At 45.2% G+C, this 144,179-nt stretch overlaps 2 protein-coding genes across 8 annotated transcripts in view; both read left to right on the forward strand.

Annotated features, from left to right (window-relative positions):
• Nucleotides 1-4,853, forward strand: part of ZNF658 (zinc finger protein 658) — a 19,698-nt gene extending 14,845 nt beyond the window's left edge. For both annotated transcript variants that reach the window (XM_044391089.3, XM_026518670.4), the window contains one exon: nucleotides 1,089-4,853. In XM_044391089.3, the coding sequence (XP_044247024.3) occupies nucleotides 1,089-4,000 (2,912 nt within the window). In that variant the 3' untranslated portion in view covers nucleotides 4,001-4,853. The remainder of the gene's footprint in view (nucleotides 1-1,088) is intronic.
• Nucleotides 4,854-22,586: 17,733 nt separating this feature from the next.
• Nucleotides 22,587-111,866, forward strand: LOC113249954 (uncharacterized). 6 transcript variants are annotated; one of them, XM_057305558.1, is made up of 27 exons: nucleotides 22,587-22,980; nucleotides 25,247-34,920; nucleotides 58,353-59,147; nucleotides 65,707-65,768; nucleotides 65,850-65,956; nucleotides 69,487-69,584; nucleotides 91,078-91,140; nucleotides 96,538-96,590; nucleotides 96,999-97,023; nucleotides 97,658-97,722; nucleotides 98,204-98,231; nucleotides 99,101-99,177; nucleotides 99,770-99,794; nucleotides 100,433-100,497; nucleotides 101,091-101,115; nucleotides 101,752-101,816; nucleotides 102,298-102,328; nucleotides 103,198-103,274; nucleotides 103,867-103,891; nucleotides 104,526-104,590; nucleotides 105,184-105,208; nucleotides 105,839-105,903; nucleotides 106,497-106,521; nucleotides 107,148-107,212; nucleotides 107,692-107,716; nucleotides 109,493-109,581; nucleotides 111,402-111,866. In XM_057305558.1, exons 6-26 carry the CDS (start codon nucleotides 69,542-69,544, stop codon nucleotides 109,564-109,566), a joined length of 1,011 nt encoding a protein of 336 aa, XP_057161541.1. In that variant the 5' UTR covers nucleotides 22,587-22,980; nucleotides 25,247-34,920; nucleotides 58,353-59,147; nucleotides 65,707-65,768; nucleotides 65,850-65,956; nucleotides 69,487-69,541; the 3' UTR covers nucleotides 109,567-109,581; nucleotides 111,402-111,866. The 6 variants fall into 6 exon arrangements, with proteins under 6 accessions (XP_057161541.1, XP_057161540.1, XP_057161537.1 ...); XM_057305557.1 differs by lacking the exons at nucleotides 22,587-22,980; nucleotides 25,247-34,920; nucleotides 58,353-59,147 and having other exon boundaries at nucleotides 61,855-65,768; nucleotides 65,841-65,956; XM_057305555.1 differs by lacking the exons at nucleotides 22,587-22,980; nucleotides 25,247-34,920; nucleotides 58,353-59,147; nucleotides 65,707-65,768; nucleotides 65,850-65,956 and adding exons at nucleotides 79,458-79,604; nucleotides 86,414-86,646 and having other exon boundaries at nucleotides 69,496-69,584.
• Nucleotides 111,867-144,179: the final 32,313 nt, after the last annotated feature.

The raw sequence follows: 144,179 nt of genomic DNA on the forward strand, positions 1-144,179 counted from the left end.
ATGTTACTGATTTCTAATATAATTTCTTGATGGCCTGAGAGTATACTTTGATTTCTGTTCTTTTATATTTGTGAAGTTTTTTCTTGCAGTATATAGAATGTGGTGTGCTGTGATGAATGTTTCATGTGCATTTGAAAGTAATGTAAATTAAACTGTTTTTAAATGTACTACATTCTTGGGTTTTGAGAGCATGGTTATTCCAAATGCTGTTTCCATCCCTTCTAGCTGTAATATTGCAGTATTCCTGCCTCTTTTCCCTTCTTTCCTTCCCCTACCTGCTGTATTGCCATAAGTGCCCTAAAACAACAGATTTATTGCTTTTGTTATTGCAGATTCCATAGAATAGATAGGAATGTGGTTCCAAGGAAGAATTTTGGTTTGGCTCTTACGATCCCTAAATGTCCCGTGGATAGAACTTTCTTAGGATTCTTCATGATCTTTCTAGTGAGGTCTTCGTTTTGGCTCATGGAAAGAAATTTTCTAAGAGTGTGTAGTCCTTCATACCTGTGGCAGTGGAACTTTCATTCCCTGTTGAACCTATTTTCATTTGGCTTGAGCAGGGTGGGTATTGTCAAAAAGATTTTATGTTCTGTTAAACCACCTTCTTTTAGACCTTTGGTTAGAAGGAACAGGCTTGTAGCTCTTTTTGTTATGTATATTGTTGACTTTGGATTGCCCAGTGCCCCATATAAGATATATGGGAAGTAGAAAGAACAGCCTTGGAATCCTCTGCTATGTCACTTCTTGAGTTCCAAAGTCCACATTCCATTTTGTAGCATCTTATTTACTTACTATTGATTTAGTTATTGATTTATTGATTGTACAGGGATTTGTTAATTGTAAGAGGGAGGACTTGGGAAGAAAGGAGCTAGCTACTCAGTCTTGTCCAGCACTGGAAATAATACCTGTTTTCTTTAAACAACATGGATGAGGAAAAAGTATATCTGTCTTTTCTGTATGTACATGAATTATTGATCTTTGGAAATGTGACCTGTAACAGAATATAATACATAACAAACATATGGCTGTAAGTTCCTCTCCATAAGAAATATAAGATATAAAGATGTTTTCAATTTTTCTCATTTTAGGATATTTCAGTGTTGGTATTCACATTGAGAGGAACCAGGAAAAACAAGAGAAACCTCTGTGGCAAGTAATATTCACTGATAACAAAACATTGAGTAAAGAAGGGCAGAAAGTTTTAGAAAAACCATTTACTGTGGATATAACTCCAAATTCTTCTGGAAAAATGCCCTGTAAATGTGACTCATGTAGAATGAATTTGCCAGTTGTTTCTGAATTAATTATTTGTGATGGAAACTATTCAAGAAAGAAGGCTGGTTACATGAATGTATGTAAAAAGTTGCAGCTTGATATTAAACATGAGAAAATTCATACTGGAGAGAAATCTTACAGTTATAATAAAAACATGAAACCTCTCAGTAATAAGAAAGATCATCAGAAACTTCAAAGCCTGGAGCAATCTTTTGAATGTAATGAATTTGGGAAAGTTTTACATGATACAACTCTCTGTGTTATAGGAGAGGAATCTTATAAGGATGATGAATTTAGGAAAAATTGTGATAAAGCAGCTTTATTTAACTACATGAGAACTGGCACAAGAGAGAAATGCTTTGATCTTAATGAATGTGGGAAATCCTATGACAAAACCACCGCTGTGAAATACAATAAAGTTCACATGGCTATGACAAACTCTGAATATAATGAAAGTGGGAATAACTTCAGCAGAATCTTACCTCTCACTCAATCTCAGAGAACTGTTAAAGAACAGGGTGCTTTTGCAAGCAATAAATGTGATGAAAACTTGAGCCAGAGCTCAACGCATATAGTACAAAAAAAGACACAAATTAGAGATGAATTTTGTGCATATAATGGATGTATAAATGCCTTCTACCAGAAATTAGACCTTATAGTATGTCAGAGAACTCACAAAGAGGAACTCTACCAATGTGATAAATTTGGGCAGTCCTTCCATCAAAACTCAGCCCTCAGTGTACATCAGCAAAGTGAAACTGGAGAGAAGTCATTTGAATGTAATGAATGCAGGAAATCCTTTCATCAGAAAGCAAAACTAATTCATCATCAAAGGACCCATTCAGGGGAGAAACCTGAGGAATGTGAGGACTGCAGGGAATCTTTTTGTTCAAGTTCACACCCTATTCATTATCCTGGAACTGATATGAGGGTCAGTCTCTATGAATGTAATAAATGTGGGAAAACTCTCTGTCAAAAGTCAAACATCCATGAAAATCTGACAGTTCACATAAAGGATTATCATAACAGTGGATGTGGGAAATCTTACAAGAAGTCTGCTCTCCTAGTACACCAAAGAACACACACAGGGATGAAACTCTATCAAAGTAATATACGTGGGAAAACATTCTCCAAGATGGTACATCTCAAAGAACATCAGAGAATTCACACAGGGGAGAAATCCTACAAATGTATTCAATGTGGGAAAACTTTCTCCAAGACATCACATCTCAGAGTACATCAGAGAATTCACACAGGAGAAAAACCCTACAAGTGTATTGAATGTGGGAAAACTTTCTCCCACAAGACACACCTTAGTGCACATCAGAGAATCCATACTGGGGAGAAACCCTATGAATGTAACAGATGTGGGAAAACTTTTGCTGATAATTCAACCCTCAGAGCACATCAGAGAATTCACACAGGGGAGAAACCCTATGAGTGTAATGAATGTGGGAGGTCCTTTGCCCACATATCTGTTCTCAGAGCACATCAGAGAATTCATACAGGTGAGAAACCCTATGAATGTAATGACTGTGGGAGATCTTTTGCCCATAATTCAGCCCTTAGAGCACATCAGCGAATTCACACAGGGGAGAAACCTTATGAGTGTAGTGACTGTGACAAAACTTTTGCCCATAATTCAGCTCTCAGAGTACATCAGAGAATTCACACAGGGGAGAAACCATATGAATGTAATGAGTGTATGAAAACATTTGCCCATAATTCAGCTCTCAGAGCACATAAAAAAATTCATACAGGGGAGAAACTCTATGAATGTAATGAATGTAGGAAAACTTTTTCACAGAAGACACATCTCAGCACACATCAGAGAATTCACACAGGGGAGAAACCTTATGAATGTAGTGAGTGTGGGAAAACCTTCTCTCAGAAATCGTACCTCAGTGGACATGAAAGAATTCACAAAGGTGAAAAACCTTATAAATGTAATGAATGTGGGAAAACTTTTGTCTATAAGGCAGCCCTCATAGTCCATCAAAGAATTCACACAGGAGAGAAACCCTATGAATGTAATGAATGTGGGAAAACTTTCTCCCAAAGAACACACCTCTGTGCACATCAGAGAATCCACACAGGGGAGAAACCTTATGAATGCAAGGAATGTGGGAAAACTTTTGCTGATAATTCAGCCCTGAGGGCACATCAGAGAATTCACACAGGGGAGAAGCCCTATGAGTGTAATGAATGTGGGAAAACTTTCTCCAAGACCTCACACCTCCGGGCACATCTGAGGACTCAAACGGGCGAGAAACCCTACGCATGTGATGAATGTGGGAAAACTTTCTCCCAGAAGTCATATGTTATTGCACATCAGAGAATTCATACAGGGGAGAAACCCTATGAATGTAATATATGCGGGAAACCTTTTGCCCATAATTCAACCCTCAGAGTACATCAGAGAACTCACACAGGTGTAAAATCCTATGAATGTAATGAATGTGGGAAGACTTTCTCCCAGAAGTCACACCTTAGTGCACACCAGAGAATTCACACAGGGGAGAAACCCTATGAGTGTAATGAATGTGGGAAAGCTTTTGCACAAAATTCAACTCTCAGAGTACACCAGAGAATTCACACAGGAGAGAAACCCTATGAATGTAATGAATGCAGGAAAACTTTTATTCGTAAGGCAGCTCTTAGAGTACATCACACCAGAATGCACACCAGAGAGGAAACCCTTACATGTGAATTTGGGAAGTCCTGAAGGGACTCATACCTTAGTTGATAACACACGGTAAAAAAGCTCGTGTCACAGACTGGCAGATTGTTTCCCTTAAACATTTCCTTTTCCACTAGGCACATAGTTTGCCTAATTTCCCAGTCTGTCTTTCATTTGAGTGATACTGGTCATGGACTATGACACTATTACATTTAAGCTAAGTCTACCCTTCAAAAGTCACCTTACATTCTTGCTGTCCTATGTTATGTTGGAATAGAGATATTTCCAGGGCAGACTAGGCATGTGTGTTAAACATGGTAGAACACAAGGTGAAAGAAGCCAAAATCTGAATAACTGGGTGGAACAGTTCTCCACTAAAGAGCTTCACAAGTTGGCTTAGGAAAAAAAACAACAACAAACAAAAAAACAAAAAAAAAAACTGTACACTGTTGAGCTCTTCAAGATTTTGTTCTGTTGGTTAAATGCACATAGCTTAGCTAACTCTCTTACAATGGGACAAAACCCTATGAATATTATTTCAGAAGACCTATGAAATTCAGCCTGTCATCGTACATCAGAGATTTGACCTGAGGAAGAAAACTGTCAATATCCTGACTGGAAGCTTTTGTTAAAAATTAGAGAAATCTCAGGGAAAAACATAAAAGCCTTTACTACATATTAAACATCAGATAATTAAGATTCGACCCAAATCTTATATTTTGATAAACGTTATTTTTTAACAAATGTTGCAAATTTGCTTCAGATAATTTTTTTCCTGACGAAATGTATGTTTCAGAATTGAAGATAAAATCTTCACCTAGAACTGATGTACCTAAATTTGTGATTTATATGTAACATCAAGTTTTATAGAAAATATATAATAAAATATTCTATACACGAACTCAACATGGAATGTGAAGTTTTAAAGATGGAGGAATAATTTGAATTCTGTGGACAAGACGAATAAATGTTTGTGGCTAGTCTCTGAGCTGTGTCGTACACCTATTTCAGTTTATGTAACAGTATTCATTACTGCTGATGAGTTCTAGTAGAAGGCAGCAGCCACACCTGCTATGGAACCTGTCCACTTTCCTTTTTTGAGTTACGGTTTACGTTCTGTTGGCTTCCCTCAGCTTGATGCTGTTGATGCTATGAAATTTTGGCCTGCCTGCTGTGTCTGCCTGGTAGTGTAGCCCTGTTTTTCTAGGATATTGGAGATCCATAAGATTTCCTATTTCCTTGTGTGTATGAATTTTTGTGTGGGTAGGTGGGCTGGATGATTCTTACATGTTTTTTGGCCTTCGTTATATCCCACTAGTGGTTTATTTTGTACTGTGTAATTATAAAGGACATCATATCCTCACTCCTCCTGTGTGCATATAGCCTACACATCTTGTGTAGGATCTTTTTCCAACCTCATAATGCGTGCTCACATTATGCACCTTATGCAGCATTGCAAACCATTGTTATTTTTCTTCTGCTTGGACAGCAGGTTTTGGAATTGAAAAAGGCTACTTTCATGTCATAAGTACCACATTAGTTTTAAAAAGCAGACTAACTTTTGAGGGAATAATTTAGTGTTGCATAGTTTTAGTCAAAATATTGCTTAGTCTGTTGTCATTTGAGGCTACATGATTTGGTCAGCACAAAGAAGAATAAATGCAGCCCTCATTTTTCAAAACCTGAAATATAAAATTTCTCTCAACTTCGGACATGTTGCTGTCTGCAAGTGTGATCTGGTAGATTGAGCATGAGGACAATAAGTCAGTTGATTCCCTGAATAAGTTTTCTATTCCCAATCCCCTGCTGATACTGTCAGGGGAAATAATGGCATACCTTTAGCATTAATTGGAGAATAGGTACTTCTTTGACACTGGGTTGTTACCACTCAGCAGCATCACTGCCAAGGAAAAGAGCCTGTACTAAGAGCTCACCCTGTTGAATGAAGGCTGTATCATACACCAGGCACTGAATCAGCACTCCTTGTGGCAAGGAGGTTCCAGCAGATAAAGTATTTGCATCTCCTCAGTCTCTGACACCTTGATGCAACTTCAGCTTAGTGCACAATGTTCAAAGGTAAATGGTAGGGGGAAAAAAATCTCTTACTGCATGCCTGATTTTTTGGAAAACTATATATGAAAAGGAAATTATCAAACCTGGAGTACTGTTAAAAAATTAATTCCAGGGGCGCCTGGGTAGCGCAGTCGTTAAGCGTCTGCCTTCGGCTAAGGGCGTGATCCCGGCATTCCGGGATCGAGTCCCACATTGGGCTCCAACGCTGGGAGCCTGCTTCTTCCTCTCCTACTCCCCCTGCTGTGTTCCCTCTCTCGCTGCCTGTCTCTCTGTCACATAAATAAATAATCTTTTAAAAAAATTAACTTCAGTTTAGAATAGTTTAAAATTTAAATAAAAATTACCGATACTATATGCTCCTCACTCAGTTTCTCTTACTAACATCTTACTCTGCTATATTTGCCTTAACTAAGTAATGACACTGATACATTATTAAATAAACATCATTTTTCAGATTGCACTGGTTTTTCTTTCTTTTTTTTTAAAAAAAGATCTTATTTATTTAAGAGAGAGTGAGTGGTAGGGAGAGGGAGAGAGAATTTGAGGCAGGCTCCACACACAGTGCAGATCCTGACATGGGGCTCAGTCCCACAGCTGCGAGATCATGACCTGAGCCAAAATCAAGAGTTGGATGCTCAACCAACTGAGCCACCCAGTCACCCCTTTCCCTAATATTTTTATTTTTTTATTATTTTTTAATGATTTTTTATTATATTATGTTAGTCACCATACACTACATCCCCGGTTTCCGATGTAAAGTTCGATGATTCATTAGTTGCGTATAACACCCAGTGTACCATGCAATACGTGCCCTCCTTACTACCCATCACCAGTCTATCCCATTCCCCCACCCCCCTCCCCTCTGAGGCCCTCAGTTTGTTTCTCATAGTCCATAGTCTCTCATGCTTCATTCCCCCTTCTCATTACCCCCCCTTTCTTTATCCCTTTCTTCCCCTACCGATCTTCCTAGTTCTTATGTTCCATAGATGAGAGAAACCATATGATAATTGTCTTTCTCTGCTTGACTTATTTCACTTAGCATTATCTCCTCCAGTGCCATCCATGTTGCAGCAAATGTTGAGAACTCCTTCTTTCTGATAGCTGAGTAATATTCCATTGTATATAAGGACCACAACTTCTTAATCCAGTCATCTGTTGAAGGGCATCTAGGTTCCTTCCATGATTTAGCTATTGTGGACAATGCTGTTATGAACATTGGGGTGCATATGGCCCTTCTCTTCACTACGTCTGTATCTTTGGGGTAAACACTCAGTAGTGCAATGGCTGGGTCATAGGGTAGCTCACTTTTTAACTTTTGAAGGGACCTCCACACTGTTTTCCAGAGTGGCTGTACCAGTTTGCACTCCCACCAACAATGTAGGAGGGATCCCCTTTCTCCACATCCTCTCCAATTGTTGTTTCTTGCCTTGTCTATTTTTGCCATTCTAACTGGTGTAAGGTGATATCTCAGTGTGGTTTTGATTTGAATTTCCCTGATGGCTAATGATATTGATCATTTTTTCATGTGTCTGTTAGCCATTTGTATGTCTTCATTGGAAAAGTGTCTGTTCATATCTTCTGCCGATTTTTTGATTTGTTTATTTGTTTCTTGTGTATTGAGTTTGAGAAGTTCTTTGTAGATCTTGGATACCAGTCTTTTATCTGTAGTGTCATTTGCAAATATATTCTCCCATTCCATGGGCTGCCTCTTAGTTTTTTTGACTGTTTCCTCAGCTGTGCAGAAGCTTTTTATCTTGATGAAGCCCCACAAGTTCATTTTTGCTTTTGTTTCTCTTGCCTTTGGAGATGTGTCATGAAAAAAGTTGCTGTGGCTGATGTCAAAGCGGTTACAGCTTATGTTCTCCTCTATGATTTTGATGGATTCCTGACTCACATCAAGGTCTGTCATCCATTTGGAGTTTATCTTTGTGTATGGTGTAAGATAGTGGTCAAGTTTCATTCTTTTACATGTAGCTGTCCAATTTTCCCAGCACCATTTATTGAAGAGACTGTCTTTTCCCCACCGGATGTTTTTTCCTGCTTTATCAAAGATTAGTTGCCCAAAGAGCCAAGGGTCCATTTCTGGGTTCTCTATTCTGTTTCATTGGTCTATGTGTCTGTTTTTGTGCCAGTACCATGCTGTCTTTGTGATCACAGCTTTGTAGTACAACTTGAAATCCAGCATTGTGATGCCCCCAGCTTTGTTTTTCCTTTTCAACAGTTCCTTGGCGATTCGGGGCCTTTTCTGTTTCCACGCAAATTTAAGGGCTGTTTGTTCCAGTTCTTTAAAAATGTCATTGGTATTTTGATTGGGATAGCACTGAAAGTGTAGATTGCTCTGGGTAGCATGGACATTTTAACTATGATCATTCTTCCGATCCATGAGCATGGAATGTTTTTCCATCTTTTTGTGTCTTCTTCAATGTCTTTCAAGAGTGATTTGTAGTTTCTAGAATATAGATCTTTTACGTCTCTGGTTAAGTTAATTCCATGGTAATGTATGGTTTTTGGTGCTATTGTAAATGGGATGGATTCCCTAATTTCTCTTTCTTCAGTCTCATTATTCGTGTATAGAAATGCAACTGATTTCTGAGCATTGATTTTGTATCCCACCACATTACTGAATTGCTCTATAACTTCTAGTAGTTTGGGGGTGGAGTCTTTTGGGTTTTCCATATAGAGTATCATGTCATCTCCGAGGAGAGACAGTTTGACTTCTTTGCCGATTTGGATACATATTATACCTTTTTGTTGTCTGATTGCTGTTGCAAGGACTTCTAGAACTATGTTGAATAATAGTGGTGAGAGTGGGCATCCTTGTCGTGTTCCTGATCTTAAGGGAAAGGCTTCCAGCTTTTCCCCATTGAGAATGATATTTGCTGTAGGCTTTTCATAGATGGTTTTTATGAGATTGAGGAATGTACCCTCTATCCCTACACTCTGAAGTGTTTTAATCAGAAAAGGATGCTGTATTTTGTCAAATGCTTTTTCTGCATCTATTGAGAGGATCATATGATTTTTGGCTTTTTTCTTGCTGATAAAATCTATGACACTGATCGATTTGCGAATGTTGAACCACCCTTGCATCCCAGGGATGAATCCCACTTGGTCATGATGGATAATCCTTTTAATGTACTGTTGGATCCTATTAGCTAGGATCTTGTTGAGAATTTTGGCATCCATATTCATCAGTGAAATTGGTCTGTAATTCTCCTTTTTTTTTTTTTTAAGATTTTATTTATTTGACAGAGATAGAGACAGCCAGCGAGAGAGGGAACACAAGCAGGGGGAGTGGGAGAGGAAGAAGCAGGCTCATAGTGGAGGAGCCTGATGTGGGGCTCAATCCCAGAACGCTGGGATCACGCCCTGAGCCGAAGGCAGAAGCTCAACTGCTGTGCCACCCAGGCGACCCTGTAATTCTCCTTTTTAATGGGGTCTTTGCCTGGTTTGGAGATCAAGATAATATTGGCCTCATAGAATGAGTGTGGTAGTTTTCCTTCCGTTTCTGTTTTTTGAAATAGCTTTTGGAGAATAGGTCTTATTTCTTCCTTGAATGTCTGGTAGAATTCCACGGGGAATCCATCAGGCCCTGGCATTTTGTTTTTTGGAAAGTTTTTAATCACTGCTTCAATCTCTTCATAATTAATTGGCCTATTTCAAAAATCAATTTCTTTCTGTTTCGGTCTTGGTAGTTTATAGGTTTCCAGGAAGGCCTCCATCTCTCCCAAGGTAATATTGGCCTCATAGAATGAGTTTGGTAGCTTTCCTTCTGTTTCTATTTTTTGAAATAGCTTTAGGAGAATAGGTATTATTTCTTCTTTGAATGTTTGGTAGAATTCCCCAGGAAAACCGTCCGGGCCTGGAGTTTTGTTATTTGGAAGGTTGTTTATCACTGGCTCAATCTATTCATAATTAATTGGCCTGTTTAAAAAGTCAATTTCTTCCTGTTTCAGTCTTGGTAGTATATAGGTTTCTAGGAAGGCCTCCATCTCTTCCAGGTTGCTTAATTTATTGGCATAAAGCTGTTGATAAAAGTTTCTAAAATCCTTCCAATTTCATTGGTGTTGGTTGTGACCTCTCCCTTTTCATTCATAATTTTATTAATTTGGGTCCTTTCTCTATTCTTTTGGATAAGTCTTTCCAGTGGCTTTTCTATTTTACTTATTCTTTCAAAGAACCAGCTTCTAGTTCTGTTGATCTGTTCTACTGTGCTCCTGGTTTCTAATTCATTGATCTCTGCTCTAATCTTGATCAACTGCTTTCTCATGCATGGATTAGGCCTGTTCTTCTGTGCTGTTCCAGCTTCTTGAGGTGAGAATATAAAACTGCATTTTAGATTTTTCTATTCTTTTGAGTGAAGCTTTGATGGCTATGTATTTCCCCCTTAGGACTGCCTTTGCAGTATCCCATAGGTTTTGGACCATTGTGTTTTCATTCTCGTCGGTCTCCATAAATTGTTTAATTTGATTTTTGATTTACTGGTTTATTGAATCATTCTTTAGCAGGATGGTTCTTAATCTCCAAGTGTTTGAGTTTTTTCCATGTTTTTCCTTGTGATTGAGTTCCAATTTTAAAGCATTATGGTTTGAGAATATGCAGGGAATAATTTCACTCTTTTGTTATAGGTTGAGACCTGTTTTGTGACCAGAGCATGGTCTATTCTTGAGAACGTTCCATGGGCATTAGAATAGAATGAGTATTCTTTGGTTCTGGGGTGTAGTGTTCTATATATATCTATGAGGTCCAACTCGTCTAGTATGGCATTCAAAGCTCTTGTTTCCTTGGTGATTTTTTGCTGAGGTATCTATCTATTGGTGAAAGTGGAGTGTTGAGGTCCCCTACTATTAACGTATTTTTATCTATATGTCTCTTTATTCTGGTTAAGAGTGGGCTTGTGTATCTTCTGCTCCCCTGTTGGGGGCATAGATATTTCTAATTGTCATATACACTTGTTGGATACATTCTTTAAGAATGATATAGTGCCCTTCTGTATCTCTAAGTATAGTCTTTAGTTTAAAATCTAATCTGTCTGATATGAGAATTGCTACCCCAGCTTTCTTTTGAGGTCCATTGGCATGAAAGATGGCATTCCATCCCTTTACTTTCAGTCTGGATGTATCTTTAGGTTCAAAATGAGTCTTTCGTAGACAGCAAATGGATGGGTCATGTCTTTTTATCCAATCTGCAACCCCGTGGTGTTTTATGCGAGCATTTATGCCATTTACATTGAGACTGATTATTGAGAGATATGATTTTAATGATGTCATGTTTCCTGTAAAGTCTTTATTTCTATAGATTGTAGCTTTCTGTTTTGTATCACTCTTGGGACATTTTTACTTTTATAGAACCCCCTTTAATATCTCCTGTAGGGCTGGTTTCGTGGTTACAAAATTGGTCAGTGACTGGTGAATCTGGAAGGTCTTTATCTCTCCATCAATTCTGAATGACAGCCTTGCTGGATAAAGGATCCTTGGCTGCATGTCTTTCTCTGAAAGAGCTTTAAAAATGCCCCTCCCAACCCTTTCTCTCATTCTAGGTCTGTGTAGACAGGTCTGACATAATTCTGATACCTTTGCCTTGGTACGTGAGAAATTTCTTTGCCCTGGCTGCTTTCAGTTCTGTATCCTTGGATCCAATATTTGCGAATTACAGTATGACGTGACTTGGCATAGGTTTGTCATGGTTGAGCTTGGGAGGGGGTCCTCTCTGCGTCTTGGACATGAAAGCTTGTTTCCTTTGCTAGATTAGGGAAGTTTTCAGCTACAATTTGTTCAAATATCTCTTCTAGACCTCTGTTTTTCTCCACCCCCTCGGGGATGCTGATGATTCTGACCTTGGATCGTTTCATTGAGTCAGTAATCTCCCGTAACCTACATTCGTGGGCATGGATTTTTTTTAAGTCCAGCTTCTATTTTCACTTTTTCTTCTACCACCCATCCTCCAATTCACCAATATGTTCTTCTGCCTCATTCACCCTAGCCGTCTGAGCCTCTAGTTTTGACTGCATTTGATTCATTGAATTTTTAATTTCTCTCTGATTCACTGTCGTTTCCGCCCTTAGAGATTCTATATTCTCGTTAATATTTTCGTTTATATTTTTTTCAAGTCTATACATCATCTTGACCATTGTTACTCTGAACTCCATTTCTGGTAATTTGGTTATATCCATATCCGTTAGTTCTGTGGCAGAGGCCACAGACTCATTGTCTTTTCTTTGCTGGGGGGGATTTCTCCTTCTCATCAGTCTGATGAGGAGAGGTTATGGGGTTGTCCAGAGCCCAAATTATTGACCAGGACCCAGGCAGTGTGCACTTGTTTTATAGGGATCTTAGGGATGTGGGCTTCTTGATTTTTTAGCCTGCCATCTGGGGGAGGGGCCTGCCGCGCTGATACTCAGGCAACCCTGTTTGGGTAGAGTCTCCCTGTCCCCTGCAAGGGGGGATGGGGATGGGCCCACTGTGAGTTGGTATTTCCAGGCTTTTGTTCTCTGGCGGCTTGCTGTGCCTCTTCTGAGAGTCAGAGCAGCAGTGGCCAAATCTCAGCCTCTGTCTCAGAACAGAGGGATCACAGTCCGCTCTCCACTGAGCTTTTCTGGCCACTTTAACTCTGTTTCTGTTGGTGATGCCAAACCCTACAGCGTCCCGGGATGTGCGCCCCACACCCAGCGTCCTAGCCCTCACTTCCAGGGCTGGCATGTCTCTGTCCCTTGTGTTTCTAACACCGCCAGCCACCTGCCGCCCCTGCGTGCTCCAGGACTCCGTTTCAGTGTGATTCGTGTGCACTCCGGAGCTCTGGTTTTCAGACGGGTCACACGTGTTCCCCGGCTCATGGTTTCAGTCTGCTCTCTCACAGATGCCAGTCCGCAAGTCAGCCTTCTCCCTAGTGCAGGTGGTTAGTGCTTCCCAGTGGCTGAATGCAGCGGCTCACTCCCCCTCCATTTATCTTCCAATATCTGTGTGCGGATTCATGGCTCCCTGCTTTGTATCTCAATACTCAGTGCTGGAAATGTTCATTTGTAGAGATCCAGATGTATCTTCCTGCATGTCAGGCTGATTCTGTGGGTGTTCAGGATGGTCCGGTACCTATCCAGCTCGACTCAGGGGACCAGCTGAAAAAGGGGACCCCTACTCCTCTGCCATCTTAACTCCCATCTTCCCAGGTTTTTCTATTTTTTTGAGTGAGGCTTGGATAACGATTTATTTCCCCCTTACGACCGCCTCTGCAGTATCCCATAGTTTTTGGTCTGACGTGTTTTCATTTTCTTTTGTTTCCATAAATTGCTTAAGCTCTTCTTTGATTTTCTGGTTTACCCAAACATTCTTAAGTCAGATGGTCTTTAGCTTCCAAGTGTTTGAGTTTCTTCCAATTTTTTTCTTGTGATTGAGTTCCAGTTTCAAAGCATAATGGTCTGAGAATATGCAAGGAATAATCTCAATCTTTTGGTTTTGGTTGAGACCTGATTTATGACCCAGTATGTTATCTATTCTGGAGAAAGTTCTGTGTGACTTCCAATAGAATAAATTTCTGTTGTTTTAGGGTGAAATGTTCTGTATAATGTATGTATGAGGTCCATCTAGTCCAGTGTGTCATTCAAAGCTCTAGTTTCTTTGTTGATTTTCTGATTAGATTATCTGTCTATTGCTGAGAGTGGAGTGTTGAGGTTCCCTACTATTAAAGTATTATTAGTAGTAAGTTTATTTATTTTGGTTAACAGTTGGCTTATATAGTTGGCTGCTCCCGTTGGAGGTGTAGATATTTATAATTGTTAGATCCTGTTGTTGGATACACCCTTTAAGAGTGATAAAGTATCCTTCTGTATCTCTAACTACTGTCTTTTTTTTTTTTACTCTCTACTTCTTGGTTTTATTTTACTCTAAATAATAGCACTGTTCTCAAAAGCCGATCCTCAGCAAGTAGAACAAAGGCAGCCTCAGTCATTAACCCCTAACTTTTTTTTTCTTTAAAGATTTTATTTATTTATTTTTTTGGGGGGAGCATGCACAAGCAGGGGGAAGGGCAGGGGGAGAAGGAGAGGGAGAGAATCCCAAGTAGGCTCCCCACTGAGCATGGAGCCTGATGTGAGGCTTGATCTCACAACCCTGAGATCATGACCTGAGCCAAAACCAAGAGTCAGATGCTTAACTGACCGAGCACCTGGGTGCCCCAACCCCAAACTTCTGAAGGCACAGAGGCCTGGGCTGAAAGCCACCAGGCTCACACAGGTCAAAGACTAGCCTTTCGTGCCTCCAGTGACACTTTGGCCCTTCTGAGACTCACCTTACAGATGAGGAAACGCTCAGAGAGGTGAAGCAACCTGCGTGGGGTCACACAGGAATCCCATGCGTGGGGCACCCCAGAACCTCTACCTGCCCCACCCAGCTTCCTTCAGAAACCCCCCCCTGACACCCAGCAGAAGCCCCTATCAACGGGGACCCATTAACAGACAGCCCTCCAACTGCAGCAAAGGGGGCAGAGGTCCCAGAAACATCCCTTTCCTCAACCCTTGCCCCAAGGCCCTGTGGGTACCCAGGACCAGAAGCAACCCCTCGGGCCTTTTCGGACTAATAATTAGTTGAGATAATAATGAAGATAATGCTGACGCATGTACATTCACTAGCACGCACCGTGTATTATCCCAGTGAATGAGGCAGACGCTAGTATTATTCCCATTTTACAGATGAGGAAACTAATGGAACAAAAGGTTTAACTGCCAGGCCCAAAGTCACACAGCTGGAGAGTGGTGGTGCTGGGGTTTGAACCCAGGCAGTCTGAATGCAGATTCCCCACAATATTCCCAAGGGGTACTCAGAATATCCCATTCTGCAGAATTCCACGTTCCACCCCAGTCCGGACTCCATTAGCTCCATGCTCACAGGCACCAGCAGCAGAGCGGCCACGTCGTGCCAAGTGTCGCACAGCCCTTCCTGCTAACAGTCAAAAGCATGGATCCTACACTCACTTTACAGATGGGAAAACTGAGGCTCAGAGAGGTCAGGAGACTGGTGGAAGGTCACATGACCCACAAGGCCAGAGCTGGGATCTGACTGGAAATCTGACCCCTCAATAGCCTCCCCCTGGCCTCATGGGCTCCCGCCCCACTGGCTGCATGTACCACAGCCTGAGAAACTGTAAACCGAATCCAAACCAAAAATCAATCAAGGGGCGCCTGGGTGGGACAGCTGGTTAAGTGTCTGACTCTTGATTTCAGTTCCGGGTCGTGGGATTGAGCCCTACGTCTGAGCCTGCTTGAGACCCTCTCTCCCTCTCCCTCTGCCCTTCCCCCTGTCCTCTCTCTTTCTCAAATAAATAAATAAATCTTTTAAAAAAATTAATCAACACAATGGTGCCTCACCTTCACACCTCACATCACAGACACGAAATACCTGTTTACACAACATCTAGCTTGTGCTTCACAGCAGCTCTGCCAGAGGGGGCACATTATGCCCATTTTCCAGATGGGTAAACTAAGGCTCACCCACATGAACTGCCTGTTCAGGGTCATCAACTCTAACCAGGTCTCCTCCTGCAGAGAGAGCCCTGCTCTGATGTGTCCCACACAAATCAGGCCCCACAAGGCTCAACGCCCTCTCTGGGTGGACCCTCCACCTGGACTCCATCCTGCCCCCTCCAAAACCTGATTGTGATAGGCTGTGTCGCTGCTCGGGAAACATGTACTCCCTCCCTCTCAGCCGCCATCGGGGCAGTACATGTCTTTGTACCTGACGTTGGGCTTGGCCGTGTGACTTGCTTGGACCAACAGAAAGCAGAAGGAACACCACCCGAGTTCATAAAAGAGACTTTCTGACGCACCACGGGTTCCCATTGAACTCCCTAGCATCTGCCGTCCACCAGAGAAACGCCACTGCCCATCGGCCTGGTTATCATGATGAAGATATGTAGGGCAGATATGCACCCAACTCAAAGCCTGATGTCCAGCCTGTGCCCCAAAACCCAGCCAAGTTCAGCGGAGTCATCTGCTGACCCGGTAGCATGAAACAAATGGTTCACTATTGAAGTTGAGAACTTGGAAGGAAGTTGGGAGATACTCGTTACACAGTATTGTCACATGAAAATGGGACTAATGGGGCACCTGGGTGGCACAGCGGTTAAGCATGTGCCTTCAGCTCAGGGTGTGATCCCGGCGTTCCGGGATTGAGCCCCACATCAGGCTACTCCACTATGAGCCTGCTTCTTCCTCTCCCACTCCCCCTGCTTGTGTTCCCTCTCTCGTTGGCTGTCTCTCTCTCTGTCGAATAAATAAATAAAATCTTAAAAAAAAAAGAAAATGGGACTAATACACAGCCACCTATCTGTAGAGAGAAGCAGGCGGACGTGTGTGTACAATAGGCAAACATCTTCCAAGACAGGCCCCAGCAGGTTGTATTCAAACCCAAGGGCTGCGAAATGTGGTGCCTGCAGGAACGATCACCCTCCCTACAGTCACCCCAAATGCTACCCCGTGACCACCAGTAAGACGGAGCCATCCACCGTTCCCTCCCCCTGAAATGCACCAATCGGCTCTCTCTCTCCGTCAGCCTCAGGAGGAATGTGAAACATTCAACAGCTCAGGAGAGAAACAGGGCAGGCGAGATCCAAATCCCAAACCCCCTTTACTCCAACAGCAACACACCCTGGAATCTGCTGTCTGATTGGAAGGCAGGAAGTGCGCAAACACACAGGAAAGCGATGTCTATTACACCCCTGGGCGTCACAGCAAAAGCAAGCCACTCAACGCCCATCCACAGAGGATCCCTCGGATAACCAACAGCGCCCTCAGGCATTGGGGTATTATTCAGCTTTTTAAAGAGTATTATTCAGTCAACACATTCTGAAATGGCAAAGGACCCAAATCTATTTTTAATTTATGTGTGAAATTCTTTGTTTTATCATCGCTGTGGTTAAAAGAGTATGTCTACACGTACGGATTCATTGTTTCTTCCACCACCGTCTGCAGAGCAAACAAGTGAAGACAGATAGGGTCTCTGCCTTCCTGGAGCGTGAAGTCTAGAGGCGGAGGAAGGCAAGGGTAACAACTCCACTACAACACGTTAACAAGTACAGTAACAATCAAGGCATACTGAGCACTGACCACGAGCCAGGTCCTTCTCCATTACTCTGCACAAAAACCCTCCGAAGGAAGACCTGCGATTTACCCCTGGTCACTAACAAGGAAACTGGGGCTCAGAGAGGTTACATCAGCTGCCCAGGGTCACAGAGCAAATAAGTGGTAAAACCAAGATTCGATTCCTTCCATGTGGCTCCAGGTTGAACATAGAAATAACTTAATTAGCAGAATGTGATAAGGACTGATTGACTTAAGCCATTACAAGGAAAGACATTTTGGCAAATCCTGAAGTTCTTAGACAAGAGGAGCCATGGACACTATCAGACCATTTAACAAGAGGCATCTGGCCAATCCCTTTAGGAAAATGGGCTGTTTTATCAGAAGGTTTGCAAAAGCTTTCATACTTCCCAAACACAGTGCCTGAGAACAGTTCCACCTCGACACAGAACCAAACCCTTACAACCCACTACGAACGCCACAGAAGCTGGCAACCAATGCACTGAATTTCAGTTTTCTGGGTTCACATGCTGAGGCCTTGTCACCAACCTCCAAACCTCTTCTCGCTTTGCCTTTTCGTGGTGCTGGGGGGCTCGGTGCCCGAGGTCAGAACCTGGGTGAATAGAGCCTGGGCAGAATCACCTCAGATGCTCAGGAGGTGGAGGCCAAGGGGTCAAGGGTCAGCTCAGGCCCTCTGGCTTCTCTCTCCTACAGGCAGAAGTCCCGTGAGGTGCACTGGTGGGGCTGACAGGGGACGCCCCGGCCTGCTGGTCGGGGTCAGAGGCTGTGGCTGTGAGGAGGAGGGGCCACAAGTCAGCAAGTGAGTGGGCAGGAAGGCTCTGAGTGCTCATGGGCATGAGTCAACACCAAATACTCTGGTTGGGTGCACGTAGCAATGCTGACCTCCAGAGCTGGGCCCCCAACAGGCTGTGGCCATTTAGAATCGATTTATGATTTTCATTGAGTTTTTCTCTTCCCCCCCCTTTTTTTTTGGTTCCCAAAATACCTCAATTTACAAAAAACACACATTGGGCTTCCATCCATAGCTGACAGCAAATAAGGCCCTGCCTTGGTTGGAGAATCTTTTCTGGAACGACCCATCATTTGTCTTATCCATAAGCTCTGTGCCACCATCTTTCTACTGAGTCCAGGCAGCAGTGTGGGTGCTACTCCCCAGCCTGAGGGCCCTACCCCAGGCTGGGCTCCTGGAGCCGCTGCAGCCCCACAAGCTGAAACCTTTTGGGATGGCACACTGCCGTCCCTCAGAGCTCAGTCTCTAAGGTGAGGAGGGTCAGCCCCCTGCCCCCCAGGTGCAAGAAGCAGGGTTCTCCCGCCGCATGGAGATAAACAGTCTCAGGCTAACCAACGCAAATGGAACTCATGCATGGAACCACCGGAGCTTGCCCCGTTCGCAGGAACAGTTTGGAAACTGGCACAAAACAAGGCGATCTCTCAGAAGGCAATCAGAGATGCTTCCAGCTTGCCCATCTGCAGCTGGAGACTCAAGCTGCAGGGGAAGGGGGGCAGCCACACCAACTCCGGCCTAGGCTGGGCACTTGTGGACTGGGAGGCTGCCCTGTAGAGTGTGGCCTGGAGGAGAGATGATGCCCCGGAGGTGGTGGGGGCACAGGTGTGCAGGGAAAGGCAGCCAATGCATGAATGACCCCTCTGCATTATCTTGGATAGGGGACCCAGTCTGCTCAAAGGCACTTTTGCAAGGGTCGCGCCAGAGGCTCAAGCCCCCAAGAGAGGCTCAGGTCCCCATTATCCTGTGGATGGGGTATCAGTGAAGGAGAAGAGGACCCAGAGCCCCAGGTTCCTTCAGTGGAATCCTAACTGATAGAGATGCAGGTCCCCGCTGCCCCTGTGACCCCCGCCGCTTCTGTGCCCACTGATGTTCACTCTGGGCCTTCTGGGGCTGGACTCTGTAGGACTCAGGGTGCAGGAATCCCCCAGTGTGTTGTTCTCCTCTCCTGCCCCTTCCCTGAGCCCAGGGCTGTCTTCAAGGAGTAAGGAAATGCATTCAGGGCTCCAAGGCTGGGACTCTCACCCATGCTGCTTTTCCGGCCTGGGGCAGTTCACCTGGCTGGTGAGCCGAGTCTCATTGCTGGACAGCGGGCATGAACATGGCGCTCTGCACGGTGACCACATTGTGCAGGTGTGGCCCTGCCTCCCTATGTGCCACTGCCTTGTACCTGTACCGGGCTTGCCTGCCCAGGGCCTGCTGCTTCCACAAGTTGTAGTAGGTGGGGTCCAGAGTAGTGGTTCCCGGGGCTTAACGGCCTTGACGACAAGCACCTCCACGGGCACACTAGCCGGGCTCTCACCAGTGATGTCATGCACCATCAGGATGAGCTCATAGTGCCGCTATTTCTTCACACCTACAGGTGGAAGGAAACAGGGGTCAGCTGGCCCAGGACCACCTCCCTCTCTTGGAACCACACCGAGGGGCTGCGGGGCAGGCCGTGGGTGTCACCAGAGGGTCGCTGGAACGTTCTCCTCCTCCTTCCCTGGCCCCAGGGTAACAGCCACCATGCGCCACAGCAGACCCGTCCCACTCTGAGCTCACGGTAAAGGTGGCAGCAGGTCACTTATAAGGCCACCTTAACTAACGAAAACTTAAATAAAAATCTGAAAAGAAATAACAAAAAAAACCTTACGGACAATACATTTAGAGCAACATCTGTATTTACTGAAAAAACCCACGTAATAAGCAGACTGCCCAGTTCAGACCCACGTTGGCCAAGCGTCAACTGCAATACTGGAAATCCTAGCCAGAACAATTACACAAGAAAGATAAATCAATAAAAGGCATCCAAACTGGAAAACAAGAAGTGAAGGTCACTCTTTTCAGATGACATTATATTATATGTAGAAAACCCTAAACACAACGACAAAAAAAAACCTATTGAACAAAATTCAGTAAAGTGGCACAGTACAAAATGCATAAAAATGTGTTGCATTTTTACACACTAACAATGAAGTATCAGAGAAATAAACATAAAAAAACAATCATATTTACTACTGCCTCAAAAACCCGAAAGACTTAGGGACAAATTTAACTGAGGAGATGAAAGCCTCTCTACTGACAACTCTAAGACATTAAGGAGAGACACCAAAGACAACAGAAGTTAATGGACACTCCACGCCCATGGATTAGAAGAATTAATAGTGTTAAAATGTCTATACCACCCAAAGCCATTTACAGATTCAATGCAATTCCCATCAAAATTCCAATAATATTTTTCACAGACATAATTATAGCACAGAATCTTTAAAATGTGTATGGAACCACAAAAGACTCTGAAGAGTCAAAGCTATCTTAAGAAAGAACAAAGCTGGAGGCATCATGCTCCTTGGTTTCAGATTCTATTACAGAGCTCTACTGATTGCTGGCATACTGGCATCAAAGCAGATACACAGATCACCAGAACAGAAGACAGAGCCCAGAAGTAAACCCACACATCTATGGTCCAGTACCTTATGACCAAGGAGCCAAGAATATACAAGGGGGAAAGGAAAGTCCCTTTACTAAATGGTTCTGGGAAAACTGAACAGACCCATGCAAAACAATGAATCCGTACCACTATCTTACACTTGACACAAACATTAACTCAAAATGAATCAAAATTTGAATATAAGACCTGAAACCTACAACTCTTCGCAGGAAACATAGGGACAAAGCTGCCCAACGTAGCTCCCAGGAGTGATTTTTTTTTTTTTTTTTTTTGGATCATGTTCCAAAAGCCAAGGCAATAAAAGCAAAAGTAAATAAGTGAAGCTACAAGAAACTAAAAAGCTCCTGCCCAACCATGAAAATCACCAACTAAATAAAGAGGCAACCTACCGCCTGGGAGAAAAGACTTGCTACTCATAAATCTGATAAAAGGTGACTTTCCAATATATAGAATGAATTCCTACAACTCAATCACAACAACAAAAAACAAACAAAGTGGAAGGATTTTCCAAACGGACATTATGCAGAGAAGACACAGAGACATCAACAGTTCCGTGAAAAGATGCTCCACATCAATAATCATCAGGGAAATGCAAATCGAAACAACACTGAGGTATCGCCTCATGCTGCTTAGAAGGCTCAGTATCAAAAAGACAGAAATAACAAACGTTAGCTAAGATGTGAAGGAAAGGGATCCCTGGTGCACTGTTGGTGGGTACAGAAGTAGGTGCACACGCTGTGGAAAACAGTATGCAGCCTCCGCAAACAAAAGAAAAATTAAAAAGAGAACTATCCTACAATCCAGTAACTTCTCTTCTTAGCTTTTAACGGAACAAAATGAAAATACCTATTTGAAAACATATTTAGACCTTCATTTTCATTGCAGCAGTATATTCAGTAATTAATATAACATATGAAACATAATATTTAAATATATAATATGTACATCATCTATAATACAAATTATAATACAAAACTATATATACATAACATAACTTAGAGGAGCCAAGAGAGAACAATAACCTACAATTACACGTCCGTGGAGAAATGTATCCATAAAGAAGATTTGGTGTGCCCTTGCCACATGGGCACCCTTGCTGCCACCGCCGTCACCTTGCTGGTGTTGACGCCCCAGAACTCACCGACCCAAAACCCCATGGTCGCTGATGCACCTGATGTCCTGGCGAATGGAGGGGGATCACGCTGCCGCTGACACAGCCCTTGAGGTCATTGATGCGGCAACCATCAGAAATGCCGCGGACCTCACCACCCTTCCCACCGCTGCTCGCCGCCCTCAACTCCACTGTCCCCTCTGCCGAAATCACCATTCTCAGCCAGGACACCGCTGCCATGGCCCCCACATCCATCCATGGCACTGCCCTAACAGAACTAATAGCTCTAGCCTCTGATGTCATCCACGCTGCCTACACTGCCCACAAACGGCTGCCCCTGATATTAGTGACGCGCCACTGCCAGCAACGTCACGGACCTCACCACTGTCGCCGCGGCCACTCTTGCCACCTCAGAACTCACCGTTTGTACTCGCCACTGAAGAAATCATGGCTCCCGCTGCCGTTGCCATCGCCGTCACCTCGTGGACACAGCCATCAAATCCGCTGCCGCCCTGGATGCCTAAGCTGCACCTGATGGTGGCGGTGTTGATGGCGGTGCTGCAGGCAGCGCCAGACACGGTGGAGGTGGCAGGGGTGTCCAATGAAGTGGCACCACTCCTGGAGGTGCCTGTGGCTGCGCCCTTCCTGAAGGTGTCGCCCTTCCTGAAGGAGGCACTGGAGGTGGCAGTGCAATCCAAGGTAGTAGCTCCCCTGCTAGAGGTGCGGGGGGGGGGGGGGGGGGGGGGGGGGGGGGCACTTGCTGGAGGGGGTGCCCCGCACTTGCTGGAGGGGGTGCCCCGCACTTGCTGGGGGCGGAGCCCCGCACGCTGGGGGCGGAGCCCCGCACGCTGGGGGCGGAGCCCCGCACGCTGGGGGCGGAGCCCCGCACGCTGGGGGCGGAGCCCCGCACGCTGGGGGCGGAGCCCCGCACGCTGGGGGCGGAGCCCCGCACGCTGGACGCTTCTCCTCACTTCAGTGCTGCGCAGACTCCGGCTTGGACGTGTTGGCACAGCTGGACTCTTCAGCGGCATTGATGGAGTCAGCGGCAGTGGCGCGCTGGAGGTATCCTCGGATTTGATGGAGTCAGCTGCGTCCCTGGAGGCAGCACAGGCGGCGGTACTGTAGGGGCGTGGACGGAAGAGGTCTCGGTGTTGGAGGCAGCCCCAGCTTCCGTGGCACTGGAGGCGGCGCCTCCCTCTGACGTCAGTGGTGCGCTGCCTCAGGCATTGAGGTGGCATCGCGGGAGGCGGCATCAACAGATTCGGCCTCGGCGCTGGAGGTGGATGCGGCGGCTGTGTGGGCAGCGGCAACGAGGGCTACGGTGAGTTCCCAAGTGGCATGGGCTGCGACGCAAGGGGCTGTGAGGGTGGTGATGCAAGGGGCGGTGAGGGTGGTGACGGCAGCGGCGGGGAGTTCCGTGGTCGTGCTGTGGCGCGAGTGTTGATTTCCGTGGTGTTGACGGTGGTGGCGCGTCAGTGAGGTCAGGGGCCCTGGTGGCAGCGGCACCTGCATTGTAGGTGTGCAGTGACGTTAAGGGCAGTGGAGTCGTGGGTTCCCTGGCGGGGAAGAGGATGGCATGGTTGGTTAGGGCTCTGAGTTCCAGGCGGCCGTGAGGGTGAGGATTGTGAGTTGTCACCGTGTGGCGAGGGCAGCAGCAGTCTGGTCCTAGGCAGAGATGGAAGAGGGCGTGGGCGGTATGTTCAGTGGTGGCCACAGCAGGAAAGGCTGTTGCTTGGGTGGTGGGGAGATGGGTTGGGTTGGAAGGGGCTCTTTATGGATTTATTTCTCCACGGACATGGTCTTGTAGGTTATTCTTCGCTCTTGGCTCCTCTAAGTTATGTTAGGTATATACAGTCTTGTATTATAATTTGTTTTATAGATGTTTTATATATTGTATGTTTCAATATGATGCTTTATATGTTAAATTAATTACATATGATTAATGTTGCAGTGAAGATGCAGGTCTAAATATGTTTTCAAATAGGTATTTTCATTTTGTTCCGTTAAAAGCTAAGAAGAGAAGTTACTGGATTGTAGGATAGTTCTCTTTTTAATTTTTCTTTTGTTTGCGGAGGCTGCATACTGTTTTCCATAGCGTGTGCACCTACTTATGTACCCACCAACAGTGCACCAGGGATCCCTTTCCTTCACATCTTAGCTAACGTTTGTTATTTCTGTCTTTTTGATACTGAGCCTTCTAAGCAGCGTGAGGCGATACCTCAGTGTTGTTTCGATTTGCATTTCCCTGATGATTATTGATGTGGAGCATCTTTTCACGGAACTGTTGATGTCTCTGTGTCTTCTCTGCATAATGTCTGTTTGGAAAATCCTTCCACTTTGTTTGTTTTTTGTTGTTGTGATTGAGTTGTAGGAATTCATTCTATATATTGGAAAGTCACCTTTTATCAGATTTATGAGTAGCAAGTCTTTTCTCCCAGGCAGTAGGTTGCCTCTTTATTTAGTTGGTGATTTTCATGGTTGGGCAGGAGCTTTTTAGTTTCTTGTAGCTTCACTTATTTACTTTTGCTTTTATTGCCTTGGCTTTTGGAACATGATCCAAAAAAAAAAAAAAAAAAATCACTCCTGGGAGCTACGTTGGGCAGCTTTGTCCCTATGTTTCCTGCGAAGAGTTGTAGGTTTCAGGTCTTATATTCAAATTTTGAATTCATTTTGAGTTAATGTTTGTGTCAAGTGTAAGATAGTGGTACAGATTCATTGTTTTGCATGGGTCTGTTCAGTTTTTCCAGCACTGCTTAGTAAAGGGACTGTCCTTTCCCCCAAGATAGTGGTACGGATTCATTGTTTTGCATGGGTCTGTTCAGTTTTTCCAGCACTGCTTAGTAAAGGGACTGTCCTTTCCCCCTTTTATATTCTTGGCTCCTTGGTACTGGACCGTAGATGTGTGGGTTTACTTCCGGGCTCTGTCTTCTGTTCTGGTGATCTGTGTGTCTGCTTTGATGCCAATATGCCAGCAATCAGTAGAGCTTTGTAATAGAGTTTGAAACGAGGGAGCACAGATTTTTATGCATTTTGTACCGTGCCACTTTACTGAATTTGTTCAATAGGTTTTTTTTGTGGTTGTGTTTAGGGTTTTCTATATATAATATCATGTCATCTGAAAAGAGTGACCTTCACTTCTTGTTTTCCAGTTTGGATGCCTTTTATTGATTTATTTTTTCTTGTGTAATTGCTCTGGCTAGGATTTCCAGTATTGCAGTTGATGCTTGGCCAACGTGGGTCTGAACTGGGCAGTCTGCTTATTACGTGGGTTTTTTCAGTAAATAGACATTGCTCTTAATGTATTGTCCGTAAAGTTTTTCTTTGTTATTTCTTTTCAGATTTTTATTTAAGTGTTACTTAAGGTGGCCTTATAGGTGGCCTGCTGCCACCTTTACCGTGAGTGGAGAGTGGGACGGGTGCACTGCAGCTCAGGGTGGCTGTTACGCTGGGGTCAGGGAAGGAGGAGGAGAACATTCCAGCAACCCTCTGGTGACACCCACGGCCTGCCCCGCAGCCCCTCGGTGTGGTTCCAAGAGAGGGAGGTGGTCCTGGGCCAGCTGACCCCTGTTTCCTTCCGAAACCTGTAGGTGTGAAGAAATAGCAGCACTGTGAGCTCATCCGGATGACGTACGACATCACTGGTGAGAGCCCAGCTAGTGTGCCCGTGGAGGTGCTTGTCGTCGAGGCTGCTAAGCTCCAGGCGCCACTACTCCTCACCCTACCTACTACAACTTGTGGAAGCAGCAGGCCCTGGGCGGGCAAGCCCGGTACAGGTACAAGGCAGTGGCACATAGGGAGGCAGGGCCACACCTGCACAATGTGGTCACCGCGCAGAACGCCATGTTCATGCCCGCTGCCTGGCAATGAGACTCGGCTCACCAGCCAGGTGAACTGCCCCAGGCTGGAAAAGCAGCATGGGTGAGAGTCCCAGCCTCGGAGTCCTGAATGCAGTTCCTTACTCCTTGAGGACAGCCCTGGGCTCAGGGAAGGGGCAGGAGAGGAACACAACACACTGGGGGATTCCTGCACCCTGAGTCCTACAGAGCCCGTCTCAGAAGGCCCAGAGTGAACATCAGTGGGCACAGAAATGGTGGGGACCTACATCTCTACAGGTTAGGATTTCACTGAAGGAACCTGGGACTCTGGGTCCTCTTCTCCTTCACTGATACCCCATCCACAGGATAATGGGGACCTGAGCCCCTCTTGGGGGCTTGAGCCTCTGGCGCGACCCTAGCAAAAGCGCCTCTGAGCAGAGCTGGGGCCCCTGGCCAAGATTATGCAGAGGGGTCGTTCACACATTGGCTGCCTTTCCCTGCACACCTGCGCCCTCACCGCCTCTGGGGCATCATCTCTCCTCAAGGCCACACTCTACAGGGCAGCCTCCTAGGCGACAGTGCCCAGCCTAGGCCCCGGGGGTGGTGTGGCTGCTGCCTCCTGGCAGCATGAGTCTCCAGCTGCAGACAGGCAAGCTGGAAGCATCTCTGATTGCCTTCTGAGAGATCGCCTATTTTTTTGCCAGTTTCCCAAACTGTTCCTGCGAACGGGGCAAGCTCTGGTGGTTCTGTGCATGAGTTCCATTTGCGTTGGTTAGCCTGGGACCGTATACCTCCATGCGGCAGAGAACCCTGCTTCTTGCACCTGGGGGCAGGGGGGTGACCCTCCTCGCTCTAGGGACTGAGCTCTGAGGGACGGCAGTGTGACATCCCAAAAGGGTCCAGCTTGTGGGGCTGCAGAGCCTTCAGGAGCCCAGCCCGGGTTAGGGCCCTCAGGCCGGGGAGTAGCACCCACACTGCTGCCTGGGCTCAGGAGAAAGATAGTGGCACAGGGCTTACGGATAAGACAAACGGTGGGTCGTTCCAGAAAAGATTCTCCAACCAAGGCAGGGCCTTATTTGCTGTCAGCTATGGATGGAAGCCCAATGTGTACTTTTTGTAAATTGAGGTATTTTGGGAACCAAAAAAAAAAAAAAAGAAGAAGAAGAAGAAAAAGAAAGAAAAAACTCATTGAAAATCATAAACTGATTCTAAATGGCCACAGCCTGTTGGGGGCCCAGCTCTGGAGGTCAGCATTGCTACGTGCACCCTGCCAGAGTATTTGGTGTTGACTCATGCCCATGAGCACTCAGAGCCAGAGCCTTCCTGCCCACTCACCTTCCAGCTTGCAGGCCCTCCTGCTCACAGCCGCAGCTCTGACCCCGACCAGCAGGCTGGGGCGTCCCCTGTCAGCCCTGCCAGTGCACCTCACGGGACGTCTGCCTGTAGGAGAGAGAAGCCAGAGGGCCTGAGCTGACCCTTGACCCCTTGGCCTCCACCTCCTGAGCATCTGAGGTGATTCTGCCCAGGCTCTGTTCACCCTGGTTCTTACCTCAGGCACCAAGCCCCACAGCACCACGAAAAGGCAAAGCGAGAAGAGGTTTGGAGGTTGGTGACAAGGCCTCAGCATTTTAACCCAGAAAACTGAAATTTGATGCAGTGGTTGCCAGCTTCTGTGACGTTCATAGTGGGTTGTAAGGGTTTGGTTCTGTGTCGAGGTGGAACTGTTCTCAGTCACTGTGTTTGGGTTGTGTGGAAGGGTTTGCAATCCTACTAATGATAGAGACCATTTCCTAAAATGTTCGGGTGGCCAGATGCCTCTTGTTAAATGGTCTGATCATGTCTGTGGCTTCTCTTGTACAAGTAGTTCAGGATTTGCCAAAATGTCTTTCCGTGTAATGGCTTAAGTCAGTCAACAGAGAGCATGGGCAAAAATTCCAGGCTGTTAATTTTGGGCTCTGCGGTCTTAAAATGTCCTGCTTCTCCTCAGATGAGACCATAATCTACAGTCATTGAACAAACCACTACATTATGGAGTTGAATGTGAGCCAGGTAAAAAATGCATATTTTTGAGACATCCAGCGGACGTCATAATCACCCTGATGACTTGGGGGGCCCAGTGGGGTCCCTAAAGAGAGCCCAAGAACAAAATCACATTCAGCTGGGCGAAGCCCAGAGCCTACAGCTGGGAGTCCTGTGCTCCCTCTGTCTTAGGGAACATTTTTTCCAAGAACATTCAGGGCCAAAAGATTGGGGACTGGCTGCTCCAGAGATGAGGTGTGACAGAAGCCGGACAGAGACCCAAACGAGCCCCTCAGAAGGCCTCCATGGACATGTCTGCTAGAGAGGTTCATCATCCACCTCAGTAGGGGCACGCGCCCCCCGCGTGGGCCTGGACACAAGGCCCTTCTGGCCCAGAGCCACCTGTAGCACGGATGTCCCCAGTCCCCCCGAGACAGGAAATGAAATCTGCCGTGTCCACACACTGGAACCTACACAGCTGTTTGAACGTGTGAGCTGAAGTAACATCAGTAGGCACAGAGCAAGCCTCAAGTTATGCCCTTAGGAGGAAAAAGAAGGGTGCTCTGTCTAGTGTGTGTACACATGTGTGTAAATGCACACACACACACACACACACACTCAGGATGTGTAAAGACCACCTCTGGAACGATGGACAAGAACTCGGTAACATTGGTTACCTCCAGCCTTGGCACGGTCTGAATTTGTCACCACACACACAGTATATCTTCTCAAACAGAAGAGGAAAAAAATGATGCCAGGGCATCAAGGCTGACTGCCCCCCTCCCCAGTGCCTATCCTATCCGGGCATCCTGGGCGCTGGTCACAGATGTGAATTGAAGCGGGTGGGCTGTGACCTAGCCGTGTCGTCTTGGGAGGATTGCTGCTGCTCTCCAATTTGTTAATTTTTTATAATATCACACTAAGCTGTTTTGAGATGTAAGTGAGAAGTGGATGGGGAAGCCATCTGCAGACTCCTGTTGTCCCCAGCACGATCAGCTCAGGGCACCTCGAGCCAGAACTGGTCCCTCCAGTGGGGGCCTGTCCACCCAGACGTCCACAGAAAAACCAGAGGTGGAGGGCCCCGGCACCTGCTTAGACAAAGAAGTCCAGACTGCCGCACACCAACCATGCCAAGACTTCACTGCCAGCTGCTTCCTGCTCGTAGGCTTTTAGGTAAATGTACCACCGTCCAAATCAAAATCCACTATGCTGGTTCAGAGCCCTCACTCTGAAAGAGAACTGTGGTCAACATTTTGTTCTGGAACAACTTAGGCCCTTTTAGCTAAGAAATTGTACCTTGGGTCAGTCCCATCATCTGTGTAGAGTTCCGTAGTACTGGAAAGTGTCCTACATTTTTTGTCTTTGTTTTTGTTTTAAATTAGTAATGAGGTTTTGGAAATATTTGCGTATCTAACCTGTGACATGAAAACACGGGGACTGAAGCCGGTTCTCCCCCTGCCCTGTTCCCTCTTCTCCCTCCTAACCCCCCATCACGTGTACTTGTCCTGGCCTCATGAGTAGTCTCTGCTGATGACTATCTCTCATGATGCCAAGAACAAGCACCACTAAATGTGGTTTCTTGAATTTGTTGTTGCCTTTGAGTGACTCTGAATCTAAGTGGATAAGATCTTACAAAATATGGGGTTGATGAGGACACAGAATGATAAAAATGGCTCTTCTGAGAAAACATTTTGAAATCTGGAGCACAGCACATTGTCCGATTTGGTTTACGCTACGATCACAATCTGAGAATTTAAGGGGCAGAGGTTTCCAGGAACATCCTAGGCAGGTCACTGGGTCTTGCAGTGAGAGAGCGGGCCTGGGAACACCTGCAAGGTGAGGTCTCTGATGGAGATCGGGGCTTGGCAAACCACAGCCCAGTCCACAGGAGGAGCCGGGTGTCAGTCATAGGAGTTGAAGTCCATTCCGGTGAAAGTGGCTTTTTTAAAAAAAAGTGAGAAACATGGACCCATTGGTTTATTCCCTCTAATTTGGTGGCACAGGAAGTGGTGAACAGTAGCTGATGAGGTCCCTTCTGTCGTGGTTAGTCTAGAGAGTCTTTAATTTGGAGTCTCTTGCGAAATACACAATCACCTGGCGTTAGTCCATGCTCTCCTTATTCTTGTTCATTTGGGCTTTCGTCGAGGACGGCGTTGGGAATTTTTAGTCAGCGCAGTGTTCGTGATTTGGACAGACAGAAATCCCCCTCAGTAGTGCTGACACGTTTGGAAGTACTGATCTGTTGAAGTGAGCTTGCCTCCTTTCTTTGTTACCTGTTCCCCAGTGTTGCAGTCAGCATTTCTCAGAACACTTCACCATTGGGTATGTTCGTAATGAACAATTGCCAGTGTCCCAGCTCCTGTGTCCATTGCACAACCAAGAGAACAATTCCTTGTGAAGTATTTTCCCAGTTAGAGTTCTGTGGTGTGAATGTCAAGGGAGGGATTTTCCACCTTGCTTTGGGATCGGTGTCCATCTGGTCCAGTGTGTCATTCAGAGTCCTTGTTTCCTTGTTGATTCTCTGCCAAATGATCTCTCCATTGCAGTGAGTGGAGTGTTAAAGTCCCCTAGTATTATTGTATTATTTTTGATGTGTTTCTTTAATTTTATTAATTAGCTCAGATTCATTGGTGCTCCTGTGTTAGGGGCATAAATATTTACGGTTGTTAGATAGTGTTGGATAGACCCTTTAAGTAGGATATAGTGTCCTTCCTCACCTCTTATTTTAGAGTCTTTGGTTGAAAATTTAATTTGTCTGGTATGTGGATTGCCACCCCAGCTTTCTTTTGACGTCAATTAGCATGATAAATGATTTTCCATCCCCTCACTTCAAATTTGCAGGTGTCTCTGTATCTAAAAGGAGTCTCTTGCAGAAAGCATGTTGATGGTAATTGTCTTTCTCTGCTTGACTTATTTCACTTAGCATTATCACTCATTTATGGAACATAAGAAGTAGGAAGATCGGTAGCGGAAGAAAGGGAAGGAGAAGGGAGGGTAAACAGAAGGGGGAATGAACCATGAGAGACTATGGACTCTGGGAAACAAACTGAGGGTTTCGGGGAGGGGGGGAATGGGATAGGCTGGCGATGGGTATTAAGGAGGGCATGTATTGCGTGGTGCACTGGGTGTTATAGGCAAGTAATGAATCATGGAACATTACATCAAAAACTAGGGATGTACTGTATGGTGACTGACAGAATATAATAAAAAAATACCATTATTTAAAAAAAAAAAAAGGAAAGCATGTTGACGGGTCTTGCTTTTTATCTAATCTGATAGGCTCCTGTTTTTGGATTGGGCCATTGAGCCTATTTACATTCAGAGTAACTACTGAGAGCTGTGAATTTACTGCCATTGTATTGCTTGTAAAGTCCCTGTTTCTGTATATTGGCTCTGTTCCTTTCTGATCTGTGTTCCTTCTGGGCTCTCTCTTTGCTTCATTGTTCCCTTTTAATATGTTATTTTAATAATACAATGCCAATCTAAAGAATTCTGGTATAACAGTTCAGGATTGGTTACTCCTTAGTTTTCACTGGAGGCAAAGGTTTGTAAAAGTTAAAATTCTGCTAAGTGTACATTGAGATTGCTGGAAATGATAGGGGAAGCAACTGTGTATGCAAGAAATTTTAAGCTGTATTTTTGATAAGGACACTATAAGGAATGAGAATACATTTTTGTTCAGGAAAGAAAAAAAAGTAATTTTGTTATTTTGTACTAAATAAAGACTGCTTATTCAGAGAGAAAAGTCTTAGGACAAAATCTAAATGAAAAAGAAAGGTGTAGGAAATTTGTGAAGAGAAACTTCGGAAAAAACTTTTATTTATGGTCGGGACTAAGATTGAAATGAATGGATTTTATAGGTACAATGGTATAAGTCTGAAATTCTGCTTTTTTTCTCTCTGTTAAAAGGACAAAGTTTTCCTGGATTGTTGGTCTGCTCTTGATGAAAGAGTTGTATCCCGGAGTCCATAGTCTCTCATGGTTCATCTCCCCCTCTGTTCCCCCTCCCCCCCCCCCCGTTCATTTTCCCCTTCCTTCTCCTAAGGATCTCCCTGCTATTCCTTATGTTCCATAAATAAGTGAAAGACTATGGACTCAGGGAAGCAAAGGAGGGTTGTAGAGGGGAGGGCAGTGGGGAAATGGGTTAGACCGGTGAAGGGTATTAAGAAGGGCACGTATTGCATGGAGCACTGGTTGTTATATGCAAACAATGAATCATGGGACACTACATCAAAACTGAATGATGTACGGTATGGTGACTAACATATCGTAAAAAAAAAAAAGATGAAAGATTAAAAAGAGGGAGTTGTAAACAAAGATGTTATTACTATTATTATTATGTGTTTTCTTTACCTTTGTAGAAAAGCAAAGTTTCTATGTTTTGTCTTTATCAGGTTTTTGATGACTTAAGAGGACTGAAATGTCTCAATTTGAAAGAAGCTAAGTTTTGCTAAAGATTCCATAATCTTCCCTAAAATCTCTTTTGGCCTCCTTGGTTAAGTTTAAATAGTGAGTTTTGTCATGATCCATATATCTATTTAGGCCTATGCTTTAAAACATTCTGAATTTTTAAACAAATTGCCTGGGATTTAAATTGTAAGTGGAGACTTTGCTTTTCTGTTCTTTTCATTTTACTAATTAGGCTTTCTTGGTATGTTAAGTCACTTGGGAAGCTTTGTCAAATAAATGATGGGAAACCACGGGTTCTGTTGTATGGGTAAATGTTATAATTGTTGTAGAAATTATGTGAATCCCTCAAGCTTTAATATGTCTCAGTATAAGGTCCTCACGCGATATGCTAATTATTGAAATGTTCTGTGTCACAGAAGTAACGGGATTTCCTTGTCAAGTGCATTGTAATGAGCTCTCATCAGATCTTGAACCATGTACATTTGTGATTCTTTTGTCATTTATGCCCTTGTCAAATGTGTTTCATCCTCAAGGAGATTCATGAAAGGAAGTTTTGACACATATAAGTTCTGCTCTTTAAAATCCTGAAACTAAACTGGGTAAGAATTTCCAGAACTAACGGAGCCGGTTTTGTTGCATTCAAACAGAACAAGAATTAATACTATGGGACAGAAAGAATTGAGGACGATGATGATAGTTTTGTGACTCTTGTTTGAAACATTGCTGGTTCTTTAATATGTGTTCTTCCAGATTTAAGGAAACTTTATCTTAAAATATCCATGATATAGGGAGATATGATAAAATATGTTTTTGTGAACAAGTGGAAACATTTCCCTTTTCTCCCTACCTGACTCCTCCAGAATTCAGCAGCTCTCAGTGAGTATTCTTTCTTTCAAGGTAAGTTTGATTATTTGCCTAAGTTCAACACAAGTCTGTTTTCCTTGCAACAGGTCACTCCTGGAAGCTTTAGTTATTTTACCAAGGCGTTGAATGAAGTGTCCTGTTGGGGAGAGAGAGACATGCATATAGACCCTGATATGACCAGACAAGTTGAAGGATATCAGGTTGACTTGATGGAGCCCCTTGGAAATATTGGCCTGATAACCTTGCTTACAGAGTTCTCAGGAGCCTTGCCAGATGAGTAAAGAGTGTTACTTCCTGGCAGGTATCAGTTTGGGGATCTCAAAAAGAAGAATTGACCCAAATCTACAGGTACTGCAGGCAGGTCTGTTGTGAGTATTTGGCTTGGCCTCTGGCCTCAAGACACGATTGCCAGTTCAATCTAGAAGATTCCTTATGAAAAGTTCTGGCAAAGCAAGGTTTACAAATGTATATGGTCCATTACTGTTCTTGCTGCGCTTAGTTAGAATAGATGCTATGTGAAGTCAGTCAAGCAGAGAAAGACAATTACATGGTTTCACTTATTTGTGGAACATAAAGAGTAGCAGGGAGATCATTAGGAGAAGGAAGGGAAAGAGGAAGGGGGACGGATAACAGAGGGAGAGAGGAACCATGAGAGACTCTGGACTCAGGGAAACAAACTGAGGGTTTTAGAGAGGAAGGGGGTGGGGGGATGGGCTAGCCGAGTGAAGGGTATTAAGGAGGGCACGTGTTGCATGGAGCACTGGGTGTTCTACACAATCAGTGAATCATGGGACACTACATCAGAAGCTAATGATGTACTGTATGGTGACTCACATATTATAATAATAAAAATAAATAAAAAGAGTAGATGCTAAGCCAGCAAGTGTGCAATGATCGCTGAGGCCTTCTTTCATCTAAAAAACAATCACAGATCCGTGTAACTGAAAGGCATCACCCGTCTGGATTAGCACACACTGCAAACATGCCTGATATTTCTGTGCCTCAAAATGGGTCCCCTGAAGCTATTAAACCATTTACCTTGCAATTTAGGTTGGAGACATCACTTTTGACACTGACAGTGTTTTCTGATTGGGCAAGTCCTATCAGAATGCCACCCAAAGTAATCTTGGAATCCCCTAGAAGCTGGTGGTTAGAGTGCTTGCACTTTGGGTCAGTATCATAAATGCTGGTTAGGATTTAAACCCCTTTAAATCTCCTCAGAAATTTAAATTTGCATTTTGTGGTGATGAGTGTTTTGACTTCAGGTGTCTGTGAGAGGCAAATCTTAACAAGAAAAGACCACAGGCTGATTTGAGCCAAATAGAGACTTTAGAGATGGCAAAGATCAGGGCTTACTTTCAACAAGTGTTAATGCAATTTGCCTGTTGAACCTCACAGATTTCTCTTTAAGAATGAAATACTGCTAAGATGCTATTAAAAATAGAGTTGTGAAAGAAGGAAGTAATAAGACTGAGAGAGTCACTCACATAGAGTTGAAAAGACCTGGAGGAGGTAGGGTGTATGCGCATCTCCTGTTTCAGTTCCATGTAATGGAAGATCCAGGGGTTGATGAATGAGAACACACTTCCAATGTGAAAGAAGATTCCAGGAGGAGTAAGCATTGCTAAGACAGTCCTGCAAAATATAGTTGAAATAGGGTTGATGCACATCTTCTGTTTCGGTTCTGGGAGCAGCATGAACTTTGGACTTTTGTCAGTAGTTGCAAATGATCACTGACCTCTGGGCTACGTCCAGGACCACGTCCTCCTGCTTTGGTCTGAAATAGACATCATGGAATACCTGGTAGCCAAACCGCCAACCATGCATTAGTTTAAGGTCTGCTCGCAGCAATCCTAATTCTTTCCCAGCTTGTGTGACCCTGTGATTTTGACCTCTTTGAGCCTGCACTCCCTGCTGGCAGTGTGGAGCACACTTTCAGTTTGGGGGTGACTCTATGTCTCCCAGAGTGCAATCCCTAAGACCTGAACTCAAAGCTGTACTTGTTTTACAGACGGCTCTTCTTGGCTCACATTCCTTGGCCTAGTGGGTAGGATGCAACACGTCTGACCTCTGCGTCTTCGCCACAGGTTCCAGTGAGATAGGCACAAGAATGGTCCACCCTGTCATCTCCCTGGTGGTTTTGCATCACAGTGGTAAGTTGTCTTCGTTCTGAACCTCCCGCCAGGGTTGAGGTTCAGGCCTTTATTTGGATGTCCTCTTTTGGTGGTTTCTGTCTTTACATCTGAGGGGAAAAGATACCTTCTTCTTGGCTATGACATTGGAGACAAGTCCTTAAAAAGAAAATACACAATTGGTTCTTTGGGGAAAAGACCTTAGTAGGACAGATTTAGAAAGTTCTGCAAGTCCTCGCCCCACACAAAAACTCTGAACCAGAGGTTGCTTCTGTTCACGGAATCCTGAGTTAGTGCAGGTTTACTTCATAAATCGAGGTACCCACCATTTAGTGAGCATGTAGCAGCTGTCAGCACGGTGCTGGGTGTTCTATAGCCAAGGATCTGGTCCTAGCACAGACAGATCAGGTCTTGCTGATGAAGAAAGTATCCATACAAGTTGCAGTCTCACCTCCCTACGTGCTTTCCTTGGAGCCCTGGAGACACTCCCAATCCTCCCCTTCTTTTCTGAGATCACCACTTACCTAACATCTGGGGAAGGATCTTGATCTGCTTGTTTTCTGTCTCTGTGATAAGAAGAAAAGCCATCTTCTCGAAAATATGTTCAAAAGGTAAATGAGGTAATCATCTCAAACCTTGGAACCGTCATCATGAATTTAGTGCCATTAGATCTTATTGAGGTCCCTGATGTCATGCGTAAGTGGAAGAGGGGATTTGACAACTTAGTTTAATCAAAAGTTATAGAGGTGCTGAGATCTATAAACAAATCACACAGTTGGAAGAGAATATGGCGCTCCTTTACTCTGGTTCTGGCTTAACTTTTGCTCCTGGTTTGTCCATGGTCTTTTATTTTATTTATTTATTTATTTATTTATTTATTTATTTATTTATTTATTTTTATTTAAAAGATTTTATTTATTTATTCGACAGGATAGAGACAGCCAGCGAGAGAGGGAACACAAGCAGGGGGAGTGGGAGAGGAAGAAGCAGGCTCATAGTGGAGGAGCCTGATGTGGGGCTCGATCCCATAATGCCGGGATCACGCCCTGGACCGAAGGCAGACGCTTAACCACTGTGCCACCCAGGCGCCCCGGTCCATGGTCTTTTAAATCTTAGCTTCTCGGCGATTCCATTTCAGCCACCTCAGGTTTCTGTGTTGAGTACTTTCAGGACCAAGTTCAAACTAACAGGGCATACAAGGCTCTTTACCATCACTATATGAATTTGGTGTCCTCTCTCCAACCCCCTTATGGTCCAGTCACACTAAGTGTCGCTGTGTCTGTTGTTTGCATTCACACCCTCCCTGTATTCCCACCCTTTGATCTCCAGGCCTTCAAGAATCGGCCATGTCCCTTTCTCTATGAAGCTCCTTAACCTCCCCCTCACCCCACATCATCTACCCTGTACCTCCATAATGATGTCCTTGTCTTCCTTTGGTTCTCCGTAGGCTTCCAGCCATTTTCCAACAATATTTATTGCACACATACTATGGATATGTAAACAAGAGGCGTTCTAGCAGATTAGTAAGACACTGAGCTCTAGGGCCAGACTCCCTGGGTGTGCATCTTAACCCTGCCCCTTCTCCTTAGGTAAGTCACTTGACCTCTTGGGTCCAGGTTTCCTTGCCTGTAATGCAAGGATTATAATCCTACCTGTCTCCGAGTTGCTGTTAAGATTCAGTGTTGTGGAGATTCTCCAAAGAAAGCACTCCATAATAGTCATTGTCTTTATGGTACTTGAATGTAAGCTCCACGAGGAGAGGGAATTTCTGCTTCCCAATCTATGCCTGGGTCAGTGCCTGGCACTAGTAGATGCTTTAAACATACGGTGAATGAATATATGAATTTGCCAGGCGTTCTAATCTCAGGGCAAGCAACTTTGAATAAAATAAACAAGATCCCTTTCTCATGGCTTCTACTGTAAGCGTTAGACAGAAGCACACACTTTCATGTAATAGCAGGTGCTGTGAAAAATGTACAACAGGGAAGTGGGATTGAGGCTAGGGATGGAGGAGCAGTATTAAGTGAGGATGGGCCAACCACATAGAGGAACCAGGCGAGGATTTCAGCCAAGGGCCCAGAATTCCCGAGGGTAAAAGAAGCTCTGCTGGTTAATATAGCCTCCCCATTTTCTCCAAAGGGCTCTTTGAATGTCTGTCTTCCTCACTAGACTAGGAACGTCCGAAAAGAGGGACTCCATCGTGTAATTGTTTATAAATATCCTTGCTGGTAATTAGTTGGACACTTGATAAATACTTGTTGATTAAACAAAGGAATCCATGTAGGAAAGGGCCTTCCCATTTGGAAATGCAGACTCTGGACTCTTCTACCTGTCTGTTTTCTTTTCTCCTTGTATATTCTGCCTTCCTGAAGTCTAGGCCAAGGAATACATCTGAGCATTGACTCATCTTCCTTCCAGTGCTATCCCTGAAGTCTAACATTAGGAGGTTACTTTCCCCCCAGATCCCAATTAATCCCCTTTTTGGTAAGAATTAGGTTCAGAGCTGCAGAAACTGTTCTGTAAATGGAAAAAAACTTTAGGAAAAGATTTTGGTTTTCAGAAAGTCATTTCATTTGATGAATTTTAAACATTTGCTCTTTGAATAGCTCCTTTTCGGTTATCAACATAAAAATGAACCTATCATTTAAATATCCATGCTGTTATTACTGTCCAGCACTGAGTTATGAACTTGTGATGTTGTGATTTATAGTATATATGTGATCTTACCCCGTTTCTGCAGCAAAGCTCCTAAAGCCGCTGGAATTCCTAAGTGTGGAGGTTTATGGGGTATCTTTTGCTGTGTTAATGAGAGACTTTGGGATTGAGGAGGGGGCTGGTTGCCTGCCAGTGGAACCAACCACTTGATTATTGGGTGGGAACTTTCAGGCCCACCCTCTACCTCCTGGGAGGGGAGAGGGGCTGGAGAACAATGATTGTCATGAAATCATAAAATCATGCCCATGTAATGAAGCCTCCACAAATACCCTGAAGGACGGGTTCTGAGAGCTTCTGGGTTGGTGAACATTGGAGGTGCTGGGAGTGGCGCTCTGGAACGGGGCATGGAAACTCGATCCATACCCCTTTCCCCGTACCTGGCCCTACACAGATCTTCTCTCTTACTCTTCCTGAGTTGTATCCTTTTATAATAAACCGGTAGGTTTGTAAGTGAAATGTTTCTCTGAATTTTGTGAGCCTAAGGAGGCAGTGGTTGGAACCTCCCATCTGTGGCCAGTCAAGCACAGGTGGCAAACTGGACTTGTGATGGGCATCTGAAGGGTGATGGGGGTCCAGTGTGGTGGGACTGAGCTGTGCAAGCTAACTCTATCTCCAGATAGGTCGTGTCAGAAAAGGACATGCAGGTGGTGTCCAAGATTTGCTTGTCACATGGAAAAAACACATTGCAACTGGTGTCAGAATTGTAGAACTTTATTGAAAGTCGATACAGGGATTTGAAAATTAAATGAAATCATTGATGGTCTGGTTTATCTCCAGGGATGGGGGGAATGGAAGTCCATGCAATACTTGTTAAACTAACACACTTATGATGTAAGATTGTCACAGAGCCCAGAGGAGGGGATCCTTCACCCAGATTTGTAGAAAAAGAGCCAGAATGGCTTCCTGATAGAATAAGGCCCTGAGCAGAGATGTGAAGGAATTGGCTGGAGCAGAGCTAGTGTGGGAGTTGGAATGGACTTAGAAGGAGATGAGAGCAAGAAGCTGCCCTATAAGACCCTCTTTGGGTAGTTTGGTGACAACACTCTCTTGGATGGAGCCCAAGGACAGCTAGCCTTCCTTCATTCTAAATTCCTCCCCACAGAGGATAAGATTATGGTGCTTCCTTTACCTTAAACTACCCCACAAATGATCTCAACTTGTTTGTGTTTTTAATTGTAAGACAGCCTCTAGTTTTTAGCAGCTAATTAAGAAGGAACCCTGCATTGTCATGAGAAGAATTTTTAAGCCAGGGAGCACATGAATGTAAATGTTTTTTGTTATTTAGATCATGGAGTGGCACTGTTAGAAAGATTGGAGGCTGGAGAAGACTTGTGAGTGTATAAATGAATGTCAGCTTATTTTAGGCAGTTGTAAAGATTTCCCCATGAGACCTTTACTCTTCCCAGAAGGTGGGTGGGAGGGACTAGAAATGTCTAAGGAAAACTTTCTGGAGGCTGTTCAGGATGGGGTTTTCAGGTGGATAAGTCCCACCACTCCACTGCCCCACAAAGCCTTCAAAGGAAAGTGAAGAGGTCAGGGAGGAAAGCCAGGGATGTTCATGGGGGCGATGGTGTGTGTTTTGTTTTTTGTTTTTCTTTTTGTTTTTACTTCAAATGGATGCCTTAAATAGTTGAACTCCTTTGATGAAAAAGCTAATGTGTTGAATTGACTTTACCATTCTACAATGGAGGGCAGGGTGCCCTGGGTGCGGAACCACTGGAGGGAGCCTGAGCCCCACCTCCCTTAGTGCCTCCTTGAGTTCCCCAGGAGAGGACCCGGGGTGGAATGGGCTGGGCCCCAAAGCAGGCTGAGGTTGCAGAGAAGCTCTGTCTGAAAAGTAGGAGTGGTTCGGGCCTGGCGACACAGACCTAGGAACCCCGTGCTGACAGAGCCGCCACGTTCATAAGGCGTCTTCAGTCACTACTGACAGCGAGAGCGCCAAGGACCAGCCCGCATATTCCGGGGAGAGTTTATATGGAAAAGCAACACCCTCAGACCCGCAGGGTGAGCCATTTAGTAAGTGAAAGACAGTGTCGTGTACCTGCTTCCCAGGATTATGTGGAGCTCAAACTGTGGAACGGACATGAAGTCACCGTACAGTGTGCGACACCAAGTTAATGCCGTCATTCTTGACTGTAACTGGGCGGGAACTCTACATGGTACCTTGTAGGTAGTGAGAATAATGGATGTTTGTGGGTAACTCATGGCTAACGGAGGGCTTCGGTGGATGTTTGCTCCTTTGCTATTCCCAGCAACCTTGGAAGGTAAGGGGAGTTTCCCGTTTCCAAATAAGGGAACTGCAGGTCAGCCATCCACACAGCCAGTGAATGGCATTTCTGGTGTGTAAATCTAGGTATTGTCCAGGTTGCTGTTCAAAGTGAGGCACCCAGACCCACAGCCTTAGCTCTCTGCACTCTCTTCCTCTTCTGTAAGCCTAAAGTTATTTCAAAATAATCAGTTTAAAACAAGAGTCAAGGCGCACCTGACTGCTCTGTCGTAGAGCACATGCCTCTTGGTCTCTGGTTTGTCAGTTTGAGGCCACACCTCCCAGCACAGGGTGGAGAGCAGAAGAAAGGAGGGAATGGAGAGGAAATTTAAGAAGCTAGGTAACTTTTCATATCCACCGGCTTCTGCAGCTTTTAGTGAAATTGACAGAACACTGGAATCACCAACTCTCCCTGCACACCGTGTGCTCTGTCACATTCTGAAGCAGTGGTGCTTGACCTTGGCTGAACATCAGAATCCCCTGGGGAGTCTTATAAAATCCTGATGGCTGAGTTCTCCTGCAAGATTCTGATTTAATTGGTTTGCTCGTGACCTGGGCAACAGTACTTTTACAAGCTCCGAGATGATTTTGTGTGCAGGCCAGGGTCAGAACCATTGTTCTAAAAAGACTTCAAGTGACTTTGGAGGTGCATCATTTCCTTAGGCTAACTCTGATAATGATGGGCCAGTTTTTGCTCCATTTATCCAGCAGGTGATGTCTCGCAGCAGGGCAACTTTTCAGAATATCTAGTTCACCGTGGGAAGGGGTGCCTAGAAAACTGAGCGCTCCGTTGCGTGCGAGCAGCAGGCTGGTTTGGCTGCTGCTTATCTCCTTGGCAGTTTCAGTGCTGTTATCAGAGTCAGACAGTATGGACATATTTCTGCATCAGTATTTGTTGGTGTTCATGAAAGTTGGAATACCACAGTACTTTAGGAAAAGTACTAACCTGAGGCCGCACAACTCAGTCTTTCAATTCTGTCACTAGCGCAGAAGTTCCTTGAGCCTGGTGCTTTGTATTGTTTTGTGCACTGTTGAATCCCCAGTGTCTAAACTTGGGGTAAGATAGTAGGTATTCAGTACATGTTGAGTAAACGAATGAATAATTAAGAGTGGATTATAATGTGCCCTGTGGGAAAGGGGAACCTTCACACTGGTGGAAGCCCAGCCTCTCCCTGCCACCCTCCCCCTCGGGATCTCCAACAGGGAGAGGTGACGGTCCAGCTTACAGGTCCCCCAGCCTCGAGGAGAATCTTTTGTCTCTTGGCTGAGATCGTCCTAATTGTCATCTTCTCAAATTGCCCCTTACACTCACATCCTACCATCACAACAACTGAGACTGAGAATAAATGTTCCGTTTAATTGTATCCTCTGCCCCGGTCATCTCCCAGGCAGTGGTAGGGATAGTATTCTATCACCAGCTGTGTGACCTTGGAAAATTCACTTAACCTCTCTGAGCATCAGTTTTCTCATCTGTCAAGTGAAGCTGCTACCTACCTCACAAGTTGGTTGTGAGAGTTACGTGAGTGAATGTATTTTAAATGTTTAGCACCACGTTTGGCCCACAATTGGCCCTTCCTAAAGATTACTTCTGCTCTGCGTTTCCCTTCACTTGAACAGCAATAGAGGAAGGCACAGATTCACTTCATTCTCATTATTCGTGGTCCTGCAAACCCTGAGTTAGTGAGCACTGAATCATTGCTCTGAGGGGCAGCACAGTTAGGTCCCTCCTCACCTATCTGTCAACCAGTCAGTACATCACTTTACTTTATGTGTGTGTTTCCTTAAAGACAACTTATTTAACATATGCATCGTTGATCTGTTCACATTGAGCTCATGGCCAACAACCCGTAACTGCTGCCTGGATGAAGCTTATCTAACACACATTTCCCCCATGAGACACACAGCCTTTTCTTGCTTGGAAGACTAGGGAGCACTTCAGCAGTACACCTGAGGACCATTTTAAATGGAAATCACTGGCAGGGATGAAAAAAAAAAAGCCAAAAAATGCAGCAATAATCGACTGTGAAGGGGATTCTTGTTTACAGTAGGAGAGCTGAAACAAGGCAGTTTGGCCTTCTTTGACCTCAGCTGGGACCCCCCTTTTTTTTTTGCCACTCTGCTTGTCCAAGAACATTGGATTTGGGGGTTACAAATTTTAGTGAGCGGGTAGCTCCACAGGTACGGAATCCATGGGGAATAAGGATCCACTGTTGGAAGTAGATCCGGGACAAGCGTTAGGGAACCACGGGGTTCCGGAGGGCAGAGCGCATGTTGGGTTGTGCTTCCTAGGTAGGCCCCGAAGCTAGAACAGTTAAGGGCACAGAGCAGGTTCTTAGTAGATAACTGTTGGGCTCTTGATCCAATTGAATAAACACGTGTCCTATACCTATGTCGGCCGTCCCTGTGACAAGCATCTGTTTTTACCCTGCACTCATCTGCTAGCAGGGTTCCCATTCCACAGCTGTTAGAAGGATAGATTTTACTGACTTTTTATAGGGACAGCAGGAGGGTCCCTCCCATTTCTCTCTCCAGCCTTCCCACCACCTAGAGTCTGCTGTGCGACTTTTCCCTCACACCAGCCAGGCTGGCAGGCACCATTCTTCGCCTTCTCAGAAACCAGCCCTCCCTCTCTGTCTAGATGTACATTCAGCAATTAGGCTCTGTCCTGGCTTCTCCGGGTTAACCCATCACTTCGCTCAGGAAACGAAGTGTCATTAGAAGTAGAAAATTCTGATTCCCTATGAATCATGTCAAGTATCTTTTCATAAATTCTGTGCTAGGTGCCATAATATGGAAATTTGCAGTGATGAGAAAGATCGTGCCCCTTCTCTAAGGAGCCTGCAGACCTGTGGTGCGACGGTCTGTGAAGTACAGGAAGGCAGAAGAGGCAGTGAGACCCGTATGAACGAGCCCTTGGAGGAGTCCAGTCAATAAAAACGTGTAGCAACAAAGAATATACACACAACCTCCCAGTCAATTATTTTTAATCATTAGAAGCCTACACTTTCAGGGGCGCCTGGGTGGCGCAGTCGTTAAAGCGTCTGCCTTCGGCTCAGGGCGTGATCCCGGCGTTCCGGGATCGAGTCCCACATCAGGCTCCTCCGCTGGGAGCCTGCTTCTTCCTCTCTCACTCGCCTGCTGTGTTCCCTCTCTTTCTGGCTATCTCTCTGTCACATAAATAAATAAAATCTTTAAAAAAAAAAAAAAAGAAGCCTACACTTTCAATGTAATTTCTACTAAAAGGGGAAAAAATGAACAAAGGTACATTCACATTTGTAGTGCATGGATACATTATAATTACAGACTTCATGAGCTTATAAATAATGTAAGTATGGCTAGACGTGTAGTATACAAATGACTTAGTTATTACCTTGCCCAAAGTGACATCCTGGAGTGGAGACAAATGAATTTTAATTTTGTTTGCTCAGAAGTGAGCTAAGGTTTCTTTGGTAAACACTAAGAAAAAAGTAGTAAATTCATTTTGTTCTCCCTAGTTCCCTGACGAATGTTATAAAAGTAAAAATTTTAAGTAGCCACAAATAACTTCCTGAGGTCATGAGGATCGTGTTTTGCCCTTAGTGACCCATTGTCAGGCATTTAGCTTTTTGGACAAACTAGTGGGTTTTACATTCTAGACTTACTTATCCTTGTTAATTCATTTCAGCTTGTGTGCAGTTCATGGGAATGTGAGATCATTTAATTTTGGTTTCAATTAAGATCTTTTTCGTTACTGGAGAAATGCATAAACATCGTGGAAAGTTGTAGAATTCACTGACATCAAAGACCATCATTGTTAATTTTTTAATAGTGCCCATTCCATATTTTATTGTATTTCATTCTAGTGTTTTTCTAGGCATTTATTATATAATTACTTAAATGGTGTCATTCATGTTTTTTGAGCGTTCCTCAAGAGAGGGATTATTTAGAATTATGTTTTTAGTAATGCATCATGATTATTGGTAAAGGAATTTGCAACTTGGTGCTCCTTTTTAGGGGGGGAAGACTTTCAGTTACACGAGCCAAACAACTTACTAAATCGGTAAAATCCCCTCCCTGAGCCCACCCTCCCCTATACGGCCAGGCAGAATGACCTAAAGCCAGTGGGCCCTGACTTTGTAGGCTACGCCTCAGCCACAGGAAGAGCTGGCATTCAGAACGTATTTCACTGCTGGTGTGCTTGGCAAGAATCAATAGGCCCTGTCTTGGAGTGGCTGCGTGTGCCCATAGCACCCCAATCCTGGTCCAAGGAAGCAATCTCCCCACTCAGTCGACAACTCCTTTCATCCAGCGCTTGTATCCTCTGCCTACTCACAGGTGTGAGTTTATTTGCTTACGCATTTTTACTGCCACCAGGCCTTCACCTGTTTCAAATGATAAGGTTTCTAACTGCCCACTTCTCTCCCCAATTCATGCCAGAGACCTAATGTGCCCTGATATTACATACTGTTATCATCACCCCTTATCGACTGACTGACTGTCATCATCCATGAGTCCAGAAAGCCTCCTTTATAAATGAAGCACCGTCAGTTCTGCTTCCACAGGGAAATATTTCACTGGCAGAAATATGCGAGACAGCCAGGAAGGACCCACTTAGCCGCATGTGACTCATGGGAAAATGGAGACAGCTGAGCCCCTGGACAATTCATGTTTGCTTTAATTCATCTACTTAATAAAATAACAAATTTGGAAATACTTAAAATAATGTTGCAGCGGACCAGCACCCGTGAGAGAGCAGCCTGAGATTGTGAGCCAGGGTTGCGTGACCAGACTGAAACAGAGCTCCGTTGTGCTCACTGGAACCAGACCGAGACTGGGAGCTCCGGGAGCATGCGGGGGTGGCTGGTGGCTGGCGGTATTAGAAACACAAAGGACAGAGATGCGCGGGCCCTGGAAGTGAGGGCTGCGACGCTGGGTGTGGGGCGCACATCCCGGGACACTGCAGGGTTAAGCAGCACCAACAGATACAGAGTTAAAGTGGCCAGAACATCAGTGGAGAACGGTCTGCTATCCCTCTGTTCTGAGACAGAGGCTGAGATGCGGCTGCTGCTGCTCTGACTCTCAGAAGAGGCACAGCAAACCGCCAGGGAGGTCGCCAGAGAACAAAAGCCTGGAAATACTGGCTTACAATGTGCCCATCCCCATCCCCCCTTGCAGGGGACACGGAAACTCTACCCAAACAGGGTTGCCTGAGTATCGGTGTGGCAGGCCCCTCCTCCAGAAGGCAGGCTGAAAAATCAAGAAGCCCACATCCCTAAGATCCCTATAAAACAAGGGCACACGGCCTGGGTCCCAGTCAATAATTTGGGCTCTGGACAACCCTGCAACCTCTCCTCATCAGAATGACGAGAAGGAGAACCCCCCCGCCCCCAGCAAAGAAAAGACAATGAGTCTGTGGCCTCTGCCACAGAACTAATGGGTATGGATATAACCAAATTATCAGAAATGGAGTTCAGAATAACAATGGTCAAGATGATGTGTAGACTTGAAAAAAGTATTAATGAAAATGTTAATGAGAATATAGAATCTCTAAGGGCAGAAATGAGAGCGAATCTGGCAGAAATTAAAAATTCTATGAGCCAAATGCAGTGAAAACTAGAGGCTCTGACGGCCAGGGTGAATGAGGCAGAAGAACGTATCAGCGAATTGGAGGATGGGTTAGCAGAAGAGAAAGCTAGAATAGAATCTGGACTCAAAAAAATCCATGCTCAGGAATGTAGGTTATGGGAGATTACTGACTCAATGAAACATTGCAATGTCAGAATCATTGGCATCCCCGAGGGGGTGGAGAAAAACAGAGGTCTAGAAGAGATATTTGAAGAAATTGTAGATGAAAACTTCCCTAATCTAGCAAAGGAAACAAGCATTCGTGTCCGAGAGGCAGAGAGGACACCCTCCCAAGCTCAACCACGACAAACCTACACCATGTCACGTCATAGTGCAATTCGCAAATATTAGATCCAAGGATACAGAAATGAAAGCAGCCAGGGCAAAGAAATTTCTCACGTACCAAGGCAAAGGTATCAGAATTATGTCAGACCTGTCTACACAGACCTAGAATGAGAGAAAGGGTTGGGGGGCATTTTTAAAGCTCTTTCAGAGAAAAACATGCAGCCAAGGATCCTTTATCCAGCAAGGCTGTCATTTAGAATTGATGGAGAGATAAAGACCTTCCAGAATCGCCAGTCATTAAACAGTTTTGTAACCACGAAACCAGCCCTACAGGAGATATTAAGGGGGGTTCTATAAAAGTAAAAAGGCCCCAAGAGTGATACAGAACAGAAAGTCACAATCGATAGAAACAAAGACTTTACTGGCAACATGACATCATTAAAATCATATCTCTCAATAATCGGTCTCAATGTAAATGGCCCAAATGCTCCCATAAATACCACAGGGTTGCAGATTAGATAAAAAGACATGACCCATCCATTTGCTGTCTACAAGACACTCATTTTGAACCTAAAGATACATCCAGACTGAAAGTAAAAGGATGAAATACCATCTTTCATGCCAATGGACCTCAAAAGAAAGCTGGGGTAGCAATTCTCATATCAGACAGATTGGATATTAAACTAAAGACTATAGTTAGAGATACAGAAGGGCACTATATTATTTTTAAAGGATGTATCCAACAAGTGGATATGACAATTATAAATATCTATACCCCCAACAGGGGACCAGCAAGATACACAAGCCAACTCTTAACCAGAATAAAGAGACATATAAATAAAAATATGTTAATAGTAGGGGACCTCAACACTCCACTATCAGCAATAGACAGAGCACAGAACAGAAAACAACAAGAAACAAGAGCTCTGAATCCCATACTCGACGAGTTGGACCACATAGATATATATAGAACACTACACCCCAGAACCAAAGAATACTCATTCTATTCTAATGCCCATGTAACATTCTCAAGAATAGACCATGTTCTGGGTCACAAAAGAGGTCTCAACCGATACCAAAAGACTGAAATTATTCCCTGCATATTCTCAGACCACAACGCTCTGAAATTGGAACTCAACCACAAGGAAAAATTTGGAAGAACTCAAACACTTGGAGACTAAGAACCATCCTGCTCAAGAATGATTTGATAAACCAGGAAATCAAAAATCAATTTAAACAATTTATGGAGACCAACAAGAATAAAAGCACAATGGTCCAAAACCTATGGGATACGGCAAAGGCAGTCCTAAGGGGAAAATACACAGCCATCCAAGCCTCACTCAAAAGAACAGAAAAATCTAAAATGCAGTTTTTATATTCTCACCTCAAGAAGCTGGAACAGCAACAGAGGAACAGGCCTAATCCATGCACGAGAGAGCAGTTGATCAAGATTAGAGCAGAGATCAATGAATTAGAAACCAGGAGCACAGTAGAGCAGATCAACAGAACTAGAAGCTGGTTCTTTGAAGAGTAAATAAAATTGGCAAACTACTGGCAAGACTTATCCAAAAGAATAGAGAAAGGACCCAAATTAATAAAATTATGAATGAAAAGGGAGAGGTCACAACCAACACCAATGAAATTGGAAGGATTATTATAAACTTTTATCAACAGCTTTATGGCAATAAATTAAGCAATCTGGAAGAGATGGAGGACTTCCTGGAAACCTATAAACTACTAAGGCTGAAACAGTAAGAAATTGAATCTTTAAACAGGCCAATTAATTATGAAGAGATTGAAACAGTGATAAACAACCTTCCAAAAAACAAAACCAGGACCGGACGGTTTTCCCGGGGAATTCTACCAACCATTCAAAGATGAAATAATACCTATTCTCCTAAAGCTATTTCAAAAAATGGAAACAGAAGGAAAGCTACCAAACTCATTATATGAGACCAATATTACCTTGTTCCCCAAACCTGGCAAAGACCCCATCAAAAAGGAGAATTACAGACCAATTTCCCTAATGAATATGGATGCCAAAATTCTCAACAAGATCCAGGCTAATAGAATCCAGCAGTACATTAAAAGGATTATCCATCATGACCAAGTGGGATTCATCCCTGAGATGCAAGGGTGGTTCAACATTCGCAAATCGATCAGTGTCATAGATTTTATCCAGAAGGAAAAAGCCAAAAATCATATGATCCTCTCAAATAGGTGCAGAAAAAGCATATGACAAAATACAGCATCCTTTCCTGATTAAAACTCTTCAGAGTGTAGGGATAGAGGGTGCATTCCTCAATTTCATAAAAACCATCTATGAAAAGCCTACAGCAAATATCATTCTCAATGGGGAAAAGCTGGAAGCCTTTCCCTTAAGATCAGGAACACGACAAGGATGCCCACTCTCGCCATTATTATTCAACATAGTACTAGACATCCTTGCAACAGCAATCAGACAACAAAAAGGATAAAAGGTATCCAAATCGGCAAAGAAGAAGTCAAACTGTCTCTCTTCGCAGATGACATGATACTCTATATGGAAAACCCAAAAGACTCCACCCCCAAACTCCTAGAACTTATAGAGCAATTCAGTAATGTGGCGGGATACAAAATCAATGCTCAGAAATCAGTTGCATTTCTATACACAAACAATGAGACTGAAGAAAGAGAAATTAGGGCATCCATCCCATTTAAAATAGCACCAAAAATCATACATTATGTTGGAATTAACCAGAGACATAAAGGACCTATATTCTAGAAACTATAAATCACTCTTGAAAGACATTGAAAAAGACACAAAAGATGGAAAAATATTCCATGCTCATGGATCGGAAGAATAAACATAGTTAAAATGTCCATGCTACCCAGAGCAATCTACTTTCAGTGCTATCCCGATCAAAATACCAATGACATTTTTCAAAGAACTGGAACAAATAGCCCTTAAATTTGTGTGGAACCAGAAAAGGCCCCGAATCGCCAAGGAATTGTTGAAAAGGAAAAACAAAGCTGGGGGCATCACAATGCCGGATTTCAAGTTGTACTACAAAGCTGTGATCACAAAGACAGCATGGTACTGGCACAAAAACAGATACATAGACCAATGGAACAGAATAGAGAACCCAGAAATGGACCCTCGGCTCTTTGGGCAACTAATTTTTGACAAAGCAGGAAAAAACATCTGGTGGAAAAAAGACAGTCTCTTCAATAAATGGTTCTGGGAAAATTGGGCAGCTACATGCAAAAGAATGAAACTTGACCACTATCTTACACCATACACAAAGATAAACTCCCAATGGATGAAAGACCTCAATGTGAGACAGGAATCCATCAAAATCATAGAGGAGAACATAGGCAGTAACCTCTATGACATCAGTCACAGCAACCTTTTTTCATGACACATCCCCAAAGGCAAGAGAAACAAAAGATAAAATGAACTTGTGGGACTTCATCAAGATAAAAAGCTTCTGCACAGCCAAGAAAACAGTAAAAAAAAAACCTCAGAGGCAGCCCAGGGAATGGGAGAATATATTTGCAAATGACACTACAGATAAAAGACTGGTATCCAAGATCTACAAAGAACTTCTCAAACTCAATACACGAGAAGCAAATAAACAAATCATAAAATGGGCAGAAGATATGAACAGACACTTTTCCAATGAAGACATACAAATGGCTAACAGACACATGAAAAAATGTTCAAAATCATTAGCCATCAGGGAAATTCAAATAAAAACCACACTAGGATACCACCTTACACCAGTTAAAATGGCAAAAATTGACAAGCCAAGAAACAATTGCTGGAGAGGATGTGGAGAAAGGGGGTCCCTCCTACATTGTTGGTGGGAATGCAAGTTGGTACAGCCACTCTGGAAAAGAGTGTGGAGGTCCCTTAAATAGTTAAAAATTGAGCTACCCTATGATCCAGCAATTGCACTGCTGGGTATTTACCCCAAAGATACAGACGTAGTGAAGAGAAGGGCCATATGCACCCCAATGTTCATAGCAGCTTTGTCCATAATAGCTAAATCGTGGAAGGAGCCGAAATGCCCTTCAACAGATGACTGGATTAAGAATCTGGTCCATATATACAATGTAATATTACTCAGCTATCAAAAGGAATGATTTCTCAACATTTGCTGCAGCATGGACGGCACTGGAGGAGATAATGCTAAGTGAAATAAGTCAAGCAGAGAAAGACAATTATGATATGGTTTCTCTCACCTATGGAGCATAAGAAGTAGGACTAACATAATATAATTAAAAAAAACATTAAAAAGTAATGAATGTTGCTGTTAACAGTCCCTTCTTACTGTTAACTAGGACTGCTTCATTTTAGTACCGGGGTGTCTGTGTTCTGTGTGGGGCATGGGGAAGCACATCTCCACCTCACGGAGAAGGGCTTGTGGCCTTAGAGTTTGGCTTTGACTCGGTTGGCACTGGGGAGCCTTTAAAGGTTGAGAGAAGTGAGCGACAGGAGCAAAATGCTGTATGAGGAGGACGAACCTGTTGGTGGCTGTGCAGGCGAGCTGACAGGGAGCCCCAGGGGCCACATGACTCCAGGCTGATGGGCAATGATTTGGCCATGAATTCATGGGTTCCCTGGAGCTCTGACACTGGCCACAAGAAGGGTGGGCTGGTATGTTTGGGCGGTGCTTCATCATTCGTTCTATTCCCTCTGAGAGCTTCATAACAGCCTGCCCTGGGAGCGTGGTGCCCTGTGCATGGGACTGCATGTGAAAAGTAGTGGGGCCCAGCCCCTCTTCAGATTGCTGGTGGGGCACTGGCTAGAACAGGGCAGGTTTTGCTTGCAGTTGCTCACACATAGGGGAACTGAACGCTGGCTAGCTCGAGCTTAGCTGGTCTGAAACGCCAGCACTCAGGGCTAGGCAGAGGGTGGGTGGGCGGGCTGGCTCCCACCTCTGGGTCAGGTGATTTTCTGAATGGAGAGACTGAGGATGCTTCTACTCAGTGCAAGGATTCGCTTTCCTCCTCTAGGTGAGAACCTGACTTCTCTTAGCTCTCTGTGCAAGTATGGTTTGTAGTATCACTCTTTTTTTAAACTCTCGATGAGCTGACATTCCTGAACGATGCCCTGTGTGTAGTTTCCCCATCTCATCTCATCATGCAGGTGGGCCTTCTTCCTTTGTCTGGGCTTTGAATGGCTGTTGTTGGAGCTCTAAGCCCAGAGCCCCTGCAGGTCTCAGGGGCACCCAGGAGAGTGGTCATAATGCACATCTTCCCTCCCTGCAGGCATTTGTGCTTTGACGTTGCTCCCAACCAGCATGGGCACAGGAAGCACGGGCATCTTTGTCCTCCCTCTGAGGGACACAGCCCTCTCTTCTTGCCATGTTTCAGACTCTTCCTGCATGCTCACATGACTGTAACACCGTGGGGAAAGGACCCCGTGCTTCTGGAATGCAGTGGGTCTTTTCCTGATGTTTCCAGATCCTGCCGTATACGTACTCCCACGCCCATCCCCTGGTCACTCGACAGAGCTTCTTAGGCTTGTGACAGCCTCTGAGTCTTCACTGGGAGGCACTGCTCACCCTGACCTTCCTTTGTTTGAGGGGCAAGCCTGAGCCCCAGGGCAGATCAGGGGAGACCCTTGTTGACCACAGCGTTGGGATACTGTCCCTTGGGCATGGCTGTGACACTCGACGGGTGTCAGGAGGGCTGCACGTGCAGGGGAGGCAGCTGGCCCCATGCATGCCATGTGCTCACACTGTGTGGGTCCAGCCCTGCTCCTCGGGAGCATCCTGGTCAACCACCCCACAGCTGAACAAAGGGAAACCAGCTTGTAAATTCTGTCTCTGAATCAATGTTCCCGCCCAAGACAGGACGTACATAAGAGAGGATTTAGACGTGTGGTTGGGAAGAACCAGGGTGTGGGGGCGGGGGACCTTGTCTGGAGCAGGGGCGGAATAAACCAGATAAAAAATGAGCTGATTAGAAGGTGAGGCATTAGGAAGAAAAATGGCAACAACGGGGGCCATGAATAATTTAGGGAGACGATGATGGAGAGCAAGGGTTTGTGAGCTGTCTGCACACACACACGTTCACTCACATCTGCCCAGAAACATCTGTGAGCCACAAGTTCCCCACTATAAGATTATAATCTGTAACATTGTCTGTGCTGACTGCCTCGGGGGCGGTTGCGAGAGAAGACGAGGTCGAGGCCTGGAAAGCCCTGAGCTCCTACGACACACCGTGACTCTTGGTGACTTGCGGCCTAGCCCGGAAGGGGGTACGAACATCTGTGACAGCAGAGCGAGAATGACCAACGAAGCCAGCCTCGCTTGGGTGTGGCCACACCCCGGCTGTGCACAAGGTCGGTGTGACAGGCGTGCTTCAACGACTGCCAGCACAGAGACTCAGAGGGATCCTCCATCGACATGAAAAGAGGTTTTACTGGGATCTACATGGTGGGACTGCAGCAGAGGAGTTAGGGTTCCACTGTCTGTAGTGGTGGTCTCTCCAGCTGTAAGAAACAGACCCAGAGTAACAGCTGAAACACAGTGCAGGGGTGTTTTTATTTTCTCCCATCAAGAGCGGGCCTTGGGCTGCATGGGGTGTTAGTGGCAGCTCCGTGGTCCCCAGAGGGTCAGGCTTCTTTTTGCTTTGCCATCTTTAGAGTTTGCCTTGGGGCTGCAAGCTGGCTCCTGGGATGCCAGCTGTCATGTCCACATTCTAGAAGGAAGAAGGCACAGGGTTACATCTTGTGGCCAACTATGCAAGTAACACTAGTCTTTGAAGAACATTCTTAGAAGTTCCTTCTGCTGCCGACTTATGCTTAGAATTCATGGAATATCTCTGTACAGGAAAGCCTGGAAAGGTGCTCTTTCAGCTCTATACATTTCCATCCGTTGCTAAGAAAGGAAGGGGGGGCAGACAGTCGAAGGCAGCTAGCAGTTTCTGCCTTGCTTTCTACAGCAAATCCTGCTGAGGAGTGAAACCCAGAGGATATGCAATTTCTAGACTAAAATCATGTGACCTTCTGTGTCATGGCTGGCTGCATGCAGAGGGCCTCATGATCCTTCAGAATTGCCCACATCAGAATTAGCAGACATGAGCCCCACAGCTCCGAGGGCCATTGGCCTCAAGGCCTCAACTTGTGGTCTGTTTGGGCACCAGCTGAAGGTGCTTGTGGCCACTGGGTCCCCTTTCTGTGGGCTTGGGGTGCTCCATGGCTGCTAGTGTCGCGTATCGAGAAAGCCTGTAAGAGTGAGCTGGTCCTTGCAGCTGGAAAGAGAATAATTTAAATGCCTGTGTATTACAGGGGAAGAGAATAACTCATAAAATTATTTGTCAGTCTAATTTGGAAAATTTTCGGAATGTATAGGCACATAATTCTGGAGTCTGTCAGGACACCGTGGGAACAGCAAGAAGCACCTGGGCTTCAGGAAGAATAAAGCTGCCAGCCAGCCCACCTGATTTTTCCTCCTCCTTTCGGCCAAGCGGCAAGCCTGATCCATTAGGGGAAATGAGATGGAATTTGTCCTGACTTTAATAAGCTCTTTGGATTTAGGTCCTCTTGAGAAAGCATCACAACGCCAGGGAGAGCTGGTGTGGCTCCCGCCACCGTGAGGCGGTGTGTGACATGGTGGCTGGTCATTCTCAAAGATCACTCAGGAACGTCCTAGCCTCAGCCTGGGGGCTAGCCAAGCACGTGCGGGCAGCCCTTGCTGACACCCACAGGAGACATGTGTGACGGGCAAGCATTGTCCGCAGGGGCAGGGAGCGCCCACCTGCTGCTGGGCACACAGGTTGGCTCTCGAGTGTATTTCCTTCACAGAAGCTCCCAGAATTGATGATGAGCAAGTCATCTGTACCTTGAGTTCAACATAATGTGCTATTGATCCCTGAAGTAATTTTGAACCTACTCTTCACCTGTCACATGGCCCATTCTTCTTTTCAACCCCATTTATTATTGAGATCTATTAAAACGACTGGTTTGTCTACTTGGGTTCTTTGCATTGTCAGCATGGGGTAACTTGGACATGTGGGGATTATTTAATATAAACTTTCTCACACACACACACCCCCGCTCTTCATACTCCGCCTGCCCATCCACTGTTCTGCCATTATCCTGTCTGCCAATTCCATTGACTAGATTTTCTTTCTTTTTCTTTTTTTTTTTTTTAATGATTTTTTATTATATTATGTTAGTCACCATACAGTACATCCCCGGTTTCCGATGTAAGGCTCAATGATTCATTAGTTCTGTATAACACCCAGTGCACCATGCAATACGTGCCCTCTTTACTACCCATCACCGGTCTATCCCATTCCCCCACCCCCCTCCCCTCTGAAGTCCTCAGTTTGTTTCTCATAGTCCATAGTCTCTCATGTTTCATTCCCCCTTCTGATTACCCCCCCTTTCTTTATCCCTTTCTTCCCCTACTGATCATCCTAGTTCTTATGTTCCATAGATGAGAGAAATCATATGATAGTTGTCTTTCTCTGCTTGACTTATTTCACTTAGCATTATCTCCTCCAGTGCCGTCCATGTTGTAGCAAATGTTGAGAACTCGTTCTTTCTGATAGCTGAGTAATATTCCATCGTATATATGGACCACAACTTCTTAATCCAGTCATCTGTTGAAGGGCATCTCGGCTCCTTCCACGATTTAGCTATTGTGGACATTGCTGCTATGAACATTGGGGCGCATATGGCCCTTCTCTTCACTACGTCTGTATCTTTGGGGTAAATACCCAGTAGTGCAATGGCTGGATCATAGGGTAGCTCAATTTTTAACTTTTTAAGGGACCTCCACACGGTTTTCCAGAGTGGCTGTACCAACTTGCATTCCCACCAACAATGTAGGAGGGATCCCCTTTCTCCACATCCTCTCCAACAATTGTTGTTTCTTGCCTTGTCTATTTTTGCCATTCTAACTGGCGTAAGGTGGTATCTCAGTGTGGTTTTGATTTGAATTTCCTTGATGGCTAATGATTTTGAACATTTTTTCATGTGTCTGTTAGCCATTTGTATGTCTTCATTGGAAAAGTGTCTGTTCATATCTTCTGCCCATTTTTTGATTTGTTTATTTGTTTCTCGTGTATTGAGTTTGAGAAGTTCTTTGTAGATCTTGGATACCAGTCCTTTATCTGTAGTGCCATTGACTAGATTTTCTTAGCCGTGCCTCCAAGACCCTTTCTGCTCTAGGCCTTTTAAAATGTGACATATTAACTTACAAATCGAGCAGCAAAACTGTAAGTCCCAGCCATGTGAACGTTCCAAGGGGGTGAGAGGAAAGGTCCCTCCTGCCACAGGAGTTGCGGCCCAAAATCCGGCTCATGTGGAATCAGCTCGTCAGATTTCCATCATGATTTCCCAAAATGAAATGGAAAATAACTTAAATTGACTCAGGAATTTCTTTCAAAACGCTCTGGCAATCAATATGCTTTCAGTTGCGAGTGGAAAAAAGCCATAATGTGTAACTTCTGCATAACTTAAATGCCCATTTTTCTTACTGCCAATGTTGACGTCAGCAACTTTCCTGTCATTTAGGAGAAGGAGAGTACTATAGTCATTTGAAGCAACAAGGGGTCCAAATCTAATGCTGAGGCAGTGTTTGGCCTCCGAGTTCATGTTTTGTTAAAAACGGTTCAACTTCCCATGAGAGACCCGTGCAGACACAGTGTGACTGCGAGGTTCTCAGGGGAGCCTGAGCATGGAATCCTGTGGGAGCATGAGTGTGAGAGATGACCACTAGATCCTAAAATATGCTCGTGTAGATGAGCGAACTTCCATCTGTTTCTTAACTGTGGTCACAAAGATGCAGATGCTGGTGTTTCTTTAAAGGGTCTAAAGACAAATGATAGTATAAATCATCATTTTGAACACAATAAGGTTTTAATTTTTTCTGGTTTTACTTCTTTATCATTTTTTTCCTGTAACATATTTTTGTGCTATAATGATTTATTCTGGTTTCAGAACATTACCTTCTAATGAAAAAGAAATATTTCATATTTAAAGAGAGATGGGAAAAACGTTGGGTTATCCACATTTCTGAAACATTAGTAAAAGCTCCTAAATGTTCACTTGGGCTTTGAAAGGTTTTCTAAAGTAAGGATTATAAACGAACACTCGGTTGGCAAGCTCCATTCTCATTTCCTCTTAGGAAGTTGTCAATGTGGCATAAATAACATTGCACGAAAGATCTGTTTCTCAATCCTTAAGACGTCCTAGACCTCGGGCTGCACCTACAGAATAGGATAATGTTGCAGATTCTCCCAGAACAGCTACAACATTAATTAAGAAGTGCACAAAATGATGTGGGATGTTCCATCAGGAATGGGCTCAATTCAGTCTTTTAGAATTTTCAGGAAAGGAGAAGAAAGGATAGGAAGCTAGCAGTTTGGAGGAAGCCACCCTGTAAGAGGTTTTGTTATTCTCTGCTATGCACGCACATGCTATGCCTCACCTTGGTCATACCCTCGGCAGTCTTGAGAGAGAAGCTTCACTGCTCCTATTCCACAGAGATAAATGGGAGCTCTAAGAGGTAACGAACTTACCCAAAGTCACATAGCTGGAAAAGGCTGGAATTTGTGTTTTTTTCAATCTGCATGTATCAAACATGGACAGAAATTACTTCCAGATTTTCAGCGCAGGTTGGATATAGAATGGAAAAGAAGCAAGATCTCATCTTAACTTCTGTTCACATGGTAGGTGGATTTGCAGGAGTCTGTGGACATTTTGGACTACAGTCTACAATAGGACATCTATTTGACATTGAAACCCAGCACACACACACACACACACACACACACAAAAACACAGAGCTGAATCAAAAGGTTCATAGGGATCTGGTGGGGAAAGTATGGGACAAGGGGGCTAAGAGAAGGGTGACGCCACTGGGTTCTGGCCCAGTTGTGTGGGACTGAGGGTGCATGGGGGGGGGTGCAGGGGGCCCGCGTGGGGTCTTGGAGGGGAGAGGAGCCTGGCTTGGCTGAAGGGTCTTTCTGCATTCATCTGTAGGAAAGCACAACGGAGCCCCTTTACATGTGTAGATGGGGTGGGGAGGGAGGTGGGGAGGGACAGATGTTACGAGCATCCCCCCTTATAGCTCTTCATTATGTGGATGTTTTCCTCTATTTCGTTTATTTGAAGAAGAGGCCAGCACAGCACCTCTGTTCCAGGCACAGCCATGTCCAAATGAATATCAGATTTCATTTCTCGGAGGATGTTTATTAAAAAATACAAAGTGGCAAAAGAAGGCAACTCCTTCCAAAGAAGAGAGTTAAGACTCCTGCTTGAATTCCTCACTTACGAAACACACACGCACGCGCGCACACACACACACACACACACACACACACACACACACGTTGCCAGTTAAGCAAGCCAACAGACATAGTGGGGACACCTCCCATTAAGCTCTGTGGCCAGGAAACAGAACCTTAAGTGCATTTTTGCACCCCATTAGGTGAAAAGAGAAATTGGAAATTTCTTTTTTGGAAATTGAGAAAACTGGAAGCAATGTCATCTTTTTAGAATTTTCTAACAGAGTCACAATTTTTTGGTAGCTGGGGAGCCTATCGATGCTGTTCAGAGCATGCACTGTGTTATGGAAAGGTTGAAGGAGGGCAGATGGCTTGGACCGGCCAGTGCTGGAGGCACCCGCCCCCCCCCCCCCACCTGTGCTCTCTCGCTGAGGGCACCTCCCGTGGCTCCACATCTTGCAGGCCTCCTTTTCCAAAGCTCCAAGTGATAAGAACTTGGGAGTGGGGCAGGGAGGGCGGGCAACACAGTAAAGAGGAAACAGAATATAAATTTTAAGACTAGATATTGCCAGCTGATTCCAGCAGAGCTAGAGGACAGCAGATATGGACAGGAATCCAAGAAGCAGAGACACTAAGAGTATAAAAGGAGCAAAAAACTTTCTTTGCTGCTCTATCGATCAAGAAAAGAACAAGTCCGTTCAAAAATCCATCAGAATGTCTTTCTGGAAACTCAAACCCAGAGGAATATGAGCTGGATTCAACAACCATTCTATTTTACCATCTCCCTGACTCAGAGAGTGGCCCTTGTCAGTGTTTGAGCTTATCCATAAAATGTCTTTTGAAAGTTTCACCCAGATGAGTATATTTGCTGAGGCTGTTTCCATCTTTGCTTCCTTTTTTGTTTTTGTTTTTGTTTTTTTAAAGATTTTTTTTTTATTTGAGAGAGAGTGAGAGAGCATGAGAGGCAGGAGGGTCAGAGGGAAAAGCAGACTCCCCGGTGAACAGGGAGCCTGATGTGGTATTCCGTCCTGGGATCCTGGGACTCCCGTATCATGACCTGAGCCAAAGGCAGTGGCTTAACCAACTGAGCCACCCAGGCGCCCTGCTTCCCTTTTTTTTTTTTTTTTAATGTTTTTTTATTATATCATGTTAGTCACGATACAGTACATCCCTGGTTTCTGACGTAAAGTTCGATGATTCATTACTTGCATATAACACCCAGTGCACCATGCAATATGTGCCCTCCTTACTACCCATCACCAGCCTACCCCATTCCCCCACCCCCACCCCGAAGCCCTCAGTTTGTTTCCCAGAGTCCACAGTCTCTCATCCTGCTTCCTTTTTTAATTAGGAGTTGCGTTAGGGAGCTTGGTCTGAGTGGCGCTGAGCAGCGGGTACTGAATCCGCCGTCTGCAAGTGAGGCTGGCAGTCTCCAGAACAGGTGAGGCTTCCCTGCGGGGATGCCCTGAGCTCTGCTCTCGGGCAGGACAACCAACACCCTTGTCTTCATGCTCTCCTACTTTAAGCTTGCAATACTGCATGTGGTATGATTAAAAAGATCTTGGTGTAGCACATTCAGGGCCTGCCCAGGGGAGTCATGAGGCCGGGGCAGCTCAGGGGGGAGCCTGGTGTCCCTGCCGGGCATGTGGCCTGAGCTTCCTCAGTCTGTGCTGAGTGAGTGGGTCCCTTGGCTCCTCTCTGTTCTCCTCCTGTTCCTCCTTTGTCACTGATTCTGCCCCTGCTTGTTCTCAGTAGAGTAGGTCAGGGAGAAGGAGGTGTGTATAAATTTCCCACTGCCTGTTTTTGGTTCTCGGCATGGCCGGGATGCAGCTGAGTAAAACAATTTACATGCTTAGACCTAGGAGGCCTTTTGCACCTCAAAGTCCCTTGCCTCTTCTGAGTTTTTGCTGGCATTTCCTTCGAGTTTGGCCTGCAGGCCCCAGCCTGAGCTCCCACTTCCCTTCCCTGGTTAGAACTGTCCACGCACATCTGACCCAAGGAGAAGGGGGCCCTCGTGTTAACTGGTGACTTTAGTTTTCATTGCAAGAACCAGGAGCTGTGGGACACCTGAGTTTCATGGAGATTCTGGACACATCGCTCAAGGTCAGCTTGTAAGAGCCCCTGGAGAAAAATGGCATCATTACAGGTTAGTATCCCTGTCTTTGGAAAAAGGAAAAACAATCTCACCCCAACAAGGGAGATGGGCATTGCTGTAAACAGCCCAGCTGGCTGGGGGACGGGCACCGGGAGCCTCTCAGGGAAGCGGACACGTCTGCCTGGCTGTCGGCAGAGAGCAGAGAGCTCAGTCACCACACCCGGCACTGACCCCTGCCCAAACCTGGGCCTCACAGCGCAGCCCGTGTGTCCTGGCTCCCACACCCTTTGTGCTCCACCCAGTGTCCCCTGGGGACTCGAAGAGAGGACAGCCAGGCTGCCAGGCAGACTGCTCACAGGCTGCAGGTGTCTGTTGTGGGGCTTCGATGATTTTTTTTTAGAACAGAAGAGTTTTAACCTGAAAGGTGGAAGCTTAATTTAAATCTTGGCTTCAAAATAAAAAAAATCTGGGTTGCTTCGGCCTTAGAGGAAGGTGGGAGCCTTACCTTATCTCCCAGACCCTCCATTTCTTCGTGGGCCTGCAGGGAGGAGGCACCAGGGCCACAGCCTCCAGCGGCCCCTTCCATTTCCTGAGCATTACTTGAAATGTCAAGCCAGCCACTCATGTTTCCACAGCTCAGCCACTCAGTCTGGGACACAGTCTGTGGCAGGCGCTCTCTGGGACTCTGCCTGCAGCACCTTCTGCCATGCCTGGGGCTTCTGCCTCCGTCCTCTCAACCTGCATCCTGCGGCTTCAGGGATGTGTGTTCCTGATGTTCCTGGTGGGATCGGGCTCTGCCCACCTTCTTGAATGTGGGATCGGAGTGAACGCCACCACCTTAATTTCCGTAATTTCCCTCATTGGTCTTCATGCTGTACCTGCTCCCATATCACAGAAACCACCAGAAACTCAGCTTTGTAAAGACAGGCTGTGTCCACAGACAGGCTGTGTCCACAGACAGGCGTATAGCACCCCCTCACCCTGAACTTCGGAACAGCTCAAGCTTAAGCTCCCCATTGTCCCCCAGGGACAAAGGCGGGAGGTGCCCAGCATCACTGCGTCGCGGTGCTGTGTCTGGGGCTCCAGGCCCTGTCCTGGGTGCCCGAGGGCATAGCCTGGGGACTGCGTTCCTCCCCTAAACTCTTCTCTCCCATTAGTCAGGGAATTTCCTGGTGCCAACCCCTCCTGCTTCTTGTCTCAAAACCACACATAGTTGCCTGTGCTGGGCCAGAGCCCCCTGCAGACCACCCCTACAGACCCCAGAGGGCACCTCTGCTCTGAAGCCTCCTGTGCCCCTCACTTCTAACCAGAGTGCATGTATGGGTCTGGTTCTGCCCTCAGAGCTAATGCTTTGAGATACTCACTGTCAGTAACAATGTAGCTCCAGGAAAGGGGAGAAGGCACTACTGAAACTGCAGTGCAGGAACCAGGTAGCTCATTCTCCAGTCTCTTGGCACGGGATCGCCTGTGAGAGGCCTCCTGTCTCCCAGAGCAGAAGAACCGAACACGGTGCGGGGTGGGCAGAGAAGGGAGCCCGTTCAGTTTAACTTTAAGCCATACAGAGGGAGGAAAAAGCAAGCCAGGCAGTGCTAGGGAAAACAAAAAAGCTGAAACACCAAAAGTGCATAGAGGGAGGCTGCCCTTGGAAGCAAAGACTGTCAGCAGATGCCTTGGGGACCGGTCAGGCCCGTGGCTGGAATGAGAGCTGCGCTCACCATTGATTTCGGAGGCAGAGTGTCCACGGCTGCCTGTTTGGCCCGCGGACTTCACGAGGGTCAAGCCTCAGAACCCTGGCTAGGCCTGGGTAGACGTATGCACATGGAGACTTCCTTCCTTCAGATACACGTGTGGTCCTTGGTGAACACAACACACACCTCTTTCCTGGTGTAAAGCTTTGGGGAAGCCACAGGCACACGTCCTCACCGAGCAGGGCCAGCATATCCCAGATGAGCGGTGGTTGCCAATATTCCATCTATGAGCCTCTGTTCTCGCCAGCTAATAGGGCTTAATGAACTCCTTTTTGTATTTTATTTCAACAAATCCATGTCATTAAAGCCCCAGTCTCCGTCGAGCTTGGCCTTTTCACGGCTGTCGCTGGGGTCCTGGGCTGGCAACACCACCGTGACCTCAGAGCTGGGGGCGATGTTCTGCAGTCCCTCCCAGCAGCGGCACGGTCCCCGTCCCCATCTCGCTCTGTCTGGCCCATGCTGTCGCCTTTGCTATGCATGCTATGAAGTGTGCCCAGCATCCCAGGAGCTCTGGGAAGGCTGCGGAGGAAGAGGGCCTACGGGAGCTGAACTCAGTGGCTGTTGTCTCCTGGGCCTCACTACTCATTCTTCCAGCCACCTCCCCGGTGACCCCTGGCCTCGGTGCAGCCTTCTCTCTGCCCCCACAGACAGGCCAGCACCCACCATGGATGGGCTCTGGGTGGGGCATGATGGCAGCAACACAGAGTCTATCCCAGACTGCAGGCTGAGTATCTCACCGGGGAGCACAAGAAAAGCTGGGTCTGTGGGCAAACCCAGCCTCCGAAAACCACGGACTGTCCTTCCAGAGCCTCCTTCTTACTGCAGCTGCCCTTGGAATGGCTGTGGGGCGGATGACAGCGGTCCAGTGTGGTCCTCCGCATGGGGCACCAGGTGGTCCAGACACCTGGGGGAGCCGTAACTTAGCAGCCATGATGCACAGTGAGCAGCCCCGGGCCTCTCTGTCAGTTCGGCATCAGAAAGAGGCAGCCCCGAGCAGGGGCGGCTGGCCCACCGAGCATATTGCTCATTGTGCTTATTGTGAATTCCAGCGTCTTACACTCTCCCTGCATAAACTCTGATTTATGAGGGTCAGGAGGCAGACGGACAGCTTGTGATTGGACGTACTGCTCTCTTGTGGAGATTTACTTCAGATCAACAGAAAATGGTTTCTGAAGCTCCTGCGGTCATTAGTCTCAATTACGCAGCCGTCGGAGCAGGTAGGACACCTGCCCGCTGAAGGTGCCCAGCGCCGGCTGGGGCAGCCCCTCCACCTCCCCTGGCAGGCTGGAGCAGGTAAAACGTTCCTGAGCTGCCACGCACCCCCAAGGAGCGTGCCCCCTGAGGAGCAGTGCAGGAATCCAAGCGCCTCTCTACCGACCACGTGCCCCCCGCTTTGTCCATCTGTGTGTGGCAAGCCTCCCATGCCATTCCCCGCGATGCATCCGGACTGTGCTTTCTGCCACGGGGGCTTTGCTTGTGTCTTTTGGTCTTGTTCACGTCCATAACACTAGCCCACCCACATATCAAGGTGACGTCACAGACCCCAGCAACGCTGCCCTGGAGGGTGCTTGAAGCGCTGGGTTTGGGATCCAGGTTACCATGATGAACAACATGCTGTATTTTTGTAAATTTTGGTGAAGATCAGATTTTAAAAAATAAAATTGGTAGACAAGCTTGGAACATGAAGCCCTGTCCTCCTGTACGTTCAGGGAAGACTCTTTGGATCAAACCGTTCAGCCATGTATCAGGTGTGACCCAGTGAGGTCAGGGGGGCGGTCAGGTGTGCACACACACATCAGCACTTCAGAGAGAAGGCTGTGTGTGGACGGAGGCTCTGTGGGGAAGTGTGGAGCCCGGGCCAACCCTAGAAACCCTTGCTAGTTTCTAGCAAGTTCACGAACCTCTCTGCGCTTGAGCGTTCTCAGTTGCAAATGGGGATAGTGACTTGGAAGTTCTGCTGTGAGGACTGAATGAACTAATGTAGGCCACGTACTCAGCCCCACAGGAACGTCGGGAACACTGGGGATACTTGAAGCTATTGATACTCATTGCCCAGAAGGTTTGATTTTTAATTGTTCCATTAGATCCAAAATTCTGAATTAACAAAATGAAAAGAACTGGTTGGTCTGGTGCACTGAGGTGGGGGAAGGCTGGACATGGGGCAAGGGGTGTGAGGAGGGAGAGTCTGAGGTCCAGAGGGAGCAGGGCAGCAGGCAAGAGAAGCGAGGTCTGGGGGAACCCACAGCCCAGAGGGGCTGCACGGAGCCCAGGGACCTGGGTGGAGACCAGAGGTAATGGGGGAGATGCCATGTGCGTGGAGGCACCCGACAGCCATGGCCAGTGCCCCTCTGCTGCCCTCCCTGGATGTCGCGTCAGCACTGCCCATCCTGGGGGCTCGGTGTCCACGCACGAGTTGGTGGGCTGTGGGACTGCAGATGGGCAGCAGATTCTGACAGGTTTTTTTTTTTTTAATATTAAAGTCCCTGAGATGCTCTCTAAATTCTTGTTACCTGCAAGCACAAGTTCCTAACTATATTTATTGCTTCCGTCAGAATAAACTTTACGACACCTTTTGGTGTTCTGGAATCCCCGAGTTTAATGACCGGAAAGAAGGAAGAACGCATTTTCAGCCATCGCCCTTGCCTTGGGACCCATGAGTGCCTTCCATCACTGTATCGTGCTTTAGGAGACGCTCTGCCTGGTCTCTAACCACATAAGCTCCCTTCCATGGAGGTTGATTCAGGATCTTGCTGGGGTTTTGAGTCTAAAATCGTGGTGAAATCCGGGGCTGAATAAATTGTGGTCATGAGGACCCACTGGACTGAACAGAGACCAGGGGAAAATCACATTTTTCCAGGAAAACAGGAGGTTCAGAAAGTGGGGACCCAGCAGAACTCAGAAACTCTTCCAGGGGAAGAGCAGCTTTGTGGTCCCTCTTCTTACTCTTACTGCCAGAACTCTGGCCATGGGATCTTTCAGGAAACCCCATCCTGCCCCTCCCCCCTCCCCCCGCCCCGGGCATTCACCACCTTCCATGGATCACCGTCCGACTCGTCCTCCAGGAAAGGCCACAGACAAGTTCCCTGAGGCTACCTGGTGCCCAGATGAAATGGTCAGTGACATGAGGACAAATGGCACAAGCGTTGGGGTCAGAGAGATGGGACCTTGAACCCCAGCTCTGCCACGTCCCAGCAGGATGGCCACAGGCAAGCCACCCAGCTCAGGTGCTTTGACTGTGACACACGGATGTTACTGCCTGCTCTGAGGGGTTGCTAGAGAATTAGAACACTTTGTCATATTGACTTATTTAAGATGTGTGCACCTCTGCTTTCTCTAGGCATGAGGTACTTTACAAATGAAATCCCCTCTGGTATCTGCCAGCCCTCCAGGCCGCAGGGACTGTGTCCCTGGCCTCCATGTGTACTGTCTGCCTATGTCAAGTTCCCTCCCTGAAGCCTCTCTTCAGCTCACCAGCTACTTCTCCGAGAATATCTCAGTGGGTTCCGTGGTCGAGGCAGGCTCCAACTTGCCTAAACTCAGAGCAACAGGGCCCTTGAGACTGTCACTGGGATAGGTGAAATCTCTGGAACATCCTTCACCTAATTCTCTTTGGATGGGTGCAAACTGAACCCAGGCTTCCTATGCCATGAGACTCCAGGTTCCCTTGTCCAGCCTTTTGCCCTTTGCCCGGCCGCAGGCCAGACATCAGAGACGAGCAAGAGGCTGGAGCACCATGTCCGGTGAGGAGTCGGCCGTCCAAGGACTCATCACACTGAAAGCAGGGGGCGATTTCAGAGTGAGCCTGGGGTGCCAGCAGAACATGGGGAGGAGGGACCGCCCTGGCTTGGGGAGCGGTGGAAGCCCAGGAAGGAGGTGGCATCGCGCCCCATCTCCAGGAGCCATGAAGGTTGGTCAGGGCAGGCAACAGCTGAGCGGCTTTCCAGGATTGAGGATTTGACTCCTACCAAACACCTCGTGGCGGGACACCAGTATTTTCTTTTTTGATCCACTTCTTAATCACATCATCTTTGCAGAAAACTTTTCTTTAAATTCTGACTGCTTTGAAAGCACACTAGGAAGCTTGTATCACTTGGCCTTATTTTCAGTGAATTACGGAAGGAAAGACCCTAATCCTTGGAGGAGCACGCGTTGCCACGCCCTGTACTAAGCCGATGCTCAGATGTGTGTTAAAGTTCTAGAAAGCAGCTTTCATAAGTATTTCTGGCTCTGCTTTGTTTAATTAGTAATCTTTGACTGTAGAGAGAGCAAAACCTGTCTACCCGCATTGTTATGGTGCACAAAGAAGGGGAGAATGCACATGTTTTATGTTTTCGTTTGCCGCTCCCGTTTGCCTTCTCGGTCCCTCTGTAAACCCCTGCCATCTGCAGCCATTCTCTGTGTTCTAATAGCCAAGATACCATCTAGTCTTCTCTAAAGGCTGCTTCGAGCAGGTTTCCTGTAATGAAGATGCTGGTGGTACAGATAAAACTGTTTCCATTCCAAAAAACAGGAAGGGGAAAAAACCCCGCTTAGTGCTTGTTTGTGCATAATAGTGCCATTTTCTTAAAGACCTGTTTTAGACAGTGTTATGGGTTAATAAAGAACCAGTCTGCCCACAGCTCTCTGGGTAACTACAGAGCAGTGGGGATGGCGCAGGTGGGGCGTCATGGATGCCCGGGTGGCTGAGAGTGAGGATTTCCCATTTGAGATCCAAGTCTGCAGCTCCCACAAGTTAGTCTAAAAATAGACCAAGCACATTTTCTTGCTGGGTAGATTCAGATAAAATTGAGCTCCTACATACCCAGGATTTGTGGGATTTGTTGCTAATATTAGCGATTTACATTTCTGTTATACCTCTGCAGGCTTAATCTGATCACTCCAAAATGCTTGGAACTGGTTGCTCTTTCAAGGACAACTTGATTAGGTAAAAATTAGACCTTTATTTATTGAAGCCTTGGGACTTTGGGCACCAATCTGTTTTACTCATCCTTTGCAGTTCCTTCAGACGTTCCTGAAAACACGTCCACTGAGGCCGTCAGCTCCACCCAGATTTTACTGACGTGGGCTTTGGTGACTGAACAGGACCAGAACGGGCTCATACTGGGCTACAAGGTATGTGTCAGAGGTGACCGTCCTGTGCTTAGATTGTGCAGGTGCTCCTGCGTGTCACTCCCTTAGACTAAGGAGCGCAGGGCGTCTTCCAGACCTGCAGCACCGTCCTGTGTTGTGATGTTCACATCTGTTTTCTCCTCTAAACTTCCTTGCCATCTGGGGACAAGGCACAACTACAACCTCCTAACATAGGCCCAAACAAGACATGGGTAGGAGCCGGCTACTTAAGCTCGAGCCTCTGCTTCCTGGCTTGTACAACGGGAGTCATCATGGTGGCTGGCTCTGATGCTGGTCTGAGAGGGAAGGGGGTTTGATTTTGTGAGCTGCGGTGTGCTCCTAGCATGTGCTGAGTGGGTGTTCTTAGCTACCTGCATGCTGGTGCGCACGCCAGCATCCTGGGCCATCCAGGGCAATGACGACAGCAGGAGGGGCGAGCACCTTTCTGCCTCTTGGGGGGCCCTTGCTGGGTTTAGTCTTACCTGCACTTATCCACCTGTGCTTTTGTTTACATCACTTCTCCCGAGCAGTGGGACGGATTTTCCTGGATGTGGCCCATAGGGCCACACCTGTCTGTTACTCCCTGTACAGCCTTCCAGCATCGGAACTCCAGGCTTTCCTTGGTTTTGATCCCCAGCCTCTGGCTTTCCCCCTCCTGTTCTCATGGGCATTCAGTTGCTCCCTCAGGCCCTGCTGGACGTGGGGATCTCACTGGGCAGGTGTAGTGACCACAACTCCACAGCACATATCTGGGTCCTGGAGAAGAGAGCTTGCCCTGCTGTTTTCAAGCTCCTCCCTGAGGACCGCCATCTCTTATGGCCTTCTGGGTCCTGGACTAAGGGACCAGTTCAGGAAGGATGAGCTGTGAGTGAGGACTTAGCAAACCAGCAGGAGCAGGCAGGGCTGTGGAGGGGAGTTTCCCAGGGTGCTGTGTCTGTGCATGGGCAGCAACACAGAGCCCAGGGGGACTGTGGCCCAGGGTGCAGGGAATGCCAGCAACTCTCTCGAGGCAGGAGCCCAATTTCCCAAGGATCTGGGAAACCGAGGGGGCGCTGGCTCCTTCTGTAGGAAGCACAGTGTCGGTGTTTATGACCAAGTCCTCGTTCTAGCGGATGTGGTTGGTGTGCCTGCTGCTGTGTGCCTCAGCTCTTGGAAATCACGGCTCAGGGGCAGCTCCCCCTGCCATGGGCTGGGTCCTAACTCAGCTCCTCTTCTGCTCTGGAGCACATCTTCCCCACTAAATACCAGCATATGGAAACTAGATCCATAAGCCTTAAACACCGCTGCTGTGGGGGAGAAGCCGCAGTTGCTGGTCCTTGCCTTGTGGTTGAGAGGCCCCCTCCTGGCACCCTGCATCCCCATGACCATGCACGCTTGTGTGTGGATGCTCCAGATTCTGTTCCGGGCCAATGACCTCGACCCCCGAGCCCTGCAGTCCCATCGTGCGAGGGAACCACACGCAGTCGGCGCTGCTGGCCGGTCTCCAGAAGTTCATGCTATGCGAGCTCCGGGTGCTGACGTTCGTCCGCATTGGCAACGGAGTCCCCAGCTCTCCCCTCATCCTAGAGCGGACCGAGGATGACAGTACGGTAGCGGTGTGCTTGAACAGCCCAAACAACCGGGACAGTTGTCATTTTTAACTTAATTTTCGAACCACATTTGTACCCCTTTTTTCAGTTGAGGAAAACAAAACAGAATTGTTTTTCAGTCACTGGGCATTTATATGGCCAATTTCAGCCTGGAGTGAATTTCTACAGCCTAATGACGAACTTCTGCAAATTTCTGTCATGACTCTATGAGAGGCAGCGCAGTAAAGGCTGGGTGGGCGGGGGCCATAAAACGCCCCGCTGGCAGTGTCAGCACAGATCGGGTTAAGAGCCCCACTCCCAGCCTGGGTGCCTTGATTTCCGTGGTGCCACCCACTCCCATCGTCCACATGCCCGGAGGTCCCTAGAAGCTCCCGCACAGAGTGCGGTGGGTTCCACGGGCTCCCACACTGCCCTGCACCTGTGTTTCTGGGCCAGAATCACAAGCACCTCTTGATGGCTCTGCTTTTATGGACGTCTAAATCATCAGCAAATATGTTTTTCCAGTTTGTCAGACATTTAAAGGTTATCTCCTTTTACATTTTTATTCTTACACTGACTGTAGCAAATAGTCGGGGAGGAGTGTATCCCCACACACACACGTTCAGGATCAGAAGCTTCTCACAGAAGTAGGACAACTGTAGATTTCCTGGTACATGTCCGCTGAAGTCATTCAATTAGCCCCCATGGTGCTTGGCTGCCGAGCTGGAAGGCATCTCTGTGTTCTGCTGGGAGACAGCACCAGCGCTGGGCTTCAGTCAAGGAGAGGAAGGAGCTCTGCACACCATTCTTTCCTGGGTGCAGAGCCTCGGGGGGCTAGGGTCTGACGGGGGCAGTTGGAACAAGGTTGTTTGCAAAACTATGGGAAGCCATGGCGTCCCGGTTACACAAACGAAAAGAAAAAGGAGCCTCCAACCTTGGCCAGTTACAACTTCCTCTTCCTAAAGTAGAGGCTGTAAGTCACAGAATACTTTTCCTTCTTCTCCTGCAGTGTGATTGGAGGCATGTTTTCCTCTCCCTCATTTCAGCACGATCCAAATGATCAGCTTTGGGGATGGCGCGGGGTATGGGGACCCATGAGGCTGCCATCAAAATTTGCATGTTTGTGCAGTTGGTCCTGGTGTGGGAGCCCATAGCCTCCTTACGTTTAGGTTACCAAGTGCAAGGGTCACAGAAGTATTCAAACACAGGTTTAAACTTTTAAATACCGTTCTCAGCTTAGTAACCAGAGGCAGAATTCAGTGGCCCCGGAATGACTGTAATACACATCCTCCTGTCTCTGTATGCATTGCTCCGAGCCCATTGCCTCTCATCTGGGAGTCAGGTAAGCTCCAACCACAAGTTCTGGTGCTGGCCGCACACTCAGTCACTGGGCTGTTTATGCGAATATATTTACGACGGCTGTGAGCTGGAGGCAAAGGGGCCACATCACACGGGATTATTTTTTGCATTCATGCGCCAACTCTTAATTTTCTAAGACGGTGCACACGAGAAAAATCACTCCTTGTAAATACGTGACTTTGTCAGTGGGGAGGGACTTTAGGCCATCTGATTTATCTAACACTTGCTGGCAGGTGTCAAGTTCCCGAAAGGATTCAGCCCAGATGGGCAGAATCTTGACCTCCGGCTTGACGTGCTTGTAGCCTCGCACCCCTTGCACTCATGGGCTCCCAGCACAGTGTGTGAGCACAGCTTCTGGAAGTTGGAAAAGCAGATGAGCTGGATTCTAAATGAGGTGTTTTCTTACCATCATTAGGGGGCCACACGGAGCCAGCTAGATTCCAGAAGTCATTCGTGGCCTTGGAGTGTCTGGTCCATGCACAGAGTCACCTGTGGTAGAGAATGCTCGGCCAGACCACAGAGTCCTGTGTAACAGTGTAACCTCGTCATGTCTCCACGTAACACCGGAGAGGCACCTGCCTCATGGGTTTCCTCTCCTCCCTCCAGCCCCAGGCCTGCCAGTGAGGCTTCTGTTGCCAGAAGTGACACTCAGTCCGTGTGGATGGTGTGGCAGCCGCCGGAGGAGCCCAACGGCATCGCTCTGGGTAAGGAAGCGGCCGTGATTAAAGAGATCGTAGCTCAGAGGGAAAGCAATTGCATTGATTTCCTCTGTTCTTGTTACATGTCAAAGAGGTTGAACAACAACAACAACAAAATCCTGCCTGCCACAGTCCGGCATTTTTAGCGCTGGGAAATGTGGGACCCTCTACTGTCCTAGGAGCTGTGTTCTGAGGTTTCTTTGCAGATTGAAATTTACATTTTGTTAGCCCAGAATTTCTTCCATTTGTTTGTGGTTCACAACAAAACCATCTGTAATTGGCCCTTCCTTCAGCTCTGAAATAACCTGGCTGTTTCCATGGGCGTCTGGGAAGCAGCGGCCTCATTTTTCATGGGAGCCAGAGACCCAGACTTTGCTCCCAAGTTCCAGGAAACATCCTCGGCTGCAGGGCCTTCACCTCATCCTTCTAAGAAGTTTCCAGCGTGACTTGTGTGCCTTGGGTCCCTAGGAAATGGTTTACTTTTAATGTTTCATTCAGGGGGGCAACTCTGATAGCATTGATGAAAAGCCTTATTTTTTCTTAGTTCCCCAAAGGAGGCAAGTTTTATTTAAAAAAAGAAATCATCAGTTCCCTTATTTAGTCACCCCTTCACCACGACAAATTCAGGGCTTCCCCTATGCGTGGTGTCGCCTGCATGGTGGGCAGTAAGGAGTGAAGAAGATGCACCTGTCCTCAGGAGGCATGTGGCTCACGGCACCACTGGGGCGAGGCACAAGGATGATGCAATGTGATAGGTGACTAATAACGGTTCACGAGATGCTCCACAAGTGGGTCCCCCAGGCCAAGGGGCTCTCAGCAGACGGAAGGTGGCTTTAGAGCTGGATCTTGTTGATGAGTGGCCTCTGGAGTCCTGGAGGAAGGGAAGAGGGACGTCCACTCAGCCAGAGGGAATGCCTTCTTCCTGTGAGAGTGTAGAAAGATCCCTGCCTGCGGATGTGGGCAGGGCCAGGCCTGGGTTGCTTGGGGATGGCCGGCTCTGCCATGAAGGGAGTGCCCAGGGGCCCAGACCTGTGAAATCAGGCATCTAACAGCCAGGGCCCCAGGCTCGATCTACTCTCCAGACCCAGGCCAGCCTCTGATAGGCTATGTCCCTAATCCAGACTCGCAGCAGACCCCCAGATATGTTAGCTCGTGTACTGGGTGGTTTACAGGAAGATTATAAACCTGAGCTTACAGACAGGTAGTGAAATTCACCACTTACACCTGCTTCTGATATTAGGATTCTAAGATTAGGTTTGAAAAAGGGTTTTACTTCATTAGAAAACATTTTTAAATAATCTGTTCTGAGGGCAGTAGGGAGTCCCCCAAGGGCTTTGAGCAGCAAAGTGATGGAATCAGGTTTGCCTTCTAGGTAACAACGAGAGAGGCAAATAGTTTTGAGTTCTTGAGTCACGATCATGGGGAGGACAGAGCCTGAGGCATCCCGACGTCGTCTGCTGCCAGGCTGGGCCCTCCTCAGTCTGACCCTTCCTCGTGCGATTTCTGGAGTTGCTGGGTGGGGTATTTTGCCGAGTACAGTATTTCTGAAATGGGTGACCTTCGGAACCGCAGGTTCTTGCTATTTTAAAATCACAAGGAGCCGCCGAGGAAGCTGCTGGTGAAATGTGTATTTCAGATCCTGTCGGATAAGACAGGATCCCAGACACCTGTTAGGCCCCACACCTTGTGCTCGAGACCTGGGGCGGGAGATGGTCTGCAGAGTGCATGGATGGGCCAGAAGTCTCCTGGAGCCCCTCAGCACCACGCCCTGGCTGCTGCCTCTTCTGGACAGAGCAGGGCTAAACATCTGATGACCAGTGGGCGTCCCCAGCTTGCTGTGAGACAGGAAACCTTTCTTGAGCACAGAATGTGAATTCTGTCCTGTCACAGTACCTGGAGTCTCCAAGAAGCAGAATCTCCCCATCCTGCTGAGGAGGGAGGCCCCATTCCCACCCCGCCCTGGGCCTGGCAGCTCCGGCTCCCACCGCTCCTGCTGCTCCCGCCACAGCCTCTGCCCTCTGCCCTCTGCTCCAGTACTGCGGCTGGTGCTAATTCTGTGCCCACCTCTGCACTCCCTGTAGCCATCCTGGGCCGATAGGAGTCATTCGGACAGGAGGACCTCCCGGGAGAGGGATGGGAGGCCAGTGAGCATTTCACATGTATGTCTCTCTTACTGTAGACAGACATGCATTCTGATTTCGTAGCCATGGCTTTGAACTACTCATCCTGGGTCCTCCTCGCAAACATGGGGAGGTTGTGGCCTGAGCCAGGGCCAGCCCACTGTGCTTGCTGGTCCTTTGCCCCTTCTGTGCCTCTAAAATCTACATTCGATGTGACTCCACGGCCGTCCCTGCCTGGTTGTGCCCACTGTCATCACACGAGTCTCACTGTCCAAAGATAAAATCTCATCACGTACTTTGAAGGGCATCTGTAACGTTTGTGCATCTGTTTGAGAAAGCACTGTGAAAGGAGAATTCAGACCATGATGGGGTAGCATTTACATTATTCAGATTGGGAGTCCTAGAAAGTCTTGATACGACCCAGGTGAGACGGGGAAGTGGGCAAATACATGCTCATATGCTCCCGGAGAATGATATGGTCATGTCTGGGCGAGGTGACCCCATCTGTCCTCTCCATCCCAGAGGCCCTTCCTGTCGGGTCTTAAACCCTGGAGTTCTCACACCTGTACCCAAGGAGACACACACGGGACACTCTTGCAGTGTCGTGTTCAATAACAGGGAAAAACAGAGCCAGATACCCAAGTGTCCATCAATCAGGCAACAGAAATGTGTATCCTGGGCTCTTCACGCAACAGAAAACATGATAGCAGTTACAGGAATGACCAAGATCTACATGAGCCAATGTGAGGAAGTCTCACAAGCATGTGTTCAGGGGGAAAACAAGTTGCAGGAGAATCCACAGAGCGTGAGAATGTTCCTGTACATTTAAACCTCTAGGAGCGTTACTATAGTCATTTACATACAGTCAACGTGTGAGCTTATGGACAGGACTACACCCGGAGTTGAGACGGGGTGTGGCCTCTGAGGAAGAGGAGCTGGTGGGGCCACCAGACAACCTCAACTTTTTCTGTCTCTTCTCTTATATGAAAACAAAAACAGTCCAATTTGGCAAAATCTCAAGATTTGTTCAGTTTGGTACAATCAATATTTGGGTGTTTCATCTATATCATTCCCAGTATTTCCTGTATGTTTGAAAGATTTATAATAAAAAAGGATGATCATAAGATAAAAACAACACGTTCACTATAGACTTTTTAAAAAACAGAAAATTCAAACAAGTAACAGGCAGAAAATGAGAATCATCCACAATTTCACCACCCCAAAATAATGTTACGATTTTTTTCTTCTGTTCATTTTTCTACTATTTTAATTACAAAATAGTTCCTACTTAGAAAGGATTCTCTTCGTTCTAGCACATGCATGTTTAGCAGCGGTGGCCTGCCCGTGTCCCTGCCACCTCGTCTAGCATGGACAGCCCGCCAGGCCCCCTGAGGGATTTTGTGTTTATCTCTCCTTCAGTTTTCTGCATGATTTTCATAGAGGTAAACCTAAGCCTAAAAAGCTAATACTAGTGCTGCATATTTTTAGATTTCATGCAAACTCCTGTCCTGTGTTTTTCTGTGACTTTGCTCCTCTCTTCCCACGTCCCGAATCTTTCCTACATACACACCTTGGCTGTCTGGCTCTGCACACACCTGACGGGATGCTCGCAGCGCCTCCAGCATCCTGGTGCTTGCCTCCTGGCGCGCAGGTGGAAGGGTTCCCCGGGGCACACACCCGGGAACAGCCTTGGTAGGCCACAGAGTTGGAGCCTTTTCAACTCTGCACAATGACGCCCGACCACTTTCCTGAGCAGTAATACCCATTTGTACTCCCACCAGCAGGTGTAAGGACCCCCATGGTTCTGCACGTCGTTGCCAACACTCGATAGGCTCAGGATCGAAACTTCTTCCCTCCAGAAACTTTGGGTCAGTCAGCTCTCCTGACAGTAGTGCCCATCTCACTCCACCTTCACCAACATCGACATTAATGGGCTTTTTGTTTGTTTGTTTTTTGTTTGTTTTTATCTGGGCCAGTTTGATACATTAAATAGAACATATGAAGAGAACATTTTCAAAGTTTACTGGCCATAAGTTATTATTTTTTGGGGGGGGGGAATTTCCAGTTTATATTCTGTACTAGTTTGTTTCTTAAACAGCAGGAATCTATTTTCTGTCAAGTCCAGAGGCTGGAGGTGTGAGATCCAGGCATGGCTGGGCTGGTGTCTCCAGCAGCCTCTCTCGTTGGCCCCCCTCCCATGTCTTCCCTCACCTGGTCATCCCGCTGTGTGTGCCTGTGTCCTGATCTCCTCTTGTAAGGGTGCCAGTCCCCCCTGGATCAGGGCCCACCCTAGTGACCTCATTTCACCTTAATCCCCTCTGTAAAGACCCTCTCCCCAAATACAGTCACATTGGAGATGCTCAGGGCAAGGACTGTAACCTGTGAATTTGGGGGATGCCATTCAGCCCGTAACACGTCCTTTGGCCATTTTTCTCTTGGGGAGTCACCCCTTCCTTATGGGCTCTCACGTACCTTACTCGTCGGCAGCATCAGAGTACCAAGTGGCTGAGAGACCTGAGTCCGCAGTTGGGCTCTGAATCTGGGTTGGAGGCCTGACTCTGCTCTGTTAGTGCTGTGACACAGGGTCCGGGCAACTTAGCCCAGTAAACACCACCCAACATGATCATTAACTCATTAACAATATTCAATGTCACGGATGTTGCAAAAGTTCCCCTTTTAATTTTGGTCACAGAGATTTTCATGTGGACTTGAAACCTGTGTGCCTTCCCGTCGTGTGCTGTTTCCATGGTGGATGGAGCAGGTGCTGTCACCTGCACGCAGGCCCCGTAGGCTGGGGTCAGTGGGCCCCCAGTCCCTCTCAGGGCCATTGTGGCTCCTTCCACTCCTCACTGTGAGTGGTGGCCCCTCTTGCCACCCTGCACTTGTAGCCGCATCACTCCCTGGGCACTGAGTCCACTCGGGGCACAGTGGCAGGACTGGGGCATGTGGGAGGGTCGACGGGCTCAGCCTCTTCAGGCTGTGGAGGGCGAGACCCAGCGATAGGAAAGGCCAAACAACACCGATCTCAGGATCTGAGTCAGCCAGCTGTTCTCAGGAAGTTTCCCCAACCTCACATCGAGGTGGCGTGATTCACTCTCCCCTGCACCCCCAGCAAGCCAAGATCTGCACAATGCACTCAAGAATCCCAGGCTGCCTGCTCTGCTCTCCCCTGGGTTTGAAGCACCATGCTCCAGACAGGCCAAAGGCAATGTGGGCAACCCTGCAGACTCAGTAGCCCAGCCTGATGAATTTAAGCACGTTACTGAGCCTTTCTGTGCCTCGGTTTCCCTATCCCTCAAATGGGAATAACACTCCTACTCCCTCCTAGTGTTGACTGAGTTGTGCCTGAGGACCTTAGGACAACGCCCAGCACGTGGTAAGCACTAAGCAAATGTTCACTGGAACGCATGGCTGTTTAGTATTTCACCGTGTCTCCCGCACCAGAGAATTTCTTCTTGTCGCCCAAGACGTCACCCTGTGCCAGCATCTAGCTGGTGCTCCCCAGCAGAGGTTTCACACGGACATGACAGGGAGAAGAACTGGGAAAGGCAGGTTGGAGCCAGGTTATAAGAGCTCCTAAGGGACGTTCAAAAGTTTACATTTTGATCCATAGTCCCAGGGCAGTGGGGGGTCACTAAAAATCACAAAAATCCAGGTAAGGAGAGGGCAGTATATAAATACTTTAAGCATTCCAACCACGGCAAGACAGACAGAAAGTACAATAGTGCTATGTCTACGTGTAATGCAGAAAAACACCACATTTGAACATCTTGTTGTAATGGTCAAGTTGTAATGGTAGCAAATGTTGTCAGGGTAACCTGTGACCTGAATATTATTACAGCTAGCACCCCAAATTGCAGATGCTGTAGGAGGGTTGAGAAAACAGCTTCCAAAGGTTCAGATCAGTGTTCATAGGATATAAATGGAAACATCTCTTTGCAAGACTGGCTTCCCACACGCTAATGTTTCTGATCTCGCTCGAAGTGTAATTATGTAACTAGTCTTTTCCGTCAAAACACTCTTCTCCCTCAAAACTATCTCCTGTTATTCTCTAGAAATGCAAGAACGGGTACTCAGCTGCTTGCTTTTGCCATTTAGGCACAGGAAAGGGCTCTCTTCTATTGTCCGTTGAGGCTAGGGCTTTGTAAGGACATTTGAGGTGCCCGTCTGTATGTTCACCAGGCCAGAGTGGGGACTGGGGTATATCACCCTGAGTTTAGGGCGGATAAGAGGAAAGTACGAACATACCCGCAGGCTGAGGGGCTTTCTCCCAGTGGTTCATGTGGGAGCTGGAGCAGAGGCAGGGATAATAAGCGGGATTTCCTGCAGGTGCACATGGTGATGCTGTCCTTGCTGTCCCATGCATTGCCTCAGAGCCAGTGCCGTGGCTGTAGGAAGTGGGCCTCGTCGTCTCTGTGTTTCAGTGGCAGAGGAGCCCTGGGAAATAGAGCTGCAAACACCCTGCTTCTGGCTCAGTGCTGGTGGCACCTGGAAGAGCAGGTCCATGCGGTGGAATGGTACAGCCATCAAAACTCACGTTTCTGAAGGAAAAGAATGACGCTTGGGAGATGTAGTGAGAAGACACGAATGAAAAGTCTGCACTTGGAGTAAAATCAGTTTTGTTTCACGTTCATATGCATAGAAAAATGATGGCCAGAAGCAGCCCCGAAGATAGTAACCGTGACCTCTGGATGGTGGCAGATGCCGTGTGCGTGGTCGGGGCCCGGCACTCCCGCAGTGAGTGATGGGCCAAGGCCCATCCTGCAGCGTCTGGGACGCTGGCAGTGCCCTGTGCCCGAGGGTGCTCTCTACCCTGGGGCCGGGCTTCTAGGGGAGTTGCCGACCAGCAGCCCCCCGCCCATGACTCCTGGGGGTTGGGGGGATGCCGCCACAGCCCCTGCCACCCCCCCCCCACCCAGTGGGCAGATCCTTGGGGGCCCAGCAAAGCAACTGCTTCAACAGGCCTTCTGTCAGCTTCCTCTGTTTCCTGGGCTCACCTCCTGAGAAAACTCTTCACTCTGGGCTGTCTTGGAGCTCCCTGGGCCCCTCAGGAGTCAGGCAGCAACATCCACAGTGCAGAGAGCATCTTGTGTGGGCAGAGCCCCGGCGTCTCTAGCACCTGCCCCTGCGTAGTCGGCTCCTTCCTCTTCTGCTGGCCAGCACGGCCAACAGTGATCCACCACAGCCCGTGGGATGTGACATGCAGAGGATCCTGGGCCACCTCCCTTCCTGATGCACTCTCTACCCCTCCTTGGTGCTCTGGGCTCCAGTGGCCGAGGGCTCTGGCATTGGGCTGGTCAGGGCTGCTCCTCACAGGTTCTCATGCCCGTCATAGACCTAGCCATGGCTCTGGCTCCAGGCCCTGCTGTAGGGGACTTGGACCCACCGCCCTGACCTTATTCCTGGTGCATGTACCCCAAGGCTCTTCCAGACAACCCCGGTTTTTTTGTCCACTTTACAAAACAACTCATCCTCTCCAGAGGAACCCTGGCCCTGGAGTTTCTGCCTCTCTGCTGTGCTGGTGTTGACCCCCTGGCACTGGGACGTGCCTCCCTTTGTTCCACATGCCTTGTAGTCTCTCCCAGTCCCTCAAAATCCCCTTCCTGGAGAGTGACCAGTTTCTTTTCCATTTGTCTCTCTTTTATTGAAATCATCAGAATGCTACCATTTTAGAGCAGGAAGGAGCTGTGTGAAGCAGGAGGGCCTCCTGGGCAGGACGGGGCTCCCACACTGAAGGCCCAGTTCTGTCCTCTGTTTACTGTGTCCCTTTCTGGCCCTCGGGGGTAAAATGGACATGCGTCCTGTGCCTGAAATGCAGAGGCGCTAATAAGAGGGGGCTAGTTGTTTTCTTGATTCATTGTGTGGGGGTGAGAACTTCTCCCTCTTCCCTTCTGGGTTCTACAGCTGGTCCAAGAATTAAGTTGACCTAAGACTGATGAACAGGGTGATTGGTAGGAGAAGGAAGGGAAGAATGAAGGGGGGGGGTAAGCTGAAGGGGGGATGAACTATTAGAGACTATGGACTCTGGGAAACAAACTGAGGGTTTAGGAGGGGAGGGGTGGGGGGATCTGCTGGCCTGGTAATGGGTATTAAGGACGGCATGTGTTGCATGGAGCACTGGGTGTTATACATAAGCAATGAATCATGGAACACAACATCAAAAACTAATGATGTACTGTATGGTGACTAACATAACATAATAAAAAAATTTTTTAAAAGACTGATGAACAGGAAAAAAACATTTAATTTTGTATGTACAGGAGCCCCCAAAACACAAGGCTCAAAAGTGACCAAAGCAGACTGTTTTTAATGCTTTTCATGAATAGAAAGAGTCAATTGGTGAAGCGTTGACAAGATGAGGGGTTTGGGCTTGGGGTGGTAATCTAGTGAAGTAACAAGGTTGTATAGCCACCTCGGCCCTAACCTGCCCATGGCTGGTGAAGAGGCTGGCTCTCTTCCTCCTGGTGCAGCAAGGGAGGGTCCGAGTGTCCTCTGGCACTGGCCGTTTCTTAAGTAACTTTAATCCAAAATAATGTGTGAAAATGGCATATTTGGGAGTGGCCTATGCTACTCTGCTTCACTGGCTGGAAATGAGAAGCTGAGAGTCTCTTTGGCGTTGGGGGTGGGGTTGAAGCCTGGCTTAGGACTTGCTGACAGTTGAGGTGTTGAGTACGGAGGGAGGGCCTATAGGCTGTTTTGTTTTTTAAGATTTTGTTTATTTGAGAGAGAGAGAGCAGGAGCAGGGGGAGGCCTAGAGGAAGAGGGAGATGCAGACTCCCTGCTGGGCAGGGAGCCTGAGGTGGGGCTGGATCCCAGGACTCTGAGATCATGACGTGAGCCAAAGGCAGACATTTGACCAACTGAGCTACCCAGGGGCCCCTGATTTTTGGATTTTGAACCACACTGTATCCGTGAAATAAATCTTACTTGATCGTACTTCTTCCTGTATTGTTGAATTTGGCTTGCTGATATTTTGTTGAGGATTTTTATATCTATGTTTATCACATATACTGGTCTGTAATTTTCTGTTCTTGTGGTGTCTTGGCAGCTTTTGTTAAGGGCAATGCTGGCCTCCTAAAATGATTTGGGAAGCGTTCCTTCTTTTTTTTTTTTTTTTTTGTGGAAAAGTTTGAGAAGGATTGGTATTCATTTTTCTTTGAACATTTGGTAGAATTTACAGTGAAGCCATTTGGTCCTGGACTTCTGATTATTGAGGGGCTTTCAATTACTCATTTAATTTCTCCGCTGGTAACTGGTCTAGTCAGAATTTCTGTCAGTTCGTGATTCAGTCTTGGAAGGTTGCATGTTTCTGGGAATTTATCCTGTTCTTCTAGGTCGTCCAGTGTGTTGGGAAGTAGTTATTAGTAGTAGTCTCTTGTGAGCCTCTGTATATCTACGAATCCATGGGAACATCTCTTCCATTGCCGCTTAGGAGTTCTCATTCCTTTTTTCACCCTGAGTCCAGCTGAAAATTTGTCAGCTTTGTTCTTTTCGAAGAACCGGGTCTTTTGTTGATCTTTCTATTGTCTTTTTAAAAGTCTTTCCATTGTCTCTTTAGTCTGTAGTTCATCTATTTCTGTTCTGATATGTTACTTCCTTCTACTAACTTTGGCCTTCCTTTGTTCTTTTTTCTGTTTCCTTGAGGTGTAAATTTAGGTTGCTTATCCAAGACATTTCTTGTTTCTCGAGTTAGGCCTGTATCACTCTAAACTTCCCTCTTAGAAATACCTTTTTTAAAGATTTTATTTATTTATTTTAGAGTGAGAGCACTCACAAGCAGGGAGAGAGAGAGAGGAACATACTCCTTCCTGAGTGTGGAACTGACACAGGGCTGGATCCCAGGACCCTGAGATCATGACCTGAGCTGAAACCAAGAATCCAACGCCCATCCGACTGAAGCACCCAGGTACCCAACTTATAAACATTTCTAATAGAATCGGTTACTATTCTTTTCTTTTTGGATGGATGTGGTCTTAATTCTTTTTGAATGAGACAAATTTAATAGCTGGGTCTGTGGTCTTGATTTTGGATATCAACTACAAGGAGTATCCAGCAAAAAGTAGACAACAAATAGTTATTACTGGATTGATGTAGAATTTAATTTTATAACTTGAAATCAATCTGATTTCCCTTATATTATCTCTTGATTTTCATGCTCCCTACACTTTCCTGCTTATCTAGGAGTAATGTAAAACAATATAACATAATTGAAGGGAGGAAACTTGATTGGACATTATTTAAAGAATAAACCAAAGGCCATTTACCTAAGTTGTGGTACGATGTCAAGAAGGGAAATATGAAGATGTTATGAAAATTATTTGTAATTTCCCATCTCAGAAGTAAAGTCTACAATTCTCATTATTCTTGGACATTTTCAAATGTATCCAAACTTGTGGCGAACAAAAGAAAGCAAATACGAAACCCGTGAGTTGCAAGATTTAGAAATGGTGGTTGGATTTGACTGTGAGGCACACAGCCTTCTAACAGGCTATACATGCTGTGGGGTCACACTTTGGTCAGCCACCCGCAGATTCAAAACTCATACACTTTATTAGCATTAACAAGGGGTGAAAAATGGTGTGAAATGGCTGATCAGTAATAATTGTTCTGTGAATATGAATTTTAGTTTGGATAAAAGACACGATATGATTTACTGCAACTTTAGATGTCTCGTTTCTATTATGCTCTCTTGCAAAATTTTCAAAAAGGAAAGGCTGTTGTCCAATTTCAGGTGGCCTGGGGCCCATTCCAGTTTGTCTAACAATGCTTGAAAATACATATTTGCAATCATGGAGAAAAACAGTTGGGGAGAAATGACTGGGTCCAGAGAGTGAGCTTTGAGAGAACACTTCCCAAAACACTTTCGCTACTTTGAAAAAATTGAAATATAAGAATAGGTGTATTCCTTTTTACATCAGTGGGGTCTGTGACTAATTCCATAGAGATAGATATTGGCCGTTTAATATTGGGTTAAAAGAGATCAGGAGGAATCCCCATTTTTCATTCTTTTTTTTAAAGATGATTTATTTGTATATTTTAGAGAGAGAGAGAGACAGCATGAGTTGGAGGAGCAGAGGGAGAGGGAGAATCTCAAGCAGATTCCATGTTGAATGCAGAGCTCAATGCGGGGCTCCCCTAGGAACCCCCATTTTTCTTAAAGGGGGTTAGCAGACATGGCTTAAGACAGGGCTTCTCGGGGCGCCTGGGTGGCACAGTGGTTAAGCGTCTGCCTTCGGCTCAGGGCGTGATCCCGGCATTATGGGATCAAGCCCCACATCAGGCTCTTCCGCTATGAGCCTGCTTCTTCCTCTCCCACTCCCCCTGCTTGTGTTCCCTCTCTCGCTGGCTGTCTCTATCTCTGTCGAATAAATAAAATCTTAAAAAAAAAAAAAGACAGGGCTTCTCAACCTTGGCTCTGTTGACATTTGGGGCAAGGGAACTCTTGTGGGAGCTGCAGGGAGCCTGGTAGCGTGTGGAGCAGCATCCCCGGCCTCTACCCACCAAATGCCAGTAGCACCCGCCCCACAGTTGGGAACCTTCAATGTACCCAGACATTGCCGAGTGTTCCCTGGGGGCCAAAGCACTCCCTGCTTGGGGACCACTCAAAGCCAATAGAATGTGTCCAGAGAACCTGGAAGATACACCCTCTGGGTATAATATTCTATTATGTACCCCTTAATGGAGTAAAAATAATCTCAGACTGAAGAGACATTGACGGGATGTGAATACAGGGAGAGCGAGAACGCCAATGGAAGCCTCATCACCGTGTAAACGCCTGGAGGCCAGGATTCAAGGCGAGTAGAGAGGAGCCCTACATTAATTTATTTTCATTCATTAAAATGATTGATAATCATTCATTCCATTCATGGGTTTCTCACATTCTCCAGAGGGTGGCTAAGGAGAGAGCAAGATGGAGAGTTTAGACGAGGTTGATTAAACCGTTACTGAGCCACTACCACCCATGCCTGGCAACATGTAGGTAATTCTGTCCCACATTGACTCTGGGTTTGAGAATCCCAGGCACAGATGTGAGTCTCAGTACTCAGTCTGAAGAAGTGGATTATTTCAGGATGTTCATAAATCAAAGTGCAGTATAGCCTGAGACAGCCTGAACAGCACTGGCCGATAGGATTCCATGATGTAAACGATCTCTGTCTGCCCTGTCCAATATGGTAGCACCAGCTCGGAGTGGCTCTTGAGCCCTTGAAATGTGGCCACCTTTCTTGTGTCACATGTGGAAATGTGAACATTTGGGGGATAGTGAATTAAAAATACATTGTTTAGTGTGCCTGGGTGGCTCAGTTGGTTAAAAGGCCATCTCTTGATCTCAGCTCAGGTCTTGATGGTTGTGTGTGCAATCTCTGCCTTGGGCTCCACACTGGGCAGGAGCCTCCTTAAAAAACAAAACCAAACCCAAAACATCATTTACATTTACTTCACCATTTTCGTTGCTCTTGTTTCCAGTGTGCTTATTAGAAAACATGAAACCATGTCTGTGTCTTGCATTAGGTTTTTATCAGAGAGCCCTGATCTAGAAGGTGGAGAATTCTGCCCTGTCAGGACACCTTAAACTCAACCCTGCTCTGGGTTAGTGTCTGGGCCAGGCAGGACCTGCAGGCAGAGCTGGGGATCCGCCTAAGTTTGGATCCTTCTCCCGTCTCAGCTCAAAGCCCAGTGAGGATTCTAGACTTGGTTTCCAATCGGCATTTCAGATCTCTCTCGGTTTGGACCATGTGCCCTTGATTTTGTGTGTTTATTCGTTAGCACTAGAAAGGACATTTAGTTAGGACCCATTAGGTATTTCCACTTTAAGGATGAAAGGATTTCAGGAAACAATAGCATTTAAATCACAGATGATCCTGCCATTCAACTGTCCAGGTGATCTCCCTCTGGGAAGCCACCATGAAGTAGTTTGAAGAGGCAAGCCAATGTCCTGTCTGCCTAGCCTTTCTGGAGAAGTGCTTTGTGGAAAATTTAAAAATAAATAAACAAACAAACAAACAAACAAATAAATAAATAAATAAATAAATAAATTTCTGGTTCCTGGCACAGGACTCCTAAAATCCTTGCAGTTTCCTGAGGGATAAGAGAGCCTTTTATTAGTCATAAAATCTCCAACAGACCTCTCCAGAGTTTAGGCTAAACAGCTGACATAGGGTGGGGCCCAGAAATGGCATCACAGTGGGGCTGGTCACCAGAAGGACCAAACTGGGAGTCAAGGATTGGAAATTTCAGCCCCAGCCACTGCCATCTGTGAGGGGAGGGGGCTGAAGATTGGGTTATAAAAAGTCTTGAACAAGAGGTTGGTGAACACATTAATATTCTGGAAAAGTGATTTTCCCCCAGAGAAGGTGTGGAAGCTCTCCACCACTCCCCACCCCCTTTAGACCTTCCTTGCTACACGCATCTCTTCCATTGGGCATTTCCTGAGTTGTATTCTTTATAATAAACTGGTCGATGTAAGTAAAGTGCTTTCCTGACTTCTGAGTCGATCTTTTTTTCCCCTTCATTCATATAACTTTTATTACAGTGTATTTATAATTTTTTTCCCTTTTTTAAAATTTAAATTCAATTAGGCAGCATATACTACATCATTAGTTTCAGACGTAGTGTTCAATAATATATCATTTGCGTATACCCCAGTGCTCATCACATCACGCGCCCCCCTTATGCCCATCACCCAATTACCTCATCCCCCCACCCACCTCACCTCCAGCAACCCTCAGTTTGTTTCATATACATAAATGTCTCTCATGGTTTTTCTCCCTCTCTGATGACCTCCAGTTCAGTTTTCCCTCCCTTCCCCTATGATCCTCTGCACTGTTTCTTAGAGTCTACCTATGAGTGAAACCATATACTTGTCTTTCTCTGACTGCTGTATTTCACTCAGTATAATACACTCCAGTTCCGTCCAGGTCGATGTAAGTGGTAAGAATTCATCCTTTCGAATGGCTGAGTCATATTCCTTTGTATACATGGAGCCCATCTTCTTTATCCATCCACTTGTGGATGTGAGTCATTCTAGTGAAATTATCAACCCTAAGGAGGGGGTCTGAGGGAGTACCTGACCTTGTGGTTGGGCAGAAGTGTGGGTAGCTTGAACACCCCATTTGTGACTGGCCTCTGCAGTGGGGACAGACTTGTGGGACTGAGCCCTGAAATCCGTGGAGTATGAATTGAATTGTTGGAGAACTTGGCTAGTTGGTTGTGGTTGGTGTCAGGAAATAGAGCACACGGGTGTACTTGAAACATGAACACATCTCCTCCCTCCACTGCACCAATTGACTGCATAAAGCCCCCCCATGGAGGTCCTCTGTGCTCTGTGGTCTTTTGGAAGAATGGAGTCAGGTTCGACTGGCAGTAGGGGAAGTTGGTTTCCAAGATCAAAGATGTGGAGCCTAGCTGAGAGCTATTCCCTAGGTGAAGCCATGGATGCTGAAACGACCCCACTGCCCCCTTCCTCACTAAGGACTCAGAGATTGTGATATCACAGTTGGTTCCCCATGAAAGGTGGGAATTATCTGACTTTGAGCATTTTATGGGCCTGTGCCCCTCAGTCCCAAGTGCAGAGTAGAGTGACCTGGTAGGTCTCTGATAAAGACTGACGGTTGAGTCCTGCTCTGGACACAAGTGAGCCACCCGACAGAGTCTATTATCAGGACAGATTGGTTTCTTGTGAGACATCTATTCTTTGGAGGAGCGATCGCCTCATACACTCTTCCTTTCCCGTTGCTTCCCCACCTCCTTTGGGCTCTTGACTGGTGCCCTTGTGGAAGGTCTCCCTGCCATGCCAAACCTCAGGTGGAATCTATTCCCTATGGAAAGCACCTGCCTCGACTCTTGATTTCCCTCGCAAGACATGTAGCACAGTCTCATCCTTTTTCTTGGCTTTGTGGGGGAAAAATAATACTACTAATGTGTGTCTTAACCTTTTGATATGGAATAGGATGTGGCTACCCCAGAGTGCAAAAAAAAAAAAAAAAAAAAAAAAAGCAAAGGCTTCAAAAATCATACTGCCCCCTATGTCTGGTCTTGCTTATTTCCCTCCTTACAACATTTTTACTGATTCACTGCTTAATGATTGTGAGACAAGGTCTCTCTTATAGGCATCATTAATTGAGTCCTGAGTTCGATGTTCAGGACAGATTTCTGTGGGAAGGTTTATTGACTGTGGAAAGAGCAGAGAGAAGCCACTGAAATGCAAAAGGAATATGTGGGCCTTTTCTATGTCCAGGCTCTGCATTCTGACCAGTGGCTGAATTTGTTTTTTCTCTCCAATGGGTATGACCTCAGATGTAGATACACCCAATGACAACCTCATGATTTCTGCTACCCTGAGGAGTGTCCAAAGTGGGCATTCGGTTCAGATAGAATCCGAAAGAGGTGCTGAGAGGTTCAGCTACACAACTGGCATCATGGACTCCCCTTGGTTGCCCTCTGGCCACCCTACTGGGAAGTAGATCTGGGGAACACACAAAGAATAGATGTGGGCATTTGCAAAGAATTTGTTCACTAACTCAGGAAGTTCCAACTGCCTGCAAAACTTGGATTCTGGATTGTGGATTTGAGAAATAGAAAGCCCTCATTTATTTATTGGCACTGGGCCTAGAGCTGCTCTTTTCATGGACCCCAAGTTCTACCTAGTGGGGATCATCCTGGGTGTGGATATGTGAAACTTTTCATTTTCTAATGTCAGCATTGTGTCCTGGATGAATTCCTAACCTTGTGACCAGGTTTACCAAAATAGTACTTTACCAAAGTAAAGGGGTTGTTTTATGCCATTATTTTCTGGGGCTTGATCTCACGAATCTGAGATCATGACCCGAGCCAAAATTCAAAGTCCAAGGATTCACCAGGTTCCCCGACTACATACAGTTTTTTTTTTGTTGTTTGTTTGTTTGTTTGTTTGTTTTTTAGCATGTATTGTAGTTCCTTGGTTAAGTCCATGGCACTTGGTTTTGTTCTAAAAGGTTTCCTTCTTTATGTATATTTGGAGCTGGTTCCTTCCGTTTCCATTGCTACTTTTCAAGAACAGATCAAAATCCTGTGTCTATTGAGTGCCCATCCATGAGCCAGAACACACACTGAACCCTGCATTTTGGGGAGTATTTAAAGTACTTCATTTAGAAAAGTACTAGTTGTGTGTATTGCCCTCAACCCATTCACTATTACAGAAATGCAGTGGTGAAAATACAGTGATATTTCCCCCCTCATTATTCAGGAAAGTGTCTGCTTTACATACACATACTGACCAAGAAATTCACAAAGGTTGAGAGGTAACTAAGTACATCCTCTCAGCTATACACAGAGAAAAATCAGGTAGTATGCATAGACGGTGAGAGAATGACATAATTTCATTAGTATATACTTAGAGAAATATGATTTGAAGAACGGAATTTCTGTGAACACTGCTCTTCATTTCACCTGGGACCCATTTTAAACTATATTCTAGACATGTCTGGTGACTGGAGGATAGAATGGGTGGGGATGGTGTTTTAAATCAAGAGTGGGACCTCTATTTATTCTCAATCTGTTTTTCTTTTCCCTCTTCACCCTGAAGTTTGGCTAGTGACTCTGTTTGGGGGGGGGGTGGCAGGTCATCCCCCCTCATGTCTTTTATTTTCAAAAAAAAAAAAAAGAGTGAGAAAGTGTGAGAGTGGGGTTCAACTTTCGAAACAAAGCATTTACTCTCCCATGCCCCCCTTGTCTGTGAAGTCAGGCCCCTGTCGACACCAGAAGTTGGCCGCTGTGCAGCTGCATTGACTCTGAAAGGTCTATGATGACACCATCGCCATGGTGACTTGAGCCACACCTCTGCTGTCCTTTCCAGCTGGGACTCTTTGAGCTGACCCATTCATAGGGATTGGTGTTTGCTCTGCTGCTCCAACTCAGAATGGGAAATTGCTGTGGTTCCTGCTGTGGTTTCTGCTGTGGTTCCTGCTGTGATGGTATGTTCCTAATGATCTTCTGAATGCTGTTTGCTAGGACTCAGTTCACTCTTTCTCAAACTATTTTTCTCATCGTTGAAAATTTCCTCTCTCCCAATTTCATCTACACATGTTTTATAGTTTTGTTTTATCCCTTGATTTCTACTGTTGGTGGTTCTACTGAGCCTTGGTTTTTGTCCTCCATGGAGAACAATGGACTACTTCCATGATATCCTGCACCCCTCACTTGTCACCCCTAGGTTCTCAAGGGGGGGAAATACGGCAGTGTCTATGTTCGTTTAAGTTTTTTTAAGCATCCTAAATTCTATATTCACCTTATGCATTTCTGAAATTTAGAGTGAACCCAGAAAGGTTGATATGGAGGACATTTATCATTATTTTCTCAGTGTGTTATAATGTCTGCCCTGTACCGTTCATCCCCAAAGGGTTATGGATTTCAGGATTTTGGGGACATGTGGGTTCGTTCCTATCAATAGTTGCCCCAAAGAGATCCTCAGAATATGAGGGTCTATGTTTCAATTTATGACCCCCAAACACACCCTTCCATTTCTAAGAACTTTGGGTGTTATCAAAAATGACATTTTCTAGAGATTTCAATGGTATGCTACCACCCGTCCCATTCAGTGCCCCAGACGTAAGTATGGTGACAATAGCATGACCTTTTTTTCTCGGTGCCGCAATGAATAGCCGGCCTTTAATATATGGTGAAAGATGGGTAACTGGTTAATGGATCAAGTTAATGAGTGATCGATAAGCAAGTACACAGATTATTAGTGATGCACAAAGAAAAATAGGTGATGTAGACACAAGAGCAGAAACACACACATTATATATATAAGTATATATGTATATATAGATGATTGCATACGTTTGCACATAGGATTGTAGCTTGAAAACAGAACGTGTCTACATTAAAGTGGTTTTGATGTAATGTGTTTCTTAGTTCTCCTGAACTTTCATCCAGATCTCTTCCCAAAAGCTAAGCTATGTTATTTTTTTCTTCTATGAGTTGACAAGGGTCTCAGGAACTCCTAGTTTGTTTGGAGGCACTTGTATTTGTGCGAGGAATAAATAATGCAAGATGACATTGTTTCACATGTTTGAAAACACAAGACTTTGTAACAGTGACCCTCCCTTCCTTTACACTGGGATTCATCTCATTTGATCTGCTGACCTTAAGACAGGCAACTGGAACATTCTAGAGAACAGTCATGGATATTTGTGGACAAGGGCCCCAGAGAGTGGATTCAGGGAGATGCAATAGGTTTGCTCGTTTGCTTTTTGTTGTTATTGTTGTTGTTTGCCTCTGATTCTGTCCAGAGGAAATCGTGTTGGGGTAAAATGCTTGTATTTAGGCAAAGCAGCTGTGTGTCACAGAGCAATGGTCTGGGAACTCAGACTCCCAGATTTGAATCCAGCTCTGGAACTTGTGAAATTGTGAGATCTCAGACAAGATCTAGACCCTCTAATTCACCTTTCTGACCACGTGACAGGTGTTCATTCATTCAATGCTCATCACACACTTATGCGATGATTTGTTTCCTCTCCCTGTTCCTCAGGTGGAGGAACGGAGGCACAGAGATGAATGTGACCAGGTTCATGAACTCCTCTAAGTAAAGGAGCCAGGAGGTGAACCCAGGCCTGCAGTCCAGTGCTCGTGCTCTAACTACTGAACCGAACTGCACTTATGACTCAGTCATGGGATCAGTAGTTACTGTGCAAAGAAGCTTTAGCATCTGCATGGATGTCAGGAATTCCCTGAGCCAAGGGGAATCCCAAACACTGTTTGTCATTATGAGGTCACCTCGGTGGTCACATAGCCCAGGGAAGCTCTTGAGCCATAGATGTCCAGATCTTGCCATAGTCATTCATCTGAAAAGGACGTAGAAAGCCTGGTCCGTTTGAAGCCATGATTGTGTTCAGTTCAAAGATTCTGAGGGTTTGGAGGCACCATTTAGGACAAGACAGTCAAACTCTGTTTGAACACTGGGCTACTCCTCAGCACCTGACCTCAATCTGGTCAGAATGGAGGAGACCCTTTCATGGTGTTTGATGGCATTGTCAGTATGAGTAAGCCCTAGTCATGCCGACATCCTGTGACCTTAGGGACACTGCTGGGACAAGGAAAAATAAGACTCAAAGAACCAGTTCATGATTAACCTTCTGTCCAGAGCTGGTCAGTGCCTGGCCAATCAGTGTCATGGCATGGTCACTCTTCAGGGCATGGCACAAATAGAATAAGAATAGGGAGCATGCTGGGCGGTGCCTGGCTGGCTCCGCCAGTGGAGCATTTGACTCTTGATCTCAGGGTCGTGAGTTCAGTCCCCATGTTGGGCATGGAGCCTATTTTAAAAACAGAGAGAAAAAAATCGGGGACATAGTGTTGTAGATTTGATAACATTCTCCCCATGAGCCCTAAAAAAATGCTTGAATGCCATGAACTACACACTTTAGGGACAGTGACCAACAAGAACTCAAACACTCATAACAGCCTGCTGTCCATCATCCTTGTTTGGACGTGCTTGTCCAGCTGGGCCAGGGAGTGTCCATGCTCCAGTGGGGGCCTTTGCTCCTTCCGGAGCTCTCCCATTGTTGGCTAGTAAGTGCAAGCATGGAGAGAGGCCATGCTTCATGACTATATACACATGGCCTTGCAAAGCAAGACTAGAAGTCAAACAGCATCAAATGAATAATGGTGCTTGGTTTTCAATGATAGAACTTCATTATTGACAAATCGTCAACAATTGATGAGCTTCCTCACAAAGGATGTGAGATGAAATGCCACAGAAAGTCGTGCTTAGATCTGAATCTAAGTCTCTCAATAAAAGGTTGCTTATTATCATGTGCAAAATAGTATACAGCAGATGATAGATTTAAATGCAAAACAGGTCTGGGTGATCCTTACGGAGAGTCGTGATGGGGGAGCTTCTCCAGGGTGTGGGTATGGAAGGGTCTCTCTCTATGTGTCCTTTGTATATTCCCTGATTTTTTAAAAAAAGATTTTATTTGAGAGAGAATGAGAGAGCAGAAGCGGTGAGTAAGGGGGATGTGGTGGGGGGAGGGAGAAGAGGGACAAGCAGGCACCAAGCTGAGTGCAGAAACAGAGGCCTGGCTCGATCCCAGGACCCTGAGATCATGATCTGAGCCAGGTCAGACACGTGACCCACTGAGCCACACAGGCGCCCCTGAGGGGTCCTTCTCAAAGGAGGTGGGGCTTGGTCCCCTGCTGCCACTGCAGGGTTTAGAGAAGGATGAGGAGTCTATAAAGACTGGATCTGGGGGAGGAAGGAAGGAAAAGGGAAGGTGCCCATTCAGAGCCAGTGCAGTCCCGGTTCACTCTTAGCCAGGCCTTAGCCCAGGCAGTTTGGAGACTTACTTAGATCAATACCAGTGAGATACTAGAGGTCATAGGCTTCATTTATTCAACCAGCAAAGCACTAGCCCAGGTGGCCATTTTTCCAGTTAATTCACAGGAACTGCTCAGCCAGGGTTGGTCAGTTGAAGGGAAGCTAATTCTTGGTAGAGCTGTCATGTGACAATTAGTTTGGAAAGTTCTGGGTTCTGAATCAGCTTGGGAGCCCTGCAGACCACTGATCCCTGAGGGTGCTCAACTGGTCCCGGGGAAGGCTCCACATCAGACAGCTAGTAGGGTGAATGCTGTGGGAGGATGGCCACAGTTGGGCTTCCCCTGGCCTTTCAGAGGGGCTTGTCAAGGGGCATCTGCACTGTGTTCTGGGTCAGGGGTTGAAACCTAGATGTGCGAAGGTGAGCTAGGATTTGGACTTTGCTGTTGGCTCAGGCACCTCCCCCAGGGCATCCACTGTCTCCCACAGACAACTCGGGGCTGGAGGATATGAGAAAGAGATGAGGGAGCCCTGGTTCAGGGCTGCAGGGCTTGATCTCAGGTGTCTGGGCAGGTGTCAGGTGTTCTGGGACCTCTCTCCCCAAGGAACCAACTCCATTCCTGTCCTGGCTCCCCCACTCAACATTAAGTTGTCTCTATAGCTTGGCTTTGGTAAATAGTGCTACCGAACATGGGCAGATATTTCTCTGAAATCTAGACTTGAATTCAAATGGATTTCTTATCCCAGAGTGGGATTGCTGGGTGTAATGGTAGTTCTTTTGTGAATTTTTTTGATGAAGTCCCATATTGTGTTTTCATAGTGACTGCATCAGTTTACATTCTCTGTGGGGTATTTGAAGGCTATATGAACCCTAAGACCTTCCTAAAGCCCTCTCTGACTCAGGTGGCTTTGCTAGGCAAATGATGAACCATGGGATCAAAAGTTTGAACTCTGATGAACTTATCACTCCTTTTCCTATGGTCTTCTGATAGCAAGATGTCAACAGCTCTTTCTGTTGTCATGCATTTCCCACGGTCTCTGAGAAAACAAAAAACAAAAGTGAAGAAAACATCCATATTTTCTCTAGGTCTCTGGAAGCTGGCCAGGAGAATAAAGCCGAAGGTTCACCCCGCTTCTGACCCTGTCGAAGGTACCGTGGAAATTCATTCATTAAGTTGATTCAAGAATAATTATTCTAGGGGCACCTGGGTGGTGTCCAACTCTTGATTTTGGCCCAGGTCATGATGTCATGGTCATGAGATTGAGCCCCGTGTTGGGCTCCATGCTGATTATGGAGCCTGCTTCAGATTCTCTCTCCCTTTCCCTATGCCCCTCCTCTGCTCACACTCTCTGTCTCTAAAAGAAAAAAGAAGAAGAAGAATCATTACACTAGTTTTTAGTGTCCCATACTTAAGACAAAAATGCCAAGCCATATTATTTTTGTTTCACGTGTGAAAATTTTAATTTAGCTGGTTACTCATCAGTTTATAACCACAGTAGTCAAATGGCATTTGCAACTCAAGTCTGTTCACATTTTATGGTAGGTATAGTGAAGCTAACGAATGGACATTAGTCTGTTATTAAATATTAGGAAAAATAGATCTTTTATTATTTTTAATGAATAGACATTATTACTTCGAATAGGTTTAGATTAAGATAATAACTGAGCAGATAATATAGAAAGTTTCCCTATCACCCTTCTCCCTTGGCGCACAATTTCCACAATCCTTAAAAGCTTCATCAGTGTGGAACATATGTCACGAATCACAAACCAGTGTAGCGATATTAATACTCATTGAAGGCCAGCATCGCTAGGAAGGTCTGCTCTGTGTTGTGCAGGAGTATGGGTTTTGACAAATGCATAAAATCGTGTATCCACCATGTACAGAGTTACTTCACTGCCTTGAAAATCCTGTGTTTAACCTATTCATGCCTTTGCCCTTTCTCTAGAAATCTTAACAACCGCTGACCTTTTGTCATCTCTATAGCTTTCCTTTCTCCAGAATGTCATCTAGTTGGAACCGTAAAGCATGTTGCTTTTCCAGACTGACTTCTTTCACTTTTATCTATACAGTTCACATTCGTTGATATCTTTTTGTGACTTGATAGCTCAATTATTTTTTTTAATCTCCTTTTTATTATTGTTTGAGAGAGAGAGTGAAAGTGTGTGGGGAGGGGCGGAGGAAGAGGGAGAGAGAATCTTCAGCAGCCTCCACGCTCAGCAGGGAACCCGTCTGACATGGGGCTGGATATCATGCCCCTGAGATCATGACCTGAGCCCAAATCAAGAGTTGGATGCTTAACTGAGTGAGCCAGCTATGTGCTCCAGTAGCTCAGCTCTGTTTATTACCAAATTGTATTGCATTGTAAGGGTGTATTGCCGGTTGTTTCTCCGTTCACCTAGTGTAGGACAGCTTAGTCGCCTCTAGATTTGGTGTTCATAAATCAAGCCGATAGAAGCACTCCTGGGCCAGTTTTCATGTGAACACATTTTTCAACTCAACCGGGTAAATACCTAGGAGTGAGATGGCTGGATGACACAGCAAGACTGTGTTTTGCTTTGTAAGATTTGATATTGGATTCACCAGTCAAACCATCTGGGGCCGGCTCTTCCTTTCTGGGAAATGTATTAACTATCAGTTAAATGTCTTTGATACATGCCTGTTCAGATCATCTATTTCCTTTCAGTGGGTTTTGGGTTTTGTGACTTTGAAGGAATTGGCCTCTTTCCTTTCAGGAATCCTAGAATTTTTCCATGTATTCCTTTAGAATCCTTTCAACGTGACGTCTCCTCTTTCATCTGATGTTAATGTGTGTCTTCCCTCTTTCTTCATGGCTAGTCAGGCTAGAGCTTTATCCATTTTACTGATATTTACAAAGAACCAGCTTTTGTCTTGGTTTGGTTGATTTTGTCTGAGAGTTTTTTGTGTTCCATTTCATTGGTATCTGCAATTATATGATTTTTTTTCTCTTACTTGCTTTATATGACATGACTCTTTTTTGCCTTGTTTTCTAAGGAGGAAGCCTATTCACTTTGAATCTTTCTTACTTTCCAACACGATGACATTCAGTAGTATAAATTCTCCCAAGCACTGCCTTTGCATACATTTTTTCAACGTATATTTTCATTTCGTTTAGTTCAAAATCTTTTCAAGTTTCTCTTGAAACTTCCTCTTTGACCATTTTTTAAAAATTTCCAGCTATTTGGGGATTTCCCAAGATTTCTTGCTGTGGTTGAGCTCTAGTTTAATTTCATAGAGGTCTGAGAGCAGCTGTTGTATTGCTTCTACTCTTTGAGATGTGTTGGGGTGTGTTTTATGGCCCAGCATCTGGTCTCTTGCTGAATGTTCCAGGTGAGCTGGAGAAACAGTATATTCTGCTAGAGAGTCTGTGCTCCAGGAAACCTGGATTCCCTGTGTTCCCTTTCCTGTCTCCTCAGGGCCATGGTTTGTCCTGTGTCCTCCCCTCTCCATGGATCCGAGAGTGGTTGATTTCTCAGTGTCTTCAGGCTTTTTCTTGTTCGTAGGGTGGACAGTGATTGCCATGATCCTTGCATGTGGAGCCCTCTACTTTTGTCTTCATGTGCCTTCAATCTCCCTTCTCCTGAAATGTGTCTTGACTTCAAGATATTTGGGCACACGCTGCTTCCATTCATATAACCAGGTCTCCAAAAACAGCTGAGAAGCCTGTGTCTAGATGTCAGCTTATGTAGCAAAACACACGTTTTCTTTGACGTTCCACCTTTTACATTGGCTGTTATCCTAAGTTAGAGGTTTACAGAAATATCAGCCATATGCTTTCGCTCAACGTGTTACCCTCCCAGAGGTATGGACTAGTGAAAATAGAGAATGTATGTGTTTTTACATATATCCATTGAGTATCCAGCCTTTCACACACAATGACAGACCAAGAAACCCATTGACAGAGATGGATAGATACACATGTACATAGGGAGTTAGTAACATAGAAAAAAGAAAAGGTAACGTTTTGAGATGAAGAGACATATGAATTTCTGTATGTAGACAATTGCATCCTTGTGCACATAGAGCTCCAGCTTTAGAAAAGCACGAGCCTCTATTCATGTGGTTGTGAGGTAATGCACAGGTTAGGTCCCCTGAGTCTGCATCCAGCGTGCTGTGCAAAGGCGAAGCTCTGGTCTTTCGCATGACTGGGCAACAGGTCTTAGCTTGAGGTGCTCACATGTAGGAGGAGGAAATTTCACAAGATGATAGAGTTTCACACGTTGTAGAACATGAGTATGTTAGGTACATAAGCTCTCTCTCCCACCAGTCAACTGGTGTTCGTCGTGTTGGACCAGATAGCTGTCAGGTCAGGCAACTAATTCATTCTGGAAGCATCATGCACATTATTTTGGGAAATGGCCACTTAGTGTGTCCTCAGGCAGTCAGCAAAAGCATTTCTGAGACCTTTATGTGACTCCTTAAACACCGGGTCTGGCTTAACATAAAGGAGTCCTTTTTAGACAAAGCAGGTGTGTGTCGTGGGGAAAGCACTGGCCTGGGAGCTTGGACAGCAGAGTTTGACTGCAGCTCTGAGTTTTGTGAAGTTATGCCACCTCAGACGAGACATTTCACCTCCAAGGAACCTTCCTGAGCATTTCCACGGCATGCTTTACTTACACTAACCATTCAACCCTCACCACCAATGCAGTACTTTGCTTGCTAAGGGCACTCTTCAGATGGAGAAACTGAGGCACAGAGCTGAATGCACCCAAGCACACAAGCTCTTAAGTGGAAATGCCAAAATATGCACCCAGATGGCTGGGCCCATGCTGCTACTCTGAGATACTGAACTGCACTTCCCACACTGACAAGCATAGCTCTGAGCCATGGGTTCAACAGAAACCATGCAGGATCTTTCCAAGGCCTGTGTATATATCTGAACTGCATGAGTCTACAGAGATCCCAAGTACTGTCTACCATTATGAGGTGGCCTCAGTGGTCACATGGAGGGCAGACTTAGGCATAGCCCTTAGTGTGAAAAGCACACAGAAGGTCCAAACTGTCTGTCCAGCTCACAGATTTTGAGACTGGGAGGCACAACATTGAAAAACCTGGTAAATCTCTCTCAGTGTTGGGTCACTTCTCAGCGGCTGGCCCCAAACGGGAATCAAGAGATAGTTTAGTGCTCTTTGATTGCATGATCCCCCTGAGCCCCAGAAAGCCTCCAGTACTGGCAATGACACACCCAAGCAACAAGGACAAATAAGAACTCCAAGTAACATTTGGTTACTAACCCAGGGTCCACTCTTTTTCCTGCACCTCTCTTACAGAGATGGGGTAGAGGACGTCAGGAGGAACCCAGGCTTCCCACTGTAAAGGACCATCCCATTAGTGGATGACTACTGCTAGCACGGAGAGCCACCCGACTCAGTGAACACATACATGAGACACACACTGGACAGAAAAATACCATAAGATTAATGATGTTATTTTTATTTATTTCATATTTTTAAATTTTTGGACTATCTTCTGTCTTTAGGGTGTCTTTATTTTTCATCATTATTTTTGAATGGAAGTAGTTGAGTTGACACACCATATTCCGTTCGTTTCAGGTGTACCTTTGCCTTCAATGGCAAAGCCAGGACTCTGTTTCTCCCTTCTTTGCTGCTTCTGTTCTCTGCATCTCCTTCCATGAAGAAGGGGGCTCACCAATAGCCAACTGCAGGCTTTTCTTTTTTAATGTAAATTCAAATTAGGTAACATATACTGTATTAGTAGTTTCAGGGGTAGAACTTAGTGGTTCATCTGTTGCGGTAACAGCCAATTGTCATTCCATCAAGTGCCCTCCTTAAGGCCCATCACCCAATTACCCCATCCCCCCACTTCAGCAGCCTCAGTGTGTTCTCTAGATATATGGGAATATTACTCAACTGTTGAAGGACTCAAATCTTGTCATTGGCAAGTGCATGCTGTTAAACCAACCACATCCCTCACCAACCCCCCCTTCAGCAGCCCTCAGTTTGTAATATAGATACACTGTAAATTACTCAACCATCAGAAGGAATCAAATCTTGCCATTGGCAACTGCATGCTGTTTAACCAACCACATCCATCTCCACTGTTCTGTCGTTCAAGTCAAGCAGAGCTCTCTGAGTCATTCATGAGATAGAGCACCGTGGCGGGAAGGTACTCTGTGTCCTCTAGTCTGTCTCCCATTCGGATGGCCAGTTGGAGGAGCTTCGTCCTGGCAGAACAAATAGAGAGACTTCGCTATGGGCAGAGGGAGGGGTGGCGCTCCCTCACGACACCACAGTGTGCAACCAGGCGACCTCTTTGTAGACTAACTGACTCACATCGATCAGGTTGCCTTAAGCTAGAAAGTCAAAAGTCTGTTTCTCCTTCGTTTTCTCATCCTCTTGTTTGCTTTTCCTCACCCACCAAGAATGGCCCAGCAGCAGCTCAGCCCATGCTTCTTAACCAGTCACTCCCATACAGTCTTGTCCCGTGTCCATATCAACAGTGATCACAGAGTAATTCCCAAGTAGGACCAACAATGGACTGACACTTACTCTGTGTCCTTTCAGAGTCTACCAAGGAGGACCTTGGCAAGAAAGCACCATGGCCAAACACATCGAGGGTAAGCTTGGCTGTCTTTGCCTGAGAAAGAAATGTTTCTTACTTGAGTTTCGTCTTTTTGAAGTGAGTTCAGCTATGACAACATGACAGTGTAGTTTTTAGACGTGAGGTACCATTTTCTTGGGGTGTTGGGAGGGGAGGTTGTAAACTGTGGTAGGGGACCTTTTACTCAGAAGCGGTTTTTCCTCCCTGAATTAAGAGTTTTGTAATTGTGCTTCAGGGAATTTGAAAGATCCATCCCCCAGGAAAAGCTCATGCCTTTTCCATGGGTGCACACTGTGCTTCCTTTCCGGGCCTTTGTCTTTCCTGCTGTTTCTCATTTGGTTTTCAATAGTCACCAAGAGAACCGGTGATGACACAGTATGCATATGACCTGACTCTCAGGGTGTGTTCTTTTCTGTAAATGCAGGTGGCCCCAGAACCATATGGAGGTGGTACGTATTCTGGAATCAGTCCCTTGCTGAGGAAAAACTCTAGATGGTAAGGCAGGTTGGGGGGATGTCCTCACTGTCCTCAGTCTGGAGAGCCATCTGATTCCAGGTTCCTGGTAGGACTGAGGCTTGGGAGTGTGGGGAAAAGCAGACTCCACGTGAGAAACTATGTGCATGTGTCTCCAGTCCTAGAAAACCAATGCATTCCCCCTGGGTGGTGTGGGTGTGTGTGCATGAGGCTTGGGGGTTAGGTGTCTTGTGTAGTGTGATTGTGAGTGTGTGTGTGTGTGTGTGAGAGAGAGAGAGAGAGAGAGAGCAAGAGAAAGAGAGACAAAGACAGAGAAAGAGAGAGAGAAGACAGAAACATAGAGACAGAGAGAGAGAGAGAGAGAGAAAGGTGTTTCTCCAGGAGATATGTCAGACAGATACTGCATGATGTCACCCTTCTCCAAAGCCATGTTATCACACTGCGCACTTTAGAGCCTTACTGCAGTGGGTGGCCCAGCAGGGGCTCTTCAGTCCATGCTTGGAAACCAGCTGGCTCCATACACCCCAGCCTCGTGTCCATATCCAGCAACATTCCATGAATATTCTTGAGCAACAAGAGGAATGTGCTGACGGGTACTCTGTGTCCTAGATGCCTTGGAGGAAGACATGGATCCCATCAAAGGAGACAGCGCCGGAGGCACACCTCTCGCCTTGGTAAGCTAGAAGTTCTTTGTCCGAGGAACAGATGTTGCTTTCTTGGTTTCTTTCCAATCAAATTCAGATGAAAATCAGACAGTGTATATTTGAGATTATACATATAGATCTCATACAATTTTCCTTTTTGGGAGAGCATGGAGTGGTTGTCTCTGCCAACCGTTAGCTGATCGAGAGGACATTTACCATTGGCGACACCAAACCTGGTTCTAAACGCTGTGGTAGGATCCTGTCCCTCAGTAACACTTTCTCCTGCTTGGATGAAGCATTTTGTAGTCACCGTCCTGAATGGACTGGACAGACATGTCTCCCAGGAAAAACAACTTCCTAAGGCATCCAGTTCACTTACTTTGGGGTCGTTGGACTCAACCACTGTGTTCCATCTGGGTTCCTAAAGTCATTGAGGGAAATAAAGCTCACACAGACAGACAGTGTGTAGCATGACCTTAGCCTCACGGTGTCGTCTTTTCTGTCCCTGCAGGTGACACCTTCAACCACCAGCGAGAGCGGTACGTATTCTGGAATCAGCGTCTTCCTGAGATAAAACTCTAGATGTTAATGCAGGTGGGGCATCTTTGCAATCCTCCATCTGGCGAGCCACCCTGATTGGGTTGTGGGGGTGTGGTGGACCGGAGATTTCCCAGGTGAAAAAGTGTGTCCATGTGTCTACAGTCCTAGGAAGCCATTGTATTCCCTGTGTGTGGTGTGGGTGTGTGTGCATGAGGCTTGGTGTTGGGGTGTCTTTTGTGGCTCTATGTGGTGTGATTGCGAGTGTGTGATTGTGTGGGAGACAGGGAGACACAGACACAGACAGAGAGATGCACAGAGGGAGAGGGAGAGATGGAAAGAGTGAGAGAGAGATTGCATATGTCTCCAGGAGGTGTATCCCACTGCCACTGCACAATTCCCATTGTCCACATTCTCAAAAAAAAAAAAAAAAGAAAGAAAGAAAGAAAGAAAGAAAGAAAAGAAAAGAGAAGAAAAGACAAGGCGAGATAAAGAAATCTCATCACAGCGCACACATTATAGCCCTATTACCGCGGGAGGCCCAGCGGGGCGTTCAGCTCATGCCTGGGAACCAAATGCCTCCATATGCTCTAACCCCATTCATAGAGAGCAATACTCCTCGAGGCATTCTTTTTTTTTTTTTTTTTAAGATTTTATTTATTTGAGAGAGAGTGAGTGAGAGCACAAACAGGTGAGAGGGGCAGACCCTTGCTGAGCAGGAAGCCCCATCCGGGACTCGATCCCAGGACCCTGCGGTCCTGACTTGAGCTGAAGGCAGATGGTTCACCAACTGAGCCACTCAGGCGCCCCTCCCCGCATCTTTCTTGAGCAGCAGCACCAATACGCTGACAGGTACTCTGTGTCCTTCTAGATGTGACTGATGATGGCGCTGTCTGGTCCTGGCTGTATCAGAGGATCACAGAGGAGGAAGGCCTGCCTCTTGCCAAGGTGAGCTCGCCTGTCTATCCCCGAGGAACAAATGTTGCTTTCTGGGTTTCTTTCCAATCAAATTCAGATGAAATTCAGATAGTATACTCTGTGTTGGCGAATTGAACATAATACTAAAACAAAAATCATTTTCCTAATGTCAACTGCTTGTATATGGAAATGAAATTATTTTTGTATACCGATTTTATGTAAAAAGCTATATATACTTTTGAGATTCTACATATGTAATTTCCCTGGTGGGGAGAGTGTTGAGTGGTTGTCTCTGCCAACCGTTAGCTGATTCGAGAGGACATTTACCATTGGTGACACCAAACGTGGTTCTAAACGCTGTGGTAGGATCCTGTCCCTCAGTAGCACTTTCTCCTGCTTGGGTGAAGCATTTTGTAGTCACCGTCCTGAATGGACTGGACAGACATGTCCCCCAGGAAAAACAACTTCCTAAGGCATCCAGTTCACTTACTTTGGGGTTGTTGGACTCAACCACTGTGTTCCATCTGGGTTCCTAAAGTCATTGAGGGAAATAAAGCTCACACAGACAGACAGTGTGTAGCATGACCTGAGCCTCATGGTGTCCTCTTTTCTGTACCTGCAGGGCACAGGAGCATCCGGTGAATGCGGTACGTATTCTGGAATCAGCCTCTTCCTGAGACAAAACTCTAGATGTTAATGCAGGTGGGGCATCCTTGCAATCCTCAGTCTGGCGAGCCGCCCTGATTGGGTTGTGGGGGTGTGGTGGACAGGAGATTTCCCAAGTGAAAAAGTGTGTCCATGTGTCTACAGTCCTAGGAAGCCATTGTATTCCCTGTGTGTGGTGTGGGTGTGTGTGCGTGAGGCTTGGTGTTGGGGTGTCTTTTGTGGCTCTATGTGGTATGATTGTGAGTGTGTGTGTGTGAGAGATAGAGAGAGGGACAAAGACAGATAGAAAGACAGAGAGACATAGAGAGACAAAGACAGAGAAAGAGAGAGATGACCGAGAAAGAGAGAGAGACAGAGAGGGGGAGAGAGAGAGAGAAAGGTGTTTCTCCAGGAGATATGTCAGACAGATACTGCATGATGTCACCCTTCTCCAAAGCCATGTTATCACACTGCGCACTTTAGAGCCTTACTGCAGTGGGTGGCCCAGCAGGGGCACTTCAGTCCATGCTTCAAAACCAGCTGGCTCCATACACCCCAGCCTCGTGTCCATATCCAGCAACATTCCATGAATATTCTTGAGCAACAAGAGGAATGTGCTGACGGGTACTCTGTGTCCTAGATGCCTTGGAGGAAGACATGGATCCCATCAAAGGAGACAGCGCCGGAGGCACAACTCCCGCCATGGTGAGCTAGAAGTTCTTTGTCCGAGGAACAGATGTTGCTTTCTTGGTTTCTTTACAATCAAATTCAGATGAAAATCAGACAGTATACTCTGTGAGGCAAATTGAACATAATACTGAAACAAAAATCATTTTCCTAATGTCAACTGCTTGTATATGGAAATGAAAATATTTTTATATACAGATTTTATGTAAAAAGCTATATATACTTTTGAGATTCTACATATGTAATTTCCCTGGTGGGGAGAGCGTTGAGTGGTTGTCTCTGCCAACCGTTAGCTGATTCGAGAGGACATTTAGCATTGGCGACACCAAACGTGGTTCTAAACGCTGTGGTAGGATCCTGTCCCTCAGTAGCACTTTCTCCTGCTTGGATGAAGCATTTTGTAGTCACCGTCCTGAATGGACTGGACAGACATGTCCCCCAGGAAAAACAACTTCCTAAGGCATCCCCAGTTCACTTACTTTGGGGTCGTTGGACTCAACCACTGTGTTCCATCTGAGTTCCTAAAGTCATTGAGGGAAATAAAGCTCACACAGACAGACAGTGTGTAGCATGACCTGAGCCTCACGGTGTCCTCTTTTCTGTACCTGCAGGGCACAGGAGCATCCGGTGAATGCGGTACGTATTCTGGAATCAGCCTCTTCCTGAGACAAAACTCTAGATGTTAATGCAGGTGGGGCATCCTTGCAATCCTCAGTCTGGCGAGCCGCCCTGATTGGGTTGTGGGGGTGTGGTGGACAGGAGATTTCCCAGGTGAAAAAGTGTGTCCATGTGTCTACAGTCCTAGGAAGCCATTGTATTCCCTGTGTGTGGTGTGGGTGTGTGTGTGTGAGGCTTGGTGTTGGGGTGTCTTTTGTGGCTCTATGTGGTGTGATTGTGAGTGTGTGTGTGTGAGAGATAGAGAGAGGGACAAAGACAGATAGAAAGACAGAGAGACATAGACAGAGAGACAAAGACAGAGAAAGAGAGAGAAGACCGAGAAAGAGACAGAGAGGGGGAGAGAGAGAGAGAATGGTGTTTCTCCAGGAGATATGTCAGACAGATACTGCATGATGTCACCCTTCTCCAAAGCCATGTTATCACACTGCGCACTTTAGAGCCTTACTGCAGTGGGTGGCCCAGCAGGGGCACTTCAGTCCATGCTTCAAAACCAGCTGGCTCCATACACCCCAGCCTCATGTCCATATCCAGCAACATTCCATGAATATTCTTGAGCAACAAGAGGAATGTGCTGACGGGTACTCTGTGTCCTAGATGCCTTGGAGGAAGACATGGATCCCATCAAAGGAGACAGCGCCGGAGGCACACCTCTCGCCTTGGTGAGCTAGAAGTTCTTTGTCCGAGGAACAGATGTTGCTTTCTTGGTTTCTTTCCAATCAAATTCAGATGAAAATCAGACAATGTATATTTGGGATTATACATATAGATCTCATATAATTTTTCTTTTTGGGAGAGCATGGAGTGGTTGTCTCTGCCAACCGTTAGCTGATTGAGAGGACATTTACCATTGGCGACACCAAACGTGGTTCTAAACGCTGTGGTAGGATCCTGTCCCTCAGTAACACTTTCTCCTGCTTGGATGAAGCATTTTGTAGTCACCGTCCTGAATGGACTGGACAGACATGTCTCCCAGGAAAAACAACTTCCTAAGGCATCCGGTTCACTTACTTTGGGGTCATTGGACTCAACCACTGTGTTCCATCTGGGTTCCTAAAGTCATTGAGGGAAATAAAGCTCATTCAGCCAGACAGTGTGTAGCATGACCTGAGCCTCACAGTATCCTCTTTTCTGTACCTGCAGGTGACACCATCAACCACCACCAGCGAGAGCGGTACGTATTCTGGTATCAGCCTCTTCCTTAGATAAAACTCTAGATGTTAATGCAGGTGGGGCATCTTTGCAATCCTCCGTCTGGCGAGCCACCCTGATTGGGTTGTGGGGGTGTGGTGGACCGGAGATTTCCCAGGTGAAAAAGTGTGTCCATGTGTCTACAGTCCTAGGAAGCCATTGTATTCCCTGTGTGTGGTGTGGGTGTGTGTGCATGAGGCTTGGTGTTGGGGTGTCTTTTGTGGCTCTATGTGGTGTGATTGTGAGTGTGTGATTGTGTGGGAGACAGGGAGACACAGACACAGACAGAGAGATGCACAGAGGGAGAGGGAGAGATGGAAAGAGTGAGAGAGAGATTGCATATGTCTCCAGGAGGTGTATCCCACTGCCACTGCACAATTCCCATTGCCCACATTCTCAACCAAAAAAAAAAAAAAAGAAAGAAAGAAAAGAAAAGAGACGAAAAGACAAGGCGAGATAAAGAAATCTCATCACAGCGCACACATTATAGCCCTATTAACGCGGGAGGCCCAGCAGGGCGTTCAGCTCATGCCTGGGAACCAAATGCCTCCATATGCTCTAACCCCATTCATAGAGAGCAATACTCCTCGAGGCATTCTTTTTTTTTTTTTTTTAAGATTTTATTTATTTGAGAGAGAGTGAGAGCACAAACAGGTGAGAGGGGCAGAGGGAGAGAGAAAAGCAGACCCTTGCTGAGCAGGAAGCCCCATCCGGGACTCGATCCCAGGACCCTGCGGTGTTGACTTGAGCTGAAGGCAGATGGTTCACCAACTGAGCCACTCAGGCGCCCCTCCCCGCATCTTTCTTGAGCAGCAGCACCAATACGCTGACAGGTACTCTGTGTCCTTCTAGATGTGACTGATGATGGCGCTGTCTGGTCCTGGCTGTATCAGAGGATCACAGAGGAGGAAGGCCTGCCTCTTGCCAAGGTGAGCTCGCCTGTCTATCCCCGAGGAACAAATGTTGCTTTCTGGGTTTCTTTCCAATCAAATTCAGATGAAATTCAGATAGTATACTCTGTGTTGGCGAATTGAACATAATACTAAAACAAAAATCATTTTCCTAATGTCAACTGCTTGTATATGGAAATGAAAATATTTTTATATACAGATTTTATGTAAAAAGCTATATATACTTTTGAGATTCTACATATGTAATTTCCCTGGTGGGGAGAGCGTTGAGTGGTTGTCCCTGCCCACCGTTAGCTGATTCGAGAGGACATTTAGCATTGGCGACACCAAACGTGGTTCTAAACGCTGTGGTAGGATCCTGTCCCTCAGTAACACTTTCTCCTGCTTGGATGAAGCATTTTGTAGTCACCGTCCTGAATGGACTGGACAGACATGTCCCCCAGGAAAAACAACTTCCTAAGGCATCCAGTTCACTTACTTTGGGGTTGTTGGACTCAACCACTGTGTTCCATCTGAGTTCCTAAAGTCATTGAGGGAAATAAAGCTCACACAGACAGACAGTGTGTAGCATGACCTGAGCCTCACGGTGTCCTCTTTTCTGTACCTGCAGGGCACAGGAGCATCCGGTGAATGCGGTACGTATTCTGGAATCAGCCTCTTCCTGAGACAAAACTCTAGATGTTAATGCAGGTGGGGCATCCTTGCAATCCTCAGTCTGGCGAGCCGCCCTGATTGGGTTGTGGGGGTGTGGTGGACAGGAGATTTCCCAGGTGAAAAAGTGTGTCCATGTGTCTACAGTCCTAGGAAGCCATTGTATTCCCTGTGTGTGGTGTGGGTGTGTGTGTGTGAGGCTTGGTGTTGGGGTGTCTTTTGTGGCTCTATGTGGTGTGATTGTGAGTGTGTGTGTGTGAGAGATAGAGAGAGGGACAAAGACAGATAGAAAGACAGAGAGACATAGACAGAGAGACAAAGACAGAGAAAGAGAGAGATGACCGAGAAAGAGAGACAGGGGGGGAGAGAGAGAGAAAGGTGTTTCTCCAGGAGATATGTCAGACAGATACTGCATGATGTCACCCTTCTCCAAAGCCATATTATCACACTGCGCACTTTAGAGCCTTACTGCAGTGGGTGGCCCAGCAGGGGCACTTCAGTCCATGCTTCAAAACCAGCTGGCTCCATACACCCCAGCCTCGTGTCCATATCCAGCAACATTCCATGAATATTCTTGAGCAACAAGAGGAATGTGCTGACGGGTACTCTGTGTCCTAGATGCCTTGGAGGAAGACATGGATCCCATCAAAGGAGACAGCGCCGGAGGCACAACTCCCGCCATGGTGAGCTAGAAGTTCTTTGTCCGAGGAACAGATGTTGCTTTCTTGGTTTCTTTACAATCAAATTCAGATGAAAATCAGACAGTATACTCTGTGAGGCAAATTGAACATAATACTAAAACAAAAATCATTTTCCTAATGTCAACTGCTTGTATATGGAAATGAAAATATTTTTATATACAGATTTTATGTAAAAAGCTATATATATTTTTGAGATTCTACATATGTAATTTCCCTGGTGGGGAGAGCGTTGAGTGGTTGTCTCTGCCCACCGTTAGCTGATTCGAGAGGACATTTAGCATTGGCGACACCAAACGTGGTTCTAAACGCTGTGGTAGGATCCTGTCCCTCAGTAGCACTTTCTCCTGCTTGGATGAAGCATTTTGTAGTCACCGTCCTGAATGGACTGGACAGACATGTCCCCCAGGAAAAACAACTTCCTAAGGCATCCCCAGTTCACTTACTTTGGGGTCGTTGGACTCAACCACTGTGTTCCATCTGAGTTCCTAAAGTCATTGAGGGAAATAAAGCTCACACAGACAGACAGTGTGTAGCATGACCTGAGCCTCACGGTGTCCTCTTTTCTGTACCTGCAGGGCACAGGAGCATCCGGTGAATGCGGTACGTATTCTGGAATCAGCCTCTTCCTGAGACAAAACTCTAGATGTTAATGCAGGTGGGGCATCCTTGCAATCCTCAGTCTGGCGAGCCGCCCTGATTGGGTTGTGGGGGTGTGGTGGACAGGAGATTTCCCAGGTGAAAAAGTGTGTCCATGTGTCTACAGTCCTAGGAAGCCATTGTATTCCCTGTGTGTGGTGTGGGTGTGTGTGTGTGAGGCTTGGTGTTGGGGTGTCTTTTGTGGCTCTATGTGGTGTGATTGTGAGTGTGTGTGTGTGAGAGATAGAGAGAGGGACAAAGACAGATAGAAAGACAGAGAGACATAGACAGAGAGACAAAGACAGAGAAAGAGAGAGATGACCGAGAAAGAGAGGGGGAGAGAGAGAGAGAAAGGTGTTTCTCCAGGAGATATGTCAGACAGATACTGCATGATGTCACCCTTCTCCAAAGCCATGTTATCACACTGCGCACTTTAGAGCCTTACTGCAGTGGGTGGCCCAGCAGGGGCACTTCAGTCCATGCTTCAAAACCAGCTGGCTCCATACACCCCAGCCTCGTGTCCATATCCAGCAACATTCCATGAATATTCTTGCGCAACAAGAGGAATGTGCTGACGGGTACTCTGTGTCCTAGATGCCTTGGAGGAAGACATGGATCCCATCAAAGGAGACAGCGCCGGAGGCACAACTCCCGCCATGGTGAGCTAGAAGTTCTTTGTCCAAGGAACAGATGTTGCTTTCTTGGTTTCTTTACAATCAAATTCAGATGAAAATCAGACAGTATACTCTGTGAGGCAAATTGAACATAATACTAAAACAAAAATCATTTTCCTAATGTCAACTGCTTGTATATGGAAATGAAAATATTTTTATATACAGATTTTATGTAAAAAGCTATATATATTTTTGAGATTCTACATATGTAATTTCCCTGGTGGGGAGAGCGTTGAGTGGTTGTCTCTGCCCACCGTTAGCTGATTCGAGAGGACATTTAGCATTGGCGACACCAAACGTGGTTCTAAACGCTGTGGTAGGATCCTGTCCCTCAGTAGCACTTTCTCCTGCTTGGATGAAGCATTTTGTAGTCACCGTCCTGAATGGACTGGACAGACATGTCCCCCAGGAAAAACAACTTCCTAAGGCATCCCCAGTTCACTTACTTTGGGGTCGTTGGACTCAACCACTGTGTTCCATCTGAGTTCCTAAAGTCATTGAGGGAAATAAAGCTCACACAGACAGACAGTGTGTAGCATGACCTGAGCCTCACGCTGTCCTCTTTTCTGTACCTGCAGGGCACAGGAGCATCCGGTGAATGCGGTACGTATTCTGGAATCAGCCTCTTCCTGAGACAAAACTCTAGATGTTAATGCAGGTGGGGCATCCTTGCAATCCTCAGTCTGGCGAGCCGCCCTGATTGGGTTGTGGGGGTGTGGTGGACAGGAGATTTCCCAGGTGAAAAAGTGTGTCCATGTGTCTACAGTCCTAGGAAGCCATTGTATTCCCTGTGTGTGGTGTGGGTGTGTGTGTGTGAGGCTTGGTGTTGGGGTGTCTTTTGTGGCTCTATGTGGTGTGATTGTGAGTGTGTGTGTGTGAGAGATAGAGAGAGGGACAAAGACAGATAGAAAGACAGAGAGACATAGAGAGACAAAGAGAAAGAGAGAGATGACCGAGAAAGAGAGACAGGGGGAGAGAGAGAGAGAAAGGTGTTTCTCCAGGAGATATGTCAGACAGATACTGCATGATGTCACCCTTCTCCAAAGCCATGTTATCACACTGCGCACTTTAGAGCCTTACTGCAGTGGGTGGCCCAGCAGGGGCACTTCAGTCCATGCTTCAAAACCAGCTGGCTCCATACACCCCAGCCTCGTGTCCATATCCAGCAACATTCCATGAATATTCTTGAGCAACAAGAGGAATGTGCTGACGGGTACTCTGTGTCCTAGATGCCTTGGAGGAAGACATGGATCCCATCAAAGGAGACAGCGCCGGAGGCACAACTCCCGCCATGGTGAGCTAGAAGTTCTTTGTCCGAGGAACAGATGTTGCTTTCTTGGTTTCTTTCCAATCAAATTCAGATGAAAATCAGACAATGTATATTTGGGATTATACATATAGATCTCAAACAATTTTCCTTTTTGGGAGAGCATGGAGTGGTTCTCTCTGCCAACCGTTAGCTGATCGAGAGGACATTTACCATTGGTGACACCAAACGTGGTTCTAAACGCTGTGGTAGGATCCTGTCCCTCAGTAGCACTTTCTCCTGCTTGGGTGAAGCATTTTGTAGTCACCGTCCTGAATGGACTGGACAGACATGTCCCCCAGGAAAAACAACTTCCTAAGGCATCCCCAGTTCACTTACTTTGGGGTCATTGGACTCAACCACTGTGTTCCATCTGAGTTCCTAAAGTCATTGAGGGAAATAAAGCTCATGCAGACAGTGTGTGGCATGACCTGAACCTCACGGTGTCCTCTTTTCTGTACCTGCAGGGCACAGGAGCATCCGGTGAATGTGGTACGTATTCTGGAATCAGCCTCTTCCTGAGACAAAACTCTAGATGTTAATGCAGGTGGGGCATCCTTGCAATCCTCAGTCTGGCGAGCCGCCCTGATTGGGTTGTGGGGGTGTGGTGGACAGGAGGTTTCCCAGGTGAAAAAGTGTGTCCATGTGTCTACACTCCTAGGAAGCCATTGTATTCCCTGTGTGTGGTGTGTTGTGTGTGCGTGAGGCTTGGGTTTGGGGTGTCTTTTGTGGCTCTATGTGATATTGTATTTTTGTGTGGGAGACAGGGAGAGTCAGACACAGAAAGAGAGATGCAGAGAGGGAAAGAGAGAGATGGAAAGAGCGAGAGAGAGATTGCATATTGCTCCAGGAGGTGTATCCCACTGCCACTGCACAATGTCCATTGTCCACATTCTCAAAAAAAAAAAAAAAAAGAACAAAAGAAGGAAAAGAAATTAAAAGAAAAGAAACGAAAGAAAAGACGAGATAAAGAAATCTCGTCACAGCGCACACATTATAGCCCCATGACCACAGGAGGCCAAGAGGTGGCCCTCAGCTCATGCCCGGGAACCAAATGCCTCCATATGCTCTAACCCCATTCATAGCGAGCAATACTCCCCAAGGCATTCTGCTGCAGAGGTGAGGTGAGAGGCACATCCTGGAGCACATTTCTCTCTTCTCCTCACCACATCCCTTATACTGGGAGCAGAGCAAGACCTTCACTTGGCTCCATGGGAGAGAGGCTCATATGCAGCTGCCCGGAGACCCTCCCTGGCTGACGGGAATTCTAGAGGCCTGTGTGAAGGCTGCTGGGCTGGCAGCACACACTGGCTCTCACGGTCCCTCTGAGCTGGTCTCCTGGGACTGACTGGGCCCAGGACAGAGGCTCTGGGAAGCGTGGCCAGGATCTTTGCTCCTGTCAGATTCCACTGACAGCGACGGGCCTGGTCCCCACATCGTGGTCACGGCCCACCCTCGGACCTTCCATCCATCTGCTCGGGGCCTCCCCTAGTCCTTCCAGGTCTCAGGGTCTTTGGTGAACACTGCAGGTACTGGTGTTTATGTGGCCACACCAGCTGGAGAATGCCCGTCACCCCACTGACAGACTAGGGGAATTCGGACAAGTACCATTACCTCTACTGTCACATTCATCTCCTCTCTGGGCTAGGACACTTACGGGCTGTCATCAATAGGAAGTGTGTGTCAAGTGCCCAAGATGAGCCCAGGCATGGGGCAGTCTACTTGATTGCCCAGTTGATGGTCACTCTCATGGCCCAGCATCACCCCAGGCCCGTGGCAGCCGCCTCCATGTTAGCTGCATTGGCTCATTGGTCAACTGATTGACTAGGGAGCGTGTCAGTAAACCCATGATCGTTCCTCCACTGTTCCCATTGCAGAGAACAGTCTGGTTGTTGGAGGTGACAGGAGAAGGGAAATAAGGAATTAATGATTCAGGGAGAGAGGAGGGAGGGTAGCAGGAGGGAGCAGAGGAAGGTAGGAAATCATGGGGACAGAAAGTCATGGGCACCACGGTGGCTGCCTCTTGAAAGAATGGGCTGACAGGCACTGCTTCCTGGTCCCAGTTATGAAATCTGAGGGCTGGGAAGGGCCCAGAGACCCTGGATGCCTTTCTCATCAGTGAGGTAAAGGGATCACGGCCCCATGGGTGGTGAGGTGGGGGGACTGCGGAGCTGAGGGCAGCACTGAGTTTTGGGGTCGGGGACATAATCCCGGGGGCAGTGGCCTGAGTCCTCACTTCACCCTGATTGTCCCCTTTCCTTTCCCAAGACCAGGCCATGACGATGCCCACTGTCGTCCGTAAGGAAGACGACTTCGCAGGATGCGAAGCCTCGGACCCATAGATCCACCATCCACATGTAATTTATTTCCTATTTTTATACTTTTTTTTTTGGTAAAGATTTATTTATTTTGGGAGACTGAGATGGCACGAGTGGGGGAGGGACAGAGGAAGAGAGAGGGAGACCCCAAAGCAGAATCCCCACTGAGGGCAGAGCCTGACATGGGACTTGACTCCAGGACCCAGAGATCATGACCTGAGCCGAAATCAGGAGTCACATGCTTACCCACCTTTGCCACCCAGGCACCTGTCTCCTCTCTCTTATTGAGAAGGTCCTTTTTGAAGCTTTGGCCAGGTTCCTCTTTCCTGCTTTTTATGATCCTCCTCCTGCAGGACCTGGGCTCCTCCTGGCACTTGATGTTCTTGGATCTTCAAATCTATCATCTCTCTCTTCAGCCCTGTCATTTTTGGGGCCCAAGGCATGAGATGCACAAATGTTCTATTTCTACCAACTGTCACCAGCTCTCTTGGGAATCCTCTAAACCTAACCCCTCTCCTCTTCCAGAAAAAAATGTCTGATGCTCATGTGTACATTCATCACAATCCGAATTCTTGTTCCCCACGACTTCACCAACGATGACTTGGCTTTTCAAGGCCAACTCTAGACAACCTGATTGGAGCAAAATCATTCATTTGAGAAGCATCATTGGAAAGGAGGAAGCCCAATGGGCAGCACATTTTGGATGCTATGTTGAGGCCTCCAAAAGAAATTCTGAATCCAAAGTTGTTTCACTAAGAGACCAGAAGGGTATATCCTTTTTGTTCTCTCCTGGACAGAACAGTGGCGTACCTGGACAGTCATGGCCCAGGAGTTCACTGAAGGCCCCTCTCCTTTTCCCATGTGCTCGATCAAGACTGAAAAAGGAAATCTAAGTTTCCCTTGTAATTCAGTTCTTATATAACGTGTGAATGATCTCCGACTTTGTCCAGAAAACAAAAAAGCCTCTAAAAAGGGTTCTCTTTACTTGCTCTCAACCTTGGCCAAAAAGAAATATAGAGTTTCACAAGAAATTACAATTTTGCTGGAACACAGTTCATTATTTAAGACATAAACTGTTTCAAGTGGGCAAAACATTTTCATCCTTCCATTAAAAGTAGCAAAACTTTCAGAAACCTGTGAGCTCCCCGGGTGCAAATACACACTAGCGATGATGGCTCTCCAGTCTATTCCCTTGGGAACACACGGGCTCTCCCACTAAATGAGTAGCTGGAAGTTCCTTATCTCTAGGAATTTCACTACCCAGACTAGATTGCACTACCCTACTACGTGCATACATGGCAGCATATTGCAAAGAGCTCTTGTAATAGTGCCCAAGGTTTTCACCAACAGCTTCAGGCCTCCATTCCTGAAATCTTTCTGGAAGCCTCTTCATGATCTTCAACCTCAGGAAGAGACATCAGAGAAAAACTGCCCTTACACATCCCCTGAAGGGACCCCTTCGGGTACTGTTTAAAAACAAAGCAGTGTAACTCCTGGGAGTTCACCCTTGGCTTCACGTCTCTACTAAAATAAATAAAATAATTTAAAAAATCAGAATTTCACACAATTAGAGGGCTACTCAAACTGAGGCTTCTCAGAGATCCTCTGGAAATAGCCAGTCTTCAGAAGCAGGCAGCTGCCCCAAGATTTTCAGAACAGGCAAATTGTGATGGCTAGTGGGCAGTTTCCACACAAGATATTGGGTCAAGACTCCCATTTGATTCTTTTTCTGTTTTGTATCTGCTCAGTTAAAATAATTCTTCTCATTTTCCATAAACCCTTGTTGCCATTCACCCAGAATGACCCCTTTACTCCCGCTTTCTTATTCTAATCATTCTACTAATTATTACCCTTGATAGGTCAGAACATCCCTGACGTCACTCCTGGGTTTCTGACTGCTGGATGTGCCGTCCGTCCGAAGACCCCCCATGGTATGTCCCTCTGGGAACTTCCGATTTCATCAAATGAAATGAATCACCAAGGTTGGACATTCCAACTCCTGTGTCAGAGGCCACTTGTGATGATTCAGGCACACGACTTGGAGGAATTGCTACGTCTGCCCCAAATGAGAACAGTGTTCCCTTTGGTGGGAAGTGCATAAATAGAAAAAGCCTGTAAGAAATCTATCTCTAATGTTGGCAAAAGCGGCTGATAACTCTTGGCATGTCACTTAATCTCTCTACGTTTCAGTGCCTCCCACTAGAATATGGCTTACAGCCCCTGCTCTGCCCCCACCCACCTCAATAGGGCTGACCTGAGGATTACAGGAGATGGTAACAGGTATTGTCCACGAGCAGTAAAGCATCCTCCCCATGTAAAGCTAAGAGTGAGTGTCCATCCTCTCTTGCTGTGGAGCCATCCACGTCCCCTCTCTGGATTCCACCACCACCAAGTGTCTACCTTATTCTTGCAGTCGCTCAGTGATTGACCACTTAGGGTGATTATGGAACACCAGTCATTTATTTTATTTTTCTTAAGGCTTTCCTTGTGTTTATTTACTTTTAGCCTCATAACATAACTCTAATAAGTAGGCCACAGTCACATTTCAACATCTCAGAACAGGCAAATGAGACACAGAGGGGTGTATGTAACTTTCTCAGGTGCTCGCGGCTCCTGCCTGGAGTCAAGAGTATCACCTGACCCCAAGCAGTGATTCTGAAAACTCCGCCTCTGGCCAAACAACAGGGGGCACCCTACCAATGACCCAGTTGAAGGTACTGTGGGAATGGACTCATTAGGTTCATTCAAGAAGAATGATGCTACTTTATTCAGTGACCTATATGTAAGAGAAAACCATCAAAATGTGAAGCCACATTCTTCTCTTCTGTATGCAAAGGCAAATGATCAAGTCAGTCAGTATCACTGTAACTCCAGCAGTCAACGTGCATTTCTAACTCAAGAATGGGCTCACCTTTACCAGTAAACAACATCTTTAGCTAACGTACAGACCTTTAGCTGATGTTCGAACCAATATTGGCTGACACAGATCGCTCCCTGAAAGAGTGTTCTCGGATTTTAAAAAGTTAATAGGCATTATTGACAACAGGAGGTTTAGACAAATCTAAGAGTTGAACAGATAACATAGAAAGTTCCCATAACCCACGCCCCCCGACCCCAATTCCTCCACTAATAACATCTTATATGGATGTGGTGCATTTGTTATAATTAGCAAAACAATATCGATACACTTTTATTAACTGGAGGTCTAGAAAGGAATTCAATTTTGAAATATGCCCCAACACGGACGGACCTTGAAAACATATTATGCTCTGTGCGATAAAGCACGGAGAGAAAGACCAATATTGCATGATTCCACTTCAGGGCCCTGAAACCCTGCCACTCCAACGACTTTGCGGGGAGGCCAAGACAGATGCCTTCCAGGTCTCCAGGGAGTCCAGGGTCTCATCAAGACATGTGGCCTGTGAACAAGCAGGTGGTGAGCAGAACAGAGAGTGGAGGGCACTCCTCACAGTTTGAGGGGCTGAGGAATTTTTCCTAGGTCGGGTCTGGGATGGCAGGTCCAGCAGGAGTTGGCTGGATGGACCCAAACAGGCTCCTGCCTGTTGCTGATGAACAGAAGGGAGGAGAGTGCAGAGCAGAGAGGCCCAGGGGAGGCAAGCTGCTGCGGGTCCGACTGTGGAGCCATGGTCCTCAGGAGGGGCAGTGTGTCCCCCAGGGGACATTTGGGAGGGACTGACTGCGATAGGTGGCTGCAGAAAGGGACCCGGGAGGCCTGGAGGCTGACTGAGCACAGTCCATGGGGACAGTAACCGTTGTCACCACTCTGCCCTTGCTGTCACAGACCCAAGAAGCCCCTCTGCTGATCCAGAGCTTTCTGGGTTCGTGGGGCACACATCTATTGAGTAAACACAAGTTCTTTCTGGACCCCATGATTTCCTGACTTTGAGGCGCAGAGGAGAGGCCGACAGCAGGAGTCAATGCTGAGCTGGCACCAGCTCCCATTCCCAAAGCTGGGATCTGTGGACAGACAGGGAGGATGACTGAGAGGAAAGACATGTAACCATGGGAGAAAGGCGCACTTGAAGGAACATTCTAGGAGGAGGCACTGCCCTGGGCCCTGGGAGGATAAGGGGGGGTGGCAGGAGGGGTGAGGAGGAAGAGAAAAAGCAGGGAACACTGGGCCTGCCCCTCAGGAGCACTGGTTGGTTCCTGCCATGTTCTCTCAGCTCCAACAGCCCTGGGGAAGATGAAACTGTGTCCACATCTTGGTGGCGGGAAGGATGAAGGGGAACGAGGGTCATGGGGGCCCAGCACTCAGAGTCTCCATCCATCAACATGGCTGTGCCCTCCCTCTCAGATGCTGGCAGAGGAGGAAGAATGTCAGGGAAAGAAAGCAGAGCGGTGGTGGCTGGGTGGCGGGAATGCGGGGGTCTGAAGGGGGTGATGTGACCAGTGGGTGGTCCTCCTGCCCTGTCCGCAGGGTACCAGATCCCCTACCGCCTGGCCAGCAAAAGCCCCAGCACGTTCACATTGGTGGAAATGGGGACCACGGTGAGGCAGTTCACAGCAGCCAAGCTGGCCCTGGAGTCGGCATACATCTTTAGGCTTTTAGCCAAGACGAAACACCACTATGGGCTGCTGCTGGTGGCCACTGTCATCACCACTGAGAAGAGACGTACGGCCCCGGGGCCCAAGTCCACTGTTGTTGTGCTGTGGGGAGGAGAGCTGGGCCTAAATGAGAGCCATGAACTTGCTGGGTCCATGGCTTCCTGGGTCAGGCCCTGCACTGTTGCATGTCTGCACAGCCCATTTACCAGAAAGACAGGAATGTCCAAGGTTTAAAGCTGGAGACGCGGCTCAGCGAGGTTGTGTAACTGGCCCAGGGTGGCTCTGAGTCATCCTGTTGGAGTGCAGCTCCCTGAAGCCAGGCACTTGATGGCTGATGTTCAAAACCAGGTGCCCAGCTCAGCAGGGGCTCAATAAACAAGTTTTCTACCCAGCAGTCATAGGGAGATCTGTCTCCACGGACACTGCTTCCGTTCCAAGCACTGGTGAGATGTTTATTGTACATTGTCTTGGTTTATCCTCACAAAGGCCTGGGGAAGAAAGTGCTGTGAGCCCCAGTTCTACAGAAGTGGGGCCCAGACGGATTCAGTCATTTGCCGGGGACACAGCTGTTGAGGCTGTGACGTGGACACCCTCCACAGACACTCAGTCTCCTCCACCTACAGAAATCTGCTGTGGGTTCCTGTTTCATTCCCCCTTCTGATTACCCCCCCCCTTTCTTTATCCCTTTCTTCCCCTACCGATCTTCCTAGTTCTTATGTTCCATAGATGAGAGAAATCATATGATAGTTGTCTTTCTCTGCTTGACTTATTTCACTTAGCATTATCTCCTCCAGTGCCGTCCAAGTTGTAGCAAATGTTGAGAACTCCTTCTTTCTGATAGCTGAGTAATATTCCATTGTACATATGGACCACAACTTCTTAATCCAGTCATCTGTTGAAGGGCATCTCGGCTCCTTCCATGATTTAGTTATTGTAGACATTGCTGCTATGAACATTGGGGTGCATATGGCCCTTCTCTTCACTACGTCTGTATCTTTGGGGTAAACACCCAGTAGTGCAATGGCTGGATCATAGAGTAGCTCAATTTTTAACTTTTTAAGGGACCTCCACACTGTTTTCCAGAGTGGCTGTACCAACTTCCATTCCCACCAACAATGTAGGAGGGATCCCCTTTCTCCACATCCTCTCCAACATTTGTTGTTTCTTGCCTTGTCTATTTTTGCCATTCTAACTGGCGTAAGGTGGTATCTCAGTGTGGTTTTGATTTGAATTTCCTTGATGGCTAATGATTTTGAACATTTTTTCATGTGTCTGTTAGCCATTTGTATGTCTTCATTGGAAAAGTGTCTGTTCATATCTTCTGCCCATTTTTTGATTTGTTTATTTGTTTCTTGTGTATTGAGTTTGAGAAGTTCTTTGTAGATCTTGGATACCAGTCCTTTATCTGTAGTGTCCTTTGCAAATATATTCTCCCATTCCATGGGCTGCCTCTTAGTTTTTCTGACTGTTTCCTTGGCTGTGCAGAAACTTTTAATCTTAATGAAGTCCCATAAATTCATTTTATCTTTTGTTTCTCTTGCCTTTGGGGATGTGTCATGAAAAAGGTTGCTTTGGCCGATGTCATAGAGGTTGCTGCCTATGTTCTCCTCTAGAATTTTGATGGATTCCTGTCTCACATCGAGGTCTTTCATCCATTTGGAGTTTATCTTTGTGTAGGGTGTGAGATAGTGGTCAAGTTTCATTCTTTTGCATGTAGCTGCCCAATTTTCCCAGCACCATTTATTGAAGAGACTGTCTTTTTCCCACCGGATGTTTTTTCCTGCTTTATCAAATATTAGTTGCCCAAAGAGCCGAGGGTCCATTTCTGGGCTCTCTATTCTGTTCCATTGGTCTATGTGTCTGTTTTTGTGCCAGTAACATGCTGTCTTTGTAATCACAGCTTTGTAGTACAGCTCGAAATCCGGCATTGTGATGCCCCCAGCTTTGTTTTTCCTTTTCAACAGTTCCTTGGAGATTCGGGGCCTTTTCTGTTTCCATACAAATTTAAGGACTATTTGTTCCAGTTCTTTGAAAAATGTCCTCGGTATTTTGATCGGGATAGCATTGAAAGTGTAGATTGCTCTGGGTAGCATGGACATTTTAACTATGTTAATTCTTCCGATCCATGAGCATGGAATATCTTTCCATCTTTTTATGTCTTCCTCAATGTCTTTCAAGAGTGATTTATAGTTTCTAGAATATAGGTCCTTTACGTCTCCGGTTAATTCCAAGGTAACGTATGGTTTTTGGTGCTATTGTAAATGGGATGGATTCCCTAATTTCTCTTTCTTCAGTCTCGTTATTCGTGTATAGAAATGCAACTGATTTCTGAGCATTGATTTTGTATCCCGCCACGTTACTGAATTGCTCTATACTTCTAATAGTTTGGGAGTGGCTTCTTTTGGGTTTTCCATATAGAGTATCATGTCATCTGCGAAGAGAGACATTTTGACTTCTTCTTTGCCGATTTGAATACCTTTGATCCCTTTTTGTCGTCTGATTGCTGTTGCAAGGACTTCTAGTACTATGTTGAATAATAGTGGAGAGAGTGGGCATCCTTGTCGAGTTCCTGATCTTAAGGGAAAGGCTTCCAGCTTTTCCCCATTGAGAATAATATTTGCAGTAGGCTTTTCATAGATGGCTTTTATGAGATTGAGAAAGGTACCTTCTATTCCTACATTCTGAAGGGTTTTAATCAAGAAAGGATGCTGTATTTTGTCAAATGCTTTTTCGGCATCGATTAAGAGGATCATATGGTTCCTGAGTCTTTTCTTGTTGATATGATGTATCACGCTGATTGATTTGCGAATATTGAACCACGCTTGCATCCCGGGTATGAATCCCACTTGATCGTGATGGATAATCCTTTTAAGGTACTGTTGGATTCTATTAGCAAGTATCTTGTTGAGGATTTTGGCGTCCATATTCATTAGGGAGATCAGTCTGTAATTCTCCTTTTTGAGGGGGTCTTTGCCTGGTTTGGGGATCAAGGTAATATTGGCCTCATAGAATGAGTTTGGTAGCTTTCCTTCTGTTTCTATTTTTTGAAATAGCTTTAGGAGAATAGGTATTATTTCTTCTTTGAATGTTTGGTAGAATTCCCCAGGAAAACCATCCAGGCCTGGAGTTTTGTTATTTGGAAGGTTGTTTATCACTGACTCAATTTCTTCATAATTAATTGGCCTGTTTAAGGAATCAATTTCTTCCGGTTTCAATCTTGGTAGTTTATAGGTTTCCAGGAAGGATTCCATCTCTTCCAGATTGCTTAGTTTATTGGCATATAGCTGTTGATAAAAATTTCTAATAATCCTTCCAATTTCAATGGTGTTGGTTGGGACCTCTCCTTTTTCATTCATAATTTTAATAATCTGGGTCCTTTCTCTTTTCTTTTGGATAAGTCTTGCCAGTGGTCTGTCAATTTTATTGATTCTCTCAAAGAACCAGCTTCTAGTCCTGTTGATCTGCTCTACTGTACTTCTGGTTTCTGCTTGATTGATTTCAGCTCTAATTTTGGTCAACTGCTTCCTCGTGTGTGGATTAGGCCTGTCCCTCTGTTGCTGTTCCAGCTTCTTGAGGTGAGAATATAAAAACTGCATTTTAGATTTTTCTATTCCTTTGAGTGAGGCTTGGATGGCTATGTATTTCCCCCTTAGGACTGCCTTTGCAGTATCCCATAGGTTTTGGACTGCTGTATTTTCATTCTCATTGGTCTCCATAAATTGTTTAATTTGATTTTTGATTTCCTGGTTTATCGAGTCATTCCTGAGCAGGATGGTTCTTAGTCTCCAAGTGTTTGAGTTTCTTCCAAATTTTTCCTTGTAGTTGAGTTCCATTCAGAGCATTGTGGTCTGAGAATATGCAGGGGATAATTTCAATCTTTTGGTATCGGTTGAGACCTGTTTTGTGTCCCGGAACATGGTCTATTCCTGAGAATGTTCCATGGGCATTAGAATAGAATGAGTATTCTTTGGTTCTGGGGTGTAGTGTTCTATATATATCTATGAGGTCCAACTCATCGAGTATGGCATTCAAAGCCTTTGATTCTTTGCTTAGTTTTTTGCCAGGGTATTCTGTCTATTTCTGATAGTGGAGTGTTGAGGTCCCCTACTATTAATGTATTTTTATTTATATGTCTCTTTATTCTGGTTAAGAGTTGGCTTGTGTATCTTGATGCTCCCCTGTTGGGGGCATATATATTTATAATTGTCATATCCACTTGTTGAATACTTCCTTTAAGAATAATATAGTGCCCTTCGGCGTCCTAACTATAGTCTCTAGTTTAAAATCCAATTTATCTGATATGAGAATTGCTACCCCAGCTTTCTTTTGAGGTCCATTTGTGTGAAAGATGGTACTCCATCCCCTTACTCTCAGTCTGAATGCATCTTTGGGTTCGAAATGAGTCTCTTGTAGACAGCAAATGGATGGGTCATTTCTTTTTATCCAATCTGCAACCCTGTGGTGATTTATAGGAGCATTCAAACCATTCACATTTGTGCTAAGAACTGAGAGATATGATTTTAATGATGCCATGTTGCCAGTAAAGTCTTTGTTTGTATTGGCTGTGACTTTCTTTTGTGTATCACTCTTGGGGTCTTTTTACCTTTATAGAACCCCCCTTAATATCTCCTGTAGGGCTGGTTTCGTGGTTACAAAATTGGTTAATGACTGGCGATTCTGAAATGTCTTTATTTCTCCATCAATTCTGAATGACAGCCTTGCTGGATAAAGGATCCTTGGCTGCATGTTTTTCTCTGAAAGAGCTTTAAAAATGCTCCCCCAATGCTTTTTCTCATTCCAGGTCTGTGTAGACAGCTCTGACGTAATTCTGATGCCTTTACCTTGGTACGTGAGAAATTTCTTTGCCCTGGCCGCTTTCAATACTGTATCCTTAGATCTAATATTTGCGAAATGCACTATGACGTGACGTGGCGTAGGTTTGTCATGGTTGAGCTTGGGAGGGGTCCTCTCTGCCTCTTGGACATGAATGTTTGTTTCCCTCGCTAGATTAAGGAAGTTTTCAGCTATAATTTGTTCAAATATCTCTTCTAGACCTCTGTATTTCTCTACCCCCTCGGGGATGCCGATGATTCTAACATTGGATCGTTTCATTGAGTCAGTAATCTCCCGTAACCTACATTCGTGGGCTTGGATTTTTTTAAGACCATCTTCTATTTTCGTTTTTTCCTCTATTAACCCATCCTCCAATTCACTCATACGTTCCTCTGCTTTGGTAACCCTGGCCGTCAGAGCCTCTAGTTTTGCCTGCATTTGGCTCATAGAATTTTTAATTTCTGTCAGATTCTCTCTCATTTCTGTCCTTAGGGGTTCTGTATTCTCAGTAACCTTTTCGTTAATACTTTTTTCAATTCTACTCATCATTTTGACCATCGTTACTCTGAATTCCATTTCTGATAATTTGGTTACATCTATATCCATTATTTCTGTGGCAGAGGCCACAGACTCACTGTCTTTTCTTTGCTGGGGGGGGGCTTCTCCTTCTTGTCATTCTGATGAGGAGAGGTTGCGGGGTTGTCCAGAGCCCAAATTATTGACTGGGTCCCAGGCCGTGCTCCTTGTTTTATAGGTATCTTAGAGATGTGGGCTTCTTCTTTAAAGATTTTATTTATTTACCTGAGAGAGAGAGACAGACAGCAAGAACAGAAACAGAAGCAGGGGAGTGGGAGAGGAAGAAGCAGGCTCCCAGCGGAGGAGCCCGATGAGGGACTCCTTTCCGGAACGCCAGGATCACTCCCTAAGCCGAAGGTAGGCGCTCAATGACTGCGCCACGCAGGCGCCCCGGGTTGTGGGCTTCTTGATTTTTCAGCCTGCCTTCTGTGTTCTGGGGGAGGGGCCTGCCATGCCGATATTCAGGCAACCCTATTTGGGTGGAGTCTCCGTGTCCCCTGCGAGGGGGGATGGGGATGGGCACGCTGTGAGCCGGTATTTCCAGGCTTTTGTTCTCTGACGGCTTTCCCTGGTGGTCTGTTATGCCTCTTCTGAGAGTCAGAGCAGCAGAGGCTGGATTGTCACAGAACAGAAGGATTGCGGGCCATTCTCCACTGATGTTCTGGCCACTTTAACTCCATTACTATTGGTGCTGCTCAACCCTGCAGCGTCCTGGGATGTGCGCCCCACACCCGGTGTCCCTGCCCTCACTTCCAGGGCCGGCGTGTCTCTGTCCTTTGTGTTTCTAATGCCGCCAGCCGCCAGCCACCCCCCGTGCTCCCATATCTCCTGGTCTCAGTCTATGCCCGGTGAGCACACTGTGATTCCAGAGTTCCGTGAGAAGCCTGGTGGCGCGCGCACCTGGTTCAGGGTCTCAGTCTGCTGTTTCATGGGTGCCAACCGCGAGTCCGCCCGCTCCCCCGTGCAGGTGGCCCGCCAGCCGCCGCACGCACTCTGGGAGCTCCCAGTCTCAGTCTGGATCCCGTGAGCACACCAGGATTCCGGTGTCCCGCCAGATGCCTGGTGGCGCGCACCTGGTTCAGGGTCTCAGTCCGCCCTCTCGCGGGTGCCGTCCATGAGTCTGCCTGCTCCCCCGTGCAGGTGGCTGCCACTTCCTGGCGCCTGAATGCGTCGGCTCCCTTCCCCTTCTGTTTATCTTCCGATATCTGTGCGCGGTTTCACGGCTCCCCGCTTCGTACCTCAATACTCAGCGCTGGAGATGTTCATTTGTAGAGATCCAGATGTATCTTCCTGCGTCTCAGGCTGATTCCGTGGTTGTTTAGGCTGGTCTGGTACCTATCCAGCTCGACTCAGGGGACCGGCTGAAAAAGTGGTCCCCTACCCCTCCGCCATCTTAACTCCTCCCCCTCAGAAAGTGGTCAATTTTCTGTTCATAGAATTTCTGCCACTCTTTTCTTTGTTCTCCAGTTGCGTACATAGGTATTCAGAATGGTTTGGTAGCTCTCTCGCTGAATTCCTGGGACCAGACGAACATTAGGTCTCCTGCTTCTCCGCCATCTTGGAACGCCAACCAAAAACTATCAAAATTTAAGGGACATTCCTTTTGACTCAGCAATGCCACTCTTAGATCGTGATCTGAGTAGTATACTACTCACGTGTAAGAAAAATGGCCTATGTTCAAGAATATGGACTACTGTTTGTAATAGCAAAAGAGTAAAACAATCTAAATTCCTATCAATTAAGTATTGAATTACTATATATCCATAGAATGAAATATACTATATAACTGTAAAAAATGAAGATATGTACATGTCTTTTGATCTAAAACTATCATCAAAGTACATCATTAAAGGAAAAGCAAGATGGAAAAAATCTCTATCTTGCGCTATCTTTCATGGGGAGAAAGATTATGGGTAAATAGATATTTGTGTTCATAAATACATTATATGCTTCTTGAAGAAGAAGAAAGCACAACAGTGATTGCTTTTGAGAAAGAGAACTGGGTATTTGGAGCAGGGAATGACGTCATTCACTGCGTGTGCTTTTGTATTTTTGAAATTTCTATAAGCATGTACTGTATTTAAACACACATTTAAACAATCAATGGTTTAACATTAAAAAATAAATTTTAAAACTATTCCACTATGAAATTAGGACCAGGGAAACATTTTTTCATAATTCTTTGATTCTTTGGGAAATTAGGAAAAGGACTGATTGTTGATGGAAAATGAAGAAGAAAACTGACAACCTCTTGATGTCATCTCACTAAAATTCTTTGGTTCTGTTAGAACAAAGTAGAAATGTCTTCTTCCTCTGAGGACCTATGAGAATACATAAACTACGAAAAAGTGAAAGTGGCTTTATTCTTGTTGTACCATTTTTCTCCATGAGCCCTTACTCATTAAAACAACTAAATATATTTAATATGCTAGGCACTGAGCTAGAAGATGACTAACACAGAGAAGTGAGTAAGACATATCTCCTCTTGTGGAGCTCACAAACAAGTGGTAAATGGACAAGATGTGCTATCAACAAAGAAATCATAAGTTGATATGGGAGCAAGTGAAAAAAGAGTACGGTAAAAGCCAAGAGTATTAAGGGGTGAGAAAGCATAACAAGTTCTGAAAAAAGCATTCAACCATTCAGAAATCACAATCTATCTACAATTATATTGCAATACACAGAAAAGAAGAATTTCTAGAATAGGTGTCCATACGGCATTTACTACTCATGATTACTAATCATGATTTATGATTGGCAACACCTATTGATATACTAATGAGTGATGAACATCCTTAATCAAGGTAAATATGGCTCCAAGATGCAATATAATTCACAATTCAACAATCAAGATAAATAGATGTTAAAGAGAATCAGAGAACAATAAAAAATGTCTGGCTAACTGAACATAATTTTTAAAATGTCTTTTGCATATTGAAATATAAAAATCAATCTTTAAAGAACAAAGTACAATTATTATACAATATTTAACATATGACATTCAGAACTTATTCTTTGAGCCAGAACCACGTAAGCTCGAATGTGGAATGTACTTTGTGTATTTGACCTACTTTTATGAATTCAGCTTTCTTTTTCACTCCAAGGGATACACTGATATTTATTTGTATGCAGGAAAGATTTCTTTAATGCAGTGGTTCTTCTCATCTGCAGTTAAAAAAAATGTTATTTTTCTCAATATATAAATAATAAATGCTTACTGCAGTAATTCTCAAACAATAAAACATAAAAGTACTTTTAAAGTTATCTAAAATCCCACCACTCTGAGGGAACCACCATTAACACTTTAGTCAACTATCTTTCATGTGTTCTTGTATACACATACACACACTCTCACATATGCCAATTTTACATGAATGGAGGTTTTTTATGGTGGACTTTCTTTTTTCCTTCCTACTCCCTACCACCACCACTTCATCCTCAATCTACTTTTCTATCAACAACCATCCCTACTAGACAAACAATATTAACAACCCAGTACATAAGCTTCATTCTGTTCTCTGTGCTCCTAGTTATATCAAGATATTTTTAATCATATATCAGGGATTTTTCTTTATCTTACAAAAATCAAATTATATTTCATTGACTTCTCTATTTGGTGTCTTTACATTTGTCCTTACAATATGTGCAACTCTCTCCAAATTAAGATTAGGAGTACCAAATATTTTCATTTTGTATAGTAGGCCAGAGAGGTATAATTCATAAGGTCGGGTTCCTTCAACAGGATCTTTTAATAGGAAGAACTCTTCTTCAGTTGGGGATAGTATTCATCCCATAAAAGACAAGACTGAGAACGGGCTTCATGTCCTTATTCAGTGGGCTGTCACTGAGAACTTTAAGATTAGACTCTTTATAGAAGATATCATTATTATAGAGCATATGAGAGGATGTGATTAGTCATCTCCATTTCTACTAAATAGCCAGATGTGGGATTCACATACATCACCATGGTTTCATAAAACAGAGACACCACCACCAAGACTCACATTTAGAGAAGGCATTTTGATGACAAACTGAGAACACCTGAAATGTAGCTCTTAGAAACAATATATATGGCCCAAGGATACACAAAACAGTGAGAATGATGATGAGCTCATACTACATGTTCTATGATGTGGCATAGGTATGGGACATCACTCAGTGGGCCCAGGTGTAGCAGATGCTATAATGTGCTATCCCAATCTTTCTTTCAAGACCGAGACAATCATTTCTCCAACTGACAGAAGTCTAGCATGCCGATAACTGGCTTCCTTGCCAGAAATTTCTTCAAGTCAGAGATTGGATTTTCCTTGATCATCTGCCTTACCCAGGAGAGTTCACATCCAATAGTTAGTCAGTGCGGGTATACGAAGGCCTGACAATCTTTCCACAATCTGTGACAAATCTGAACAGCCATCCCAGGTACAGGGTTCCACATGGCAACAGCTGAGACTTTTGTTTCAACTTTATCACAGTTCAAGCTCTCCTTCTACCCCATCCGACTTTCCTCAATCCTGTACAGCTGGTGTTCCCAAGAGAGCTCCACAACAAACTCTCTGCATGAAATCTTAGCATCTATTTCCACCAAACCCAACCTACATCACCAAATCACTTAGAAAGAAAATAGGGACGGAATAGAGAAAATCAGTGAGCCAAGAGGGTCACATCACCTTACCATGGATCCTGTCATGAGGATGGGATAGTGCAATAAGTAGCAGCAGGCCAGGCGCTGACCATTTTCCATGACAGAGTAGAAGAACCATGCATCTGTGCTTAGAAAAAAGAAGCACAACCAAGTGAAGCAACACAATATGAAATGGTATTGGTTTTAGAAAGAAAATTGTCCAATATGTTGGATATTATACAAGTAACCTAAAAAATCATGACAGCTAGCACTCCAGGGAAGATGGTGAAGTAAGAAGACCCTAAGCTCACTTTATCTAATGAACATAACTAGAAAACAGCCCCATCAGTGTAAATAACCCAGAAAATGACCCAAATACTGGCAAAACAGAATCTTCACAGCTGAAGGTAGTGAAGAGGCCATATTGAAGCGGGTAAGAAGGACAGATACATGGTGGGGAGCTAAACAGACCACAGGACTGTCTGTGGGAGGGATGCTGCAGGCACAGAAACAGGCAAGAAATGGAATCTCACACGAGGCACCCCAGGCACAGGGAATCCAAACAGAGAAGATGGATCTCCATAATATTTGGCTTTGAAAACCATAGAGGCATAATTGCATGAGTTTTTACAATCAGCAGGGCTTAACACCAGGAACTTTAAAAATCAGTGGTCTCAACTCTGCGAGAGCCAAGAGGGCAAGAGGAAACTAGTCCCTGGCGTTAAAGAGACAGCACAACATCCCCGTGGAGATACTGCATAGAAGCAGCAGTTCGAAAAACCACCTGGGATAAATGGAGGGAGATTTATTCACTCATTCAGAGCATGTGCTACAGGGGTAGGGAATCTTGGGAGACTTCTCCAAGTATAAGAGGGCTGGCAGGCACCATTTCCCTTCCTGGCTCCCCAGCCTAGACACAAGGAAAAGCATGACACCAACACTTACTATCTAACTTGCTAACAGCACACCCTGCCCCCAAGTTCTGTGGACATGCCCCCTCCAGGCAGGCTTCCCCTCCGGGTCCCCTTCCACAGCAGACTCACACAAACCTTGCTAATACCACACATCCCACCCCCACATTCTCCTGTTGACCTACCCTCCAATACGACCTTGGCCAAGCCCACCCAAAGTGGTTCCACAAGTGTGGCAGTGTGCAAGCAGCCCCAATAAGGGTCAGCACTGCTCCAAAAGTGACTCCTGCATGGAGGAGAGGGGAAGATAACCATATATACCAGTCCAAATGCTGCCCTAGCAGTGGGCTGGGGGAAGACATCCAGTCTGACTACAGACCCTCCCCACCAAGAGAAACTTCTCAGGGGACAACACAGGGAAAGTGCCTTGTAGTTTGGTGCTACTACATCTCTGGAAAATGCCTGATCTGACTCAACTCAAGCCCAAGATGACCCCAGACTGGCCCAATAACAGCAAGGGATGAAACCCTGCCCACAACAGGCAGAGAGCCATTGCAGATAACTACACTGAAGGCAAAAGTGGGTCAGCCACAATAGTAAGGCACATACAATACATAGGAGACACCCATGAAGTCCCAGTTTCTGGTGAGAAAGGGACATTGAATTGCGGGGCATGACAGGACCTCCTCTTCGTAAGGCCACTACTTTTAAGAGCAGGAAACGTATCTGACTTCCCTAACACATGGAAACAGAGTGGTGCCTAGGTGGCTCAGTTGGTTAAGCATCTGCCTTCAGCTCGGTCATGATCCCGGAGCCCCAGGATCGAGCCCCACATCAGGCTCCCTGCTCACTGAGGAGTCTCCTTCTCCCTCTGACCCTCCCCCCTCTTCTGCTCTCTTTCACACTCTTTCTCTCAAATACATAAAATCTTTTAAAAATTAAGTTTTAAAAAAAGAAACAAACACAGAAAGTTGGACAAAATTAGGGGACAGAGGAATATGTCCCAGTGAGAGAACAGGACAAAATCACAACAAGAGAGCTAAATGAAATGGAGATAAGCCATATGCCTGATAGGGAATCTAAAGAAATGGACTTGATATCCACTGGACTTGAGAAAAAGAGTGGAGGGCTTCCATGAGACCCTTAACAAAGAGACAGAAAGCAAATAAGAACCAATCAGAGATGAAGAACTCAATAATTGAAATTTAAAATATACTAGTTGGAATAAATAGTAGACTAGAGGAAGCAGAAGATCAATCAGTAACCTTAAGAACAGAGCAATGAAAAGCAATCAAGCTGAACAGGAGAAAGGAAAATAATAACAATAAATGAAGACAGACTTAGGGAACTCAGTGACACCATCAAGAATAATAACAGTCACATTATAGGGATCCCAGAAGAAGAAAAAAGGGGCAGAAAGTTTATTTGAAAAAAATAATAACTAAAAACTTCCCTAATCCTGGGAATGAAACAGATATCCAGATTCACGAGGCACAGAAATCCCCCAAGAAAATCAGCTCAAGGAGGTCCACACCAAAACATGTAGCAATTAAAATGAAAAAAGTACTAATAAAGAGAATTTTAAAAGCAACAACAACAACAACAACAACAACAACAACAACAAAACAACAAAAAACAGTTAAATTCAAGGGAAACTTCCTAAGGCTATTGGCTCATTTTTCAGCAGAAACTTTGCTGGTCAGAAGGGAGTGGTGATATATTCAAAGTGCTGAAAGAAAAAAAAATCTACAGCCAAGAATACTCTATCCAGTAAGGTCATCATTCAGAAGAAGAGAGATAAAGAGTTTTCCAGACAAACAAAAACTAAAGGAGTTCACGACCACTAAACCAGACCTACAAGAAATGTTAAAGGGGACTCTAAGAGGGGGAAAAAACCCATTAACAGGAGTGAGAAAAAAGCACAAAATAAGTATTTTTTAAAAGCACAAAAGTTAATTAAATCTATAAAAATCAGTCAAGGGATTCACAAAATAAAAGGATGTAACCATAACACCATGTATCTAAAACATGGGGGAAAAGGAGTAAGGAATGGGTTCAAACTTAAGCAACCATCAACTTTAAATACAGACTTCTATATGCATAAGATGTTATATAAAAACTTAATGGTAACCACAAAGCAAAAATTGGTAACTGATATACAAAAAATGAAGAGAAAGGAATCCAAGTACATCACTAAAGAAGGCAAGCAAAACCTGAGAGAAGAAAGGAACAGAGAAGAACTACAAAAACGACCATAAAACAAGTAACAATAAGTACATACCTATCAATAATTACTTTGAATGTAAATGGACTAAACGCGCCAATGAAAAGTCATAGGGTGACAGAATGAATAAAAACCAAGACTTATCTACATGTTGCCTATAAGAGATTCATTTCATACCTAATGACACCTGCAGACTGAAAGTGAAGAGATGGAAATGCATTCATCACGCAAACAGAAGTGAAAAGAAAACCAGAATAGTAATATTTATATTGGACAAAATAGATTTTAAAACAATGACTGTAGTATGTTGTGAAGAGAAGGGTCATATGCACCCCAATGTTCATAGCAGCACTGCCCACGATAGCTAAATCATGGAAGGAGCTGAGATGCCCTTCAACAGATGACTGGATTAAGAAGATGTGGTCCATATACAATGGAATATTACTCAGCCATCAAAAAGAACAATTTCTCAACATTTGCAGCAACATGGACAGGACTGGAGGAGATAATGCTAAGCAAAATAAGTCAAGCAGAGAAAGACAATTATCATATGGTTTCACTCATTTATGGAACATAAGAAGTTGGAAGATCGGTAGGAGAAGAAAGGGAAGAAGAAAGGGGGGGGGTAAACAGAAGGGGGAATGAACCATGAGAGACTGTGGACTCTGGGAAACAAACTGAGGGCTTCAGAGGGGAGGGAGGTGGGGGACTGGGATAGGATGGTGATGGCTATTAAGAAGGGCACGTATTGCATGGTGCACTAGGTGTTATACGCAAGTAATGAATCATAGAACTTTACATCAAAAACTTGGGATGTACTGTATGGTGACTAACATAATATAATAAAAAATATTTAAAAAAATAAATAAAAATAAAACAATGACTGTAGAAACAAAGAAGGATACTGTAAATCATTAAAGGGACAATCCAAGAAAATATAACAATTGTAAATATTTATGCGCCAAATACATTAAGCAGCTAATAACAAACAAAAAGGAAGTAATTGATAGTAATGCAGTAATAGTAAGTGGCTTTAACACCCCACTTACATCAATGGATAGATCATGTAGGCAGAAAACCAACAAGGAAACAGTGGCTTTGAATGACAAATTGGACTGATGGAACAAATATTCAGAACATTTCATCCTAAAACAAAAGAATGCACATTCTTTTCAAGTGCACATGGAACATTCTCCAGAATAGATCACATATTAGGCCACAAAACAAGTCTCAATAAATTCAAAAAGACTGAAGTCATACTGCAGTTGTCTTTCCAACCACAATGGTTTGAAACTAGACAGCCCCAGGGAAAAATATGGAAAGAACACAAATACATGGAAGTTAAATAACATGCTACTAAACAATGAATAGGTAAATCAATAAATCAAGAGGAAATAAGAAAATACATGGAGACAAATGAAAACAAGAACACAATGGTTCAAAATCTTCGGGAGGCAGCAAAAGCTGTTCTAAGAGGAAAGTTTATAGCACTACTGTCCTACCTCAAGAAGAATCTCCAATAAACAACATAACCTTACACCTAAAAGAGCTAGAATAAGAACAAAACCCAAAACCAGTAGAAAGAAGTAAATATTAAAGATTAGACCAGAAATAAACAAAATAGAAACTAAAAAAAAAAAAAAAAGAACAGATCAATAAAACCAGAAGCTGGTTCTTTTAGCCAGACTCATACACACACACACACACACACACACACACACACACACAGAGAGAGAGAGAGAGAGAGAGAGAGAAGACTCAAACAAAATCATAAATGAAAAAGGAGAAATAACAACTTACACCACAGAAACACAAAGAATTCTAAGAGAGTTTTATGAAAACCTATATGCCAACAAATTGGGCAACTTAGAAGAAATGGAAAAATTCCTAAAAAGCATCACCTTCTCAAATTGAATCAGGAAGAAGTAGAAAAGTTGAACAGAATGAAATTATAAAATGAATTGGTAATGAAATTGAATTGGTAATCAAAAAACTCCCAACAAACTAAAGTACAGGACCAGATGGCTTCACAGGCAAGTTCTACCACACATTTAAACAAGAGTTAATACCTATTCTCAAATTATTCCAAAAAACAGAAGAGGAAGCAAAGCTTCCAAATTCATTCTATGAAGCCAGCATTACCCTCACACCAAAACCAGATAAACACACTACAGAAAAAGAGAACTACAGTCTGATATCTCCAAAGAACATATATGCAAAAATCCTCAGTAAAATACTGCAGACCAAATGCAACAATACGTTAAAGAAATCATTCACCATGATCAAGTGGGATTTATTCCTGGGTTGCAAGGGTAGTTCAATATTCGCAAATCAATATCATTACACCACATCAACAAGAGAAAGGATAAGAGCCATATGCTCATTTCAATAAATGCAGAAAAAGTATTTGACAAAGTGTAACAATCTTTCATGATAAAAACCGTCAACTAAGTAAGTTTAGAGGGAACATACCTCACCATAATAAAGACCATACATGAAAAACCCACAGCAACATCATACCCAATGGGGAAAAGCTGAGAGCTTTCCACTAAGGTAACCTAAGGTCAGGAACAAGACAAGGATGTCCACTATCACCACTTTTATTTATAGTACTGGAAGTCCTAGCCATGGCAATCAGACAAGAAAAAGAAATAAAAGGCATCCAAATTGGTAAGGAAGAAGTAAAAATTTCACTATTTGCAGATGACATGATACCCTATATAGAAAACCCTAAAGACTCCACCAAAAGAACTGCTAGAACTGATAAATAAATTCAGTAAGGTCACAGGATACAAAATCAATGTACAGAAATTCATTGCATTTCTACATACTAATAATGAAGTAGCAGAAAGAGAAATTAAGAAAACAATCCCATTTATATTTACACCACAAATAATAAAATACCCAGGAATAAATGTGTGTGTGTGTGAGTGTGTTGATTTTATTTATTTGTCAGAGAGAGAGAGAGAGGGCACAAGCAGGGGGAGCGCCAGGCAGAGGGAGAAGCAGACTCCCTGCTGAGCAAGGGGCCTGATGCAGGACTCAATCCCAGGACCCTGGGTTCAGGACCCGAGCAGAAGGCAGACACTTAACCAACTGGGCCATCCAGGAGCCCCACCCAAGAATAAATTTAACTGAGGAAGTGAAAGACCGTTACTCTAAAAACTATAAAACATTAATGAAAGAAATTGAACATAACACAAACAAGCAGAAAAATATTCCACGCTCGTGTTTGGAAGAATATTGTTAAAATGTCCATATTACCCAGTGAATCTAAAGGGTTAATGCAGTCTCTATCAAAATACCAACAGCATTTTTTACAAAACTGAGCAAATGATCCCCAAATGTGTATGGACCACAAAAGACACCAAATAGCCAAACCAATCTTAAAAAGAAGAACAAAACTGGAGGTATCACAATCCCAGATTTCAAGATCTACTACAAAGCTGTAGTAATCAAAATAGTATTGTAATGGAACAGAGATAGACACATAGATCAATAAACAGAAAGCCCCAAAATAAACCCATACGTATATGGTCAATTAATCTTCAACAAAGGAGGCAAGAATATGCAACAGGAAAAAGTCTCTTCAACACATAGTCTTGAGAAAATTGGACAGCTACACCCTAAAGAATGAAATGGGACCACTTTCTCACACCATACACAAAATGAACTCAAAATGGATTAAGGACCTAAATGTAAGACCTGAAGCCATAAAAATCCTAGAAGAGAGTGCGGTCAATAATTTCTCTGACATCAGCCATAACAACATTTTTTTTAGCTAGGTCTCCTGAGGCAAGGAAAACAAAAGCAAAAATAAACTATTAGGACTACATCAGAATAAAAAGCTTTGCACAGCAAAAGAAACAATCAACAAAACTAAAAGGCAACCTACTGAATAGGAAAAGATGTTTGCAAATGACATATCCAATAAAGGATTAGTATCCAAAATACATAAAGAACTTATAGAACTCAACACCCCCAAAACAAATGATCCAATTTAAAAATGGGCAGAAGACATAAACAGACATTTCTCCAAAGAAGGCATATGAAGAAGACGTCTACAGACACATTAAAAGATGTTCAACATCACGAATTATCAGGGAATTGGAAATCAAAACCACAATGAAATATTACCTCACGCTTATTAAAATGGCTAAAATAAAAAACACAAGAAACAAGGGTTGGCGAGGATGTGGACAAAAAGGAACCCTTGTGCACTGCTGGTGGAAATACAAACTGGTGCAGCCATCCTGGAAGACAGTATGGAGGCTCTTAAAAAAATAGAAATGGAATTACCATATAATCCAGTAATTCTACTACTAGGTATTTACCCAAAGATTACAAAAACATCAACTTGAAAAGATATATGCACCCCTATGTTTATGCAAGATTATTTACCATAGCCAAATTATGAAAGCATTCCAAGTGTTCACTGATAGCAGAATGGATAAAGAATATGTGGTGTGTGTGTGTGTGTGTGTGTGTGTGTGTGTGTGTGTTGTGTGTATACATATAATGGGATATTTTTCAACCATAAAAAAGAATGAAATCTTGCCATTTGCAACAACATGGGTGGATCTAGAGGGTATAAAGCTAAATGAAATAAGTCAGACAGAAAAAGACAAATACCATATGATTTCACTCATATGTAGAATTGAAGCAACAAATGAGCAAAGGGAAAAAGAGAGAGAGAGAGAGAAACTGAGAAACAGACTCTTAACTATAGAGAACAAACTGATGGTTACCAGAGGGGAGGTGGTGGGGAATGGGTGAAATAGGAGATTGGGAGTAAGGAGGGCACTTGTCATGAGCACTAGGTGATGTATGGAAGTGCTGAATCACTATATTGTGCACCTGAAAGTAATATTACACTGTATGGTAAGTGGAATTAAGATGAAAATTAAAATTTAAATTAAATTTAAAGAAAGAATTAGTATTCCAGAAACCATATTATTAATTATTATGTGATGCTCTCTCTCCATGTTAGGGTATTACATGAGAACTCCTGAGCTAACCGTTTTGTGTACACTATCTCTTTCAGTCCATTACATTATTTGAGCCATTACTATTTTACATGATTTCACATAGAAAGCTAAGGCCTGGAGAGAATAGGGAACAATTTGCTCAAAGTACAGTCTAACAGTAACTAGGGAAGTGGGGACTTAACCAGGTCTGAGTCCAAAAATAATATTCTTCATCACTACTAATTTGTCATGGCAGAATTAAATAGGTTATTGAAAATGGGGAAAACTCTCTATGTTCCACTAAAGCTGGAATGATATTCAGCTGTTAGGAAGCATTCATGGGAAAGAGCTGATCAGAACCCAGTGACTAAGCGCAGAACAATACTGTAAATACAGTGACACCTCTGTACTGGAAAATTAAAGTCCAGTCTTTAAAAAAAAGGACAAAAGGGAAGTACACCAAAATAGTTTAAATGGTAATGTTTAGGTAATAATATGGAGGTCTCTTTTTCCTATTTTTTTTCCAATCTTACGATTTTAAAATGTTTCTCTATCAAGTAATTATACATTAATAATTTTATTCATTATTATAATAAATTATCTTTAATTATGATAAGAATGATAAATCTGGCTCAGAGTTTCCCAGTTCAAAAGAACTGGCATAACTTACGGATATTCATCTATATAAAATCTCACTAACCAAGTTGTCCCTTACTTTCTTCTAACAAAGCTTATCACTTCAAAAAGTGTTTTCTGAAATTTCTCAGAATTAAATTAAGAGAGAGCGCTAAGTCTTGAGAGAATGGGGGACAGGGCAGGAAGATTAAAAAATGAACACTTAGGAGTGGCTAGCAAGAGAAAAGGCCTCTTGGCCCATCAGCTTCATTTCAGTCAGTCTCATGGGTACTGTACTCTGATATCAGCTGATAAGATGTAAATCGTGATGAAGTCATTCTAGCAATATGGCAAACTGAAGATGTATCAATCACAGACTGCAGTTTCCTATGCCTCATATTCCAAGGTAATATGTCCCCAAAAAGTTGGCAGACTTTATTTTTACTATTTAAATGGATTTATCTAACAAGTGTAAACGAACACCTAGAGTAAGTTGGTCTGCAAAAGATAATAAAAATCACAACTCAGAACCCAGTTTTATTTAAATACAGATACATAGATATATAAGTGTGTATGTACATTTGTGTGTGTATATTTGAGAAAATATGAAAAATAATTCTAAAGAAATAACACAAAGGATCAATGCACTACAGAAGAAGTTTCCACATTTTACGTCGTGATAGAACCACATAAAATATATTTGTGGTCATAATTAACAAAAAGAGAAACAGAGAATTTTGTTACAGCTGATTGATGCACCTACTGTTACTAACAGTATATGATGATGCACAAATATCTTGAACTTCATCCTTAAAAATAGCTGACCGGAAACGTGCAGGAAAAGGAGAATATTGTGAAATAAAACACCATCAACCCTCCTGAGGATTTAGTTGTCACCGATGTTTTTGTTTTCCATCCTCTTATGTGACAAGTTTCCCATATAAAGTGTATGCTTTTAGAGTAATTATTGCTGAAAATACAAATACAAGCCAAGACTGATTGAAATTTGCAACAAGTTTTTCCCATCTACACATTATAAATGGTGATTAGGTGCCTACGTCAGCACACAGTATCCTATCCAATCCATGATGTACTTGCTCGTAGCATAGATGTGTTCTGAGATCTAAATACAGGTACCAGGAGGGGTAGGAATAGCAAATAAAATGGAAGAAAAATAAGCACAGAAACATATGGATACTCTTGCATACAATTAAATTGTAAACCTGCTATTTGGATATTGAATTCACCTCATTCCAGGTGGGTTCTCCTGCTTTCGGAGTCAGGGTGTTCTTTCAAGCCTTTCAGAGGGTAAAATGACTCACTCAGCAAATACGTGGCTGGAATTCTGTGTGTGCATAGGTAATATGGCCGGAGCAGGGAACTCTGAGAAGCAAGACTTGAAGATAGGGCGGAGCTGTGCTGCAGGGGCCTTACTGACCAGGCTACAGACTTTGAGTTTTACACTGTGGGCAGGGGAAATGTCAAGGGTGCTTCAACAGGATGTGAGATGTTTAGGAGGAAATCTCCTTCAAGGAGTGTGAGCTGTGCTAAAAGATCTGCTCCTTTGTTGAGGATGAAGAAAACTTGAAGTCTACGCCCCAAGTGCAGCTTCTCTGCACACTGCTGCAGAATGACCCTGCCATGTGGCCCCCTTGGCCAGGAGCATCCTCAGGCCTGGTAAGTGTTCCAGAGAGGCAGGATTCTTCAGTGAAACTGCTTTAACTCAGAACCTTGATCTGAAAGAAGAGGAGGTCATGGTGGTCTTGGGAAGACAGTGATTCCACAGTCCCTTGGCTAAGGTCCCCCAACCGATCTGTTTCTGGTAGGGAGAGGGGGAATCTGTCCCCAAAACCCACGATTGACATCAATGTATCAGAAGGCCAAAAAATAAACTTCTGTAACACTGGTACCTTATCTAGGGTTCTGTTTGGCAGAATTTCCCTTGAGCATATGACAGATATGCTGAACAGGTTGGTGAGGGAGCAATTGCTACTGATTGCATCTCTGGCTATCTCTAAGAGATTTAGACCCAGTAAAAATATTACTTCCTCCACCACTGGGGAAAACAAAGACAGAAATGAAGGTACAAGGGTCTCCAGAGAAGGTAGGGAGTAAGCAAGGGAATAAGTAGCACAGACCTGTCTCCTGGTGCTGTTCCCCTTCTAGAAAGAGTAAATGAATCCTCAAGGAGCAAAAGACAAACTCTGCTTATAATTCCTGGATCCTACAGCACACACATCCACTCATCTCCATTCCAACCTATTTCACACCTTCTCTTCAGCTGGTTACCACAAAGGCAACTACTTCTACTCTCAGAAAAGCCTATAAGAAACTGGCTGAGAAGTTTCCGTTGGGATTCCCTTTCCTGCTTCAGGAAGGAAGGTAATGTAGTGCTTAGAGAGGGAAAAAATATTAAAATAGAGCTGGAGAATCTACATCTCTGAAAAAAGTTTCCCGCTAATTCTGCTATTCTGCTACAGTCTTACAAAACACATCTAACATTTATTATATGCCAGATATCAACAAAGTGTTTCTATCTTGTCAATTTGTTATATCATTTAGCTGTCTTTATACCAACCCTTCGGGGAAGGCATTATCACCACCGTCTGACATTTGTGGAAGCTAACAGATAGGAAATAACTGGCCTGTAGAATTTCCCACAACAATGTAAGTGCTGGAATTCAAATCCTGGGCTCCCACATTCAAATCCCAGGCTCCTTCTATTATGTCACATTGCCTACAGCTTATCAGCAATGGATAAGTACACTTACTTTCAAGGGCTTCCAAGAAAGTTTCTACAATGGGATAGAGGGCTATATATCACTAACTGGTTGCCAGGCATTTTACAAATATTATTTAATCCTCAAAGCACCCTCTGTAGTCAATACTCTCACTCTACCTTACAGAAAAGAAACCAAATCACAGAAAGGTGAATATGCATTCACAGTTGGAAAGTGAGGAAGGTAGGATTTGACCCCAGATGTGGTCCTCCATGGAGCAGCCCCGCCCACCTACATCCCTCCCCCCTCGCCAGGCATAAGGCAGAGGGTTATGCTCACAGGGGAATTGGTTGGCTAGCTGCTTGAAGAACTTAACTAGTGAGGATACCAAGACTCGCACTCCACTGTGTTTCTGGGACCAGCTGGATGCGTCAAGATTATGGATACTAATTTCACAAGTTAAAAAGTGAAGCTTCTTTGTTTTGTTTTGTTAATTCTCTGTCCAAGCAGCCCGAGTGCATAGACACAGTTGAGGCTCCTGTGTTCACGTTTCCACAACGTTGGCCACACCACCTCTGAGGCCAATTCAGGGGGACCCAGCCAACTTAGACTGAAAGTTAAAACAGCATCTGCTTTCTACGCTTAGGACCTAACTGAAAAACAGTGAGTAACAAAACAGCTTAGCAGAAATACCTCTATCTTTAACCACATTTAATTTCATTAGAACTAGCATAAAATATTTTTACACATTTCTGATCTTCTAAGACCGTTTTGTCAGGCTTTTACCTGGAAAACTATTCTGCAAGCTGTCCTGTGTCTTGTATCTTCATATATAATTAATACAACATCCAGTAAGGGTTTTCATTCCAGGGTTATATATCACTTCTAGATTTGCAAGTCTAACTATCCTGTGCAGTCTGGGCATTCCTAGAACAACAACAAACATCTCAGACATGAATAGGATTAAGAATTCTGTGGTACAGTTCCCACTCTACATTTAAGAAACTAAGAGATGTTAAATAGCTATGCTGGATCCATAAACTAGTTAGTTTTTCTTTAATCAACAGAATTTAGGCCTTTGTCTTTCTACTTTTCCACTCTGCCACCCATTCTTTAGCAATTGAAGAGATCACTTAAAAAGAGAAGAGCTTCTCTTACCAAGAACGTTCAATCTCTCAACCCCCTTTCAAATAAATTCCCTGAAATCTAGTAACTCAAGGTAATACACAGAAGTTAATGAAGAATACATTCCTGTAAATTTCACTCACATTATTTTTTGGTTCCCATGGTGTAAAAATCACTTTCGTATAAATAATATCATTTTAAGGCTTAGAACATATTTCTCCTAAAATGACTTTTATAGATATTTTTAAAAGCTTTTATTATTCTCTTCACTACAATTCATGTATTTTCCAAAGTTTCATATGATACATGTATTTCATAATCAGAAATTTTTTTTTTGAGAATTACAGACCGATTTCCCTAATGAATATGGACGCCAAAATCCTCAACAAGATCCTGGCTAAGAGAATCCAACAGTACATTAAAAGGATTATCCATCAGGACCAAGTGGGATTCATCACTGGGATGCAAGGGTGGTTCACATTCACAAATTGATCAGTGTCTTAGATTTTAGACAGAAGGAAAAATCCAAAAATCATATGATTCTCTCAATAGATGTAGAAAAAGCATTTGACAAAATATAGCATCCTTTCCTGATTAAAACTCTTCAGAGTGTAGGCATAAAGGGCACATTACTCAATCTCATAAAAACCATCTATGAAAAGCCTACAGCAAATATCATTCTCAATGGGGAAAAGCTGGAAGCCTTTCCCTTAAGATCAGGAACACGACAAGGATGCCCACCCTCACCACTATTATTCAACATAGTACTAGAAGTCCTTGCAACAGCAATCAGACAACAAAAAGGGATCAAAGGTATTCAAATCGGCAAAGAAGAAGTCAAACTGCGTCTCTTCGCAGATGACAGGATACTTTATGTGGAAAACCCAAAAGAATCCACTCCCAAATTATTAGAAGTTATAGAGCAATTCAGTAATGTGACGGGATACAAAATCAATGCTCAGAAATCAGTTGCATTTCTATATACGAATAATGAGACTGAAGAAAGAGAAATTAGGGAATCCATCCCATTTACAATAGCACCAAAAACCATACGTTACCTTGGAATTAACTTAACCGGAGATGTAAAGGACCTATATTCTAGAAACTATAAATCACTCTTGAAAGACATTGAGGAAGACACAAAAAGATGGAAAAATATTCCATGCTCATGGATCAGAACAATTAACATAGTTAAAATGTCCATGCTACCCAGAGCAATCTACACTTTCAATGTTATCCCGATCAAAATACCAATGACATTTTTCAAAGAACTGGAACAAATAGTCCTTAAATTTGTATGGAACCAGAAAAGGCCCTGAATCACCAAGGAACAGTTGAAAAGAAAAAACAAAGCTGGGGGCATCACAATGCGAATTTCGAGCTGTACTACAAAGCCATGATCACAAAGACAGCATGGTACTGGCAGAAAAACAGACACATAGACCAATGGAACAGAATAAAGAACCCAGAAATGGACCCTCGGCTCTTTGGGCAACTAATCTTTGATAAAGCAGGAAAAAACATCCGGTGGAAAAAAGACAGTCTCTTCAATAAATGGGGCTGGGAAAATTGGGCAGCTACATGCAAAAGAATGAAACTTGACCACTCTCTCACACCCTACACAAAGATAAACTCCAAATGGATGAAAGACCTCGATGTGAGACAGGAATCCATCAAAATCCTAGAGGAGAACATAGGCAGCAACCTCTATGACATCGGCCAAAGCAACCTTTTTCATGACACATCTCCAAAGGCAAGAGAAACAAAAGATAAAATGAACTTGTGGGACTTCATCAAGATAAAAACTTCTGCACAGCCAAGGAAACAGTCAGAAAAACTAAGAGGCAGCCCATGGAATGGGAGAAGATATTTGCAAATGATGCTACAGATAAAAGACTGGTATCCAAGATCTACAAAGAACTTCTCAAACTCAATACACGAGAAACAAATAAACACATCATAAAATGGGCAGAAGATATGAACAGACACTTTTCCAATGATGACATACAAATGCCCAACAGACATATGAAAAAATGTTCAAGATCATTAGCCATCAGAGAAATTCAAATCAAAACCACACTGAGATACCACCTTACGCCGGTTAGAATGGCAAAAATGGACACGGCAAGAAACAACAATTGCTGGAGAGGATGTGGAGAAAGGGGATCCCTCCTACATTGTTGGTGGGAATGCAAGTTGGTACAGCCACTCTGGAAAACAGTGTGGAGGTCCCTTCAAAAGTTAAAAAGTGAGCTACCCTATGACCCAGCCATTGCACTACTGGGTATTTACCCCAAAGATACAGACGTAGTGAAGAGAAGGGCCATATGCACCCCAATGTTCATAGCAGCATTGTCCACAATAGCTAAATCGTGGAAGGAACCGAGATGCCCTTCAACAGATGACTGGATTAAGAAGCTGTGGTCCATATGTACAATGGAATATTACTCAGCTATCAGAAAGAAGGAGTTCTCAACATTTGCTGCAACATGGACGGCACTGGAGGAGATAATGCTAAGTGAAATAAGTCAAGTAGAGAAAGACAATTATCATATGATTTCTCTCATTTATGGAACATAAGAACTAGGAAGATCGGTAGGGGGAGAAAGGGATAAAGAAAGGGGGGTAATCAGAAGGGGGAGTGAAGCATGGGAGACTATGGACTCATAAACAAACTGAGGGCTTCAGAAGGGAGGGGGTTGGGGGAATGGGATAGACTGGTGATGGGTAGTAAGGAGGTCACATATTGCATGGTGCACTGGATGTTATACGCAACTAATGAATCATCGAACCTTGCATCAGAAACCAGGGATGTACTGTATGGTGACTAACATAATGTAATAAAAAAACATTAAAATAAAATAAATAAATAAATAAATAAATAAATAAGTCCTGTAGAAGGAGGCACTCTGTCTGTCAAAACAATCAGACAGCCTTTGAAAATTATACGAACATTATAGCTAGAAAACTGACAGCTATGAAGTTTCTAAGTGAACTTCTAAACTCTAAACCACTTTGCCTTGGTTCTGTGAAAGAAAACATTTTATTTCAAAAATTCACTTGACGCTTACTCTGTTGTTGTTGTTGCTGTTGATGACCACTCTTCAGTTCCACCTGAAAAAGTATATTTCCAATTTGATAAACCTAGCACATTAGGCATCGGCACCCACTGCCACCACCACCTTCAAAGCTTCCACTTCAAGCTTCAGTCTCCTCACCAGCCTGCAAGTCTCCATTTCTTCGTTCAGCCTGAACTAATTGTGCCCACAACTCTGTCTCTCATTTTCTGCTTCCCTCCTGGAATTCAGCTACCTCATCTTCAGCTTCCTGGAAGCTAATCAGAAACAAAGTGGGAAAGAGAACTAGAGTGAAAACCACGAGGGTCCTCTTGGAGATGATCACAGAGCAACTCAGGAATTGTTGCCTGGGTGCTCTTGCTACTACTGTAAAATCTACTTCACAAACAACAACAAAAAAACCAAATGTGTATGCACACAAAAGAAAGCAAGTCACAGGATCCAGAGAGCCCAGGATCTAACACCAGGAAAGGCTATAGTAACCCACAGGACTGTGGGCCTGAAAGCAGCTAACCCAGACTGGAGCAGTCAAGACTGAAGGAGCAGTACTCTCAAGATGAAATGATAAAGTTCCTGCTGTGCGTGAAGGTCCAGAGAAGAAATTTACACAGCTGGGTAGTGTGGAGATAAAGGAGTATGTAGAAAAATAAGCATTTTAAAAGAAAAAGAAGCATTTGAACAAAAGAGCAATTAATGACATCAAGAAAAACAAACCTTTATGCAAGAAATTGTAGTAAACTATTGCAGCTACAGACTATTTACAAGGTCCTAATAATATAAACGTGAACACTGATCTAACAAAATCATATTACTGAACTGGGAGGCTCCCAGGTCTAATATAAATAGGCTTTCCATGAAAAGTCATTCCAACCCATCAGGAACGCTGGTCCCATTAAAACCGCAGGAAAGCACGTGTGTCTCCGCACAACCAGTTCGCTTCTCTTAAAGGTGGTTTCTGATGCTCGTGCAGCTGGAGCAGGGAGAAGGGACGCTATTCATGATGCTCCGTAACCTCAGCAAGCGGCCCTACTGGTTCCACTCTGAGTACTGAAGGGTCCGAAGGCAGTTCACCTCGAGGCGTGGCTGGTGGAAGCGATCTTCGGCCGGGGAGGAGAGCACATCCCGCACGTCAAGTGTGTGTGGCAGACCCTACTTCATGTTAACCAGTGGGACCCCAAGGGCGAGGCTGAGATCTTGATATTTGGTTGGTCTTATTACCAGAAAGATGTAGCCAAGATGATCATGAATTTGGGTGACTATCACCGCCAACTCCGGGCACAAAGCTCAGAGGAGGTCCCTGCCCAGGACGCATCCACCCAGCGGTTCCCCGAGGCGGCCGCGGGGCTGCGACCCAGGGGTCCTGCGAGGCTGCCCCTGAGGCCGCGACCCAGAGCTCCCCTGGCGCAGCCCGCGAGGCAGCGACCCAGCGGTCCCCCAACGCTGTCCAGGAGCGGTGACCCAGAAGTCCCCCGACGCTGTCCACTAGGCGGCGACCTAGCGGTCCCCCAACACTACCCAGGACCAGGTTACCAGGTCATGAAAGCACTTCGGGCCAGGAGCAGGAGCCAGGCAAGGATAAAGTGGAAGACCTTGCTGCTGCTCTATTCATCTAAGTCCCGCTTCTTTAGGCAGAAGCTGGGGAAAGAATGGTGTGGGTAGTTCTCGGTCCCCATCCCCAGGTAAATGTTTGCAAACACTGATCTAAAGAGGTCTAATAAAGAATCGAATTTCCCTAAAATAAATAAATGAATAAATAAATAGGAAAAAACCTGGATGACCTTGGGTATGGTGAGACCTTTTTAGATATAATACCTAAGACATCATCTGTAAAAGAAATAATTGATAAGCTGGGCTTCATTAAAAGTAAAAACTTTTGCTCTGTGAAACACAGTGTCAAGAGAATTAGAAGACAAGCCACAGAATAGGAGAAAATATTTGCAAAAGATATATCTGATAAAGAACTGTTATCCAAAATATAAAAAGAACTCTTACGAATGCAACAATAAGAAAACAATCCAAACAAAAAGTGGGCCAAAGATTTTAACAGACACTTCACCAAAGACGACATCAAGATGGCAAATAAGTATATGAAAAGATGTTCCACATCATATGTAATCAAGAAAATGCAAATTAAAACAATAATCAGATGCCACTACACACCTGAAGACATCCAGATGGCTAACGGATACATGAAAAGATGCTCCACAGCACTTGACCTCAGGGAAATACAAGTCAAAACTACAATGAGATATCACCTCACACCAGACACAATTTTAGTATGGCTAAAAGTAACAACATAAGAAACAACAGGTGTTGGCGAGGATGCAGAGAAAGGGGAACCCTCTTATGCTGTCGGTGGGAATGCAAAGTGGTGCAGCCACTCTGGAAAACAGTATGGAGGTTTCTCAGAAATTTAATAGAACTATCTTACAACCTAGTAATTGTATTACTAGTTATTTATCCAAAGAATACAACAATACTAATTTGCAGGGATACATGTACTCCAATGTTTATAGCAGCATTATCAACAATAGCCAAATTATGGAAATAGCCCAAATGTCCATTGACTGATGAATGGTTAAAGAAGAAGTGGTATCTATATACAATGGAATATTACTCAGCCATAAAAAAGAATGAAATCTTGCCATTTCAACATGAATGGAGCTGGAGAGTATTATGCTAAACGAAATAAGTCAGAGAAAAACAAATACCGTATAATTTCACTCATACATGGGATTTAAGAAACAAAACAAACATAGGGAAGAAGAAAACAGAGGCAAACCAATAAACAGACTCTTAACTATAGAGAAGGGATGGTTACTGGAAGGGAGGTGAGTGGGGGGATGGATTAAATAGGTGATGGGGATTAAGGAGGACACGTGATGAGCACCAGGTGTTGCATATGTGTTGAATCACTAAATTCTACACCTGAAACTAATATTACACTACATGTTAACTGAAATTTAAATAAAAACTTTAAAAAAGACAAAGAAATGAGCTATCAAACAATGAAAAAACATGGAGGAACCTTAAATGCTATTACTAAGTGGAATAAACCAGTCTGGAAAGGCTACAAACTGTATGATTTCCAACTATGACATTCTGGAAAGAGCAAAACTATGGAGACAATAAAAAGATTTATACAGGGTAAGAGGTAAAAAACCACCCACACAGAAGCATTTCCACCGTGTTTCCCAAGATTCAAACTTTACCCCTTAGGTTTGATACATTCGGCGGGAGAATGTCAGGGACAAGAAGGAAACCTTAAAAGCATTCAAACAGCAAGATTAAAAATTCAAACAGTGAGTTGATGTGGCTGGCCATGCCTCCTACCTTGGGCTGACCGAGTCTCTCCCTGGAGATTTACTTGGGGCTCAGGAGGGCCAGCTCAGCGCTGCGGGACCACAGGCCATTCCCCACCGCAAAGCGGACTCCAGAGCCAGGGGAGGGCGGGGAAGTCTATGCCTGAGCATGCGCCTTATTGGCTCCTGCCTGGAGGAGGCCTTGGGGAGCGCGTGCTCCCACCTGCAGCCAGTTAGCTTCCAACGGGGGTGCACCTGTTCTTGGCGCTAGGGAGGCCCGCAGGCAGCTGTGCTGCTTCCTTGTTTGTTACTAAGGCACTGTGATTGGCAGCCCTGGAGAGTCTACTTTTTCCAACTGTATTAAGGAGACCCAGGGAAAAAAAATTAACGCTTGCCAGGGGTGGAGGTGGAGGAAAGATTAACAGAGGACACAGTATTTTTAGGGCAGTGAGAATACCCTGTATGCTCTTATAAGGATGGCTAGGTCATTATATATTTGTCCAAAACCATGGAATGTACTCCAAGAGTGTACTCCGAGAGTGAACTTGAAGGTAAACTGTGGACTTTGAGTGCTTATGATGATGTCAATGTCCACTCATCCTTGGTAACAATGTACCATTCTGGTGAGTGGTCAGTAATGGGGGAGGCAATGGAGGAGATATATATATAGAGAGAGAGAGAGTGTGTGTGTGTGTGTGTGTGTGTATGAGCACACACTCACGCAGGGGATATATGGGAAAAGCTCTGTGCCTTCCTCTCAATTTTTGTTGTAAACCTGAAACTGCTCTAAAAAAAATGGATGTCTTAAAAAAAGAATTCTGTCAGACGTCTGTCAGAAGATATAGTAGGTATAAACACCCAATAAAGAATAAAAAAGCTTAATAAAATATATGATACACCAGCACACTCATCATACATAAGAAACATAATATTGTGAGAAACAACAGATCAGTAAATAAAACTTCAATTTCAGAATAAACATCTTTGAGCATCCCAAAATCCAAAGCAAGAAAGGAAGCTAAATAAATTATAGTGTTCTAATTGTATAATGAGACAATATAAATCAGAGAAGCAAAATTTTACATAGCATGATACTT

Source organism: Ursus arctos, unplaced genomic scaffold (genome assembly GCF_023065955.2).
Source record: "Ursus arctos isolate Adak ecotype North America unplaced genomic scaffold, UrsArc2.0 scaffold_33, whole genome shotgun sequence".
Taxonomy (NCBI): domain Eukaryota; kingdom Metazoa; phylum Chordata; class Mammalia; order Carnivora; family Ursidae; genus Ursus; species Ursus arctos.

What these genes read in the sequence shown, in the direction of transcription:
- LOC113249954 (XM_057305554.1), top strand. Translation starts at nt 69,428, where the DNA reads ATGTCTCCACGTAACACCGGAGAGGCACCTGCCTCATGGGTTTCCTCT. An exon ending in GAGGCACACCTCTCGCCTTG is followed by an intron (nt 101,817 to 102,297) that starts GTGAGCTAGAAG and finishes CTGTACCTGCAG; the next exon opens with GTGACACCATCAACCACCAC. An exon ending in AGGAGCATCCGGTGAATGCG is followed by an intron (nt 106,522 to 107,147) that starts GTACGTATTCTG and finishes TCTGTGTCCTAG; the next exon opens with ATGCCTTGGAGGAAGACATG.